The sequence below is a fragment of the Sciurus vulgaris genome (assembly GCF_902686455.1).
Source record: "Sciurus vulgaris genome assembly, chromosome: 3".
Taxonomy (NCBI): Eukaryota; Metazoa; Chordata; class Mammalia; order Rodentia; family Sciuridae; genus Sciurus; species Sciurus vulgaris.
In genome coordinates this window covers 25,907,164-26,042,951 of record NC_136463.1, presented here as the reverse complement: position 1 = coordinate 26,042,951, position 135,788 = coordinate 25,907,164, and the positions used below count along the sequence as shown (strand labels likewise).

Below are 135,788 nucleotides of genomic sequence, written 5' to 3'. Positions count from 1 at the left end.
TGTTTCCGCATCTGTAAAAGGAGACTTATAAAACATCTACCCCAAATGTTATTGTTTTGTGAGGTTTAAGTGAAATAATAAAAAGTGTCCAGCCCTTAAATCAGTGCCTGTCACTGAGCAAGATACTTCAAGGTAGACTCATGCTGACTGATAGAATAAAGAATTTAACAGAGAGTCTGCACAAAGAAAGGGTTTAATAGATGCTGGTGATTATTACTATGGTTGTGGAGGGATTTTAATTTTGCCCTCAAAAGGGTCCCAATCCTATATAGGCTAAATGAGTATATAAGTTAACTGCCAAATGAATGAAAAAGAAGTGCAAAATGCTATTGTTCAAAAGAAGGGATGCAACTCCTTATGAAAACAAAGGAAAGTTTCAGGAAGTAATGAAAATCTTACATAAGCCCTCAAGGAAGATTTGGATTTGACAAGTGGTTATATCACGAAGGGGGCATTCCAAGGGAAGGAAATAGCAAAGAAATCTTGGTAACAGTAAAGAAGCAGCAAAATGTAGTCCAGGTTTGGAAGAAGCAAGGGACTTTGGATCCCTTTCTATAAAATGGAGATAATCCATATTTCACCTTTTTAGATCACAGTATACAGATAAAATATGATCAAGGATAGGAAAATTTTGGGGATAAAAACACTACATAAAAGAAACCAGTGCCTGAATTGTTGACACCTCAAGCTTATTGGGCTCAAACAAGTCACATGTACTGTCTTCTAAATGCTTCTGTCAGTCAAACATGAATGAGTCTGTGATTCTCAACCTATGGTTTTACTAGGAAATGAAAAAAATATTGCAGCTGTTCATATGCAAATACTAAATGATACAAGCGCAGCTGTTGGAACATGTTGGAAGATAATATACACATACAGGCACACACATAATTAAAATAAGTACAGTAACTAAAAAACAAACCACTAGGGCTAGGGACACAGCTCAGTGGTAGAGTGCTTGCCTAACATGCACAAGGCTCTGAGTTCCATCCCCAGTACCACAAAAACAAAAACAAAAAAAAACCATTATTACTCCCAACTCTGCCCACCCTACCTATTTCCTGGTTTTACTTTGAAATACATGCAACCAGGCCTCTTCCTCCAACTTCCCAGAAGTCTGTTTTTTCCACAGAGAAGACAAAGGGACTTTGGGGCACTGAACTATTCTTGAGATTAAGCCAAAGAACTGAGAAATCACTGGCTTTCTGGTTTTTGACACAGTCTAGCACATCCTCAACCTCAAATCTCAGAACATTTTTTTCAAAGTGGAGGGTGTGGGATCCCATTCTGATCTCTTATTTCCCCTACAATAAGCTGTTGTCTGTGTGATGAGGGTTTCTCTTGGATGGTATGGGAAGATGGGCAAGGAGGTTTATCAGCTTACAGACTCTTTCTCCCTAAGAGTCTCCAGTCACTCTGAGGTCAGCAAATTTCCTTCCCCCTGTCCTAAGCCTGAAGCACCAATTTATCTGAGCATATAAAATGACTTAATTTGTCCTTTGTCTGTGGATCATGAAGAACACTCCAGTAAGAGTGACTTCCAGGGCCTGCCCCTCAATTAACTTAAGTACCTCATATGTAGTTCTTTTCCTTAGGACACTAACTGTATATACAACACAATGCCTAATGCAAAGTAATCACTAGGTATTTGTTAAACAAATGAATGAACAAGATACGCATATTGATATGCATATCAAACAGTAAAAAGAGAAGGAACTTTGCAAGTAAATAATGGTAAGGGTAGGTTGGAGATGTAGCTCTGGGTAGAAAGCACTTGCCTACAATTTGCAAGGTCCTGAGTTCCATCCCTAGCACTGCAAAAAAGAGAATAAGTAATTAATAATAGTAATAATAATAAAAGTGATGGGGCTGAGGGTTTTTTTTTAAAGCCCTACTCTTAATTTGTTGAATACCCTTGAGGAAGTTGATGTTTCTTAGTTTAGTTTTCTCCTGTCTAAAATAGGGTGAGATCTGATAATATCTGGGTGCAATGTCAACTCTTTGTGTGGCTGGTTCAGCTGGCATGGCTGGTTCAAGTGGCATGGTGCCAAAAAACAAAAGGCACCAATATGATTTCTTTAAGAATCCATCCAGTTTACACTCCATTACCCATCTTCCACACACTGAAATTTCAGCAAGCTGTTATACAAATGGATGCTACTCTAAAAAGTAAGACCAGCCATGGGTAGGGGTGACTTGTTACAGCCTCTCTTTACTTACCAGAAAAACCACCAAAGTAACTCATAAGCCAGGGTGGTGGTGCATGCCTATAATCCCAATGGCTCAGGAGGCTGAGACAGGAGGATCAAAAGTCAAAGTAAGCCTCAGTAATTTAGGAAGGCCTTAAGCAATTTACCAAGATCCTATCTCAAATAAAAAGGGCTGAGGATGTGGCTCAGTGGTTAAGAGCTTTGGGTTCAATCCCCAGGCCCTGGGGGGGGTGGGGGGAGTAGCTCATGAGCAGAACTCTGAAGAAAGGACAGGGCATGCATACATGTATTCACACATAAAAATACATTAGAGAGCTCATGTTTTGAGGCTTGAGTGCACCGCCTTTCATTCATTTTAAAACAATCATCTGTCTGGAAAAACCAACAGCTTTGGTCCTGTGCTTATCAAAAATGTGAGAGACTTCATGAAGTTTTCCACTTGAGAAATCTCATTGTATTCCCAGCAGGACTCAGGATATTCAGAACTCAGTCATTCTTTTAACTTTTTTTTTTAGTTTCAATGGATCTTTTTTATTTTGTTTATTTATATGCAGTGCTGAGTATCGAACCCAGGGCCTCGCACATGCCAGGCAAGCGCTCTACCATGAGCTACAACCCCAGCCCCCTAACTTTTTAAATTCTTGTTACAAGACAGGGTCTTGCTAAGTTGCTCAGGTTGGCCTTGACTTGTAATGTCCCCACCTCCCCATTAGCTGGGATTTTAGGAACATACCATTGTACCCAGTTTGAATTTCAACCAATCTTGAAATTCTCCTTGGCCAAGACTGGCTTCCCTTCTCTCCTTTACCAAAGTTTAGGACAGCACTTAGCAACCTCAAACATAACTGTACCAATCTGAACTGGGTCCGGGAGGAAGGACTGCAACTTTTCCTGGAAGGAAGGTATCTGCCGATTCTTAAAATCAGTGATTCCTAAAACCCTTCCTTTCTCCCGGTGACAAAATTCCCTGGGATTAATGGGCTCCAACAATTGGGAAATGACCTTTCTGACAAAGTAGTTTAGAGATGAGTGTTTATGGAGGGGGCACTGAAGGAAGGATCTAGAAGGAAAATTGGAATGATTTACACATCAACTTCCCCTCCATTAATCATTCTTCTCACTGTAGAACCTTTCTACCATCCACTTCTAATTCTGGCGATAATTAATAGAGGCAAAGGAGAAGAAATATAAGAAGAGCAAAAGTTAAATTTAGAAGCCCTGACAGCTACTGAGTCATGAAAAAGCAGTAGGATGCATTAGGTCCCCTAGAAATGTGTAATGGTATTCTTCCTTACTCCTACTTCCAAATTAGATTGGTCACATAAGAAGTGACCAGGAAAAACAAATAATCATTTTTAAAAACAAAAACATCAAGCATGAGAAAATAATACAGAGATGCTACAAACTATCAGAGGCACTTTACTTGGCTTTCCTTTCCCCACCCCCCTCCAATTTGGTTTCCAAAAGGATTAGGGTCCTCAGGGGAGCTGGCAATAATAGGAATGTATTTTAAAGCAAGTCCCCTGAACTGACTCCTAAGAAAACATGACATATTTTCATCTAATGAGCTTTTTAAGCCTAATATACTAGTCCCAGGACTGTTCCATGAGGGTATAGATCCTTTTATCCTGAAGCAAGGCAACAATAGTTCTACTCCTGCTCTTTCTGAGTGAATCTGCAAACTACATTGATATGCTTTTTAGCAGAAAAATAATTTTAAATGCCCAACACCTCCCCCCTTTTTTTGTGGTACTGAGATTGAACCCAGGGGCACTTTACCACTAAGCTTTATCACAGACCTCTATATTTTTGAGATAGGGTCTCACTAGATTGCCAATGGTAGCTTCAGACTTACCATCCTCCTACCTCAGCCTCCTGAGTTGCTGGGATTACAGGTGTGCACCATGTTGCCCAGTCCAACATTTATATTATTCTTTTATACCAGTGGGGGCATGTGTCAAGAGAAATATAGCTACATAGGTAGCTTCTCTGGATTAGCTCACAAAAGGAAATCAAACACTTCTATAGTCAACACATGCAAATCTATTCTTCATTGGGAACAGTAAAAATAAAGATTTATAAAAGTCAAATCTACATTTAATCTAATTCCTTCATCCTTATGCTTACTTTCTAGAGCTAATAGCAATTAGGAAAATGAATGAACCATTTGAATCCCATTTCTCCCTGACATGGTGGATACATACATATAACTAACCTTAGTGAACACTGGTAGTATGTGGCCCTGAGATAGGTAGGAAAAGCAAAACCAGAAATCGCTGTGGTTCAGATTACTGAGCCACTTGCTCTAGTTCAAATTTCTCAAGTTCATTTTAGTTCCTTACCTAAAATGTTTTAAAAGTGCCTTAGAACCCAAAGGCCCTTTTTTTCTTTCTTTCTTTTTCTTTTGGTGATGCTGGGGACTGAATCCAGGGCCTTGTGCTTGTGAGGCCAGCACGCTACCAAGTGAGCTATATCCCCAGCCCTCAAAGGCCTTTAAGACTACTCATTGATGACTGTATGAATTGGCAGTTCAGCTTATTCTAAGCAAGCCCTTATTCCACATACCATATCAACCATAGTGCCAGCAGTACTAGGGAAAGCATAGAAAAATAGTTCTGGGATGCAGGCAACCAGAAAAAATCCGTGAAAATCTTAGTTTGCTCACTTTTTCTTGAAATGAATAACTCTGCTGTCATGTCAACAGTGATGTGGGCAGATACAATGTTTGAAGAGTAGTGGAAAGAGGACTAGGCCACCAGTCAAGGCACCTGGGTTCCTGTCTCAGTCCTACCAATAACTAGGCTGAGATCTTGGCCAGGTCACACTACCTACTTTTAGGCTTCTGTTTCCTTATCAGTAAAATGCAGGATCATGCTAGAAAATGTCTAAGGAAGTTTACGGCTAGAATGATGACCCCTAAGTGAAAGAAAAAGACACTGAAAGGTTCATTTTAACTTTGATCTAAGAAAACAGGGAGCATGACACTATGTCAGCATAGTGCCACCACATTTTTCAAAGAGCCCAGATGTACAATGTGATGTGAAGTGTACAACTTGTTAGTTCCAATTAACTCAGGATTACTGACCAACCGTTTTAAAGGTTCTTTCCACTTTACAACTGTCAAGTCTGCCAAAGGGTAGAGTTTCAAAGTCCCCTGAAAATTATCTGGGAAAGTGATCCATCCGGCTACTACTAAATCATGTGTTCTCTATAAGTGACAAAGATCTACCGCATCACGTCCATTGTTTCATATAGCTTGGGCAACCCCTAAGAGATGAGTTGTATCTTCCATATTATTCTACTCAGCTCCACCCATGGCCACTTGTTGGCCCGCATCTGTAGCAAAGAATCCAAGCGATAGGAAAAAGCTAACAGAAACAAGTTAACAAGTCCGGGTGGGGCTGAAAATCATACGGGAGTGGGGAACTTAGTCTTTAAACTAAATCGGGCTAATGGCGATGGGGAGGGGCAACGGAAGAGCAGCGGTGACGTCGGTAGGCACCACACCTCCTTTTTTCTTCTCGGCTGCCTGGAAATAAAAGTGGGAAGCGCGGGGGGTGGGGGGGCAGCGTATAGCAACCTATTCGTAGAGGGGGAAACTGAGCCTAAGAAAAGTACACTTGTCCGGGTGACGCGGCGGGCCCCCGCCGGCGCCCGACGGCCGTCCGCGCAGAACGTCGAGGCGAGGCGGAGGATTACGGTCCCGCAGGAGCGGTGGAGGGGGCATGACGCCAGGACACGGAGGCGCGGCCGCCGCGTCACGACCCTCGCTCCGGTCAGCGACCACAAACAGACCGCCCGGCCCTCCTCAGGAGGAAACTGTCCCTTCACCCTCCAAGGCCGCGGAAGGAGCGCCAAGGCCTCCGGGGTCTAACTCCCAAGACCTTAGGAAGTGGCGTGAGGTGAAGCTGAAACTGGCCGCACCTCTACCCGTCCGTGTCCTTTCTTGGGGCTGGAAGTCTGAATTTGGGGAACCCGAGGGGCCAACTGCCCCCTTTCACTTTAGGGACTCACCAGGGGCAGCAGCCGGCAGCGGCGCAACAGCAACAGGGCAGGGAAGGGGCAGGGGCGGGACTAAGAGCCCGGGGGATCGTTGCTCCAGCCCGGCCCCGCCCGCGGCGTCATAACGGTCAGCAAGCCCCGCCCCGCCCCGCCGCAGGGCTGCTGGGACTTGTAGTTGTAGTTGTTGCCCCTCGGACTTTCCTGGGTAGCCGCAGTATTGTCTCCCCCCCAAGGGGCCTACTTCATTCCCTAGAACGAACTGTTTTATTACTTTTTTTTTATTTAATTTTTTTTTTTTAACTTTAGTTCTTTTCAGTCTTGGCTGAGAAAAGCTTCCATACCTTTGAAGGGCCATTGAGAGTCATTTTCATTTTCAATTTTCCTCCTGCCATGTAATACTTTACCAAGAGTCCTATAGATGAGACTGGCATTTAATCATGCAAAATTCCTGAGTCTCCTGATTTCTGTATTTTATCATTCCCTTTCTATGAACAAATTATTCTCTAAGGTAGTGCTCTTTCTTAATTAAGAAACAAACTTAGCAGGGCTGGGATGTAGCTTAGTGGTAGCACCTTGTTTAGTATTCATGACGCGTTGCGTTCAGTTCCCCAGTACCATAATAAATAAAGTCAGCAATAAATTCCTTATGTGACCATGCGTATCAGCCTTGACATTTGGTCTCCCTGGCCTTCCTTCAACAGGAATCCTGTTAACTTGGGTTTAGCAAGAGTCTCCCTGCAGACCTGGTGGAGCACGCCTGTAATCCCAGCAACTCCGGAGCCTGAGGCCAGAGGATGGCGAGTTTAAACCCAGTCTCAGCAATTTAGCGAAGCCCTAAGCAACTCAGGGAGATCCCGTCTCTAATAAAATATTAAAAAGGGCTGGGATGTGGCTCAGGGGTTAAGTGCCCATGGGTTTAATCCCTGATACCAAAAAAAAAAAATCTCACCACGATATCACAATGTCTCCTCTTAGAAATTCCACCCATTGGGCTGGGGAGATAGTTCAGCTGGTAGAGTGCTTGCTTCGCAAGCACAAGGCCCTGAGCTCGATCCCCCGTACCGAAAAAAAAAAAAAAAAAAAAAGAAATCCCACCCTTTGTCCCCTCACTCTGCTTGTTGACTATGAATTTCCACTTATCCTTATTGTATTCAATCCCTAGTTTTAAAAAAAAAAGTAAGAAAGACTTTATTTTGGAGTGTTGCAATAGGGACAAAGTGGTGGTGAGGGTCTGTGGACAGAAAAGTACTAAGAGAGGCTGGGAGTATAGATATGTGCCAGAACACTTGCCTAGAATGTGTGAAGCCCTGAGTTCCAGCCCAGCAGGCGCACACTCATAAATTACCAAGAGGAGATACCAAGAGTAGGGAAGTTGTGTGTGCAATTTGAGAGGCTGAGGGCAAGAGGATTGCAAGTTCAAGTCCAGCCCTCGCAATTTAGCCAGACCCTGTCTCAAAATAAAAAAATGAAAAAGGCTAGAGATGTAGCTCGCGGTAAAGCACCCCTGGGTCCAATCTCCAGTATCAAAAGCAAACAAACAGAGTATGGGAATTCTTGCTAAACTAACACAGGATTCTTGATGAAGGGACACCAGGCCAGGGAATGATATCTCAGGAGTAGAAGAGGAGGAATTTGATCAGATGTTGAGGGTAATCAGATATCAAGGGTAAGAGGTTCTCCCACCATGTGACCCAGCTATCCCACTCCTTGGTTTATACCCAAAGGGCTTAAAATCAGCATACTACAGTGATGCAACCACATCAATGTTTGTAGCAGCTCAACTCACAATATCTAAACTATGGAACCAACCTAGGTGCCCTTCAACAGATGATGTTCAACAGAAGGATAAAGAAAATGGAATATTACTCAGCTTTAAAGAAGAATGAAATTATGGCATCTGCTGATAAATAGATGGAGTTGAAGATATCATGCTAAGTGAAATAAGCAAAACCCAAAAAAACAAAGACCAGATGTTTTCTCTGATATGCGAATGCAAATTCACAATGAAGGGAGGGGAAAGAGTTACTTTAGGTAGAGGGGAGTGAAGAGAGGGGAAGGGGTATGGGTGTAGGAAGGATAGCAGAGTGAAATAGACATTATTACCTCATGTACATATATGACTGCATTTCCAATGTGATCCTACAACATGTACAATCAGAAAAATGAGAAATTATATCCATTTATGTATGATTTATCAAAACACATAAATGTATTCTACTGTTGTGTATAACTAATTAGAACAAATAAAATTTAGTACAAACATTTTTCAAAAGGGTAAGGCGTTCTCTCTACACTACCTTAGGATTCCTACTAAAACTGTACTCCTAAGAACAGACATGGAAACCCAAAGTCAAGGCCAACTTTGAAGAGGGTCTTTAGAGGACCTAGCTAAAGCTTGATCAAAGAGAATCTTTGTTAAAAGATTTGATAATGGATTTACTTGAATAAGAAGCTTGGCAATCAGAAAAAGGGATGGGAGAAAAATTCAAGCTAGAGGGAATGAGCCATTATGCACAGCAGTGCTATCTGGGAGAATTCTCTACAATGGTGGTAGTTATTGATATCTGCACCTCCTGATCCAGTAGCCACTAACCATATATGGCTATTGAGCATTTGAAATGTGGCTAGTGAGACTGAGGAACTGAATTGTCATATAACTTAAATTGAAATGGCTGTGGACAAGTGTCCTCCTAGTGCAGATCTAGAGTATCTGGTACAGAGGCATGGATTCTGGGAAGGAGGAGGAGAAGTAGGCAAGCCTGAGGGGGAAAAAAGGTACCCAAGGTGCAACTTCTTGCAGCATGAGCCCTGCCCAACTCTGTCTAGGGACAATGACACTGGCTTTTGGACTTTCAACTCCATGGAAAAAGAGGGTGAGAGGTATTTCCTCCCTGAAACTTGTCATCTCTGTAACCTCCTAGTCCTTCCAAAGTGCAGATTGTTTCAATGTTTAAATCTGAGAAAGAAGAGAACTGAGGATCAATGAGAAGAAGGAACTACTAATTAGACTGAGATATGACGGGGATTTTACATGTATGCAGGCCAGGTATAGTGTTTTATAAACTTCAGGAGAAAACAGGGGGTCAGGTGAACCTCACATTTACCATGTTTCTAAAATGTGTGGGCAAACCAAATCACCTATTAAATGTTTTAGAAATTGCTAATATTTACTGAATTTTTCCCCCCTTTTGTGGTGGTAGGGGCCTTGCACATGCTAGGCAAGTGCTCTATCACTTAGCTATAGTTCCCACCTGAGAGTGCTAACATATAAAGGCACTTTTCAAAAGTCCTTTTAAAAATTTGGCATAGTTTTGTTTTTTCAAAAATTATATCAAATAATAAACTGATACAAAAAACTCCACCAATATTTTCAAGTCCTTTGTAGAGAAAATTTGTCTATAGGACAGCTTTCCTTGAATTAGCTGATTCCAGTTGATACTATGGGGTTATTTTATAACTCTGTAAATTGTAGATAATTAATAGAGAAGCAAATTCTGTCTGGTCTGATGGAAGCTTAGTTGTCCTCTCTCCCTTCTGGAGAAAACAGTTTTGCCTCTATTTGCAATTCCTTTCAATATTCTTTTTCTCAAATTTTGTGCTTCTTGACTTCTTTTTGAACCATATGACCATCTGAATTTTCCCTTATTTGAATGAATCAAATAAAATCTTATTACACATTCATTTTAAAAAATCTTTATGAGAGCATTGTGACTCTCTCTCTCTCTCCCCTACCCCCCTTCTCTCCACTACCCCTTTTGGAAATTCTCTCTTAGCATTTCTTCTAATATTTTTTTATTTGCATGTAAATGTTTGACATAATTGTAACCTTTACAAAACTTTTTTCACACTATTAAGTAAAAAACTTTTTCATATTGCTGTAAAACCTCATATTTACTGGTTTCTATTTTGTTATGACTCTACCATGATTTATTTCCCTATTCTCTAGCCATTAAGTATTTTAAGTTGTTCATTAACAACAGAATCTTTTTTTTTTTTTTTTTTTTGTGGAGAGCTGGTGATTGAACCCAGGATCATAAAATGCAAAGATTCTGAAGGTATTTAACCGCTTTATAAGTTTGGATTTGACTACATATTACTAGTATTATCAGATGAAATGATATCAATGTATAAATAAGTAGACTTCATGCTACATATTACATACCCATGGACATGCATATACAGTGTGGCCACCAAAAATAGTGTTAGTGGAAAATGGATGTCTGAAGCAGTAGTTTGAAGAAAAATAAAAGGGCAGTTTTGTGGAGGGACCTTTTGTTTATTTTTTAAAATTATCTATTTATTAATTTTGTGATACTAGAAATTGAACCCAGGAGCACTCTACCACTGAGCTACATCCCCAGTTCTTTCTATTTATTATTATTATTTTTTTTATTTTGAGACTAGGTCTCACTAATTTGCCAAGGCTGGCCTTGAACTTTCTTTTTTTTTTTAACTTTTTTTTTTTTATTATCTTTTTTTTTTTTTTTGACAGTTATAAATAGTAAAAAAAAAAAAAAAAAAAAAATTTCACACATGTATATAGGGTAATAATGTCTACCTGACTCTACCGTTCTTCCCATCCCCACCTACCCCACCCCTCCCTTCACTCCCTCTGTACAATCCGAAGTTCCTTCATTGGCCTTGAACTTTTGATCCTCCTGCCTCAGCCTCCTGAGTCACAGGGATACAGGTATGTGCCACTGCACCCACCTCCTTTCTTCCATATAGTGTGTAGTGATGGGTTTGTATGTCTCCTGTGGCACATAGGATGGGCTCAGGGAATATGCCTGTTATTTCACTTGTGGTGGAGGCACTTTCTATGGGACTTGTTTATAGGTGCCACCCATACTAAGAAAGGATGCAGTAAAACATCCATGAAGGACTGGGGATGTAGCTCAGTGGTAGAGCGCTTGCCTTGAATATGTGAGGCACTGGGTTCCATCCTCAGCACCACATAAAAATAAAGAAAAGATATGTGTCCATCTACAACTAAAAAATATTAAAAAGCAAAAAACCAGATGAACAGTTACTTTTAGGAAAAGCTGTTTCCCTAGAAGGTGAGGAAGGATGAAGACAGGCAAGAGAAAGACAGAAGCCTGAAATGCTCATGGCCGAACAGCCCCCCATTTCCAGAGATTCTTTTTTTTCAGTCCCATTAGACATAGCTAAACGTCAAAGGGTGGAGAGCTCAAGAGAGGTGTTGTTCAGCAATTTCTATTTCTCTTCTTTTTCTTCTTTTGGTACTGGGGATTGACCACTGAGCTACATCTCAATCCTTTTTGTCTTTTATTTTGAGACAGGGTCTTGCTAAATGGCCAAGGCTGGTCTCAAACTGGTGATCCTCCTGCCTCCGTCTCCCAAATTGCTGGAATTACAGACCTGCACCACTGTGCCCAGCATATATAGTGTGTATATGTATACACACACACACACACACACACACACACACACCACACACATATTTTTTAAAAGATTTTTATTCATTATTTTTTTATTTTTAGAATTTTATTTGTTGTAATTAGTTGTAATACGAGGGGAATATTACTCAGCTTTAAAGAAGAATGAAATTCTGGCATTTGCTGGTAAACAAATGGAGTTAGGGAATAATCATGCTAAGTGAAATAAACCAAACCCCAAAACCAAAGACCGAATGTTTTCTCTGATATGCAAAACCAGGGTTTTTAATGAGTTCACCCTAAATCAGTGTTTTAATTCTTAGCAGCACATCTCAAATCCTTGGTGAAATTGTATAAATTTCTAAATCCAGGCCACAGCCATATATTTAAAGCAGGCATGGGCATTCTTTTCTAACTCCTCCAGTGATTCCATTTGCGGCCAGCTTTTGAGGACTAATGAATGGTCTAAATCCAAGACTCATCTGCATATTTCACTAGTTCCCCTGATCAGAAATGCAGTCCACAGACCAGGGGTCTGATCACCATGGGAGCTTTTAAATATGCAAATACATGGAATATATCCTATGCCCACTGAGTCAGACCTGGGGCAAAGGAAGGTACCAACCAATCTCTAGGGAATTCTAATGCTTGCTAGGGTTCAGGAACTACTGTCCTCTACCTGTGGGGAAACAGTGCTTCTCAGAGGGTAATGCATATGTTGAATCTTGTGGGAGTCTAGGAATCTTGTTAAGACGCAGATTTTGATTTAACAGGTCTAGGGAAGGGCCTGAGAATCTTTTCTTACAAACTTCTAGAGAACATTGTTGCATGCATGATGCTTCAAGCAAGAGGGGCTAACTCACTGGTAAAAACTCAGACATAGACACACGCAGTGAAACAAGCCTGTAATACCAGCTACGTGGGAGGCTGAGGCAGGAAGATCAACAAGTTCAAAGCTAGTCTGGCAACAAAACTTGAAGGTAATGTGGGTGGCTATTGGGAGCTGGGAAGAAGCTTGGGTTGGCAGGCCCCTAGTGGATCAGGACAGGTCTGTCGCAGGCAGAGGAAACCCCATGTATTGGGATGGTGGGTTGCCCAGGCTTCTGGCCAGCCTCAGATGCTGCCCTCAGAGGTGACTAGAATCTCATTCTTCTTAGTCCTGCTGCTCTGGCAGAAGGCATTTGCACTGGATGTCTGCCCTGCCCTCCAATTTACTGTGGAGTAAGAGTTGTATAGTTGGTCCAAAGTGAAGCAGTTTTTTAGTCAATCCCCGAAGTGCCAAGCTTCTCTACCTGACAGGCATCTTGAGTTCAAAGGGGCCTCTGTGTTTAGCGGCCAGTCATGCAGACCTGTTCCCAGGCAGGGGAAGAATGCCAGCGTCTGTTTGTCTGCCAGCAGGCCTTGACCCCTAGTCCCCTTTTTACTTTTTCTTTTAAAACAGGCTCTCACTAAGTTGCCCAAGCTGACCTTGAACTTGCAACCTTCCTGCCTCAGCCTCTGGAGTAGCTGGGATTACAGATATGCCATACTGCAACTGGCTAGTAATTTCTACTTCTATTACACTAATATCACTAGTAAGAGTGTAGAGAAAGGAATAGTGGACTCTGTGAACCTACTATAAGATCGTGGACCGGTCAACTAATTCTCTAGGCCTTGGTTTCCTCCTCTGAAAGCAAGAGAAATACTGGAGTTGAGGTAGGCGTCTGTAAGTATTCTGTACATATTTCTGCCACATTCCTCATGCATTGCAGACTTGAAGGGAAAAAAAAATCTGTTGCATGCAAAACTTCTCTTTACTATCCTTACCTCATTCCCACTCCCTTTCTTTAACCCATCCCTGGCACATATACCTAGACTTTGCTTTGATAGGACTGTTGGCTCCTGTCATCACCCCTGAAAGGACAGCAGTGCCAGGATCTGGCCTATTAGCTCCCGTTGCAGCCAGCTCTCATAAATAACCAGTTGTCAGGGGTTTTAATGGAAACTCTCAGGAAGCTGTAAATCTTTGCTGCTCCCTTATGCATCCTCTCCCTCATTTCCATCACAATAGTACTCCTGAGGGAGGAGAAACCCAAGTCTGGTGGAGCAGATTGGTAGGACACTGGGGAGAGGAAAAGGTGGGGTGGGGGAGGGGAACAGAGTTAGGACGGTTGGTCTTAAGGAAGCATCTGCTGGGGGACCAGTTGATGGTGGTCACCTGGGCCCTTAGGGCCCTGGAGAGGGGGAGGGGCAGTACAGCCTGGGCCACCTGCAGGATAGAGGGAAGAGGAATATATGGCAGAGAGGTTTCTGGGAATAGTAGATGGGCTGCTGATTCCACCTTGGGCTTCTCTATTCATTCCAGGGTGAATATAAGCTTCATGTCAAAGGCTTCCAGTATCCATGGGGCTAAGCTACACCTTTGCCTCTAGCCTCCAGCTCCTGCAGATTAGCAGATCAAGGGACAGTTTCCTGTGCTGGAAGGAACTTATGTTACCAATTTAGGTTCATATGCTGACAACATTCATATGCATACAGGGCACTCAGTAGTACAGTAACTCTCCAAACAAATGGGAATAAAGTCTTATATACCAGCTTTATTGGGGGGGGGGGTGTTTTAGGGCTTCAGAGGATGGAAGGTTCTGATGAGGCTGTCGACAGGATTTTTTAAGAGTGTCCAAGGAGAAAGTCTTCCTGAGAGAGAACCTCCCCTCATGGAGGGTTGTGACAGGGGCTTTATTTAGCTAGGGGAAATTAACATAGGATTTCTTTCTGCATCTGCAGCAGATCAATGTTTTCACTTTCAAGTAATATTTATACAACCTTTATTAGTTTAATTTTGCAGTACTGGGGATTGAACCTATGGGTGCTCTAACCCTGGAGCTACACTGCTATACCCCAGTCCTTTTTTTTTTTTTTTCCCTCCCGTTTTGAGTTTCCCAGGTGGTTAAAAGTATGATTCTCCTGCCTCAACCTTGCCAGTACCTGGGATTACAGGCATGTACCACCATGCTAGGCAAGTTTTTGTTTTTGATTTTTTAAGTCCCTTCACCTGCCATTTCCCCCATATTTCGTCATAGCACAGCATGAAGTCCCAGACACACATGGGCACAATGCTCCCAATGAGTCCGCTCAGATCCTCCAGGAAGTCTCCTGGATTAACCCCAAAAGAGATGTGGCTTCTGCCTCTTCTCTTCGAACTTTGGATGTAGTTTTTCTGAGGAGGTACTGTCGCTCTTCCTCCTCATGTTTCCCCTCAAGAGATCGGCAAAGGCTCTATTTTCAGCAGAGAGGATGATCCATGAAACTAACCCTTTCCCACAAAAGTGACTGCATTTCTGTGACATTGCATCAAACCCCTGAACACATCCCAAGGCTGAAGAAATAAGGATATTGACAACAAGAAATCGTTGTCTAAAAAAACCTATAGTTCATCTATTTAAAGTCGACCCTTTGATCTTTCACCAAATCCTGAATTAATCCAGGCAGGAAGAGTTCTTCTCTGCCTGCTAATCCTTTGCAGGCAGCCATAAGGCGAGATAGGAGGAATGGAGATAAAACTGCAATTATTTGAATCCAGTCACTGAGAACAGTCAAATGGTTGTTGGGAGAAGTCGAGACCCCGGACCCCGGTCTGGGTGGCACTCTTCGACTAGTCAATTGGATGTCATGATTCGGGAAGTCTGAGCGGTACATTACTGATTTGCAATACCCATTTTACATTGAAAGAAGCTAAGCCTCAGAGAGGCAATGTGGACTACCCAAGGTTACATAACAAAATATGCCTGCGATCCTGACTTGAGTTCTGGTTTCGTCTTTGGAGACCTATGTTCAAGTCCTTCCCTCCCAGGGGAGGGTGCAACTGGAACTCGGGCTAGCCTTTCTGACAGCGCCTGTGCACTGCGCTCCGAAGGCGCGGGCCAGGGCGAACCTCCGCGGGAACTCGGCTCGCTGAGGGGGCGAGGGCGAGGGGAGGAGCCCGGCGGAGGAAGAGGGGTAGTGGCGCCCAGCTGCAGTAGGGAGCCGGTGCGTCCCCAGCGTCTCCCGGGACAACCTCGGCGCTTCCCTCTACCAAGCTCTGGGACGGTTAATTAGATTCGGGAGGGAGGGGCCGTGGCCCCTACTGCAGGGGCCAATCGAAGGCCTGAGAGGTCCTGTATGTAGATATGAGGGGCGGGCGGACCGGGAGTTAGGAGGCTGGCGGGCTGGATTTGGGGTTGTCTGGTAGCCAATGGGAGCGTGTCTCTCTACTCCTCCCGGGGGCCGTAGAGCTCGGTCAAGACCGGGTAGAAGGAATCGCGGGTAAGAGCGCCCCAAAGTCCGGTGCTGGCCCCAAACCTCGGCCTCTTAATGCCTTCCCAACACCGAAAACCTAACTCGACACGACCCCTTATCCCATCCGAGACCCAGTTCCCCAGGGCTACGCCTCTACCAGCCGCTCACCCTCACCGCCTTTCAGCTCCGCAGCTCTGTCTTTTCTCAGTCCCTGCTGTTAACGCTCACTTCCAGCTTCCCCCGATTTCCTAAACTCGGTGCCACCAGGGAACTGTCCCTTAGATACCAACGATCCCTGGGACTCAAACAGCCTTTCGCTTCTTTCTTCACCATCATGAAGAAAGTCATGATGAAGTCCTTCTCTTCATCACTTTTCTTCGTTGGCCTTCGCATTTTTCATGTCCGGATGCTCCTTCCTCCTTTCCTGCCTCTCTTTCTTTCACCTCCATTTGTTATTTCTCACCCCTTCTGAGGGAATACTCTTCTTCTCTGGGGTTTGAGCCCTAGGGAAAAAAAATATCACTTATATTTGGGGTTGAAATGGGAAGGGGGTTAACGTTTATTAAGCACTGTGCCATGTGCTCCAGAAAATGATTTAATATTTATCCCGATCCTACCATCGTATTTTCATTTTTATGATATGGCGCACATTTTGAACCAAGCTCTGCTGTAAGCGCATTAGAAATGTTAACTCAAGTCTTTAGAACAATCCCGTGACATGACTTATTTTCCTCATTTTATTTACAAGGAAACTGAGGTATGAAGAGGGTAAATTACCCACAGCCATCATTCTGGAAATCTGTCTGTTTTTGCTAGTATTGCCTTAAATATTTTGGAGAAAATGACCGGACATGAGCCTAACCTGAAAACTGAATCTTCTAATCTTGCAGAATTCCTAAATTTCTATCAGAATAAAAGATGGCATCTGAGTTTGCAAGACTTTTATCTTTCCCAGTGACTGTGGCCTGTCATCCTCAGGATTTCTATTGGCAAAGCCCTTGAGCAATTGGGCTCCCCATCCCTTTGTTGTTAGTTTATATTTTGCTAAAATTCAAGGGGTGACTAAAAGGAAAAGCAAAGAGGCCACAAGAGGCATTTTATTTTATCCTCTCTGGATCAAAGCTCAAACTACTGTCCTGAATGGGAAGTTTTTAACCTCTTGGGGGTCCTGTAAGCACAAGAAGATAGGGAATGAAGAGAGGAAATAATAACTTGGCTCCTATGCCGTACTGAGTCCGCAGGACAAGGCTGAAAACTAGATCCAGAGGTCTCTCCTCCGCATTGTTTTGTCTCCACTCTATTCAGCATTTTCCAAGAGCTGGTCACTAGAGGCTTCAGATGGATCCTTCTAATATGGAAACAAGAGCCAAAACGTGAGAAGGGGTGTGGGAAGGAAAACCTATTATTTGGGAAAAGAGAAGGAAGTCAAGGGCAGACAAAAGAGGAGAGTCCTTCAGTACTATACATTCCTACAAACTGGAAGAAAAGTTTAGGCTGTAGGGGAAGGAATGAAAGAATTTGACTCACCTTTAAAACATGTTCCCCTATCATTCTTTTCTTTTCTTCTCCTCTCCAAGTGCTGGGGATTGGACTCAGGGGCACTCTACCACTGAGTACATCCCCAGCTCTTTTTAACTTTTATTTTGAGACAGGGTCTTACTAAGTTGCTTAGGGTCTCCCTAAGTGCTGAGGCTGGCCTTGAATTTGTGATCCTCCTGCCTTAGCTTTCTGAGATCACAGGCGTGCACCACTACCAGGCTTCCTATTGTTCTTATTTTAATCACCCACAAAATTATTCTTTCCTCTCATTTAACAGACACCTCTATGCATTCAGTCTTGGCAGAAGAAAGCACTGAACATTTTCCCAGGGAAAACAAGAGTAGTCAACAAGTATAGTCCTTCAGGAGTGGAAACCAGACATGGACTCTGGGTTTTTTCCAAATAATCTGCAGCAAGTTTGTCTGGGACCATCCCAGTGCTCAATTTCTCCCCCTGGTGGCCAATGAAGGGTATTTTCCTGCTCCCCAACTAGGAATGAAGTTGACAGCCTCTGGTTTGGAAGATCTCAAGATCAAACCCATACGTAAAAGGAAGGAAACATCAGTGTTTTTTCACTGCCTTAACTATCCTGTTTGGAAAGGTGAACTGAATGCTTCTTGCATCATTAAGAAAAAGTGGGCCAGCCTGGGCACCTTAGCAACACCCGGTCACAAAATAAAAAATAAGAAGTGATGGTTGATGTAATCCAGGGGCAACACACTCTTGGGTTCAATTCCCCGTACCAAGGGTGTGCAATGGGAAAAGAAAGAAAAACAAAAAGGGAAAACTGAACATGCTATTTACTGTGTTTTGTTTGTTACATTGATAGCAAAGCTCTTAGTCTTTCTTTTCAAACTCTCCAAAAGTACTTAGTCCACTTTGCCTGCTGTCCTTGTACATTATTATTTTTTTAAACCTGGGATTGAACCCAGGGGGGGCTTAACCATGGAGCCACATCCCAAGCCCCTCCCCTTATTTTTTTGAGATAGGTTCTGGTTAAATTACTTAGGACCTTGCTAAGTTGCTAAGGCTGGCTTTGCACTTACAATCCTCCTGCCTCAGCCTCTTGATCCATTGAAATTACAGGCATGTGCCATCATGCCTAGCAGTGTCCTAGCACAATGAGAAGATAATTAGGCAGGGTAGGAAGCAGAGGTGTTGCTCCTGGCTCCAATAACTTGCTCTCGAGCTCTGTGTACATGCCCTTTCCTAGTCCAGACTGGTGGCAGTATAGGCAGATGGGGGAAATTTCAAAACCTCCTCTAAAAAGTGAATTTTTTTTTTTTTGTTTGTTTTGTTTTTTGTTTTTTTTTTTTTTTTTTGGTGCTGGGGATTGAACCCAGGGCCTTATGCTTACAAGGCAAGCACTCTACCAACTGAGTTATCTCCCCAGCCCCTGTAAATGGGTTGAACTAGACATTCTTCAAAGTCCCTTCAAGATCTAATATTCAGGAATTCCATAATATCTTAGAAAATGTTCTAATTACACCCCCAATAAGAGCCCTGGTATAATGTGGATATTGGTGAAAAGAAGGAAAGAAAGAGTGAAAATGAATACAAAGCAGCAACGGCAGAGCTGTTCCCAAGTTCTGACAAATCTAAACCCCTCATTGGAGGTGGAAATTTAGAAGGAGTGGCTTTAAGGGATGTAGGGACAATTTATTTATTTATTTTTGGTAGTGTTGGGGATTGAACCTAGGGCCTCATGCACGCTAGATAAGTGTTCTACTGCTGAGCTCTACCACCAGACTGAAACATTTGATTTTAAGGGGCTAAAGTCACCAAGACTGTATCTGGGAGCAGGGAAATCAGTTACTTTATGATTACAACATTTATGGGTGATCATTGGAGAGGAAAAGACAGCAGAGTGTAGCGGAGAGACAGGCTGTGGAGTCAGATAGACATGTGTTCTAAATTCCAGACATGCCCAGCTTGGCAACTACGTCTATCAACTATAGCAATAACAACATACTGCTGGGCCAAGTGAATGCGTCTGCAGGCTAGGTTCAGGATGAAAGTCTCCAGCAGGCAACCTTTGAATGAGATATTCTTTCAGGAGCCTTTGGAGGGAAGCTAGCAGTTTTCAGCCGTAGAAATTAAATCAGGGAGGAGAAATCTAGGGAGAGTGAAAGGGAGGGAGAAAGACAAAGTAAAAAATAATCACATGTGGCAAGAACTGTTGTTTGCCATCTTGCACCTGTCTCAGGTGCCACCCAGGTGGCACTTGTGTCATAAGCAGCCTAGAATACAGGGGAATGTAGGCAAGAATGCCATGGTGAACCTGTTCCTCCCAAAGTACATGGGCTTAGTTTCTTGCTCTGTGGGCCTGAGCCCTTCTCACACAAGGACAAGTCATTTGACCTTTTTGTTTGTTTGTTTGGTTATTTTTCTCTTTTAGGCAGACAAATATAAGCAGCCATGACTTGTTCTGACCACTTGGGTAAGGATTTGAAAAAGGGCAAAGATACCTTCCGACTCTAGAGGTCAAATTCAGGGTCAGTTTCTCCCCAAGTTAACATTAACCTTTAGGTAAACGAGCCACTCCTCCTTGAGGGCTTGGTAAACAGGAGCCGTTGTGGAAGTCTAGGGGAGTGGAGCTGGCCGTTTACCTGCAAGGAAGGAGCAGCCCAAGGTCAAGATTCATGTTCTTTAATTCTCTTGAACTTTGCCAAAATATACCCTGTCATTGAGGAAATCTGACTTACAAGGCTCAGGTTTTATCTGTCAGTTGCCCAGAGTACAACTCTTTCTTCCCCTACTCTGCTGTCACCATACAGGGACTTGAGTACAAATGACAGTGAGAGAGAGAAAATAAGTGGCAATCCTTGGTACATGTAGTAATTCTGCCTGTCTTTCTCCCAGGGGCGATTGTAAGCATTCAACGAGAGCATGCATATGAAAATTGTTTGCAGAGCCCAAAGAACTTTCCCACATTAGGGTTTATTGTTAAATTATTCATGGGTAGCCTTCCTAGTTAGAGCTCCCACCCTGACACCAAATTAACTTTGGGAAAAGGGCACAAGGAGGTAGAAGGATGTAATAATTTTAAAGACATGGTGGTAGGGTCTAAGAATTGTCTAGAATTAGCAAGTTTAAGTACAGAGGGGAGGTGATTCCCAAGAGATTTTGTACCTCTGTTGAGCCTGCTATAATTGCATGTTGTTGGTAATAGTTAGAAAAAAATTGTTGAAATCCCTCTGGGAAACAACATGGTAAAAAAGAAAAAAAAATATATTTATACCAGAAGCTACATAATTTTCCTGTTTGTTAGTAATATAATCTCTGGTTATTAATTTAAGAAAACAATCTCAAAGAAGTAAAAGATTCTCTGTAAAAGTATGTGTTTTTGTTTGTTTGTTTGTTTGTTTCCCTTTGACATCTTATTATTTTGCCCAGGCTAGTCTTGAACTTCTGGGCTCAAGTAATTCTCGTGCCTTAGCCACCCTAGTAGATGGGACTACAGACTCGCACCATCAAAACCATCTTGAAAATGTGTATTTTAGAGTTATTTACATAAGATTAGAAATTACAAGCAACTTAACATTTCCAACAATAAGGCAATGTTTGGTTAAATTTAGGCACATTTCTTCTATGGAATATTGCATAACTGTTAAAAACTAGGAACCTGCAAACTTTGCCACCACTAGAAGGATGTTTACAGTATGATATGTGGGCAAAAGGCAGATGCAAAATTGACTATAGGGCTGGGGTTATGGCTCAGTGGTGGGGCGCTCACCTGGCATGCATGGGGCCCTGGGTTCGATCCATAGCACCACATAAAAAAAATAAAATAAAGGTATTGTGTCCATCTACAACTAAAAAAATCTTTTTAAATGAATAGAATAATTATGCTCAGAAGTTAAGAATAAAAGAAGGCACAGATGAGTCAAAGTTGCTATGCCCCATTTCTAAAATGTTTGTTTGCAGTGCTGGGGATTGTTGAACCCAGGGCCTTCAGCATGCTAGGCAAGTGCTCTACTACTGAACTATATTCCCAGTTCACCCTACCCCGTTTAAAAAGTCTCCTTTAATGTTATTTCAATAATAATATGATATAATAAATATATATTTTTGAATTCCAAAGAGTGTGTGAGGGAGGAACAGATAGTAAATAGCAAAATAACTGGGTATCAAAAGAGAGGGCTAAAACGGTGAGGAGCTTGGCAGGATTTTAGGAATTAAAAAGAGGAAGGAAAAGCACTGGAAACATGGACTTATGGCCACAGGAGCCTTGGATGTAAGGGAATTCACGGTAATTGGGCCTGGCATATCTGGGTTACCCGAAAGCAAACTAAGTACATTCCTAAGGAGTAGTGAAGCAGGAACATTAAAAGTCCACTTTTAAAAATGTGATATTTGAAAATTCAAGCAAACATCAAAGATATCTCATGCGGTTAAGGAGGATGAGAACTTTGCTGTACTTCCTTATATGTGTTTTATGCTTTGGTGTTATTTTTAATTTGGAGTGGATGGTGAGGGGGATGTCATAGACTTTTCTGTGGTTGGTGTACTTGAAGGTCTGCATTTGACCTTGGGCTTGACTCTTACAGTCAGCTACAAATTAGCCCTGTAGTCCATGAGTGATCGTTGCCTTTATTTTCAGGCCTGAAGATTACTATGTGGGGAGTTGATGTAACCCTGAAAGAGTTAACAGACTTAAATGCACCTCCACTGCACCCTCAGGGACAAGCTCCCTCAGCTAGGAAGGCTTCAGGCTTAGTTCTGAAGCTGTCTCCAGATACTCACTCACTTTAATAATAAGATTGTTTACCAAGTAGTGCCATGCATAGCATCTCAGCCTGCTCCAGAAAACCCCAGGAGGCAAAGACCAAAGCTAGGGTTGGCTGGGTTAAGTCTCCAAGGACATAGTCAATGGCAAAAGGTGAAATCAACTCCTTCCCAGAGCTTGCACCAACTGTGGAGGTGGGTGGGCAGCATTTTGTAAACTACCACCTGTTGCCTTTGGTCTTGGAATTCTAGTTCATCACCCACATGTGCTAGGGAGGGGGGTCCCCCTGCAGGTGGGTCTGTGTAAGTACGTTCCCTTTTGCTCTTTGTCCAGGGGGAGCTGGTATTTCCCTAGAGCCTCCTTCCAAGCCAGGAAGATGCTACAGTGCCTGACTTCTGAAGGTGAGGAAGGAGCAGACTCCGAAGAGAGGGAGGACAGTCCCATGGAAGATCTAAAAGAAATCATCACCCTGGCTTTTGTGAGAGAGAACACACAAAAGAGGCTCCAGGATGCCCATCAGCAAAGCAAGAAAAAGAGGAAGAAAAAGAGGTTAGGATTGAAAGATGGGGAAAGGGGATCCATGTTGGTAAGAACAGGAAGGACCTGAAGGGAAGGGGACCTGATAGAGTAAAGGAAAATGTCAAAATCACTCTGCTTTCAGTTCACATAGAAAAAAGGCACTTTAGATGGCCTGTTTTATGGAATCAAATTATGTGTAAAACTGCACCTTGTCCTGATTTTCATTCTATTTATATTTAGAATTCCTTTGGGAAAATGGGTGGAGAGAGAAAATTTCCTTGCATAAGTATAAGAAAGTGCTTATTTGGGTGGGGGTTGTGGTTCAGTGATGGAGCTCTTGCCTCATGTGTGAGGCACTGGGTTTGATCCTCAGCACCACATAAAATAAATAAAATAAAGGTATTAAGAAAAAAAGAAAGTGCTTATTCGTTCTGAGAATTTAGTGCATTTTAAATATAAGAGAATCATGTTATTTTATTAGGATCTGACTGTAGCTTGTGGATTCCAGTTCTTGTTTAATATTTTGCCATGTCTTGCTCCATTCAGACTGATTAATGTCCGAAAGTTTGTCTTTCGGACATTAATCTGACAGCTTCCCTTAAGGAGAAGATGAAGAGAGAGACAAGTATTTTGACCAAAAATATTTTAAATTCCTGTCCCCTGTGGGTCACTGGAGTAAAATGATTAAGACCATGGTGTTAATATGAAGCTGCGTGCAAAACTAGCTATAATTGCAATACAGAATTTGTACCACTTGGACAGAGTAATTGCACTCTGATTCCATATTTTCTGCCACTCTGTACCCATTCATGTCCTCAGTGATGGGAATGGTCGAACCAGGCTTAGTGTGACAGCTCAGCTTAGGCTTCTTGCAGCTCCATCTGGGACAGGATGTTTCTGGGTGCAGTCTGTCTCTGTCTTGTGCTTTCCTTTTTCTCTTTTCCAGATGATTGGTGATTAATCTATCCAGCTGCCGGTATGAGAGTGGTGAGCATTTCAATTCAAAGGATCTGCAACAGGGACTTACTATTCCCCGCTGCATGGATGAAAAGCATCACTATTGATGTCACTATTGATGTTGAGGATATTCTTGAGGAGGAAAAGGGGTGTCTTCAAATCCCATTCCTTGGTTCTTCCTGATCCACAAACTATTGAGAGGGTTGGAAATATCGTTCCAAGAATTATGGGTTTTGATCCCAATGGCATGTCCTTCAGCTACCTGTAATGCTTAAATATAGTGACTGGGGATCTCATTGTAGAAGAGGCAGCCGTTACTGCAGTCGATAGCCCCGTTTTTTGAACATAAATTGTGATCCCGCAGTCTTTGGGCTAACCCTGACCTACAGACTTACTTTGTACTACAGAGCACAGGGTTGTTGCCTCTGTATTTGAGTTTAAATTCTAACGCCCTGGGCTGCTCTTGTCCTCTCCTAGTTACTGCAGGCCCTTCTTCCTTCTTAGGCCTAGGAAGGAAGGCATTTGACCTGTGTTGAAATTAGCTCCCAGCTATTAATACTAATAGGGGCAGGAAAGAAAGATATGATAGTGTATATATGGTTTTGAAATACATTGTCTAATTTTTTTTCCTGCCAATTTACCTCACTAATTAAGCTTAGCTCTGCTTGATGTTAAGTCTTGGTTTATATTCCCTGAACACTCAGGGCTTAGTGTTTAGGAGAAAGCCAGAGGTCTGCTTCCTGGCAAGAGAAAGCCAGGGCGGGTCAAACATTCACCCCAGATAGCCTTTTGTGGCAATCGTTGCACCGACTGTGTTCTTCAACAACTTTCAACTCTCCATGTTCCTTGCTTGGTAGTGGTACATCCAGACAGGGCAAGATGACTTACAATCCTAAGGAACTGGGCTCTCTTTTCCAGTACTTGATCTGGAAATACCTAGAAAAGGAACCTCCCCGTCCTGTGCTCCTCCTTTGCTTCCTGGGCTAACAGGCCATTTCTTTCTTCAACTCCATTGCAGTGCGTAGGGTGGCCCAACAGTATGGCCTTCGAGAGGGAGGTGACAATGACGACTGGACTCTCTACTGGACGGACTACTCGGTATCACTGGAGCGGGTGATGGACGTGAAGAGCTACCAGGTATTTTCCTCAATTTATGTGTGACATCTGTCCAGTGGGACCCCCATTTTAAATCACTGCCTCCTGAGGGGAATCTCAAAGTACTCCCATGTCCACTCATTGTTCATGAATTATTGCTTCGCTCATAGAAAATCAATCACTTTCCCGGGATGAGTGAAATCTGCAGAAAGGACTTGCTGGCCAGGAATATGAGCCGCATGTTGAAGATGTTCCCTAAAGATTTCCACTTTTTCCCTAGGACCTGGTGTCTTCCTGCTGAGTGAGTGACCCCATATTTTCTTCTCCTCCCCATTCCCTGTTTACATTTCCCTCTTGCCCTGATTCTCTGGCTGCTACTTTCCCTTCACATAAGATCTCCCATCTCCATACTGTTCAGGAAGAGAAAGGATAAAGGGTGTGTCCCAAGGTTGAGAAAACACAGGGCTCTGCCTATAAAATGAGATGACCATTAAGGCCGGGTGCCTTGGAGCCTGTACCTGAAGTTGGATGAGAGTTTGTTCTGACCCTGAAAGATGTTGATCTTGAACTCCTTCCAACCATTTAAACTGTGCAGTTTCTGAATATTTTAGGACCAGGAGCTCCTCTGGAGATAGTGGGATTGTGGTTAGTACTTAGGGTAGGAGCAGGGAGGACTGCCTGGCCTCTGTCCCATGCAGTGCATGCAGGGCAGTCAATCCTTGCCCTTCTCTGCTCTCATTTTATCCATTTCAAAGGTGGACCTCCATTCCTGATAGGTAAAATGCTCTGGTCCCCACCACCAAGTCATGGAGAAACATGAGATGGCGTGAGCACAAGCAGGGATATAATCCAGTGGTTGAGACAAGGCAGGTGTAGTGTGAAATGCCACCATCTGTTTTATGCTCAGATGGAAAGGGCAGCAAAGGAATCCCACCCTCCCCTCTCCTCCCAAGACTTCTTCAAACCAGCAGCTCCAGGGTTCCCAACCTTTCCTTAGGCTTGTCTGGAACAACTTCCAGGGCTTAGCAGCAACTTAGGAGGAAATGTGTGTGCCGTCCAGTTAACAGGACCTCCAGATTTCATGGCCACTGAGGAACATTGTAGCTAAGTGATTTTCCCAAGGATCACAAGGTTCCTTTGAGCTAAAATGCAAAACAAGAAGTACAGCAAGACTGAGGCATATTACCCATTAATTTAGTTTCTTTCTTCAGAATACACTGTCTTAAAAGCACATTCAAAGGTTTTATTTGCCCCTCCATACTCTGGCTGAAGTGGCGGCATCACATGAAACACTGAAGCCCAGAGAGGGTAAGAGACCAGCTGATTCAATGTCACATCACTTGTCACGGCTTGTGCCAGATCAAGAATTCCAAATCTCCTACCAGTAAATCCTGAATGCCAAACTACCTGGGTCATAGCCACCTTTGTGTGGGTAGCGCAGATCATCACTTGGCTGCATTATGTCATGTTAACTAACCACTTCACGAGACAGGTTTCATTATCCACCTTGCCTAGATGACGAAGTGTAGACCCAGAGAGGTCACATCCTTGCAAAGGGTTCCCAACTGGTAAGTGATGTTGCCTGGGCTTGAATCCAGGCCTGAATTCCCTCCGAAGCCCACACACACTCTTCGCTTTGTCGATTCTACTCTCTCTCCCACTGCTGGCCTCTGGGCATCTGTATATCAATGCCAGGACTTTGTCACATCAGATAGCTTTACTCTTCAGTTTTTTTGTTTCATATGGAACTGACCTTCCTTTTCATTGCTCTCCAGCTAATGGTGTATCTCGTTCCTTCCTTGCCTGGTAGCTGGGGAGATTTGCAGACGTACGGCAGATCAAGAAAAAATAAGACATACATTTGTAAGCCAGACTCAGGTTGCCAAGGGAGAGGTATATTCATTACCCGGACTGTGAAAGAAATCAAACCAGGGGAGGATATGATCTGTCAGCTCTATATTTCAAAGGTACTTCTTTATTGTGATTATTTATTTATTGCCCCTAGCAGCCTTGGGCTCTGGCTCCACTGGATAGAATGTGAAATGAGTCAATGGAGGGTGGAGGTGGGGATGAAGCTGAGCCTGTCTTCTCTCTTAGACTTTGTCAGACCAAATTTCCTGACCAGAGGTGCTGCCATGTGCCTGGGCCAGAGTGTTCCTCTCCAGTGTGCACTTGTCTGTTGGTCTGACCCCACCAGACAAGTCCCTTTGCTCAAACAGATGACAGCTGGGAGACCACCTTAGTTTGTGGAGACCCTTCCTTATTTGGGAGAAGGGACTCATCCTGGAGGGATTCATGGTAAACAGATTCCCTCCCTGACTGAGGGCCAGAGGTCAGAATCGTGGCCGGCTGCCGGGAGGGGACCCTCTAGAAGTGTGAGTAGAGAGAGAAGCACTGCACCCCTCCACCCAAATCAAAATGACCAGGAGATAGATTATGCATTGCAGGAAATCTCTCACAGAACCACCAGCATAACCCAGCCTGGATGAGGACCACATGTCCTCTCATCAAAGGACTTTTACCATTACTTTGTTTAGTTGCCAAGATAGCTCTTGGTGGTAGTTGTTTGTGCCAATGAAAAGATCAGGAAACCAAGGCAGTGTGGTTTGGTGATCTCCTCAAGGTCACATGTCAGGTCACAGAGCCAAGTCTCCTTATCCTGCTCCCCAGCCCTGGCCAAGCCTTCGCTTGGCAACACTAGACAATGTTGGACTGACTCCGTGAGAACAAGATGGGGGCTTGCGATTTTTATGAATTTCTCCTCTGGTGCTTGTGTGACTTCTCTCCTCCCAGCCCTTTATCATTGATGGATTCAAGTTTGATCTACGGATTTATGTGCTGGTGACATCCTGTGACCCTCTCAGGATTTTTGTGTACAAGGAAGGACTGGTCCGCTTTGCTACCACTTCTTACTCCTACCCCTGCACAGACAACCTGGTGAGCTGAGGGGATATGATGCCCCCCACCCCACCCTTAGCACGATAACAAATCCTGCTTAAATACCCTTCCTCAAGACTTCGTGAATCTGGCTGTCATTTGTTGAGCACTATGTGCCAGGTTGCATATGTCCTTTAGTCTAAACCCTCCCAGGAGCCCTCAGACATAGGGATTGTTATTCCTTTTTACAGAGAGGGAGATTAAAACCCAGGGAGTATAAGAGACTTGTCCAAGGTCACACAACTAGCAAGAGGTGTGTCTGGGACTTGTGGCCAAGTCTCCCTGATGCTAACACACCAGATCCACAGTGCTCAAGGAGAAAAGGCCATGGGGGAGCTATCCTGCCATCCACCTTCTCTGAGTCCCCTAGGACTCCTGAAGTTTCCCTCAGGCAGGGCTGCACTTGATCTCAGGAGAAGCTGGAGTTTCTTACACCCTAAGCTCTAAGATTCTCCTTTTTTACTGCCTTTGTTTTGCCAGTTAAAGTACACCCTAAGATCTCCCTGTCTTTTCCATTCAGTTAATCCCCAGGGGCCATGGGAGGGCACAGAGAGAATGTAGGAGGCCTTCACTTCGGCCTGACCCCCACATCTTGTGTTCTCTTTCCCCAGGATGATATTTGCATGCACTTGACTAATTATTCCATTAATAAGCACAGTTCCAACTTCATTCAAGATGCTTACTCTGGCAGCAAGAGGTAAGGGAGCGGCTTTACTCGCCTTTCCAGGATTCTACCCAAACCCTGTCAGTCTCTGTCAGTGTTTCCATCTTGGGTCACGTGATCTCAGAAGAGACTTTGCCTCTCAATCCAGAACTCATCTCAGCTCTCTGGACTGTTAATCATTAAAAGGAGGCCACATCGTAAACCCTAGGAGGCTGGGAGGAGGAGAGATAAACATGAACGGTTTCCCCAGCAGAATAGATACACACACCAAAACATAGCCCTTGTTACAGTTGCCCTTCTGACATTTCCAAATCAACAGACGTTTATTGATTGCAAGTCTGCCATTTGAGAAGGCCTTGCCAGGTTGTGGTTTCTTGGTCTGTGGTTCCCTGGGGTGTTGCTCCATTAGAGATTCTCAAGTGATGTGTCATGATGCCCTGGTGCCACATGACGTGTGGCTAGCTGGCTTTAAGATCCCCCAGAAGGGGGGACAAGAAAGGAATTTATGAGTCTCATCATGAGCAGCTTTTCCATTTGTATTTGAGTTTGAGCCCAAACAGCTCTCACTTGAGTTTTAAGAAAAAGGGAGACTGAGGAACCTAGTTTGGCCAGGCAGAAGGGAAAAGAAAAGGAGCAGATACTTCTGGGGGCCTCGGAGGTGCTGTGCCTGGCACCTGTGTGCAGTTTTTGTTCTTGAATTTTCACCACAATGCTATGGCAAAGGCATTATCATCCGCCCTTTCTAGGTGGAGAACTGTGAATTAAGTGTCATCTCCATTTTGCGGATGAGGAAACTGAGTCTCTGTGAGGTTAAGTTGCCCAAGGTCACCCAGCTCTGAATAGCTAGCATGGGCCCAGAGCTGGGTCTGTCAGGCTCTGAGGCTCACACTCTTTCCTGCCCCAGCTCTCTGAGGAAGGATTGAGGAAAAGGCAATCCATTTGGTGTCAGAGCAACAGAGAAACTTGTGGCATTTCAGCACATGGAGAATCTCTAGGTTAAGCCTGCAGGAGGGGATGTGTCAGGCTGGGAGGAGGCAATCTCCCTGCTTTTCAGAGGACGTCAACTCTTCTGTATTGCCTGTGTCCCCACCCAAACTTTGGTCACCAGCGGAGCCTCCTACGTTGGTGCATGTTGAGCATCAGTGCTCAGAGAGGTCTGGCTTCTCATCCCTGCTCTGCCCCTTGCCAGCTGAGAAGCTTGGACAAGTTACTTCATCTCTCTGAGCCTTCATTTCTGGATCTGTAAGATGAGGGCCATGAACCAACCTGCCCTCTTCTGCCCACCTCATAGGGCCCCTGTGAGACTCACATAACTCGTTGGCAGTACAGCACTCTGGTTACTGTTGTTTTTCTTTAGTCTCAAGGCCCTCAATTCCCTTTTATGAGAATTGATATTCCAATAACAGACCTCAGGCCCTCAGGCCATGATCAAGGCAGTGTTTTGGGGCACAGAGCTAAGACTTCCAGTGTTCGTTCTTTCTTTCTTTCTTTCTTTCTTTCTTTCTTTCTTTCTTTCTTTCTTTCTTTCTTTCTTTCTTTCTTTCTTTCTTTCTTTCTTTCTTTCTTTCTTTCTCTCTCTCTCTCTCTCTCTCTCTCTCTCTCTCTCTTTCTTTCTTTCTTCTGGGGATGGAACCCAGGACCTCATGTACACTAGGCAAGTGCTCTACCACAGAATCACACCTGCAACCCTCAAATATCATTCTGCTGTCAATTCCTCCCTCTTTCCTTCCTCTTCCCCTCTCTCTCGCCCCTCCGTTCTCCATGTGCCCTCTCTGTGGAGCAGCCTTCTGCCCCCATGGCCCTGTCTTGTCTCAGCCCCGCTGCCCTGGCAGCCCAGCTCCTCGACAAGTATGCTGGAGAGAGCTTGCTTTTACATCGAAGTCACTTCTCTTATAATCAATGGATTAATCCATTCTTGAGGACGGAACCCTCATGACCTAATCATCTCTCAAGGCCCCACTTCTCAAACTGCTGTGTTGGGGGTGAGTTCACAGCACATGAATTTTGGGGGGACAGAAACCACAGCATATCCTGGTCTTTGGTGTGCTTCCCATATTGGCAGGTAGAGTTCTTTCTTCATTCTTTCCCTAATTTTTCCTTTGTTTCTTCCTCTTTCTCCTTCCCATCTCCTCCCTCCCTCCCTGCCCGCCTTCCTTCCTTCCTTCCTTCCTTCCTTCCTTCCTTCCTTCCTTCCTTCCTTCCTTCCTTCCTTCCTTCCTTCCTTCCTTCCTTCCTTCCTGTCCCTTCCCTTCTCCTCCCCTCCCCTCCCCTTCCTCCCTTCTCTCTCTCTCTCTCTCTCTCTCTCTCTTTCTACTGGGAATTGAACCCAGGGGTCTCTACCACTGACCTACATCCCAGCTCTTTTTATTTTTGAGACAGACTTCAAACTTGCAACTTTCTTGCTTTAGCCTCCCAAGTTGCTGGAACATAGGCGTTTGCCACTGCGCCAAGTTCCTCTCCATCTTCTGGGACAACCTACTCCTCATTCTGTCTCCCTGTCCCAAAGTTGGCAGCTAAGGTCAACTGTTAAACCCCTTGTTTAGTCCCCCTGACTGAGGTGCAGATTCAACCAGAAAAGTCCTCCATCAGTGAAAGAGATGACAAAATTGCAAACCTTACAGAACTCGGGCAGACACCAATTCTCTTCCTTTTCCTTGCGCTTGACACATAGCTATTGTTGAAGTGAATTCACTAATCACAGACCCTTGTGAAATTGTACAATAATATATACTTGTGATGGACCCCGAGTCATCAAAAAAGATTATGTTATGTTTGTAAGAAGTCAGGGAAGTACATGATCTATTTCAGGAAAATTTATATCCCAATTAGGCAAAATAAATACTTTTTTTTTTTTTTCCACCTAAAAGGATTGACTTCAAATGATCTGGAAAAATCCACTTATGTGCACCACTTCATTCCCTGACAATGGCAGGTAGAGGAGGTGGTCTCTGCTTACAGTGGCCTTTCCTTTTCCGTCTTTATATAAATGCACCCTTAGTTGTTTCATATGTGTATTGATTTCCCAAATGGTGCTCGGGCTTCCATGGCAGAGGTGGTGGTTTCTTGGTATCTCCTCATTTTGTCAAGCTTTGCATGGATAGCAGGCCCTCAGCAGATGCTCATCGGCTGGCAGACCTGCTTCCTCCCTTTCTGATCACTTCAGTTGGGCTCCAGTGAGCCTTTTGAACTGCCCGGGTGAGCCATGTCTCTGGTCTTCATCGATCTCCCCTCCATTCTCTTCCATCTTCTCCTTCTGAATTTCCGCTTCCGCTTTCGTTCTCTGGGCACGTGCAGGTACATTCGTGTGAGAGGGTGAGCGTCCACCCCACCACTGCCTCTAGGATCTATTAGATTCATCCTCTCTCTGTACTTACCAGCTCAGAGCTAACTGGACCATCCACTCAGAAATGTCCTCATGGACATCTCTGGTAGAGAGTTTCCTGATTTCCTCAGCAATTGGGTAAACGGCCATTTTGATACACCTGTGACTGAGGTTTCCTGGAATGTGGGGCTTCTTTGTTCAAAAATTGGGACAGTCTAGTTTGCCTGGGACCATTGGTAACCTTGTGGAAACCTTCTGGGGCTGCCTTTTCCTTGTGGGCAGTTCTGAAAAAAGATTTCTGTGTTTTCAGTGTTCCCCAAATCCTGTCAGATGATTGAGGCGGAACCAAAGTATCAGTCTTCTTGAAAGACTCCCCAAGTGGTTCTAAAGAGCACAAGAGGTAGAGAAACCCTTGCTGCCCAAGCACAACCATGATATAGGGTGTTTTTAAATTTCTAATTTTTTTCCCCCATCCATTAATCATTTTTCCTCCTGTACTGGGAATTGAACCTAGGGGCACTGAGTCACATCCCAAGCCCTTTTTACTTTTTATTTTGAGACAGGGTCTCACTAAGTTGCTGAGGCTGGCCTCACACTTGCCTCAGCCTCCGGATGTGCTGTTATAGGCATGTGCCACCACACCTGATTCCCATCCATTAATCTTTCCACCCAGATATCCAGCCCCTTTCCCAATTCACAGATGTCTTGTAGACCACAGTGAAAGTGCTCAGGCCATGTGTTATTTGACTACATATCTGTCCCTACCCCAGGGCTCTGGAGACCTGAGAGGTGTGGCCCTATGACTCCTGCAGGCTCCCTCCCATGCTGACCCAGCCCTGTTGTCACCCTGGATCCCGGGTGTTCATTTGAGAGCTTTATCTTCTCCAGAAGCTTCTGGTTTTCAGAATGCCATGACCTTGAATGGCCCTGCCTGGTGGCCTGTGGTTCCCTTCCAGGAAGCTCTCTACCTTCAACATGTACATGGAGAACCAGGGCTTCAACGTGGGACAGATATGGAGGGCTATCGAGGATGTCATCATTAAGACAATCATCTCAGCTTACCCAATCATCAAGCATAACTACCAAACCTGCTTTCCCAGCCACACACTTAACAGCGCCTGCTTTGAAATCCTGGGCTTCGACATCTTGTTGGACCACAAACTCAAACCCTGGCTGCTGGAGGTAGGGAAGTTCAGGCAGGGGTGAAAACTGTGCCCTGTTACTAGAGTCAGCCAGTTTCAGGAACTCCGCCCTCCTGACTCACCTGGATTGTTTTAATCGACTTCCCCTGCCACTTCCTCTCCTGGTGCTTGCTGCCTGTGGGGCTTCCCTCTTAGCTGAGAAGTGGCCACCAGAGGGGGGTAGACGGCTGGGAATTAGAGGATTCCTTGTGCCTTCTTGAGGTCCAGCCAGACTTGCAAATGGACTTGCTGCCAATGTTAGCTACAGAGTGATTCTAAAGATAATTCTACCTTTTGTAACAGAGTCCTCTCCCAGAAAGGGAGTGTTCTTCATCAAAACTGGGTGGACGATGCCAAGTATCAGATGAAAGCTGACTCTCTTGGCTCTCAGGGGTCTGCATCACTCAGTTCTAAGCACCAGCAGAGCAGACTGGTGTCTGCTGCCATAGGAATGGGTGTGAGAGACACTCAATGAGTTTCCTGCCTTCCCAAGACCCATGGGGGAGGTAGGAGGAGGAAGAGAATCTTTCCAAGTTGCTGTCTCTCTTCCTGGTTGGACTGGTCCTCAGGAGGCCTCTCAGGTGTCCATTCAGCATGAATGATGAAGAGCAAAGTGTGCATGTGAAGTGACATCAGAGGTGCTAGCGCCAGGTACGGGTGCCAGTCACTTCAGAGTGGAGAATTCAGAATTGTAGATTGGATTCCTCAGGATTTTCCCTTCCTTCACTCTTGTTTTCAGGTGTGAGGGAAATGGAGAGATGGTCATTTAGAGCTCTTACCCCAAGAACAGAATGAACCAGCAGGAGCAAGCCTTTCAAAACTGCTAGAAATTCACAAATGTCACCCAGTGCCTCTGAACAATAGGGACTTTACTGTGGGCAGGAATAAGTCCTCCCTCTCCTCCCATGTATTCTCTTCCTCAGCCTGATTAGACTCCAGAGTGTCCCTCTTTTCTTTTTCCTACCTCCAAGTCAATCCTTTGGACCCCTCCTCTTATTTTGCACATTATGCATGTAAGAGAACAAGCACATACCAGATGGGGGGAACCAAAGAGGAGGCACCCCTCTTGCTTTCAGAGGAGAAAGGACTGAGATGGAACTGGCTAATCTAGAGGGCGTTCTACTTCCTGTTTCCTTCACTGTGTCTCTGGTACAGACCCTTTCTCAACTCTCTCTTCCAGTGGTCTGGGTAGCCAGGGCCCTGAGGTGGATTTGGCAGCACCTGGAGGTGGCATCTGCTTTACCCCTTGCTTTTACCCTGGATAGCCCTGTCCCCAGCTGTCACCTTGCCCTCACAGGTCAACCACTCTCCGAGCTTCTCCACTGACTCCCGGTTGGATAAAGAGGTGAAAGACAGTCTGCTGTACGACACCTTGGTACTGATCAACCTGGAAAGTTGTGACAAAAAGAAAGTTTTGGAGGAGGAGAGACAGAGGGGGCGGTTCCTGCAGCAGTGTCCTTCCCGGGAGGTCAGGTACAGCAGCACCATCTGACCCAGCGTCCTCATTTTCTCACTTCCCTGCTCTCAGTAAGACTGGCTGTCCTGGTCCAAGTTACAACATCCTGCTCGTTATGTGGTCTTGCTATCACTTCTTTGAGCCTCAGTGATCTTTCTGTGAAATGGAGCTAGTGATACATAATTTCATTAAAACATTTTTTGAGGGGTGCTGGAAATTGACCCCAGGGTTACTCTACCATTGAGCCAAATCTCCAACTCTTTTAATCTTTTATTTTGAGACAGAGTCTCACTAAGTTTCTTAGGCTGGCCTTGGACTTGCAGTCCTCCCGCTTCAGCCTCCTCAGTAGCTGGGATTACAGGTGGGCATCACCACACTTGGCCTGTTGGGGGAATTAAATAAGATTGCTCATGTAAAGTCTTAGTAAAGTGCCTGGCACCATAATTTTTTAGAGGCTATCAAACATTTTGCCTGGGAGGTGGGGTGAGGCTCAGTGGTTGCAAATATGAGGCACTGGGTTTGATTCCCAGTACTGGGGGGCGGGGGAGGAAAAAGAAAAGAAAACTTAGAAAAGAGAAGAATCTTGCCTGGAGTTGGTAGGGAAAGGGGTGGATTATTTCTAGCAAATTATGAAATTATGATCCTATTTGGAAAGTGAGAGTTTTTGTTTTTGTTTTTTTGTACCAGGAATTGAACCCAGGGATGCTTCATTGATTCACACCCCCAGCACTTTTTCATGTTTTAATTTATTTTGAGAGATGGGGTCTCGCTAAGTTACTTAGGGCCTCTCTAAATTGCTGAGGCTGGCTTTGAACTTGCAATCCTCCTGCCTCAGCCTCCTGAGCCACTGAGGTTACAAATATATGCCACTGCACCTGACTGGAAAGTGGGTTTTTAGTTGCAGAATATAGTAGTTCAAACAGTTTGATTGTGAATAGTCTTTGTTCCTAAAAATAGGAGATTAAGTTACACATGTAACTATATATAATGGATATGAATTGATTAATATGTGAAGATTTAGGGATTACCAATATAAAGAATAAAATCAATATTGTATTTTTATGAAAATGAAAAGTTTGTCAGTCCTATTCTATGTCACTCTGTTGGCAGGAGCTAATGTCTCCTGCTTTCTGAGGGGCGTCATTTGCCTTGTCACTGGGGCCTTCATTCTGCAGAGTGGTTCTGGTATCTTAAGTCTCTCGGGCTGGTCCAGGAGGTGCCCTGGTTGCTTTTCAGATCCCAGTAAGAACCCTCCCCCACCTCCACCTGCTGTCCTTCTCAGAAACAGAGCCAACCTAGCCCTTTGGGACTGAGTTTCTGGAACCGGGCAAGAAGTTGCAATGGTGTCCAGATGGCACTGTGCTTCTCAGGCACTTTCATATGTACTGTCTCCCCCGTAGGGAGGGAGGTAGAATGGAGTGTGGCGTGGTGCTTTTCTTGAAGCAGAAGAAACCAAGACTCTGGAAGGGGAACTGACTTGCACGAGATTACCTTACTGGTGACTGCTCTGGATCCAGGGCCCAGTGGGTGTGCCAGCTGGGATGCACCTTTCCACTGCACTGGTCTCGACTCTTTGAGGAGACCACATCACCCCATCATACACATCACACTGAGGGTCTCCTCTGCATCTGTCTCCTCCTCATTACTTGGTCCTGGATCTCTCAGTGTCTCTTGGTTCCTCTGCTGTAGTGGGGGCTTATCATGCCTCCCTACCTGACCTCCACCCCCTCAAGGGGCTTTGAGGAAGGATGAGATCATTACAGCTCATACAAGCTCATTAAGCTCACCCAAGAAGCCCTCAAATTTAGCAAGACACAAGCTGCCATTCTCCAGAGAAGAGTAATAAGGGGAGTGAATGGAAAGGTGGCGACAGTCTGCCTAGTCAGATGAAGCCAAGGGGGAAATGGGTTTACTTGTAAGGGGAGAGAATTTGGTAAGCTGTCAAAAAGACTTCTAAACAGCTCTTAGTACATTGTGACACTGGCTGTCCCAGGAGGGCTAGAATCTCCTTTCCAGGAAACATTCTTGCTTTTATTTAACAAATACTGATTAACCACTATTATGTAGAAGGTCTCCCTCTGGCCCTAAATGACATCCAGCATGGACCTGTCCCTTCCAAGAAAACTTAACTGTATCCCTGTGTTCTGCATCCCAACAGGATTGAGGAAGCCAAGGGTTTCCAGGCAGTGCGGTTACAGAAAATAGAGAAATATGAGAAGGAAAATTGTGGTGGGTTCCGACTTATTTATCCCAGTCTGAATTTGGAGAAGTATGACAAGTTTTTCCAGCACAATAGCTCCATCTTCCAGAATACTGCTGCTTCCAGGGCTCGCGAGGTGTATGCCCGGTAGGAAGGCTCCCGGGATGAGGTGGGCGGTGTGTTCTGGGGATCATGCTTGACCTGCTGGGCAGCTGGCCTGGTATGGTAGGGAAAGTCACTGAGCATCAATTCCCAACCTTGAAGTTGCTTGGGGAACATTTGGTCTGGTGTCACAAGGAGCATAAATTGCAAGGTTCCCTAGTGTGGGGTATTAAGTAGATCAATGACTGTTTCTAGAAACTGACCACAGAGACAGACACCTCCTCAGAGCTGCTTCATGGATTCACACAGGTGTACAATCTAAGGGCTGGAAGGAGATTGTCCTGTTGAATCTAGTCCCCCCCAACTACTTCATTTTATGGAAGGGGAAGTCAAATCAGAGAGGGGAATCACATAACAAGATAATATCAGGAGAGGGACTAGAACTACCTTGTTACCTGACTCATGAGACCAAATTATTTCCACTATATTGTATCACCACCTTTAGAGCATTCCCCTGATCCATTGGCCAAGAACTCAGCATATGAAATGGTCCAACATGGGAGCACCTGGCTTTAGCTTCCCACCCAGACCCTCTTCCCAGCACCTACCATGGATTCAGACTGGCCTATTGGGAAGTAGGGAGGAGATGGGGTTGCGGTGGAATGGGACATAACTCCCTTTACTGCACATTTCTCCTTGAAATGATGCCATTCCCCAGACAGCATGGTTGGAGGGTTGACTCCTTTCTTTACCACCTTGCCTTCTGACCATCAGTCCCTTCTGCAGACCAGACACACTGGGAAAGGGATGTGGGGGCACTCTGCCTCTCTCTCCATCCTAACTTGTCTATCCCCTAAGGAGGATGCCTGCTTTCACCACCCATCCCTAACCTCTGTGACAATCACTTGTTCCTCAATGGGCAGGCAATTCATCCAGGAGCTGAGACTGAAGCAGGAGAAACAATCCTTCCAAATGAAAGAGAAGAAGGTGGAGATGCAGGGAGAGTCAGAGTCAGCCAGTGATCAAGCAAGGGGCAAGAGCACCAAGAACCAGTGGAAAAAACAACGACAGAAATGCAAGACCACCACCCACACCCCCAAACAAGTAAACCCAGATGGGAGGGGAACATGCATACCCGGCACCCTTCCCAGACTGGGGCCAGTCTGTGGGGTGGTTCTGCGGAGACCACTCCTCCGAGCCCAGACATACTGACAGGCTACTTGGAGGGCTGGGCCACAGGAGGGGAACCTGGCAGTCACACAAAGCTGAGTGCCCAACAGAGGATCATTTCATTCAGGCAACAGAGGATTCTCACTCATCTGTTCTTTTTGCCTCCTTAGAAGTAAGAGCACACAGGCTGGGCTGGGAAGCTGGGCTGATCCCATGTAGAGAGCAGATCTCATGTACTCATGTCCTCAACTCCAGCTAGGGTAGGAATGCCTTAATTCAACAGGCCACTGGGAAGATCTTCTGAAAGGCAAGACCCTCAGAACAGTCTGTAAGGGATGACTGATCATGGCAGAGTCCTTCCCCCCTGCTCTCTGCATGGGGTGGCTCAACCCCAGGCTTGTGGGGAACTGCCCTATGATTTCAGTTTCTGGTTTCTGTTTTCTCTACCTAGTACTCTCTCCTAGCTCCGTGGATAGATGACTTTTCAGCTCATCCCCTTTATCTTAAAGACTCACCTGGAAAGACAGAATTACAGTAGAGGGTTTTTTTTTTTTTTTTTTTTTTAAACTTCTTTAGGGTCACAGACCCATGGAGAATCTGATAAAAACTCTGGAATCTCTTGTGGTAAAGTATATAATGCACTATTTTAACACTGCGGTTTCAAGTGGCTCAAAGATACCCTGAAATCTTCCATGGGCCCTCTAAGGGTCCCAGAACTCCAAGGCTTGAGATCCTCAGATTAGAGAGACTTTGATACCAACTACTTTCCTTCTCCTTATCTCCTTTGCACCTACCCTTGGGTGCAGATGAATCTGGAAGTGGCCAGAGCTGAGTTCCCACTGGCTCTGTGTTTGGTTTCCTCCTTCCCAGTACTTCCGGCCATTGGCACTAGTGTCCTGCACACCTGACTTGCTCTTAAGTGTCAGAGATGTAAAGAAGAATGAAACAGACAGTAACCTTGACCAGGAGGCCCCAAAGAAGAAGATTGATTCTGCTCCCTGCAATCCTACCTCTGCAAGACACTGCAGCTCTGTACCTGACCTGGGGAGATTAAGACTCAGTTCCTCTGGGCTAGAGTGCTGTAAAACCAATTCCAGAGTCAAGATGGCCAAGTCAGACAATGATGTGAACATATTTACTAGTACCATGGTAAGTAGAGGGCCAAGTTCTTAGCAGGTTACAACCTGTAAGTTTCCTTGGGTGCTGTGGCAAATCACTACAAACCTGGTGGTTTAAAACTGCACAATTTCTTCTCTGACAGTTTTAGATTCTAGAAGTCTAAAAGCAAGGTGTCTGCAGGATAGGTTCCATCTGAAGGAGAGAGAGAGAGAGAGAGCTTCCTTGTTGGAATCTGATGGTTGCTGGAAATTGTTGGTTTATGGTAGCATTGCTCTCTGTTGTTGTATACCTTTTTCCTGTGTATCTCTGCATGGCCTTCTTCTTTTTTTTTTTTTTTTTTTTTTTGCAGTGCTGGGGATTTGAACCCAGAGCCTTGTGCTTGCAAGGCAAGCACTCTACCAACTGAGCTATATCCCCAACCCCTTTCTTCTTCCTTCCTTCCTTCCTTCCTTCCTTCCTTCCTTCCTTCCTTCCTTCCTTCCTTCCTTCCTTCCTTCCTTCCTTCCTTCCTTTTTTTTGGTACTGGGGATTAAAACCAGGGGTCCTTTACCACTAAGCTACATCCCCAGTCCTTTCTATGTTTTATTTTGAGGCAGTTGCTAAGGCTGGCCTCAAACTTGGAATTCTCCTGCCTCAGCCTCCTGAGTCTCTGAGATCATAGGAACGCATCACCGCACCTGGCTCTACATGGTCTTCTTATAAGGACACCAGACACTGGATTTAAGGCTCCTGTAATCCAATATGACTTCCTTTTAACCTGACTATATCTGCAGTAATTCTATTTCCAAATAAGATCACATTCTGAGGCTCCAGGTGAATGTGAATTTTGGTGAACACTTTTCAACTTAGTATACTACCTGAACGGTGTTTCTCAAATTCCATCAATGTATGGACACTTTTGTGTGTGTGTGTGGTTCTGAGATTGAACCCAGGAGTGCTCTACCACTGAGCTACATCCCTGGTTCTTTTATTTTTAATTTTAGGACAGGATCTTACCAAGTTGCTCAAGCTGGCCTCAAACTTGTGATCCTCCTGCCTCAAACTTCAAGTCACTGGGATTACAGGCATTTACCACCACACCTTGCTACATGGACATTTTGAAAAAAATAAAATACTCCTATACTCCCATTGTAGGTTTAAATTACTTGTGTATGTGAGGGGTGGCATGCACCTATAGTCCCAGCCACTTGGGAGGCTAAGGCAGAAGGGTTGTTCAGGCCCAGGAGTTCAGGGTCAACCTGACCCATCTTCAAAAAAATTTTTCACAAACATATACACGCATAAAACTAGAAATAAAATCTTTATACAATCAGCTCTCTGTCTTCACAGGTTCTGCGTCCACAGATTCAATCAACTGCAAATCAAAGAAAAAAATTTTTAATTGTATCTGTACTCAACATGCAGATTTATTATTTCCTAAACAGTACAGTATAATAACTATTTGCATAGCTTTTCAATTGTATTAGGTTTTATAAATAATCTAGAGATGATTTAAAGTATATGGGAGTAAGCATGTAAGTTATATGCAAATTCTACTCTGATTGATTGATTGATTGAGTGCAGTCCTGGGATTGAACCAAGGGGCACTCTACTACTGGGCTATATCCTGACCCTATTTATGTATTTATTTGCAGTACTGGGAATTAAACTCAGGGACACTTTACCACTGGACTACATCCTGAGCCCTTTTTATTTTATTTTTAAACAAGATCTCACTAAGTTGTCCAGGCTGGTCTCAAACTTGCAATCCTCCTGCCTCAGCCTTCTAAGCAACTGGTACTACAAGCATGCTACTGTGCCTGGCTACTTCATTTTATATAAGGGACTTGAGCATCTTTGGATTTTGGTATCCATGAGGCAGAGTGGTCCTAGAACAAATTCCCCTAGGATTAGAAAGGATGAGTGCGCTTACAGATCTTCTGCAGTAACAGAACAAAGCTGAAATTACAGCATCAATATAATTCAAATAAAAATATTAATTTAATATAGCAGTTGCTTTTCTATTTTTTGCAGAAATAAAATTGCCACATGATGTGGTCCCTACCACTCTAGTTTAGGTCCCCTTGTGTTTAATTACACTAAGGGTGACTGAGGGCCATGTAATGACTTGACCATAACTACTGGAACATAGACAGATAGCACTGTTGGGACTTTGTTTGGTCCAAGAGCAGTAGAAAGTAGTTCAATATTTTTCAAAAATTTTAACTATAACCCACAGTAAGAAATCTATTTTATTTTACAACCCATCATATATACACACAGGGAAAAAAAGTTTTCAAAACAGTGTTTAGCAATACTACATATGGTGTGGTGTGACTCATTAGATATTTTCTGTTCTTTTTTATTCTATTCTTTTTAAAAAATACCAATTATAATCCACTAAATTAATTTCATGACCTACAAATTGGTTTATAACCCTAGTTTGAAAAGCACTTTTAAGAGAATATGTCTTGGAGCATTACAATGCTGGATTTGGCAATGATTTCTTGGGTACAACAACAAAAGCCCAAAGAAACAAAAGCAAAATTAGACAAATAAGACTACATCAAACTTAAACCTTCTGTACAGCAAAGACAACAATCAACAGAAAGAAAAGGCAGCCTATTAAATGGGAGAAAATATTTGCAAACCATATATCTGATAAGGGGTTTGTTTTAGTCTGTTTGGGCTGCTGGAACAAAACACATTAGACTGAGTAGCTTATAAACAACAGAAATTTTTTTTTCTCAGAGTTCTGGAAGCTGGGAAACCCAAAGATAAAGGTGCAGGCATATTTGATGTCTTTCATGGGCACGCTCTTTTTAAAAAAATTTTTTTATTTGTTCTAATTGATTATACAGGACAGTAGAATGCATTTTGCCACATTGTACACAAATAGAGCATAACTTCTCATTCTTCTGGTTGTACATGGTGCTGAGTCACACCTGTAGTGTAATCATACATTTATATAGAGTAATTGTGTTTGTCTCATTTTATCATCCTTCGCATCCCCACCACTTGCCCCTCCCCTCATTCCCCTCTGCATAATCCAAAGTTCCTTCATTCTTCCCTACCCACCCCCCACTATGGATGAGCATCTGCTTATCAGAGAAAACATTCAACCTTTGGTTTTGGGGGTTTGGCTTATTTCACTTAGCATGATATTCTCTAGTTCCATCCATTTACCTGAAAATGCCATAATTTAATTCTTTAAGGTTGAGTAATATTCCATTGTGTATATACATGTGTGTGTGTGTGTGTGTGTGTGTGTGTGTGTGTGTACACCACATTTTCTTTATCCATTCATCTGTTGAAAGCATCTAGGTTGGTTCCATAGTTTTGCTATTTTGAATTGAGCTGCTATAAACATTGATGTGGCTGTGTCACTATAGTATGCTGATTTTAAGTCTTTTAAGTATAAACTGAGGCATGGGATAGCTGGGTCAAATGGTGGTTCCATTCCAAGTTTTCTTAGGAATCTCCACACCGCTTTCCATAATATTTGCACCAATTTGCATTCCCACCAGCAATGTATGAGCATATCTTTTCCCCAACATCCTCACCAACAGTTATTATTGCTTGTATTCTTGATTGCCATTCTGAGTGGAGTGAGATGAAATCTTAGAGTAGTTTCGATTTGCATTTCTATAATTGCTAGAGATGATGAACATTTTTTCATGTTTGTTGATTGATTGTATTTCTTCTTCTGTGAAGTGTTTATTCAGTTCCTTAACCCAATTATTCTTTGGGTTATTTGTTTTTTTGGTGTTAAGGTTTTTGAATTCTTTATATATCCTGGAGATTAGTGCTCTACTGAGGTGAGTATGGTAAAGATTTTCTCCCATTCTGTAGGCTCTCTCTTCACAATATTGATTGTTTCCTTTGCTGAAAAAAAGATTTTTAGTTTGAATCCATCCCATTTATTGATTCTTAATTTTACTTCTTGTGCTTTAGGAGTCTTGTTAAGGAAGTCAGGTCCTAAGCTGACATGATGAAGATTTGGGCCTATTTTTCCTTCTATTAGGTGCAGGGTCTGTGTTTCAGAGTCTGTCTTTGATCCACTTTGAGTTGATTTTTGTGCTGGGTGAGAGATAGAGGTTTAATTTCATTTTGTTACATATGGATTTCTAGTTTTCCCAGCACCATTTGTTGAATAGGCTATGTTTTCTCCAATGTATGTTTTTGGCACCTTTGTCTAGTATGAGATAACCATATTTATGTGGGGTTTTCTCTGTGTCTTCTCTATTTTGTACCATTGGTCTACACGTCTGTTTTGGTGCCAATCCCATGCTGTTTTTGTTACTATTGCTTTGTAGTATAGTTTCAGGTCTGGTATTGTAATGTCAAGGGCCCATTCTTTATAGAAGGTATGTTTTCATTGTGTCCTCCTGTGGTTGAAAGAGCTAGCTAGTTCTCTTGGATTCATTTTTAAAGGCAGTATTCATTGGGGCTCTGCTGTCATCACTTGATCATCTCCCAAAGACTCCAGTTCTTAATACCATCACCTTTGGGGTGAGGATTTTCAGGTATGAATTTGGGGGTATGCAAACAGTCAGAGTTAATATTCAAAATATATGAAGAACTCCTAAAATTCAACAACAAAAAAATGGCTGAATTGAAAAATGGGCAGGAGTGGGGGTGCAGGTCAGTGGTAGAGTGCTTGCAGAGTATGTGCTAGGCCCTGCATTCTCTCCCCAGCCCTGGGGTGGTAGGGGAGGTGCAGAGGACTTGAATGAACATTTCTCTAGAGAGAAGATATATCAATGGTCAATAGACATGAAATGTGAAAACATATCAACACCACTAATCATCAGGGAAATGCAAATCAAAACCACAAAATATCACTTCATCACTTCATATCTGTTTGTTAAGATGGTCACTATCAAATAAAAAGAGGAGTCTAGTTCTTTGGTGGTATGCACATGTTTTTTTTTTTTTTTTTTTTTTAATGTGGTGCTGGGATTTAACCAAGGGCCTTAGACATGGTAGGTAAGCGCTTTACCGCTGAACTGCATCTGAGCCTAAAGAAACAAAAAATAGGGCTAGGGGTATAGCTCAGTAATAAAGCACGTGCCTAGCACATGCGAGGCTTGAGTTTTATCCCTAGCATCAGGCACACACACACAAAAAGGCTTGCTTTATGGTCCAGCAATTTGTCTTAGTGAATGTTTCATGAGCTCTTGGGAAAAAAAATGTATATTCTGAAGTTACTGGGTATTTAAAGGCTCTTTCTTTAGACAGGTATAAGTAAGTCTTGCTTTCTGTGTAACAAGCTCTACCTTTTTAATTGGAATTTTAATTCCATTTTCATTTTATATCACTAATATGATTGAGCTCAGGGTTGAAATTTTGTTATTAGTTTTCTATTCATTTTTTCTATTTTTGCTTTTCCCCTGCATTCCTCCCTTTCTGCCTTCTTTTGGGTTAAATTGAAAATTTAATATTAGTCTTAACTCTTGATTTCCCTTTTAGCTGTAACTTTTTGCCTCTTTTCAGTGACTGTTCTATGGATTTCAATATGCATCTTTTCCTTATCAAAATGTACTTAATGTTGTACTTAATTTTAAATATAGAAAGCAATATTTTGTTTTCATACATTACAAATCCCACAATACAGTGTTAAAATTGTTGCTTTAAAAGGTTATAGTATTTTAAAAGGATGTATATTTTAAAGTTATTTTTTAGTCTAAAAATCTCCCTTCATTATTTATTGTAGTGCACATTTACCTGCAGGTGAAGAATTTTCTATTTCTGTGTATCTAAATGTCTTTATTTAGACTTCATTTTGAAGAATTTTTTGGGGAAACCTAGATTTCTAGGCTCTTTTTTTTTTTTTTTTTTTTTTTTCAACATTTGAAAGATGTTGTTCCATTATCTTCTGGTTTCTTTAAACATTAAAAGTCAGCTGGACATGGTGGCAAGTTCAAGGTCAGCCTGGGCAATTCAGGAAGACCCTGTCTCAAAATAAAAAATGAAAAGGACTGGGATGCAGCTCAGTGGTAAGGTGCCTCTAAGTTCAATCCTCAGTACCAAGAAATAAAAATAAATATAAAATAAAATGAGAAATCAACTGTATTCATAATAATGCCCTCTATGTAATATGTCATTATCTGTGAATTTTAGCTTTTTGTTGTGTCTACGTGTGGTTTTTATTTGTATTTCTTCTATCTGGTATTATTGAGTTTGTTGGTTTTCTAAGTTCATGGTCTTTCATCAAATTTGAAAAGTTTATGACTATTATTCAAATATCTTTTCTGCCTTATTTTGTTTCTCTTATCCTTTGGGGACTTTTAAGAATATGTACATTAAAAAAAAGAACATGTATATTAAATCACATAAACAGACTTCTTGGGTTCTATTTATTTTTCTTCAGTCTTGTTTCTCATTTGTTCTTTAGATTGGATAACTTTTTCTTTTCAATATTGGGGATTAAATCCAGGAACACTCTACCACTGAGCTATGCCCCCAGTTCTTCTTATTTTGAGATAAGATCTCCCTAAGTTGTCCAAGCTGGTCTTGAACTTGTGATTCTCCTGCTCCAACCTCAAGTAGCTGGGATCACAGATATGCACCATTATTATAAATTATTTTTAATTGGTACATTATAATTATTCATAATACAAATTCTTTTTATAGTTTTGGTTTCTATGCTTAGATTCACAACTTAAAAAAATTCTCATGCATATGTTCCTTTAATTCTTTGATCATATTTATAATGCCTGCTTTAAAGTCATTGTATACTTATGAACCAACATTTGGGTCATTTCAGAGCCAATTTGTACTAACTACTTTTTCTCTTGAGTGTGGATTATATTTTTTTTATTTCTTGGCATTTCTGGCAGTTTTATGTTTGGATGCTGGGCATTATGAATATGAATACATGATGCTGTGACTAATTGTAGGGTCTCTGGATTCTATTTATTCCTCTAAATCCCAAATTATTAATCTACTGTGGTAAGCAGCAATTGGAATCTCTTTAATTATTTCAGTCTCCAGAGCTGCTTATTTATTGAATCTTCTGGAGTCCTTTCCCCCTCATTGCCCCTGGCTCTCAGCATGTATAGTTTATCAGTCTGTCAAATTGCACATGAGAGATTTCCCCTTTTCACAATTTACCCCATTTTTCTGGCTTCTCTGTTGTGGCTCTGTTGCCCAAGCCATGTGGTATCCTTGGACAAAGGCTGCAAAGCTGCAAATAAGTGCAGGTCCCTTTGCTCGCCCCTCTGCAAGAATAATTTCCAACCATCCATTTATTTCTTCATACCAATTTTCCAAAGTAAGGATGTGCAGGTTGCCTTCAGTTCTGTCCCACTGTAAATAACACTGAAGTGAATATTCCTCTATTTTTAAAATTCTGATAAAACATATAACATAAAATTTACTACTTTGCACCAGGTACAGTGGTGTATGCTTATAATCCAGCTACCTGGGAGACTGAGGTAGGAGAATCAAAAGTTTGAGGCCAGCATTAGCAACTCAGTGAGACTCTGTCTCAAAATAAAACATAAAAAGAGCTGGGGATATACCTCAGTGGTAAAGCGCCTACGGGTTCAATCTCAAGCACAAAACAAAACAAAACAAAAAAATTTACCATTTTAAGCACTATAATTGTACAATTCCATGGCATTAAGGATAGTCACTAATTTGTGCAACTATCACTACTATACATTTTTAGAACTTTTTTGTCACCCTAAACAGAAACTCTGTACCCATTAAATATAGCTCTCCATTCTTCCCTTCCCCCAGCCCTTGGTAACGTCTATTTTACTTTCTGTTTGTATAAATATGACTACTCTAGCTACCTTATATAAGTGGAATTATACAATATTTGTACTTTTATGTCTAGATTATTTCACCTACCATTATCTTTTGAAGGTCGATTGACATTGTGATACATCAGAATTCTCTTTGAAACTAAATAAGACTTCATTCTATGTATATACTATATTTTGTTTATTCATTCATCTCTTGGAACACATTTGAACTGCTTTCACCTTTTGGTGAAAAATGCTGCTAGGAACATTGGTGTACATAATTTTAAAAGAGATATTCATAATTTAAAAATAGTAACTTATTTAGTGTATACACCCAGCAGCGGAATTGCTAGGCAACAGGATATTTGTATTTCATTATGCCAGTTATTTCTAAATGGTGTAAAATGATAATATCAGTTTATATTCTTGGCAGCAGAGAGTGCCTATGCATCCACATCCCCACCAATAGTGGTATTATTCAGCTTTCTAATTTTTGCAAGTCTGATAACTGTAAAATAACACCTATTTTTCTGATTTACAATTTCTTATTTTTAAAGATCTCTAGAGGAAGCTGTAGGTTTTCCTCACCATTTTATCTTCTGCCCTAGTGTTTAACCAGTTCATGGTTACGAAACTATTCTAACCTAAATCTTTCTTGCTGCTGCTGAATTTCACTCTTAATTAACCATTTTAACCATTACTATTTGTTTCATTCAAGAATAGGATAGGAAGGAGCCCTTTGCTTTCTACAATTTCGATTTAGACTGTTTTCTCTTTCAGCCCTTAACCTCAGTAGAAACTTCCCCTGAATCTACCACTTGGGGCTCAACCTCTCCGGAGTCTCTACCAAGCCTGACACTGACCACCAGTTCTGAATGCAGTAGCCCAGAAATTGTCAGGATTGTATCCTTTAAATATAAACAGCAGCAGATCCCTCCAAAGTTCATCCAGGAAAACATATCAAAACCTTCTGTGCCTGCAAAATCCTGGAGCTTCTCACGGAGTTTGAACCCAAGCTGGGCTTTGCTAAAGAAAGACATGAAGGAGCAGCATCTGGTGTCAGAGTTATTGACCAAGGTTCGGTTGAGAGGGAAGCTCTCCTTGTTCCCAGCTTACTGCAACCGGAAGCAGGTGCTGAGTGACCTGTCAGGTGAATGCCAATGTATACAGGGTTATGTCAGGAGCTTAGGTGTGTTAATCAGCTTTCCATTACTATAACAAAATACCTGAAATCATTAACTTATAAAGAGAAAAGCTTTATTTTGTCTCACAGTTTTAAAGGTTCCAGTCTGTGATCAGGCAGACCCATTTCTTTTAGACTTCTGGTATGGGCACTGGTTGGCAATGGTGGAGAGCACATGGTGGAGCAAAACTGCTTACCTCATGGCTAGAATGCAAGAGGAAGAACAGGGGCTAAAGTTGTACAGTCCCCTTCAAGGGCATGCTCTCAGTGCGCTAAGGATCTTCCACTAGGCCCCACCACCTAAAGATTCTACCACCTCCCAATAGCAGCACCTGAGGACCAAGTCTTTAACACATGGGCCTTTGGGGGCACATTTATCATCCAAACTATAGTATTAGGGAAGAGAGAAACGAACAGAACCAGGTCTAACTTTTTGGGATCCGCAGTCATGAGGAAGGGTTCTAGACCCTGCCTTCAGGGAAACCCATCTGTTGGTGCTCTTAGGAAATCTCTTGTCTGACTGAGAAGACAAAAGGATCAAATAGAATGTTGAGTCTGAGGAGCCTCTTCAACACTTCCTGATTCTTGTTCAGATGATCTTGTCCCAATTAGAGGGAAGAGGAATGATTTGGAGGAGAGTTGCCACAAGTGATTCTGGTTCCAAGAGCTTCAGTCAGTTTTAGTCAGTTTTTTGGCCCAAGTTGGAGGTGCGTTTTGCCAGGAATTAGTGCTGAATCCAGCAGCACAAACTGATGATGCCATTGACTTTGTCTTTCCAGAAAACTCCTTCCTGCCAAGGAAGTGCTTCTCCTATAGCCACAGCCCTAGTGAGAAGGGACAGCTGGATGTGCCCTCCCTCCTCCTCCTGCAGAGTCCTCACAGCCATGACTATTCTCTGAAGGACCTTCTGGTGGTTGCCACTCCTGCCCGACTGGATCCAAGACCTGGCAGAAGCCATACGGGTGCTATGAGGGACCCACATATACAGGAGCAGGAAGCATACAGCCACTGCCTGATCTCTGGCCAAAAAGGATGTGAAAGGAACTAGGTAGGCTGCCTATATTCCTGGCATGTGTTGGTGTGTTAGCAGGCATACTCTCTCAATTTTTCTGAAATGTTGAGTATGTAGGAGGCTAGATGGATTGATAAAGACATACAGGTAAATAAACAATCAGGACTTGCCTGAGTCAAAATGTGAGCCCCTTGCTTTATATATTTCTGATAAGACAGAACTGTCCCCACCACAAAGTGCACTTTGCTTTGCCTGTCACTTATGACGGTCATAAACTCAGGTCCCAGAAAGAAAGAACCGTACCAACCTCGAGGAATTGATTTTCACATCCTTCGAGTTGTGCCAGCCTGGCTCTAGCCCAGATCACTTGGTCTAACTGCTAACCTTGGAATGGCAGGAGACAGAAAAATAGGACCGTGGAGACTGCTTGATTCCATTGTATGAAAAGATGGAGGAGATGGTGAGAGGCTTCCTGTCAGAACTTTAGTCTAGATTCTGAAGGAAGGCCCTATATATAATCACAGGAGAACTCTATAAAGTAGTGTTGCCTGAGGAAAGGGATGGTGCTACTTGGCTGTCTATAGAAGTAGGCTATGCATTTGAGTCCTCTCCCTCTGTAACCTAAAACAGACTGTCACCAGACACTGACTTGGCCCCCTGGTGACCAAGAGCTCACACTGCAGGGGGGCCTGCAAGTAAACAGTCTTCACCTCCAGTATTTGTAAAAATGCACAACACTGGACCTACTCTTCAAAATTCTGAATATGGAGGTCATAAGTGACAGGCCCAGGAATCTGCATTTGAATGAAGCTCCTCCGATAGTCCTTTTACCATGCCAGGTCTTTTCTTTTCCAAACTTCCCACATGACCAGAATTATGTGGGGACCGTTGTTATACCTAGAATTTCCAGACCAGGCACCTGAAAATTCTGACAAGAGGTCTGGAATATGGCCCTGGGAATTTGTCTTTTGAACAAGTATCTTGGGTATACATTGATTTATAAATGGATCAGGATGAAGCTTGAGAAAAGGACTTCTGCATAATAAATGATGGTTGAATGAAAGAAGGAAAGGGCAGCAGAGAGTCCATGTGGTGGATTAGGGTTTTCTTGAGTGTAGTAATAACAGACCTTCCAAATAACAAGTTTAATAAGCCAATCCCAAGAAATCAAAGGCTGAATGTTTTCTCTGATAAGTGGATGCTGATCCATAGCAGGGGTTGGGTAGGGAAGAATGAGGGAATTTTGAATTGTACAGAGGGGACTGAGGGGAGGGGTGGGGATGGAAAGGATGGTAGATTGAGACAGACATTATTATCCTATATATATGTAAGAAAAAAAATTTAAATATTTATCACTGTCCAAAAAGATAATGAAGAGAATAAATAAAAGTAAAAAAAAGTTACAAATAAAAATAAATAAAAAAATAAAGTAAAATGCCACAAACAAACAAACAAAACACCAAGTTTACATACCATAGTTCAGGGAATCTTCTGTTTAATGCTGTGAGATTGACAAAGTAGAGGTTATTACCTGATCCCCAATTTGCAAATGAAGAAATGAAGGTTTGAGAATGTTACATGATCTGCCCAACCTCATGCGAGTGAAGGACTCTGAACAAATCACCCAGTGTTTCCTCCTCTTTATTACTCCACCTCAAACTTAAGAGTCTGTCCTGACTCATTTAAGGAATGGCATCCTGAGAAAATTTTTCCATTGTTCTGCTGAAGTCACTATGATCTCATTATCCGTTTTTTGGATCCACTTTTACAGTGGTTGGTCCCTGAGCCTAGGATGCAGATCTGTATAACAGTTGAACTCTAAGGGTTAAATAACCAATTTTGTAAGATTTTGAGGGTAACTCAGTCTTGGTAAAGAGGGTAGCTTCAATGATGGTGGTGGTGGTGGTGGTAGTGGTGGTGATGATGATATTGTCCTGCTGCTGCTGAGCCTTGCATGAATTGAACCAAGACACATTTACATTTGGTGTCCTAAAAGCTTTGCACAATTATCTCAGTCCTCAAGGCATTGTTATTCCCTTTTTTCAAATGGGGAAACCAAAGCTTATAGAGGTTAAGTAATTTATCCATGGGCACACAGCTTTTTTTTTTTTTTTTGGTACCAGGGATTGAACCCAGGAGTGCTTAACCACTGAGCAACACTCCCAAACCCTTTTTATTTTTTGAGACAGGGTTTCACCGAGTTGCTTAGGAACTTGCTAAGTTGCTGAGGCTGGCCTCAAACTTCCAATCCTCCTGTCTCAGTCTCCTAAGCCACTGTGATTACACACATGTGCTACCATGCCCGGCTGCAAACAATTACTTTTTTTGTGTGGGGGGTACCCAGTGAACTCAGGGGCACTGGGCCACTGAGCCACATTCCCAGCCCTATTTTATATTTTATTTAGAGACAGGGTCTCACTGAGTTGCTTAGGGTCTCACTTTTGCTGAGGCTGGCTTTGAACTCTCCATCCTCCTGCCTCAGCCTCCTGAGCTGCTGGGATTATAGGCATGTACCACTGTGCCCAGCTGCACACAGCTTCTTAACCACTATCACATACTATCTGCAGTCAGTCAACCTGGCTGCTCTTAAATGGTCCATATGAATGTTTGGGGTAGTAAGGCTGAAGGAAAATGAATGCTGTATAGGTGAAAGGAGTTTCTGGTGATTGTGAATGTGAAACATCTAAGCACCTCCTGATCCACTAGGTAGGAATGGTGACGATGAGTTAATTGACTTTAACATTCTGGCAGCCATTATGAAAGAAAATCTAAGAAACATCTATTTTTTTTTTTCTTCCAGAATCAGACTGGATTTCTACCATTTTTTCTTTTCCTACCTCTTACACCAGGAAATTATTTGTCTCTTCCCACAATGTATATAATGTCTACAGAACCAACCAAAAGTTCCATTTCCTCCTATAGCAATCCTGGTGTGATAAATACTTCCCATTAGCACCACCAAGGCCAATAGCCTTGCTTTTGTACCCGCCCAGTGAGCTTACAGTATTGTAGGACCATGACTTCCCTGGTGATTGGTGCTGCCCCAGTTAGCATACCAGTTGCCTCGGCAGTGGCTCTCCTCTGGGTTCTCACCTTCATCCAGAACACTCCCCCAAGTAAAGCAACTTGGGGGACTAGTGTTTCAGAGGACTCATGATCTCCAGGAGTCTAAAGCCCTCAGCCCATCAACAGACCTATGCCAGTTGGTCTTCATTTCTAAAGATGAGTCAGGAGCAGGGATGAGCATGACGGATAACTCCTGAGTGGGGGAACTGGAGCAGTTGCTACCTGTGCAAGATCAGACCTCCTCCCGCTCCAGCCAGTCCAAATACCCACCACCTTAGTGCTCCAACATCATCTTGCTACTTCCTGTTTCAACCCAGCTCATTCTTTCTGGCAAAGACAGAGGTGAGGTGAAAGTGCCCTACCCATAGATGTTTCTTCCACTGACTTGCAGAAATTATATGCCTTCCCCTCATGTATACATGAATAAAATAAATTGTCATGTTCAATGCTAGCACAAAGAGCCTGATCCAGAGAGAGAATGGGAATGGGAGGTGGGAAGATAGTTCTTCTGATCACTTCTTACTAAGGAAAATATGTCAGGAGCTTCTGAGAAATTCTTGGGCTGGGAACCCAAAGCCCAAGACAGCCAGCCTATTCTGGGGTACAATGGCACCTCCATCTCTGCCCAGCACAAGACTAGCTATATTAGTTAGGATTCACTAGAGGGACAGAACCAACAAGGTGTGTACATATGTGTAAATCAAATAGGGTATTTATTTATTTATTTTGTTACTAGGGATTGAACTCAGGGTCATTCAACCACTGAGCCACATCCCCTGCCCTATTTTATATTTTATTTAGAGACAGTTGCTTAGCACCTCACTGTTGCTGTTGCTGAGCCCGGCTTTGGACTCACAATCTTCCTGCCTCATTATAATAGAGTATTTATTAACCTCACTTACATGTTCAGAGACTGGACAGTCCTACTGCAGATGGCCCATCTGCAGGCTGGAGAGCCAGAGAAACCAGTATTTGCTCGGCCCAAGAAGCTGGAAGCCTCAGAATAAAAGGGACCAATGATGTAGCCCTAGTTTGAGGCTGAAGGCCTGGAAATTCCTGGAGAATTGCTGGTGAGAATCTATGTTGGAAGACTGAAGGAGGTGGAGTCTGATGTCCACAGGTGCTGGTAGTAGCAATAGACACCCACTCAAGAACAACTGGGTTTCTCAAGAATTGAGCTTGCATCTGCTGCAGCTTCTTTCTGTTTTTTGTTCCATTGGGGGCCCCAGCCTACTAGACAGTGCTGCCTACTTCAGGGTGGGTCTGCCCCCTCAATTTTCTATTCCACATGTCAGTCATCTTTGGAAACACCCTCACAGATACATGCGGAAGTCTCTTAATCCTAGGTGTTTCCTAGGCATCTCTAAATCCAATCAACTTGACAATCCAGATTAAACGTCACAAGGCCCTAGGTATAACATCTTACCTTGTATGCCAGTTCATTCTCTGCCCTTTCCAGGAGTATGATTCAAGATTTTTGCCTCATTGCTCTTTCTGAATTAGGTCCCTGGTGAGAGCTTTGCAAGGGACGTATGGGGAGGGCTAGAAGTAAGGTCTGAAGACAAGCACCTGCTTCACAGTGGTGATCCAGGTTTGCCTATGAATTTCCAATGAAATGAATGTCTGGTCTCAAGGATGTTGGAGAATCTAGGATACTTGAACCCTGAACTCCTCAAGCAAAAGACCTTAATTATCCAAAGTATTTAATGCTATAAAGTTGCCATAGAACACAGCTTAGCCTAAGCAAAAGATGTAAGACTTGCTGAAATGGAACCTCCCAAAAGCACTACATCTCTCCTCTTTCCTCCCTCATCACTAGTTTCAGTCAGTCAAGCATCCTGAACTGATGAAAAGAAATTCTATTAATAAGGTAAAATCAGAATTTTTTTGTCTTTCTAAGGGACATTTTGGTGCCAGCACCTTTGCTCCTAGAGACAGGGCCAGCTTCTTGGGCAGGCAATCTGTGAAGTCACTCAGGGACTCACACATAAAAGGGCTCTGCACTTGGCTTAATGTTCTATTAAATTCTTGAAATTCTGAATAATTTATAAACAAGAAGCCCTGAATTTTAATTTTGCACTGGGCTTGCCAAATTATGGAGCAGGTCCTACCTGGGGACTCTTAACAGCTCTGGCTAGCCAATAAGAAGGCAGAATGTCTGGCTACCTTCCCAGCCCCACCCACCTGCTGTCTGCTGACCCAAAGGGCTATGTAGAGCAACTGTCTGCTTTTGCTGAATGCTTATGGAAGACAAAGGAGGCCTGCAGCAGTTCCTCCTTCTGTGGAGCATACAGTGGGCAGGTCCACATATGACTAGCTTCAGCTAGGAGTGCCAGTACAGAAGCAAGCACCATCATACCCAGCTGATGACTGAAGTCCACTTCTTTGGAGGAGGTGGTCACAGGAAGGTATAAATGGGATTTTAAAAAGTGGATATTAAGTGTGGACTGGTATATGGACCTAAAATAAATTACAAACAACCCTCAATGTGATAAAGACCTAAGATCCAGTCCAACTTAGTCAAATTAGGAAGAAAAATTAGGTGATAAAGATGGAAAGATGGTTTAGGAGACCCAGGGACCCTCTGTTTCTATTGCCATTATTGCGCTCCTTGTGATAGCTACTTGTTTGTGTGGCTATCTCTCTACTGCAATGTATCATGCTTTTACATCTTTTATTTCTTTTAACCTAGTAACTGGGATGTAATAGGAATTCAGTAAATGTTTGCTACATGAGTTAATATTGTGGAGGATCTAAAATGTTATTCTGGGATGTGACTACCTAATTCAGTGGGACGTGGGAAACCACTGAAGGGTTTGGAATGGGAGAGACTTTATTTAGTGTTAGGAAGATGAGTCTGGATAGTGGGTGGAATGCTGATTGGTAAGGGGGAGAGATCCAAGGTCAGAGAGCTGTTGGGAGGCTCATAAGGTGGTCTGGCCTTCAAGTGCATCTAAAAGGATGACTGACTAGAAGGAAAAGGACAAAGAAGTATCTCAATAAATCAGAAAAAGAAAAATGAAAGGACAAAGAAGCAGATGACAAAAACAGCAGAGAGCTGGGACATGGCAGCTGAGTGCATGGAAAGGAAGAGGAAAAGGAAGGGCTTCAAGAATGGAGTCCCCTGAAATAAAACAAGAACTGGGGCTGGGGCTGCAACTCAGTGGCAGAGCACTCACCTAGCATGTGTGACGCACTGGGTTTGATCCTTGGCACCGCACTAAAAAAATAAAAAAATAAAAATAAAAAAAGGCATACTATCCTTCTACAACTACAAAAAAAAAAAAAAAAAAAAAAAAAAAAAAAAGAGGAAGAAAGAAAACAAGAACTTTGGGAGAAGGAACTTTTGAGGGATTGAGATCAGGGGTTATCTGTTTCATAAAGTAGTTGAACGAGTTTCAGTTCCCAGATGGATTTAAAAAAGCAACACTGATGAAAAAGTTTCCAAGTGCAAAAGTGATGTTCCTGAAGACCAAGTTGTTAAAAATGTCTATTTTGGACTGGGCAGGTTTTCCTGATCTCTAAGCTCAGAATTAGGTGAGCAGTTCTCAAGACATGTGGTTCCCCCTAGACCAGATTAATCCATTTCAGAGAGGGGAAGTTACTGGACTTAAAAAGTTCTCTGGGGGTATAAACCAGTAGTAGGAGAGGTGCTTCGCCTGAATGGGGCCCTTGGTTCAATTCACAAGCACCTAAATAAATATAAATCAATCTTCCCCAGGGGTTTCTGATACATAGCTCACCCCACACTGGATAACCCCAAGTCATTTCATACAGGCCAGGTAATTTGCTAGCCTTAAAAGGGTGATTGCAGATTCCAGTTTTCCTTCTACTCTGGCATTGAGTATAAGTCTGGCAGATTGGCAGCTGTTCCAAATGTTCTCCCCCACCCATACTGGATGATTACATGAGCTGAATGTAATCATTCACAACCCTTGTCTTTACAGCTGGCATGTCACTTAGCTTAATTACAGCACACAGTGGTATTTCAACTTAAGGAATCTAAAAACGCAATAAAATGGGTTTTGCAAATTGTTAGGAAGGCAATGAAGACCTTGAAACTGCAATTGACTAAGCATTGCTTTCAATTATTTTGCTTTCTCCAGCCATGATTCTAAGTTATTAACTAGCAGCCTGGGAAAGCCAAACAGGCAATGTGTCATGTGGAGGGTATTTCATGCCTCCTGGACGCACACTGTGTGCTGGGGAGGGGCTGGAGGCTCCAGGAGTTGCCGCAGGGTGGGAGGGGATGAGATCGTTCTAAGCACATGTTCTTCCTATCAGGAGCCTGCCAATCAGGCTCCCACCACAACTCTCCCCGTGAGAATTCTGACTGATCTGAGCTGAGCTTCAGCAAGAGCCTCCCTTCCCCTTTGCTCCTATATCTACCACTGTCCCCAGAAAATATGAGAAAAGAAATGTGGGAAAGCAAAGCAAATCCTTTTAAGATCACGAATCAGTGCCTGGTTTCTCTATCTCATTTCTTTTCCTGGCTTACTTCCTGATTCCTCTTAGTGCTTGGTTCTGTACTTCTTGGGCAGCCATTTTAAAGGGGGAAAGGCTGGGGCTGGGGATGTAGCTCAGTGGTAGAACATTTGCCTAGCATGCATGTGGCCCTGGGTTCTGCAGTATTAGTATAACCTAATTAGTATTAGTATAACCTAATACTGCAGAAAACAAAAAACAAGACGGAGGCATTGCTCCTCCACCCTATTTACACAAGCCTAGGAGTCATTATGATAATGAAATGGGACCTGTTCATCTGAGAAAGGGGCAGAAGCAGCAAGATGTTGGAGGAAGAAGGCGGCACTGAGATATTCCCCTTGCCAGGAGCAACACCAGCCTGGAGCCAGCCTGGTGTTTTGGTTTTAGTAATCAGGACCAGAATCCTGGTAATCAGGAGCAGAATGCCAGCTGCCTCCACAGCCATGCCAAGCGGGAGAGCAAACACCAAAATCCTGTTGGCAAAGCCAGCAAGACCAGCAAGGCCATCACAATGTGGCCAAAGCAAACAGAGACTGAGACAGCCCTGCTCTGGTGGACTCTCACTTCCCCTTGGATGTTGCCAAGAGTTAGAATGAGCCAGCTAAACTCACACGTCAGGAAATCCAGTGGCCAGGGGGATGCTCATACCCATTCTAGGGCTGGAGCCCAGGCTGGACCCCTGCCCTCCCTGCTGTGGTCTCCCTTCAGTTCGGCCCATGCCAAAGAAAAGCTGATAAAGATAAACCATTTTCACATGTTATTTTATTTGTTCTTCCAAGCAGTCCTGTGAGAGCAATATTATCCCCATTTCACAGAAGCAGAAACTGAGGATTCAGAAGCAGATCTTGGTCTTGGCCTCTGACTCGGTGTCTGCTCCATTGCTCATTCCCTCTACCCTTCCACCTCCATCCCAAACTCATGTCAGTTCCCACAGTCCCTTCACAGGCAGAGTTCCTCCAGTCTAAGTGGGACTTGAGTTTTTCCATGTCACAGCTGAGAATCAGAAACTTGAGGGGCATTTGTTTTGTTTTTAAGCCAGGAAACAGCTAGTTGACATCCTAATTTTGTCTATCACAACTCTAATACAAATAGAGCCCCAGTGAGAAGAATGTTTATAATTTTAAAAAATTCTTTGGATAGTTCAATAGTATGTCCCCCTGTTTATTTAAACATGAAAGATCTAAATCAACTCCTCCAGTTTTCATTTGGCTGTTTTGACAGAGCTCGAACAGGCCCCCTTTATGACCTGCAGCCCCTTACTGTCTCTAGGGTCCAATGTGCCTATGCAAAGTCATACTCCTTGCTACCTGGTTAGGAACTTTTCATGGGGAGATGCACAGTAGCTATATTCACATCTAATGGAAGCACTGGACTCCTGCTAAGAGAAGAAGGGGAAGAAAAGATTGTTGGTTAGGATATTTCTTGTTTGGTCTCCATTTTTCAGCAGATTTCTTGATTACTTGAGATTCGGTTTAAAGAGAGGGAAGGACAGGAGAGAATAATCATTCACTGGATTCAATGTCAATTAATTGGTCCCTCCTCCCTACCCAGAGTTTTCATTTGCTCTGCTTCTAGAGAAATGGCAGGAAAATGTCATTCCTCAGTAGTGGGAAAATGTAGGTGGGGAGGACATAGGGGACACGTGGGGCAGGGGATTCCCAAAAGACAGCGAGGTCTATGTGAGGTTGCCTCCGAGGTGCCGTTAGAGAAGGCGTGCTCCCTGAAAGCTCAGTCTGACGGTTTTCTCGGAATTGGAGATCAGGATGCGTCCAGGCCAGGCCGGGGTTGCTGTTCCAAGCGACTTGAAGGAGTACGGCTGACCCGGGACGCTGCGCCTCAGCTCTCCTTGGTAGAGAAAGATCCCGGGTGGGTAGCTACTTTCTGAGAGCTTCCGGGACAATGTGCCTTGCAGGCAAAGTCCCGGCGGCCGCCTACTGGCGCTTTCCAGCCCAAATCGTAGGGTCCGGCACCACACGGTGGCTGCAGACAGCGCGGGGCCAACGGGCTTCCCCGGGAACTCCCGCTTTCGCCCCAGCGGGGTCGACCAGACTGGAAGAAGTGGAACAGGAGTCTCAGTAGAAGTGCTCAGGGCAGGGTCACACAACCGCTTACCAAGCGAAGCTTCCCTCCCGCACCTCTGACCACTTGTCCCCAGAATCTCACGCTGGGATGCCCAAAGCCGCAAAAGGAATAAGATGGGGATGGGCTTAGGAACCCGCGCCTCTGCTGCATATGTGGCGCCTATTATGTGCTATGCACTGGAGCTACGCGCTTGAGGAGCCTTATTATCCTCCAAATATCCATTTGCAGATGAAAAAACTGCACCCAAGAGATAGTGTAAGCCAGAATGTATCTGAGGCAAGACAGAACACGGCAGTGATTCTTAAAAGACTTCCCAGGGATTTGGCACCGGCCCTTCCCAGACCACAGTTGTTTGAAATTGATCTGAATACAATTCAGGAGAATTCATTCGTTTCTACTATGGAGATCGGTGTAGCCATCAGGGGAGCAGAGCTGCACTTTCCAGCGTGCCCACCTCCATTCCTTCGCTATTCCCATTAGGACTTCCAGGGATTACTTTTCAGTGTAGGAAACTGAGGCTCAGTGAAGTCCAGGTCGTAGCTAATACAGAGGGCAGCTCCAAGGAAGGTCTTCTGAATCGCAAAGCCAGGGACATCTGAATTTTCTGCCAGGCTACTTTTTCCTCTGAAATTTCATCTACAGAGTAAATGGAACGTTGAAAACCGGCTGTTAGGAGCTTGACTGCCCACGCCAGGAGGCTTCACTCCAATCTACCTCTGCTCAGAGCAGTTAATCTCCTCATGTGGAGAGCTATTTGCTGGATGAGACCCCTGAGCTCTCTGCCCTCCTCCCTCCCTCCCTTCTTCTTTTCTTCTTTCCCCTCAGGGGTCTGTGAAGGAGAGTTGGTTGGGTGTCATTCTTTCCTTTAACTTCTCAGACTCTAGTCACTTGGCTAGGACTGGGCAGGGGGCAAGTGACCATGGGTTTTTCTGGGTAACAGACAGTTTGGTCTTGGCAAGGAGGCAGGCAGGATTTTTTTTTTTTTTTTTTTTTTGCCACTAAGTGCTAGGCTGTGTTGTGGTGGTCACATCACTGCATTGATTTGATTCTGGCATCAACATTGTAGTTGTTATTATATTCATGGGGATACTATTCTCAGGGAGATAAAGAGCCTGAAACTGGCAGGATGTGGGATCAGGGAGGTCTGTGTTCAGTTTTACCCAACCTCATAGCTCCTTCTCTGCTTTGCTGGCCTGTGACCCAAAAATGGTTTGGAAATGGGACAGTTCCTCACACTGTCAACATTAAGAAGGATAGCTGCAGCAACCATTCTCTTAAAGTTTAGTAATTAAGTTTCTTCTTTTTTTCCAGGGGGGTGAATTTACTGGGGATTGAACTCAGGGACACTTTACCACTGAGCCACATCCCCAGCCCTTTTATTATTTTGGGACAGGGTTCCCCTAAGTTGCTGAGGTTGGTTTTGAACTTGCAATCCTCCTGCCTTGGCCTCCTGAGCTTCTGGGATTACAGGTATGGGTTTAGGTCCCTTACTTAAAGAGTTCAGATTTCCATTTGTCCCGAAGGAAACTGTTCCTACCCTTAACCCTCCACATATGCCTGGTGTCCCTTCAGAGAAACATCTTTTAGGTGATTCTGAAAAAATGGTAACCTGCCCCTTTCTGCTCTCCTCATCCTTCCAATTTACCCATCATTTCCATAGTAGGGTTTCCAGAGACAAAGGCCCTTGGGATGTTCCTTCCTCAGCCTCAAGTGGGCAGCAAGGCAGCCTAATGGAAGGCCACTGTTGGTTTCCAGGGGGATAGGGTGGGGGGATTGGATTTCGGAATATCTCCTCCTTCCAGAATTCCTCCTTTATTCCCTCCTTCTTTTTCACCCCCTGGACTTTCTTGTCCCACCAGTTTCCAAAGTGCAGAGGATGTTTACCCTGCGGAGGGAGGCCGGGATGGCGCTGAGGTCAGAAGCCTGATTCACTGCCCGGAGACACCCGAGCCCGGCCCCCACCCAGAGGCCCAAGCTCTGCGGAGGGTGGAGACCGAGGCTTGGAATCCCTTGCGTGCGCGGCCAAGAATCGCCCCCGCCTCCCAGGCATCCCTATCGCGACCGGGGGCTTTTTCTCCCAAAGGTTCCCCTCCAGGCCCGGAAGCGCTAAACCCTAGTACTTCTCCGAGGGGACCCTGGGAGCTCGCCCCCCCCAAACCCCGCCCCTATCACTGCCATAAGCTACCCAGGATCGAGGTTTAGGGCAGGGGAGGGAGAAGGTGGTTTGCATAATAAGGCTTTTTGGAACCCATCTGGGGCATTCCCTGACCCCCCCCCCCCCGCAAGCCCCTTTTACCCCAAACCGCGAGAATGACTCCCCTTCACTCTTGGGGAGGAAGAAGCAGGAGACAGAGAAAACCAAGATACATACTGTGTCCCACCAGCTAGGAGTTGAGGGCTCAAGGGACTTGGAAATGAGGATGGAAGAAAGGGAGGTTCAGTCTCCCCCTCTTTCCATCCTTGTTCTGTAGCGAGGGTCCCCCTACCTTCAGAACCACGAAAGGATTAATAATTCAACAGCCACCCCCTTCCCTTTCCTTCCACCTGGAGGCTCTGGGAAGGTACATCTCGGGGGCCCCCGGATGCTCCGAGGTCCCAGGTGGAGTCAGTTGAGCGGATGGGGCAGCCCCTCCTTGCCTGCACCGCCCCAACCCTGGCCAGCGTCTGCTTCAGCCCGTCGGCTCGGCCCCGCTCTGACCCCAGCGCGCTGATAAGCCCCCAGACGACCAAACATCGTTAACTTCTTTGCCTTTCTAGACTTCTCCCTACTTGTCCCTTTCGCGACCCCTGGGCCAGGGGGTCGCCCGGGGTGTCTCTGTACTTTCCTAGGCCGCTGGACTCCAGTACACCACAGTTCTCTACTTTGCCACGTATAACTCTCTACCTCTGCCCCCCCCCCCGCTCTCCCTTTTACCCCCGCCTTCGTTTTCTGCCCCCAGAACCAAATTTCTGTGTCACCCAATGGCTCTAAAATAGGGCCCCCTCACCATCTCCTGCACCACAACCCACCTTGCCCATGTGGACACTGCCTCAGAGGAGCTTCAGAAAACAGTGAAAACTGAGAGAAAGGGGAAATTGATGTTAGAGAATGTCAACAGAGGTTTCAGAAACTGAAGCTTAAAATCCCTCTCAATCCAACTCTGAATATGGGGCTGGGGTAGGGAAAGGACGGAACTGCCCACTCAGACTGAAAAGCCAAATGATGCTCTCAACTCATTTCCCTTTGTTTCTTTAGATTTTGTTCGCAATCAAATGAGGATCAGACTGATGAGAAACAGTGTCTACACTGAAACAACCGTTGCTGAGCAACACCAGGATAGTCATCGTTTTTCCTTGGCATCATGAAGTGTAGACTGCCTGTGTAGGTCAAGGTCCCAGGTTCTAAGACCATCTGTCCAGCATGGAGGGAGCTGCCGTTAGAAATCTGGTCTTTCACTGCAGCAGATTGCTTCAGGGGTCCCCACTCTGTCACCCCTGCAACACTGGTTCTACTCTCAAGAAGATTCTTCCTCAGCTCTTCCTCCCCTGGCCCCACACTTCAGGAGTGGGGGAAGGGAAGGATCCTGGAGAGATTCCCCTGGAAGACAGACTCTGCCCAGAGTCAGGGAAGGGGCATGGGGAAGTGGCATACCCAAGGGCAGTGGCACCCACATGGGAGAGAAAAATGCTCCCCAGAGTGGACCTGCAGACCTTCTCCTTCCTGGAAGAACCACTTTCCTTTCTAGACAACAGTAGCTGCCATTAGCCCAAGTATGCAGCTTATATGAATTCAAACAATTGTTTGGATAGATTAGAACATTTTCTCACTTGAAATGACTTGATATCAGGACCAAAAAAATTAAATGTCATTGGTCAGAAATTAGTCCTTCAGGCCATTTCTGGCCGAGGTCTTTTGGTAATAATAATGATGATTACCTGAATGATTTTAAACAAAAACTTTAGAATTTGATTTCCTGAACCCATATTTCACTTCCAACAATTCGAAGGGGTAGAATTTAACAAAATCTTGGGGACAGTACAAGTGGGTTTCAAACTTCAAGCACTGTGTGGAGGTATTTGATATAGAGTGTTAGCAAGTTGCTCTACCTGCTCAGAAAATGTTAGCGACTTCTCCTCACCTGGGGAAACCCTCTCCGAATCAGGGAACACTGCAAGACTGGAATGTTCCCTTGACCTGTCCTCTAAAGATCTGCCTTCGTGTGTGTGTATGAGTGTGTGTGTGTGTGTGTGTGTGTGTGTGTGTGTGTGTGTGTTCCCCTCTCTTGTGTGGGTTAGGTAGGATAAACGACACAAAGCATTTTGTCTGCCAAAGAATTTCTGAAAGTGGCTAGAATGAAGGGCGGAGACTTAAACCCCAGCGAAGTTCTGGAATAACTCCTTGTCAGCGGAAAATCCGGTGCCTTTGAAAAAGGCTGAGTTTGAGACGGACCCTGGGAATACGGATCTCTCTCCTAGAACTCTGGAAGCGGTTGGCTGGACGGACGCAGGGGTCCCAGAAGCTGGCGGAGCCTCTGGGACCTCTGGGATGGCATCCCTTCGACCTTTCGCTTTCCTACCTCCCAGGCAACAACAGCCCCTCGGATCTCCCAGACCCAGTGCAGTCTTCCCTGTCTCACTCCGGTCCTTCGAGAAATACGAAATAAATAAGTTGGCGACGATCTCTAGGTCTTAGTCCCAGGAGTTACGAGGCTGGATTGGGGGCTTTCAGTTCACTGGTAACTAGAGGCCAAGGCGAGAGACCCCTCCTCCTTACCTTGGTGGAAGTGGATCCTGGAAAAGTCCCTCCGCCAGGTTTCTGAGGGGCCATATCTTAGACCTTACCTTCATTTCTTTCCAGCGGTTTATCCTGAGAGTTTAGGGACCTGCAGAGGGAAGTTTGCCCTGGGATGAGGAGGTTTAGGGTGTAGGCGCTGAGGGTGGATGAGGGAGCTAAAGACTCCAATCTCTAGCGGCGCAAGCCTTTTCATTCACAGTTGAACGTGGGACTTTTCTGTGTCTTCTAGTTTAAAGACATAGAACATGAAAGTTGTTAACGACAAATCTCTCCCCATTTCCCAATAAGCCAGATTCCACCGGGGGAAAAAAAAATCCAAGTGGGCAATTGTCTGCCGAAATAATTTCCTTTCATTCTGTCCTTAACCTCTCTGGAACAATTGTCCGAAAAACTCCAATACATATAACATGGAGAAATTTTACATCTATAAAAAGTACGACCTTTAGTGTACAAACCAAACCACAATTTCACATTTGAGCAAAATATCATAAAAACAAATTAGTAACAATTTGAAGGTAAAAAATAGAAAATAGGAGGACACAAATAGTTCTCCGAAAAAGGATATACAACCTGCCCCACGCACACAATGGGGTTTGAATCCAGGGCCTCACACAGCAAGGCAAGCATTCTAACCACTGGGCTACAACCCCAGCCCACAAATTTCTTTTAACACTATGAAAATACTATATGCTCAACCTCTATGAAAATTAGAAATGCACGAATCTTAGCTGGCATCGGTGGACATGCCTGTAAACCTAGCTACCAGGAAGCTGAGGCAGAAGGATTGAAAGTTTGAAGCCAGCCTGGGCAGCTGAGTGAGACCAAGTCTCAATTTGTTTTTTAAAGGGCTAAGGATGTAGCTCAGTGGGAGAGTGCTTGGCTAATCTGCAAGAGACCCTGGGCTCAATCCCTAGTACTGCAAAAACAAAAAACAAAAAACAAAAAAACCCAAAACAGAAAAAAAAAAACAAAAAACAAGTCTTTTGATATTCCTTATTTAATAGAAACATATCATACAGACATGAACATATACACAGAATAGTGTATACACTGTGCACCAGCAGAAAGAAGAGGAAAGGAAAATTGGAAACAATTTAAGTATCTCTCAATAATCATCTAATTAAATAATGGTACATCTATACAATAAAATGGTGCCATTAAAAAAGAAGAATTAAATTTTAAGTATACTAAGCTTTAAAGTAAAATTTCCGAGGTAGAAGGATTGCAAATTCAAGGCCAGCAACTTAGTGAGGCCTGAAGCAACTGGGGGTATAACTCTGGCAAAGTGCCTCTGGGTTCAGCCTCCAGTAATAATAATGGAAGTCAAGCTGGTTGTGGTAGTGCACTCCAGTAATCCCAGCAACTCAGGAGGCTGGGACAGGAGGATCACAAATTGGAGTGGGAGGCCAACCTGGGAAATTTAGAGACCTTGTCTCAAAATAAATAAGAATAAGAATGGCTAGGAATGCATCTCAGTGGTCAAGTGTCCCTGCGTTCAATCCTCAGCATTGTGGGGGTGAGGGGGTGGTGCAGAAAAGTAAAAACGTAAAGCTTTGTATATGGTATGCTACCATTCATGTTAAAATGCTACGTTTACACATACCTCTGTGGAACCTTAGTTCCTTCTGGAAGGGGAACTGAGAGAAGAGCTGGGAGGAAGATATACTCCCCTCCCCCAGTACAGGGGATTGAACCCAGTGCTGCTCTACCACTGAACTATGTCCCCAGCCCTTTTTATTTTTGATTTTGAAACAGGGTCTTATTAAATCGCTGAGGCTAGCCTGGAACTTGTGCTTCTCCCACCTTAGCCCCCTGAGTTGCCAGGATTACAGGCAGGTGCCACTTGTCTAGTTTACTTTCCTTTTTAATGTATGAACCATGGTAATTTTTGAAAATTTTTCCTTAGCACGCATTTGTTGCTCGTTTTTAAAAGATAAACTAAAATCAAGAAATTACCATTTTACTAGCATTTATTTTTTAGTATGTAAGTAATAAAAATGTGGACACCTTATAAAATATAGAAAAATTAAAATTAATTCCATTTCTGCTTATAAAGTTCTGATCTACACAGTCTTTATAACAATGAAAATGTAGACTTTTGTCATCGAATTAGAACTAACAAAAATCGGGCTGCCTACTTGATAATTTGTTTTTTAAAAAAATGAAAGCAAAACTTTTCTGAGACAAGTTTTGCAGAGCTTAATTCATTAAGAAGAATGTCTAAACTGGTAGTCTGGGTAAAATGATTTTATTTGCGGGCAGGGAATAGATACTAATTCCCTTTTACCTCCCAGGCCAGGTCTGTACAGCTCAGACCTCTAACTGAAGACTGAAGGAGGAAAAATATTTGCACTATTAAGGTTAAAAAAAAAAAAAAAAAGAAAAGAAAAGAAAAAAAGACAAATCCTAACAGTTTGTTTTCAAGTTTAAATCTTTTTGTTGTGTCTGGGCTTCCCTAGTACGCCAGGTCATCTTGGTAGTGTAGATCTTCAGGGGACCCAGGAGTCCACTCAAGGAGATACCATTTTGAGTAGAGGGCAACTTGGTGCGGGAGTCAACCGAGGGAATCTGGGGCTGCCAGGGAGTGGACGCCTGGCAATAGAAGCAGACCTGGGAATGAAGAATGGGCGAATGTGGAGCTCACCGTCTATACCCCTGATGGGAAGAAATCCTCCTTGAGGGCGATTCTCTGCGATTCCCTCCAGCCCTGGCTAGAAAAGAGTACAGGAACCAAGTAGCCTGAGAGAGGAAACCCAGAGCCCCTTGCTCTCTCCACCCGCCTGGATCACTGGGGGCCCGGCTTCGGGTCATTTCACTGGGTTGGACTGGCTCCCATGCATTATTCAAAAGACAGCAGGCAGCACAAAGGGTTGCTATCCGAGAATTTGGAGAGGAAGTCAGCCGGCGGCGGGAGATTCTCAAGCTCTTTGCCCTAGCTGGGGGTCCGGGGAAAATGTTGGTGAGAGTAGGGAGGCGGCTGGGGCATCTGTGAGTCCAGCTTGGGGAAGGCGACTCTTAGAGTTTGTTCTCCCTGGAGCTACCAGAAACCATTCCACCCGTGCAGGAGAAACATGGGTCTGGGATCTAATCCTCTCCCCACGTTTGCCCAAATCCTCCCCTTTCCTGCCTAGGCAATTGCTTCAGCTATCTCCTGAGTCTCCCTCACTAAAAATAAAGGCAAACTGAAGCATAGCAAGATTAAAAAGATATGCCAAAATCCATTAGGGAAGGAATGTTGGGGATGGTTTTGTGGTCACCAGGATTCCTAGCAACCCTGAAGGATGAATGCTGGGAAGGGGAACAGATAGGTAATGATGTACTACGCTGGGGAGTGGGCATCAGGGCCAGGAGGGTGTCTGCATTATGAACAGGGGATACCACCCTCCCAGAGTCAGGAGGAGCCCTGAGAAGGGAGACCGACTTGAGACAGCCAGCCAACCTCCCTGGTTCCTGATGTCTCCTTCAGAAGCGCCCCACTGAAACTAAAATTATGAGGCATTATTGACTGGCTGAATTCGCTCCCAAACCAGCAGCTTCCTCTCTTTGCTTCTTTCTCCTTTGCACTGATAGCCCTTCCTCCACTCCCTTTTTGCAGTTTCTGCTCCCCCTTATCATCCCCTCCAAAGAAAATGCTAAATGAAGAGTCAGCTCCAGCCAGAACTCTTGGAATCTTGCTTCTCTCTTTACCCTACTCTCTGACCCCATTTGACTGATGTGGCTAAATGGAAGTGATGGAGGCAGCTTGGAATCTGAGTATTTGCCCAACTCCTCCAGGTTTTTTCGGTCCTCAATGAGCCCGTGGCTCTGTTGGAGAAAGAGAAGACCAAGAATAAGACTAATAATAAAAACAAATATAAGAACTTTTTAGCTTTTTAGGACTTTGAAATTGTGGGTGAGGGGCAGAATACTTGCCTAGCATGTGTGAAGCCCAGAGTTCCATCCCCAATGGGACTCACCAGTCCCTCTTCTAGGCTTAGCTCGAGGAGGTGATAAGATTAGAGTTGATAAACCTTCACAATTACTCTAGGTTGTTTTGATTATAAGCAATAAACCAAAATACTTTCCCTTGAAAACCCAAGGAGAGATAAAAGCAAGAGAATCCCCTCCGCCTCCACAGGAGGGTTTTTACTTGGAAGAGAAAAGAGTTGAGTGGGAATCCATCCTAGATAAGGGCATGGGTCCCTGACCAGCTCCGACTGGAGCTAACAACGTAGGAAAGGTTAAAATCTCAATCAACTGTTATTAAGTTGAAGAAAAGCCAAAGAAAGGTTTTGGCTGATTTCTTCAGGAACTGGCCAGCTGACTGGTTATTTTGGGTGCTGAGCTGAGTGTCTTTATATCTCCCTCAAAATGAGTTCTGGACCATCCCACACCCCTACTGCCCTGCTGTCCAGCTTCTTGAGACTTCCGCTCTGCCACTCTTAGTCCTGGGGATTAGTCCTAGGACCTTGCAATGCTAAGCAAGTGCTCTACCACTAAGCTGCTGCATCCCCAGACCTTTTTATTTTAAGACAGGATCTCTTTAAATTGCCCAGGTTGGCTTTCCCCTTGAACTTTCCTGCTTCAGCCTCCCTCTCAAGTAACTGGAATTATAGGTGGTACACCACCACACTTGGCAAATTTCATATAATCTTTTTAACTCCAATTTTTCTGTCACTCTTCTCCGCATGCTCCCTTTGGTTCCTCTCTCTGTATATCACAGACAACATCCATTTCTCTAGGGAACTCTCTCTGGATTCAGTACCTCAGGTCTGGTGAAGGGATTAACTGATTACTGGTTAATCGACTCATTCAAAGCCTGGGTCAGATCATCTGCAGGTGGGGACACAGCAGCTGTGTGGTATTCCATCAGAGTGTCCAGTGCTTATTGCCACTGTTGCTTGCAGAGCAGACAAATTAGTCTTCCTGGAGAAGGAGACCCTCCATCATCTGCATTTGCAACGTTGCTACATTCTTTGAAATTGCATCAAATTTATTTCCTCAAGCTGAACATTAAAATAGTCTAGAGAGAGAAAGAGAATTTTTTGTTTGTTTGTTTCAGTTTGGACTCTCCTTGGCCTGACTGTGAGTAGGGGGAAAAATTCCAGGTCAAGACTTCAGCTCTACAGACTTTACCCAATGTTTGGAAATTCCTAGGGGAGCTTCTGAGACCAGCCAGGTCAGAGTTCCGGGGTCCAGAGGGAACTGAGGGGTATTTGGAATTTAGCTCCCCTTTTTTGTAATGCTGCAGATAGAACCCAGGGTACAGTCTCTATTTTTACTTTAGAAAAAAATCTGGCTTCGTGGTGAAGGAAAGAAATTAAAGGAGGCTGAAGGGAAAAGAAAACCAAGAAAAAGCTAATGGAACTGTCCTCAGCTCAGAACCGGCTCAGTTCAGGGCCCCAGTGCATGAATCAGACAGGGGCTAAGAGAAAACAAGGCATCCTGCTGTTCTGCCTTTAATTTCTTCTTATTTCCCCCCAAAGACCTGATCTTCACTGGGACCAGATCCCAGGTTCAAAGCTGAAGCTCCCCACTCCTTTGGTTGAACTCTGGGTGGAGAGTTCAAAGTCTTCCTTGGACCTTTCCCTTCTCCAACCCTCCCACCCCACATCACCCACTACTCACTTGGAATTGCTTTGGTCCAGTGGAGCTGGCAAACAGGTGGCACTGTCCACAGTAGACACCTACCTCTTTATTTCCAGATTCTTTTTAAGTGAACAGATTCTGTGTTAGTCTCCGGAGAGGACAGTAACCCTACTATCCCCAAAAGGTTTTTAAAACATAGACTCCCGGATGTTGTGAACTACAAGGCCCCACAGTGTTAATGGCCGTATGGGGAATTCCACACCCAATCTGGCAGAAAACAGTTTTGTAGATGCGGGGCCTGGAGTAAAGGACTTCTAAAAGTTAGAAAGGAGTACAATCCCAGACTAAGCAATCGCACACTACAGTAGAGCCCTCCAGATGTGAGGCAAAGGTGGATCTTGGGTGATAAAGACCAAATTTCAGGGGCTTCAACAGTAAGTAGGAGGAGCTGCATTTGTCAGACCAGCTGAAGCAAAACTCAGCATAAATTTCAATTCTGCAATCAGATGGCTTCACATGTCCTTTGCAGCTATTGGGAAACAAAGTGAATGTGTGTGTGTGTGTGTGTGTGTGTGTGTGTGTGTGCGCACATGTGCACAAAACCAGATTTTCTAAGAAAGAAATTCAGGAGTTAAGAAAATAAGACCCAATCTCTTGGTACCCTGAACCTGCTGAGTGAGCTTTCCTTAGGCTAAACTCTCATTTATATTTCACCCTAAGACCCTCAAAGGATAAATATAAATTTTGTGTAAGTCTCCAGAGAGGATAACAAACAGCCCGTTACTCAGAATGGATTATGTGAGATTCAGTTTATGACTGCAAGTTGTTTCACACATGAGTCACCTTGAACAACTCAATAATTAATTAAAACCATGTCCTGCAGGGGAGACTTTATTACATTCACTGGCTTTTTATGAGCTAGGTGTAGTTTGGAAATGAAAAATGTAAGGATCCTCCTTATGTCTGCTTTGCATTCTGCACTCCAGAGATAAACTCTCACCAATTGGAATAAAGAACAAAGTTGGGGTAAAGAGAGATTTTAGCTTCAAAAGGTAGAATGAATTTACCACAGTGAGTTGGACTTTATTCATCTTTTGTAACTGGGTCAGCCAGTGTTTCTTGGAAGAGAAGTTGGGGTTTGCAGGTGGCTGGTGCCCCAAAGTTGGGATCCCTGGAAAGAAGAAAGGGGCATGGGCAGTGGGGGATTTCTCAGCCCTGAGACATAGGCTGCTTAGCAGTTCCTGGGAAAGAGGAGTGGGCATCTTGGCAGTCTTCTTCATGACAGAAGGTCACAGCTTCTCAGGCTGGGCACTATTAACCAGAGGTAGTGTGGGGGTGGGGCTTCTCCATAGACATGTGATTAGAACAAGATTTTCTGTAATTTGGTTCTTATTCCAGTAGCAGAAATCCTTACTTTCTTCTCCAACACCAGCAGCTATGAGAGAAACAATCCTTTATAGGCATCACATGCTTTGCAGTCTTCACTTCCCTCATCTTGTCTCCAAACAACCCTGTGAGAAAGGGTAGGTGGAGATTATCTCTGCCATTTTACAGATGAGAAGACTGAGGGTCAGAGAGAAGAGATGACCAGCTCAAGGACACACAGCTGGCAACCCAAGCCAGAGCAGGCATAGAAGTTATTCCAGTGTTCAATGCTCCCTGAAACCTACACAACCCAAGGACTCACCAAAGGATCCCATTCTTGGCTGACTGGGTGTGGGAGAGGGAGGAAAGTTTCCCCCATCTAAAAAGAAGAGCAAGAGGGATTCAGTGAGTGGCTTACTGGGCTGGCTCAGTTCCACTTTCAATGACAGGGAATGGAGAAAACTGTGAAGCTCTCTGATCCACACCTGGCTGCCACAGCTAGAGGCTAGAGCTAGACTAGAAGCAGGGCAGCAACTTATAAGAATAAGTTCTTTGGAAGCTCCCCTGGGTTGGATCTCTCTCTCTCTCTCTCTCTCTCTCTCTCTCTCTCTCTCTCTCTCACGCACACACACACACACACACACACACACACACGAGACATATCAAACGTGTAATATATGGAATGTGTTTAGATTCTGATATGAATAAACCAATTGTGAAAAGACATTTTGGGGCAATTGAAGAAATTCTAACATGAATACTATTAAGGGAGTAATGTTCATTTTGTTTTGTGTGGGTATGAAAAAAGAAAGAGCAAAAGAAGGAAAGAAGGAGGAGGAAGAAGAGAAGGAGAAAGAAATCCTTATCTGTCAAAGATTCAAAATAAAGTGTTTTGGGGTGAAATGATATATGGGATTTGCTTTAAAACACTTTAGGAAAAATTTCAAGTTGCTTATGAGTTGGTCATTATTTAAGCAGGATGCTGGCTGCAAGAGATTTCATTATACTTTACTGTTTACTTTTCAGCATATGTGATATTTGGCATTAGGAAACAATCACCCATATCCCAGAAAACCACACATGCACACTAACTTTCTTCCTCAATTTCAAGGGGTGGACCTTTTCCATCTGTGGAATCAAGTTCAAATCTTCAGTGCCCACCAAATGCCATCTTTTCCCATGGAAAGGACAAAATAAAAGATGTTTTGGCACCAGTTTGACCCAATCAGGCTTTTCTCTGTAGTGCTGCAGGTATGATAGGCAGCAGGGCCATCAGAATTTAGGTATCCCACAATTCAAGTAGAGGTGAAAAATTCCCAGGCATAGCTCATTAGTTGCTCATATGGACTAAGTTTCTGAAGTGAAAGCTTCTGAAGCGTGACAGGAAAGTGGGCTGGGAGTAAGAGATCAGAATTTAGCCCTTACCCTTATAGTTTTAGAAGTCCTAAGGAGTACTGAGCAAAAATTACTATATGTTAAAGGGGTTCCTTTATTTTGGAGTCAATGTTTTGATGTTTTACAAATCATTTTTTCCCTCTTACTTTAATAATTTCCCCTAAATATCTTAGGTCTATTTTTGGTGTCATTTTAAGATTAACTGAAAATTTTTCCTTTTTATAAATGGTCAAGGACTTGGTATTTGACTAGGGAAGGGGCCAAGTGCTGTGGTGTGCGCCTATAGTCCCAGATACAGGGAGGCTGGCAGGAGGATAACTTGAACTGAGGCAACACAGGAAGACAAAGAAAGAAAGGAAAGAAAGAAAGAAAGAAAGAAAGAAAGAAAGAAAGAAAGAAAGAAAGAAAGAAAGAAAGAAAGAAAGAAAGAAAGAAAGAAAGAAAGAGAAAGAAAGAAAGGAAGAAAGAAAGAGGAAAGAAAGAAAGAAAGAAAAAAGAAAGATAGAAAGAAAGAAAGAAAGAGAAAGAAAGAAAGAAAGAAAGGAAGGAAGAAAGAAAGAAGGAAAGGAAGAAAGGAAGGAAGGAAGGAAGAAAAGGAAGGAAGGAAGGAAGGAAGGAAAGAAGAAAGAAAGCAAGCAAGACAGAAAGAGAAAGAAAAGAAAAATAAAAGAAGGGTGGAGGAAAAAGGAAAGAAAGATAGATGAATAGATCAATACAGAGAAGAAGTAAAACAGTCAGTTGGGATTTGGTGCCATAAAAATTCTGTTTGGAGCCCAGGCTTCATCAGTTTTTATCCTCTAGAAATTGGACGAATTAATCTCTGGGAGGATTAAATGAAAAATACTTACAGGGCATTTAAGGAACCCCACTGACACATGGGCACATGACAATGATGAGGATTCTGAAGGAGAGACAATGCGACAGGGAAATGTCTGTGGGCTTGAAGTGCTGGTCAAAGCGGCAGGGAGAGCAGTGTCTTAATCTCGGGTCAGGCAGGTAGCACCATGCAGCGCTCCAACGCTCTAAGCGGGTTTTGGTCCAGCAGTGACTTTCATCTTAAGCTAGAACCAGTGGCATCAGGATGAGTGATCTATAGCGACAGGTGCACCTACCCACAAAGAGAAGGAGGCTCCTGTATCCCAGCTCTGCTTTCTCAGCTTAGAGTGCTTACCAGCGGACAGGCTGCTTTGCCATCCAAACGCAGGCAAATAAATCTGCTAATGCCTTGACTTCAGTTTCATTATTAAAAAGTCTCTAAGACCAGGTTTTTACATATGTGGAAGAAAGGCAAGTCTCTTCTAAAGGGGAACGAATCTTTAGGCTGGCCCCTAGTCTCGATGGAGAGGTAGCAGAGTTCTGCTTGGTTCCTATCAATTCTCCCACCTGCAAGTGAGCCACCTCGCCCACCCTACATGTATGGATTTGGGACCAAGCAGGACCCGGGATGCAGTGCAGATCTACAGTTTATCTGTGCCTTCCCTGGTCCAAGGCCTAGACTGCACTCCTAAAGTGAGTAATTCCTGAGAATTTGCCGGGGGGGGGGGGGGTGTCAGGCAGGGGACAAAGAAAGTAGAAACTTCAGGTAGGCTAGTGGGGGGATCCAAGGACAGAGTGCACCCTGATTTCTAACTGCATTTCCTCTCCCCATATGCACACACAAGCAAGTAAAGATCTGAGTTGGGCCTGTACAGCCAGGGGTTACTGAATAGATGGGGAGGATGGAGAGATAGGAGTCTGCTTCCTCTTGTTCTTGCTCAGACCTCCACCTGAACCTCATGACTATATCAGGTTTCTCTGAAAGTTTCCAGGATGATGTCAGGAGTAAGAAATCAAGAGACCTGACTTTGTCCAATACAGCTGAACTGTACCAACCAGCAGTTCTCAACCTGGGAAGAGGTCTCTTTGTGACCAGCCTTTGGCTCCCTAGAACCTGGTGGACATAAATCTGGGACCATAAAGTCATTCCAAACTTGTGGGTTTCTAATCACCTACCATTTTTCCTGACTCTTCTTCTTTTCTTTTTTTAAAATGTCCTCCTGACTCTTTGTACTGCCCTAGGGCAGCCTGGAGCACAGACAGGGCATCACTGGAAGCTCCAAAAATTGCATCCAGTTGCAAGAGCTGTCCGCCTTTGTCTGTTGTTTCCTCATTCTTTCTCCTGTTTCTATTGTGGCAGCCCAGAGCTGCCAGGAACTACAGAACTGGCCCCTAATTTATTTTTTTCTTTTCTTCCCCCCCCCCCCGCCCCGTATTGGGAATTTAACCCAGGAACACTCTATCACTGAATTACATCCCCAGTCCTTTGTCTTTTTTATTCTGAGACACTTAATAAGGGACCCAGATTGGTCTTGAACTTGTGAGCCTCCTGCCTTCAGCCTCCCACGGAGCTGGGATCCCAGGCATGGACTACTGCACTAGGGTCGATCACTAATTTCTGAGGTCAATTCTCTCTGATATGGGAAAAGCAGCTTCTTTCCCCAAGTATTTGATATCCAGCCACTGGAGCAAATAACTGGACAGAACTGAATAATCCATAAAGATTCTCTCAGTCCCAAATATTAACTGACTACTTTGGGTATCTAAAGAATTTGGAACATCCTCTTCTTCAAGAGAAGAAGGGAAAGGGGGTGGGGAGCTCCACATATCCCCTGTCAGAGATAACCTTAAATAATGATTTCCTAGGAGAAACTTCTATATCCTGCTAAGTTTCTATTTCTTTAACCTCTGGTGTTAGTTTCTGCACAGTAGCTCCCAAGATTGGTCGCATAAGCAATGTGAAAGGACAGTAAAGATCTTCAGGTTTCTGAAGAAAGATTTCTAGAGTGAGGGGTCGATAGTGGCTACAATCCTCTACAATCATGGACAAAGCTCTAGACTATTCAGGGACCATATAGGGGGAAAAATGTGTGTGAGTGATTTTACAACTTTAAGTGAAGAGCATTTTACCTGCCCTTTCAGAACTCTTAAAAACCAGCAGAAGGAGGTATAGGGGAAGAAGGACTGGTTTAAACCCAAGTGATCCAGAGACAAGGCAGAATTAAAGTTTGGTTACAACTCTAAATTCCATTTTGATGAAAGAATCTCATGAATATGGCCTAATATCAGCTTTGGACTAGTTCTCCTCCAGTTTCAGAAGGTCAGAGCTTGGGGTAAATGGCTGGCTCAGAACCTTGGGGACCTGGCTAAGATGGACTTTCTCCCAGGTCAGAGTCTGCAGGGCAGTAACCAGGAACTACCTAATGTTCGTCTCAAGCTAAGGCTGAAATTCAGAAATGCAAGTGGAGGAAGGGTATATTTCATATTTACACAGAACTCAGAACTCTTGGAAGCAGGTGGTTATTTTTTCAAATCTTTAGTGAGTCCCACAGGGTTAGTCCTCTTTTTGTTGTTGTTGTTTGTTTTTTGGTACCAGGGATTGAACCCAGGGGCGAACCCAGGGGCGCTTAACCACTGAGCCTCCTCCCCAGATCCCTTTTTTATATTTTATTTAGAGACGGTGTCTTGCTGAGCTGCTTAGGGCCTTGCAAAGTTGCTGAAGCTGGCTTTGAACTTGTGATCTTCTTGCCTCAGCTTCCCAAGCTGCTGGGATTACAGGCATGTGCCATCATGCCTGGCATGGGTCAGTCCTCTTCAGAACTTGAGGGCAGGGCTAGGATTGTGGCTTAGTGGTAGAATGCCTGCCTAGCACACATGAAGGCCTGGGTTTGATCCTCAGCACCACATAAAAGTGAAATAAAGGTATTGTGTTCACCCACAATTAAAAAAACACATATATTAAAAAAAAAAAAAAAAAAAAAAAGAAAAGAAACTCAAGGGCAGGTAGCCATGAGTATTATGTACAGAACAGACCTTAATGAGATGACTTATGGGTCATTTCTCTTTATCCCACTGTGTGTGTGTGTGTGTGTGTGTGTGTGTGTGTGTGAGAGAGAGAGAGAGAGAGAGAGAGAGAGAGAGAGAGAGAGAGAGAGAGAGAGAGAGAGAAAGAGAGAGAGAGAGAGAGAAATGCCTGGCTTCCTCCTTTCCCAACTTTGTTTCCTGAAACAGGTAACTTTTTCAAGAGAAGAGAAGGGATAAGATTTTGTTATGAGATGGGGACCAAGAGGAGGGATGTGAGCCACAGAAGGTCAAATTCTGGGCATCTGAAAAGGTCCCAGGACTCTGCAAAGGAAGCCTACAAATCAGAGCAACAAATAAAATCTTTAAATTGTACTTTCTCTTAAATCTCAAATCTACAGCTCCACCTCAGGTTACATTGGTGGGCTTGGGACTTGAAGGGCCAGGGCTTTTGATTTGGCCATTCTTCTTGATTTAACGAGTGAAGATAGCCAGCACTTTCCTAGTAATTATCACCCATACCCACATTCCCTGAAGGGAAAAGAAGGTAGAGATGGGTGGGTCAGTTGTAAGTAACTCAAATTGTTTCTTGAATTTGCAGGTAGGTTTTTTTTTTTTTTTTTTTTTCTGTTTGTTTTGTTTTGTTTTATAGGCAGGTTTTAAAAATATATATTCTTCATCCTTGAGTCCCATCTGAAATCCCAGGGGTTGAAACAAAGGAATTCCAATCTCCCAGGCTTCTGAAAGTTGCAGCAAACCCTGAAGACCCTGATTGAGAATCCCCATTTGAGGCTCCTATTCCTGTTACTCCACTTCAAATGTCTCTGGGCCTGAGGACTTTTCAGGGGATTAGGATAAGAGTGGAGGAGATTTTCCCTGCCAATTTGGTATCCTTTAATGAACTACTGCAGAGCTTACATCCTGGGTCCCAACTGAGTCAGCCCAAGATGGTTACTCCACAAGAAATAGATGGCAGACTGGGTTCCATTAAGGCCCCAAATAACTGCACCCTATACCCACGTGGAAAAATCCATGGCCTTTTTATGACTCTCTCTGCAGTTTTCCTCCACACAGACGTCCTCGCCCTCCAGTAAAGCTCCCTTCCCCCCCCTGCCTGTGGCTGCTCTAGGGCCCAAAGTAAACCCTGTTGGGAACTCTAAGGGAAATGGGTCCAGCCTTTTTCTTTTTACAGAGTGCAGATAGGAAAACCAAAGCACAGGGAGGGAAATGACCTCCCTATATGCCAGCGGTCACACTAGGTAGAACTGAACCCTGCATGAGACTTTTCGGTCTGTGGTGAGACCATCTAGGCCCAGAATTCCTAATGGTTTGATCCAGGTCCTGGCTGAATTTCTCTGGATTGAGTGTTAAGGGTGGATGACAGGTCCGACTCCAGCAAAGCTCAGGGTTGAAGGAGGGGACTGGGGATTCTAGTGAGTCAGTTTTCCTACTAAGCATGTGTGACAGGCAAAGAACGCTGACTTGTTTGGCTGGAGCTGCAAAACCAGAGGACAGGAGCCTCTTGGTCTTTGTTCAGGGAACCTCGGTTTTGGTTTTCTTTCCTCCCTACACCCGCTTTTAACCCCACTCACCATTCCCAGGGGTCAGCTAAGCGCTCCTCTGATTTTCAGGCGCCATTTGAGCGAGCAGCAGTGGCCGGCCGTGTGATTCCAACCATAGAATAGCCTCTCTTCCCTCATCGGTTCATGCGCTGATTTCTCCTCAGATCCATTTGTTCCATGTTTTGAGGACATGATGGGTTCATTATTTTCACAGCTGGCTTCCTCAACCCCAGCCTCAGAGGCACTTATGTTTGTCCTAAGAGGGTCCTAATCCTCAGGATGTTTCAGGGCTTCTCAGGTTGGGGAGGGAATGGTGGAGATTACAGTGGCCTCCTCCCTTATCGGCCATGCTTCCACCCTCTGGGCTCTTGTAGCTCTCAGACCCTTCCATCAAATTATCCAAAAATTTTTCCTCATTTCCAGCTAGGCTGTGACATTCTAGCCTAACTGGACTCTCTAGGCCTGCGACCTGCGACCCTGCTCTAGGCTTCCCTACCAGATCTTCCCCTGTCTAGTGCAGGCTCTGGGCAGCTGAGGGCTGTCCACCCGCAGGTCCTTTCCAGAATTTGGAGAAGAACAAGGGGAAATTATGCAAGAAGGCCAGAAAAAAAATGTGTGTTGGGGTAAAGTAAAACAGAGGTGAGAGAAAGAAACAGAAGAAGAAACAGATGAGAAAGGAAGATCCAAATGGAACAAAGTGGGGGAGGGAAAGAAAACGAACAAAAGAAAGAACGAGAGAGAGAAGCAAATAAAGAGAAAAACATTATCAGTGACAACAGGGAGAACGGAAACAAAGGAAAAATAAAAGTAAGACAAGGGGCAGGGCACCAGAAAGTAAGAGATAAAGAAAGAAATCATGAAAGAACATACAAAAATAAGATAACTCAAACTGAAGGAAGAAAAACACAATTACAAAAGGGAAATAAAGATACTAAAGACTAAAGACAGAAAAAATACAGACGGAAGGTAAAGACAGAAGAGAAGAGGAAAGGAAGGAAAGGGCGCACCCCAATTACACGATTTTCATAAAACCTGGAGGAACTAAGCGACCCCAAGCTGTTCAGCCAGATCCGCTCAGTCTGGCGGGGCAGTGGAGCCCGGTCTTTCCAGAGGAGGAAGCGTCCCCGCTACAAATAAACCCACATTATTCATCACAACCGACCTGGAGGCCGCCATCGTCGCCACCACATACATTGCTCCAGTTAGAAGGAAGGCACCAGGCGCTCACTTTACAAAACATAAAACATAATTTAACAAATGCCCATAAGTGGGGCGGGTGGGCGACTCTCGACCCCTCCCTCTCGATGGCGGGTCTCGAGCCCGGGCGGGGGCGGGAGCTGACACGGAGGTGCCAAGTCCCCGTGGCCGGAACCCCTGGGGGCGCGGCGGCCACGCTCAAAGACCGGGCTGTAAAGGTCACAGGCGGTCTGCCCGGCTGCGCTGAATGGGCTCCCGGAGGTAAACAGACTCTTAACTTTCAACTTGGCCTTGACCTTCCTGGAAGTGTCTGGCGGGTATGTAAAGGAGCACGCTGAGGCTTTCAGCGCGTTTGGATGGGTCAGTAAAGCGGGCTGGGAGGTTCTGGGCTCCTCCGGGAGGGTCTGCCTGAAGGCTCCCAGCAGGACACAAAGGCCTCTGTGGGGATGGGGGAAGGGCAGGCTCTGCCCAGGCAGGTTGGGTGACCAGGATGCTTGGTTTGTACAGGGATTGGGGTGCTGAACTCATGTCGTTTCAGGGAGGGCTTGAAGGCGCTCAGCCTTAGCTTCTCTACGTGAGAATTCAGGCTTACACAGCAGCAAGTGACAAGTGACTGGTACTGTCTAGGGCAACTTTTTCAAATAAAAGCAGGTGGCTTCGTTAGAAAAACAGGAACACAGGTGGAAGTCATATTTATTCAGTTTATGAAATGCTTTTGTGTGAAAAATCTCATTAAATTGTCACAACATTCCTGTGAAGTGGGAATTATTATCACAATTTTACAGATAAGGAGGCTTAATCCTATCTTATCTGGCTCCTATTGAGATATACAATAGGACAGATGCACGTCTCTACAGACAAGCACAGGAAATAGGAGCACAGGTGCTAATAGATATGAGATCCAGAACAGCTCTGCGGAATCTCCAGTAGATGCTAAATGAACGGTAAACAAGACAAAATCCATAGTATTATTTGTATTGAAATGTATCTGTTATAATGAGAGACTCTAGCACAGCTGGTGTCTCTGGGACAAAGTTTGTGTTGGTCACCTCTTCATTCCACAACAATTCAGAGTTACATACACTTTAATGCTTATTCCATGGACATGGGCATAAACATCATATCTCCAAAATAACTCAGATGCAGGCAATAATGGTATAATTTTTTTTTTCAGTGCTAGGGCTCTAACCTATTGAAACCAGGGTCTCATACATACTAGACATGTGCTCTACCACTGAACTATACCCTAACCCTGCTACTATGAATTTTAAAATTTTTCTTCTAATTATTTTTTTCTTTAAAAAACAAGGTAAAATTGATGTACAGAAGTGTTAAAATTCCAAATATACATCTTACAATTTTTAATTTTTCAAATTTTGTGAACATTTTGCAATGTTCACAAAACGAACCTACCCATGTAATTCTAGCATATGCAGACTGAGATGGAGAACATTTCCAGCACCCCACAGCTTCTTTGTGTTCCCTTTATGTTAGCATCGCTCCCAGGATAATTTTTATTCTGACCTCTAGCACCACACTCTAATTTTTCTGGTCTTTCACATACCCTCTCCACTCCCTCCCAATATAGGGGCATTGAATCCAGGGCCTCCCACAAACTAGGCAAACACTGGACCTCTGAGCTACATCTCCAGTCCTTTTCCTTTTTAATTTTTCAACAAGGTCTCACTAAGTTGCCCAGGCTGACCTTGAACTTTTCCTGTCCTCCTGCCTCAGCCTCCAAAGTAGCTGGGATTGCAGGTGTGTGCCACTGAGGTTGGCTTGCTGGTTCTTGAACTGTGTAACAATGAAATCATACAAAAATTATTTTTTGTGGCTGGCTTCTTTATCCCTGTGAAATGCATTTGTGCTGTGTATGACAAGAGTTTGTTCTTTTAAAAATTCCTGTATAATATTTTATTGTTTAGTTCCAGCTTGATTTCTTTACCTAACCTGCTGTTGATGGACATTTGGGTTGTTTCTAGTTTTGAGCTATTACGGATATTGCTGTCATGTATCTTCTAGTACACACTGTTCTCTTCTAGTCTCTGCTGTTCTCTCTTTCTCTTTCTCCTTCATCTTTTCCTTTTTAAAATATGAAACATTTCACAAATTTTCATGTTATCCTTTCAAGAGATGATGTTAATCTCTGTGTTATTCCAATTTTGGTATATATGCTGCGGAAGCAAGAACTAAAACATGCCTTCTAATAGACAATAATTTTCATTTTTGTTGGGTTTATGCCCAGGAAGGTTGGGTTTTAGAGTATGACTGACTTTTTAAAATTTAGGAATCTATTCATGCCCATACTGTATAGGAATGAATAAATTTACACATGGAAACTTTACCCTCCACATTCGTGTATGTGCATGTATATACTTTGCCTACTGGAAGCTGAAATTGTGGAAATGTCATATGTATCTGTAAACGATCAAATAAAAACCATGAAAAATTCTCAGTCTTTAGGAGAAAATCCTGGTATTTTTACCTTTCATAGATAATCAAAATTCTTTGATGAGAGTTTGAAAAGCATTGAAGAGACATCTCTCTTCTTTTCTTTCCTGTTGTATTCAAATGCCATAAAATATTGCTAAGATTCAATGTTTGGAATGCAATTATTAACAATATTCATTGAGAGCAATCTGCGTTACACTGCAGTCCTACAACTTGGAGCAACTCCAGCTTGCACGGGCCCTTTCCAACCAGGTAGCTCAAGTTGGAGTTCAGGTTAGTAAGAGGATGTGGCTGAACTCAATCAGAACTCAGGGTGGTAACTGCCAAGACCCTAGTGTAGACTGGAAAAGATCCTATCTTCCTCCAGAAAAACTGGGGGGGGGGGGGTTCTAGAAAAAGCAGATAATGGATTTGATTTGGGAGGGATAGTGAAGGAAAACAGAAAATCTTTGAAGACGGATTTGTGAACAAAACTGAGTCTTTTGGATTGTACTGCACATTACGCCCCAACAGAGGGGCCTCAAGCAATTCTGCCAGCGGCTGGGGCTCCCCTTCTTCTTCTAAGGAAATTTAAAATCTACAGGAAGCAGATGTGGTGCTGGGCTTTCTGGGCACTCAGCTTAAGTGCAAGTGTACTGGCACTAGGGACAATTTGCAGGCCCTCCTGGCTCAGGAGAGGACCGCGGGGCAGAGCGGCTGGGCTGGGCAACTCCACACAGGCAAGACGGCCTCCCGTATTCTCTTCTCAGGATCCAGGATCCCCAAAGCTGGTTCATGACCAGTTAACCAAGCTTTGCTTCCCCAGAGATCTAAAAAAGGCAGCTGAGAAAGGATTCTTTTCCAACTGGCACTTGAGCATTTCATAAGATTCTGTTCCATCTCCGCCTTCAACCTCTCTTTAGCACCCTTTATGCTGCAATTCCTGGATCTCTCTTTCCCCTTCTTCCTTTCCCCCGCTTCTTTCCTCCCTCCTGTCATATCTTGTGAGTCTGTCTCTCCACCCTTAAACGGAAATCCAGACCCCCTTTCACAGGCAACATGTAGAGGCCCCATTTCCCCTTCAGGCCCGGACGTTGCGTGTCCTGGGCTTCAGACCGCACGTTTTCTACGTTGAGTTCGTGTCCCCCGCCCCCTTGCTCCGCCCCACCCGGGATTGGGGCCACCAGAACCTTCTGGGCAGGAGTTAGGGTCCCTGGGGGAAGGGGCGTCCCAGGCACGTCCCTGGGCGTCAGAGAAGCTCATTAGAGCGCATCTGGGACGGGAGGGGCATCTGGAATGAATTGGGATGGTACCCAGGCCCCAAAGCAAAGGGCTCTCCGAAGTACCCGTAACCCCCATTCCCAGCTTCCTCTTACTCAGGCGCATTCCCGGGTTCTCCTTTGAGGCCGGGAGCGGCCTCTCGCCCCACCCCCGACTCCCCTTCCCCCCAGGAGATGGACACTTTATTGGGAGAGCTTTTTATTCTCTCGTTAAACCTGCCAAAGCGCAGGAGACAGAGAGCCAGGGAGAGAGAGGAGGCGACGGAGGTGGGGCTCGGCTCCTCGTCCCCTCTCCCTCCGCAATTTCTGCCGGGAGGATTTTATGAGCTTCTCTCCCCCAAGCCGCAGCCAATCAGAGCGCGTGCCTGGGCCCCTGCGTCTCCTGCGTCAAGACGGCCGGACCGGGCGAATGCAGGCGCCGTGCGAGCTGGGAGCAATTTAAAACGCTTTGGGTTCCCCGGGCCTGGGTGGGGAGAGTGAGCTGGGTACCCCCTACACCCCCCACCCCCGGCACCCCATGAGCCGACCCTCGGCCCCATGGAGCCCGGCAATTATGCCACCTTGGACGGGGCCAAGGATATCGAAGGCTTGCTGGGATCCGGAGGGGGTCGGAATCTAGTCGCCCACTCCCCAATGACCAGCCACCCAGCGGCTCCTACGCTGATGCCCGCTGTCAACTATGGCCCCCTGGATCTTCCGGGCTCTGCAGAGCCACCAAAGCAATGCCACCCGTGTCCTGGGGTGCCCCAGGGGGCATCCCCAGCTCCTGTGCCTTATGGCTACTTCGGAGGCGGGTACTACTCCTGCCGGGTGTCCCGGAGCTCGCTGAAACCTTGTGCCCAGGCGGCCACTCTGGCTGCCTACCCCACGGAGACTCCTGCGGCCGGAGAGGAGTACCCTAGTCGCCCCACCGAGTTTGCCTTCTATCCCGGGTATCCGGGACCCTACCAGCCTATGGCCAGTTACCTGGATGTGTCGGTGGTGCAGACCCTCGGTGCCCCTGGGGAGCCTCGTCATGACTCCCTGCTGCCTGTGGACAGTTATCAACCTTGGGCCTTGGCCAGTGGCTGGAACAGCCAGATGTGCTGCCAGGGTGAACAGAACCCACCGGGTCCCTTTTGGAAGGCGGCATTTGCAGGTAACCTACACTATCCTGGGTCCCCTTGGCTCTGAGAGTGGGCTACGCTGGCACTTGCCTGGGAGGAGGAAGAAGAGGAGGGATACTTGGGCCTGGTGAGGAGGAACTTGGTTGCTTATTAGGACTCTATAGGAGGGTCTTGCTGGAGGGCCTGTGTGGAGGCTCCAGAGGGTCAATGTGAGGGACCTGAGCTGGGTGTTTTCTGAAGCCTGAGGTCAGCCAGCCTTCCTCACTCCCCCAGGAAGCCCTGGAACTAGTCTTTCAATGTGTCAGAGAGCCCTGGAACCCTTTGCTGTGAGTAGGGGCCAAGGTGTTCCTACCCAGCCTAATTCCACACAAAGACTAACAATTCAGTGAGTTTGAGGGTGGTGGGAGGACAGGAGGAATTGGGTGTTCTTTAGAGAATATGTCTTTCACTTTCTCTTGGACAAGTTTTCAATTTCCAAAGGAAAATTTACTTTTCCTGCCACCTTAGGTGTGTGCATTGGTGAGTGTGTGTGTGTGTGTGTGTGTGTGTGTGTGTGTGCACAAACGTGTTTACTCATGTGCAGAATTTGCCTGTAGAATCTATGAGTGGCCAAGAGTAAAAATTTGTGTGGGGGTGGATATATGTGATCTTGGGGAAAGGCCCAATTGTGTGAGGTGGGTGTTTGTAGATTCCTGGGTGGGAGGGCAGTGATGGGTTAGGGTGGCTTGCAGTAGGAGAGGCTGAGAGGTGATCCAGCTGGAATTCCAGCCAGCTGGAATCCAGGGGGTGCTCCAGTGTGCTTTGGGGGAGCAAGAGCACACATGCGCTTATAGGATGATCTGAATGCTCCTGCAAGATGACGTAGCCTCCGGGCTTTCTGGGCCAGGGTCTGCGGTTGGGTTGGGTTGGCGCTAGGTGGGGGTCTGAGAGTGCTTTTCCTCCCTCCCTTTCCTGACATACAGACTCCAGCGCGCAGCACCCTCCCGAAGGCTGTGCCTTCCGCCGAGGGCGCAAGAAGCGCATTCCCTATAGCAAGGGGCAGTTGCGCGAGCTGGAGCGCGAGTATGCGGCTAACAAGTTCATCACCAAGGACAAGAGGCGCAAGATCTCAGCGGCCACCAGCCTCTCGGAGCGCCAGATAACCATCTGGTTTCAGAACCGCCGGGTCAAGGAAAAGAAGGTTCTTGCCAAGGTCAAGACCAGCGCTACCCCGTGAGGGATCTCCCTGGCTGAGTGCGGGCAGGGGAAGGTGGGGGTGTCTTGGGGAGACCAGGAGACTTGCTAGGGCCTGACTGGGCCAAGGACTCTGTGAGGGGCCCCCAGAGATGACACTCTTTGAAGGCCACTGGCTCCTGGACTATTCCTCAGGTGCAGCCTGGGCATCCTGTATGTGCCGGTAGAGTGAGGCGTAGAGTTACAGTTCTCTCTGTCAGGGTTCCTGAAGAACCCATTCCAGTCATAATCATTCATCCTAACAGTGGTGATAATCATGATAACCAGTACTAGTTGCCATGATAATTAGTCTCATATTTTCTATCTAGAGCTCTGTAGAGCGCTTTAGAAACTGCTTTCATGAATTGAGCTGATTATGAATAAACTTGGAAGAAGATCCCTTTGCAGGGTAGCTTCCTCTCAGACCCACTTCCATTTTCATGACACCCCTCCCCACATTCCAGTAACATCAGGAAAGCAGGGGAGAGGAGAAAAGGCAGATTCCTCTGTGTAACTATGATGCCAGTCCAGGATTTTCCTAAGATAACAGCTGGGCAGGATGTCCCTACCTACCCTCTAGGTCGTGCCCTTTGGGTAGCTATCATCTCTAACTCAGATTTTTCAGTTGTATGAAAATGAAGTCACAGGCTGCTGTCTGTCCTTCTTCCAAAGAAACAAGAGTTTGAGGAAGTGCCTGGGTAATTCAAAGCTTCTCACTTCCTTCCCCAAATTCACTAAGTCTACCCTCAAAGTTCCTGGTTGTTCTGACCCAAGTAGGTCATGGTTTATTGGGCATGTAGGAACCACATGAAATAGATATTTGTAGCTTTGTAGACAGTGCCTACCAGACCCAGTAGTTATGGAAGAGAGAGTAGTATCCTATGCTACCCTCAAGTCAGTCCCAAACATGCTGGAATAGCTCAGCAGGAGAGTAAACCACCCATTTTCTCCTTTTTCTTCCTGTGACACCCAGAGGAACTTTGGAGTCTCAGGCTGGGAAGATGTCCAGGTCTTTGTGGGTGAAAGAACAGGTGACTGCAGATGTGCAAAGACCCAAGCTTAGGGGGGAGGAACTCCAGGTGGTAAATGCCCCCATTGGCCTCAGACTTTCTTTCCTTTTAACTAGCTCAGTTCACGTACCCTAAATCCTGGGTGGGTGGAATGCAGAGTGGCACCAACTCTTGTTTTTCTGGTCCATATGTAGACTGGGATACATAGTGTAAAATTCTGGAAACTTGAAGTAGATTTTTTTTTTTTTTTTTTTTTTTTGTAGAGCTGTCACCTTGAGAGGGACACTGTTTTCCACCTCTGTAATGGTTCCCCGATGTCTTGTACATGGGCCTAGTGCCTGATGGGACCTGCCAGCTGGGCCTTCCTGCAGCCTGGGGCTTGGTGGGGGTCTCTGTAATCCAGTGCACAGACCCCAAGTAGGGAGAGCCCTCTTGACCTAAATTTCAAGTGGTGGGCAGGTAGATGGTGAGCAGTGGCTGACAGAAGCCACCATCTCAATGGGCTTTCCCTTTCAGAGCGGGTCCATAGTCCCTGAACAAACTCAAGGGTGGCTGCCCCAGCCAAGGGATTCAAGTGTGTCCGGACTGTGGTTGGGTAGGATCCCAGTCCTGGCTTCTCTCCCAGGGAAAGAATGAGAAGGGAAGTGGCTCTGATTCTTCTGCATTTATTTACCAAAGAGGAGCCAGGAATGAGGGAAAAGGCGGAAAGCTGGAGGTCAGCCTCCCTCTCAGATTTTGTGCAGATAGAAGGAGAATGAGACCTCCCCTTCCTGACTGAAAAATTCCTTCCAAGCTCTGTGGTCAGTCTGAGCTCCTGGGTTACACACCCCACTCAGAGATCACTTTCTGCCTTCCACATTCTCCTTCAAGAGAAGCCATGTGTGGATAGCTTTTCATGTCACAGGTTCATTCTTCCGTCATTAGAAATCCAAACCTGACCCAAGAGACCAAATGCTAGTAGATCTCTCCCTTGCCAACTTTGGAGTGGAGAGACTTCAGCACCGATGGGCACCTGGGAAGGGTGTAAGATAAATGAGAGGAGCATCATGGTGAGGGGTCCCCACATGGGGAGGGCGGAAAGGTCACAAGATGGACTGCCACTTTAGTTAATGGAGATGACCCAGGTAGAGGCTTGTGTGGGGTGGAGGGCTTCTAGATTTCCAGAACCCTAACTCATCCATTCTGATACGAGGGACTTAAATCTTCGAGGTTCTATTTTTTTTTTCTCACAATAATTTCAGAGCAAACAAAAGATTTGAGGGTTTAAGAGATTTATTCTGCTAACCAGTGTATTTAGACTATTAAGAGGACAAGGGCGCCCCCTGCCGGCAGATGTTAGCCATTTCAAGGGAACCCGCTGGCAGCCTCGCTGAGCGTCGGGCTTACAGTCGCCATCGGATTTGGGCCTCTTGGATTGGAGGGTCCTGGGCTGCGTGTAAGAGTTCCAGGACCCAGTGTTGTCTGCAGTTTAGCCAACCCATCGGCAGATGTGTCGGTTCATGTGTAAATTCAATCTCCGAGAGGCGCAGGTGGAGAACAAGAAGGGCCAACACGAACGAAGCGAATAAAAGAACAGGGTGGAACAGGGACTCAGAACAAGGCGGCGGCGCCATCTGCCTTCGGTTCACGTCTTCGTTCCACGGGAATAATATATTCACCTTCCTCCCATAATAATTCGCGGTGCCCCCTTTTTTTGACTGATTTGTATGGAACCTGTGCAAAAAACATCAATTTCGTTTTTTATTAAACCTTTTTATGGAATCATTTTCCAAATACCCACTTTATTCCCAAAGTGAATTATATCCACCCACCCCATTGAAATTGACCCCATTGAAATCTCGTATTTGTGTCCAAATCACATCAGGGCTCTGTGGCAGAGCGCTTGCCTGGCCTGAACGAGGCCTTGAATTTGACACCCCCCCACACACACCGCAAAAGATACACAAACTACAACGAAATCTACACATTCACATTGACTCGCTTGCAGCTATTTCCTTTCAAATAAGCACTATTTTAAGCTACAATCGTGCTTTTCTTTAAATTACTTAGACAAACGCGTGAACACAACGTTCACAAATAGGTAACTTCATACATTCTCACGGACAAGTAGACGCAGAGGCACACACCTGTACTCCAGAAAATAAGCCTTTGCACCAACAAGGCCTAATTTTACTTTTGAGCGTCCCTCCATACTCTTCCCCTCCTTCTGAGCCAAATGAGCTTCTTCAGGCGAGACTTTGAGCAAGGAAGGAAACGTCATGTCTACACGGGCTCCAAGACCAAAATCATTTCCAATTCCAAACCAGGTACATTATGACGATAAAGGGTGGTGGTGGTGAAATGTGTCCACGCGACCTCCCGGAGCTCTTTTTAAATCTAGAGAGCGGCAACCGCAAAGGGGAGGAGGACCCGCGGCTCCACTGTTAGGGCCTTTCTCCGCTGCAGGCAAATGCTTCTAGCCGTCCACGACTCAGCCAGGCCGCGGCGGATGCAGAATCTGCCCCCATCCCCTCCACCCCTACTGGGAGTTGTTCCGGGGTGGAAAGCTGGGCTTGCAGCAAGAAAACAAAAACCAGCAAACCATCCAGCCCCCTGGTTCCGGGGAGCACCGGCGGCTCCCCTCCCCCAACGCAGAGCTACCTCCCCTCTCTGCCCCAGCTCCCCTCCTCCCTTTCATTAAAGTTTTATTCAAGATCCTAAGTGCTGCACTTTAATTAGATTTCCTTCAGGGAAAGCTCCGTGCCCCACCTCCGTCCTGTCTAACAGAAACCCCAGAGCTACAGTCGCGAATTAAATAAATGAACTCGCTCCCGTAAACGAACCAGAAAGCGTGGAGGCGACTGCTGTGCAGGGCGTGAAAGGAGAAGGTTTCGTCGTTTTTTGAAAGAAATTTATTCGATATTTACACCCCTGGGTACGAGGGGAGAAATTACTGGGTCGGCCTTTGGCCCCCTATCCAAGAGCGACACACGGGGTCCCTCTCCCCAGACACTGGTCTGGGCCTGGACAGAGATTTAAAACACCCAATGGAGAACCGGTGCCAGCTCTTCTTTCCTTCTCTGATACCAGTTTGTTATGTGTAGAAGATCGTGTGTGTGTGTGTGTGTGTGTGTGTGTGTGTGTGTGTGTTTGGGGGGGTTGGAGTGGTCGGAGGAGGCGTGAAAGAATGCCATCGTTGTACCCTCCCCTAAATTGCCTCCGAAATGGGAGGGGGACGGAGGGGTAGCAAAAGAATTCTGTCCCCCTAGAATGATGAGGAGGGAAAGGCAGCGACTGCTGGAACCCAGTCTGGGGGGAGGGGAGGGACTTTGCCATTGAACTTGAGGATCCAGGCTGGTGGTCTCCAGCACCCCGCCCCCACTCTGCTAAACGCTTTACGGCAAAAAGGAGGAAGGTGAGGGGAAGAGGGGACATCTCTGGCTCCGCGAAGGAGCGAGGAAGCCAAACGGCGGGCGCGGAGCGAGAGCTACCAGGAGAACTGCTGGGAAAAGCCACGGATGGCGGGGAGGCGAGGAGCCTGGGGCGACCAGAGGAGACACTCCAGCCTTCGTCCCCGACTTGCAGCTATGAAATGCGGGAGCCATAGCTGGAGCCCTGCCCCAGACTGTAAGGAGTGGGCAGTCAGCGCTGCTCTCTGGTAATTCCTCTCCCAGGCTTATGTGCGTGAGCGGAGCCTTAGGCCACTGGGAGGCTGAAACCTTCAAGCCATGCCTGCGGAGCGCAGGGACTAGAGGCCAGCTGGAATCTGGTCTAGGCCTTTGCAGAGTGAAGAGAAATGTTAAGCGCCCGTTTTTCAAACCAAGGACCGGTCGGGTTTTTACTATCTCCAAAGGTTTCTCTCTAATAAAGTAAACCAGCTAATTCGTGGGTCAAGGGCATTACCGATTTTCCAGTCTGGAATTTGCTTGGGAGGCTCTGGAAGGAGGTCTTCTAAGAATTTGGGGGATTTGGAGGTCTTTGCAAGTAAGGGAAGAACCTGGGGCAGACTCTCACAGAGACCTCAGGGTAGGGACACCTCCTGCTGGTTTCGAGAAAGTCCGGCAAACACTTAGGCAAAAAGGGACAAAGAAAATGCTTCGAAGCATCCGGGACATGCACAGCCTTGGCTCGGGAGAGGCTAGCGGGTGGAAGCCAGCACAGCCAGTCAGCTCCCAACCGTGTTTGATGAGATGGAGTCCTGGCACAGAAAAAAAAATTAATATTATTAATATTATTTTAATTTAAAACTATAATATTTTATAAAACAACTATTTCAAAAACTGGGCAAAATTTAACTTTGATGATAATGACTTACTAAATCACCCTTAAGGGAAAAGCTCTAGCTCTTAAGACAAAAAACCAAAAACCCAAAAAACAAAAAACAGTGTACTTTAACCTCTGGTCCCCTGCTTTCCTTCCCCTCAAACCTGTGCCCTCTCAGAAGTTCCTTGGGCTTGGCTTGGTGAATACTGGAATCTGAGGAGCAACTGGAAGGGACTTACCACAGATCCACGTAGGTGCAGGGGAACTGAGACCCAGCACAGAGAAATGGGCCACATGCCCACATCCTCAGCCACTGCCACTACTAACTTGATCTTAGAATGGACACATGAATCTACAAACACACCCAAGACTCACCTAACTCCCCACACTCCAGAGGGCTCCTCCTCTGCCACAGCCCCCTCAAGAGTTGCTGTTCTGCACTTAACAAAATTCACAACTGAGTGAGCACTTTATAAAATACATAAATTGAGAATAAGAAGGCAAGTTACCTGATGGGTGTCACAGAGGCAAAACCTGGGCCCCAAAGCAGGTCCTTTTAATCTCTAAGCTCCAGGTCTCCACCACTGACAGAAAAGGATGCCCAGCCTCTCTCCCACCTTCAACAAACCTCTCCATGCTAGGTCCCTTCAGACACTGACAAACACCTTCTTCCATCTGGGGCTACCCAGTTGAGGTCACACAGGTTTACTCAAACCCCTAGACCCAGCTCCACCTTGGGCAGGGGACATCTTTACCTAAGTGCAAACACAGCAGGTTAAACACATGTGAAAATTTAGTTCAACCAGCTACTCATTCACTGAATGCCTACTGCATACAAAACCTTCCATTGGGGGTGGAAGGCAGGAGGAAATACCCTGGAAATAAAACCTTATTAAGGCTTTACAGATCCTGGGCCTGCAGTCCTGAAGCATGGGGACTATATTCTATGAACTCTGGCATTGTGAGGTGGGAAGACGCCTTTGTAAATGATTACAAATCAGGACAAGTGGAGAACAAGGAGTGAAAAAGATTTATGCACAATCCCATGGCATCTGGAGGCTACCAAGAAGTATAGAAGGATCCGGAAAGATGCTCAGAATATCAAACCCCCATGCAAGATGTGAGAAAGACTCAGGGTGGGGGAAGGGAAGGCAGGGAAAAGGCAAATCGCGGTGGAAAAACTATGGATCCTGGTTCCGGCTCCGGATGAGCGAGAGCTAACTAGGAAGAAGGTAAGAGCATCTTACACGGTTCTGGATGCCAGGGTGAAGTTTGGGCCCTCATCAGACACCATCTAGCCATTTATACTCAGGTCCGTCCAACTCCACCCAGGCGGGCCAACGCCATCACTAAGGGCCGCAGTCCGTAGGCTCCAGGCCAGGGGCAAAGAGGCAGCTCTCTAACAGGAGGGTCTGTACCCATGCCGTGGATTCCCAGCTCTCTGGGTACACCCAGCTTGATGACCCGGCAGTAGACCTGCGCCCAGCCTTTGTCCTATTGATGGTTGAAGTTCACTGCCCCTCCCCCTCCGGGCAAGGTTTTGTCATTGAACTTGAGTCTGCCTATAAACATTCCTTCACCTCTCCGGGAGTCGGGAGTCCGGAACCCGACGCGGACTCCAAGCGTAAAGGGGAAAGAAGGCGGAGGGGCCTATAGAAGGACCCAGAATGTGAAAGACCAGGCCTCTTCCACCCAAGCTTGTATTGCTTTATCAAAGAGTTTCTGATCCTTGCCCTCCGGGAAAATTCTCTAGGCCTACATTTTAAAACCCGTTTGTTGTGGCTGGGGATGTAGCTCTGTGTGGCAGCGCTCTTCTAGCACGCACAAGGTTCCATGCCAGCCCCGTCAACAAAACAAAACAAAACAAACAAAATAGAACTTCCCCCTATTATTGAGGACACATGGCAAGTCAGACCAATATGTTAGGATCAAAATAATGTAACATCTTCCCTCACCCGTAATTCATGCTATCTTACCTTAAATTTGGCAGTAAATCTCTTAATTTCTTTTAACAATCGAGATTAAAAAATACATAAGTAATAAAAGGATAACAGCTAAAGCCGATGCATTATTAGAGAAGTTCGAGAGGCGCCTGATGCCGTCGCCGCGATTTGAGAGCGCCCTTCCCTGGGCCTGGTAATACCGCGCGCTGTCGCCGCCGCGCGAGTTCCAGGCTGCCACCAGAGCGGTTGCAGAGCCCCCACGCAGTTCTCGGTCTCCTTCCCAGGATCTGGAAACTTTGAACTTGGTCTCCCGTCTCCATGGCCGAGGAAGCACTACCCTGGGTAACCGCGGGACCCGGGAAACTTGCAGATCGTCCCCCGCTATCGGCTGAGTGCCGCGATCGGCTGAGCAGCCTGCGGAGTCGTGTCAGTTTTGCATTGTTGTTTTAAGAATTCGGGATCCTGAAGCAAGGGAGAGTCCAAGGTCCGATCCCGGGATCTTTTCCTGGCCCAGGATTATTCAGTAGAAGGAAAAGTGGGCGCGCTGGGAGTTCGGGGAGGCGCGGGGTCGTCTGTGCGTTCCGCGGCTTGGCTCGGCGCGCCAGCCGCCTTCCCGGAGCCCCCGGAGCCGCAGCGATCCACACAGACAGCAAACCCTGGCGGCCCATCGACGAGCTCCCACCCAGCCTTCTCTTTTGGGGCTAGAGAAAATGCAACGAGGCAGGTCCTCTCAGGCAAATCGTAAGAGGCCGGAGGGAGTCACCCCACTCACGCTGTCCGTGTCCTCCCCCGCCGCCCCCCTATTTAGCTTTTACCCGCCACAGACTTCTTTGGACCAAAAGGATTTGTTGTTTTATCCTCCTCCTCAACCTTGGGTTCACAGGCCTTCCTGGCCCTGGAAAGAATCCAGTCAACCCCTCTCCCTTTGTCTGACCTTTGGGGAAAACAGGCGTGGGCGCCGCCAGGGTCAAATTCACAGACCTGTATCTTTTAAGGCAAGTGAGGCCACCGGTCTCATCCGATGAGGAGAGTCCTAAGCAACTGGGACACTGTGGGGCAAACAGGGAAGCTGCTTTTCGATTTTAATCTGCTATTCAATTCGCACATTCGCTTCTCCCCGTCCCCAGCTCTGTAGAAGAGAAACAATTAGATGCGATACGAAGCCTTCATTTGGAAAAAGAAGTGCGAAGGTCTCATGTAATGAACTTCCCGTAAATGTCCCAAGTCTTTGGCACTTGAGTAATTTTACGGTAGTTCAGTACCAGCGTTTATCAAAGTTAAGGATCTCCAGTATTACGCACAAGGGTTTCTGCGGAATCTGATTTAGAGCAAAAGAGGCCACATCTACCCTGCTCCCCACAACGTTTCAGACTACAATCATTGAAATAAAGTTCCCAAACATTCTTGCTCCTTAAAACAATAAGAGCTCAAAATATAAAAAAAAAAAAAAAAAAAAAAAAAAAGAAAAGCAAAATACAAATCGGGGGGGAAAAAGAATATGAGCTTAAAACATACAGGTACTATGAAAACCTTTTGTAAACAATTTTCTTTGAAAAAAATTTCCATTCGTTTTTCAATGCCTGTGTTTTACAATTGGCAATCACTGTCTGCTTTTTGTTCCTTTCCCGGTACTAATTTGTAGTTATATACATTCTAACTTGTTTTAAAACAGTATACGATTATTAGGCCATAAGCAATTCTTCAAGTTATTTTGTAAATGCCTTTTTTAAAAAATTGCATAATACACAATGAAAGGAGTTGTCAGGCATTTAGAAAAGCGTTTCCCTAACTTTCGTTATTTAGGCTGTCCCAACACTTAAAAAGAAAACTTTTTTTCCTTGATTGAATATGTTGCACATTCTCATTGTTAAGAATTTTAAAAATATTAAAAACTATAGAGATGAAAATAAAACCCATCCCAACCCACCAAAATTTACCAAAACTAACCTTTTGTTGTATTTTCATCAGTTCTTTTTCCTTGAACACGTGTAATTTCAAAAACAAGATTCTGTATGAACATTTTTATATCTTGCCTTTTATTTTAGTATCAAATTATGAACTTTCCCCAGTGTCATTCAATATTCTTAAAAAGCATGACTAATGATTTTACAGTATCCAATCCACCAGATGTATCATCAAAAGCGTTTTAAAAATTATTGGTCATTTAATGGTTTCCATGTTTACTTTTAAAAATAATTCATAGGAGAAATATTGTTATGCTCCCTAAATATGCTTGGTAGGAGGATGAGAACTGAACCCCTTGGCATAAAATGCTGAAAAAGTATTAGGTTAAAAATTTCCCTTCTCAATATTTGTTGGGGAGAACAAAAGAGAGGCTTTTAGAGTGCTTAAAATGTTCCATCTTTTGGTTAAAGAGGTGGTTACCTGTGTGTGTATGTAAAAATTCAGCCACCTGAACATTTAAAGTGTGTGTGCTTGATTTTTTAGTTTTTAATGCTGCTCTCTCATCCTCCAAAGCCTGTATTTGTTTACACAGAAAGAGGACAATGCAGGAAATAGGTGGAGGAAGTGAAGAAGTGGGTGGAGATCAACCCAAACTGAATCAGTTCACCCCTTGCTGGGGTATTATCTTTGATTCATAGAGACCAAAATATTTACCAAAAGCAAACATTTGGAGAACAAGCACAAACTGGAACACTGGTCCCTTCTTCCCAACCCCAGTGCTAACCCTTGTTAGTTGGAGGTTTTCCTATTAGAGTTGCACCACTGTGCTTTGAATTCCCAAGTGAGTTGAAGAGGAATAAAAACAGGGTAGAAGAGGTTTAAAAAGAGAATTAAAATGAACAGATAAGTAGTTGGCTGATGATGTGTGTGTATACACACACACACACACACACACACACACATATATATGATACATAAATTTAAAAAATTCAGAAGTGTTTGGGCCAGGGACTTAGCTCGGTGATAAGAGAGCTTGCTGAGGATCTGAACAGAACAAAACACCCCCCCCCCCCCAAAAAAAAAAAAAAAAAAAACCTGTAGTTTCATTTTGCATTTATTTTGTAATCTACTTTCACTTAAAAAGATATCTGGCACAATTTGGAAACTGAAGGATCAATTGCTCTCCAGAGTAAAAACAAGGACTTAGAGGGAGTGCCTACTTATGTTGGCACTGGCTTCTGAGGCACTTGCTGACACTGCTTAATCCTGGGATGCTGAGAGAGGAAAAACCACTTCCAATGATTTCACATCCTGGTTTTGCTTTGGATAGGAGACTTTACAAATTCACATTTAGGGGTTATTTCTCCTTTTCTCTCCTTTCTCTCTCTCTTTTGTACTAGGGATTGAACCCAGGATGCTCTACCTCTGAGCTACACCCCCAGACCTTTTTAATTTTTTATTCTGAGTCAGGGTTTTGCTAAATCTCAGAGGCTGGCCTGGAACTTTCAATAGATCCTTCTGCTTCAGCCTCCTGAGTAGCTGGAATTACAAGTGTGTCCCACCTCTCCTGGATGATTTCTTTCTTTTTTCTTGTAATTTCTGTCCTTTTTTGTTTAGAATCAAGACAAATTTGGATTTTTTAACTTTTTTTTTTTTTTTTTTAATTTGTATTGGGGATTGAATCCAGAGGTGCTCTACCACTGAATTACATCCCTAGCCTTTTTTATTTTTATTTTGAGCCAGGGTCTTGCTAAGTTGCTTAGAGCCTCACTAAGTTGCTGAGGCTGGTTTCAAACTTGCAATACTCCTGCCTCAGCTGCCTGAGCCACTAGGATTGCAGGCATGCACCACAACACCAGCAGATTTGTAATATTTTAAGAAAGACATCAGAGCCATTTTTTCATGTTGAAAGTTATAAATAATAAATATTTTATAAAGAAGTTCCCCCCCTTTTTTCTGAGGTGTAACATATATTCAACACTGTGCATTAATCTTAACAGTGTGGCTTGATGAATATTTACCCATATAACCACAATTCAGAACAAGAAATAGAAGATTCCCTCCCCCTCCCTATACATTCCCCTGTCCTTTTCCAGTATAGTATTCCTGGTAATGGTGATCTGATTTCCATTAATATTGATTGATCTGTTTAATAGGATTATACAGCACAAGCTGGATGTGATGGCACAGGCCTGTAATCCCAGCAACTCAGGAGGCTAAGAAAGAAGGATAAGTTTGAGGCCAGCCTTGTCAACTTAGTGAGATCCTATCTTACAATACAAAATAAAGGGGGCTAGAAAGTAGTTCAGTGGTAGAATGCTGGGTTCAATCACCTTTACCAAGGTGGAGGGGTGGTGGCAGGAAGAAAGGAAGAAAAAAAATATATAGTGTGTACTCTTTGGGGTCTTTTTTTTTTTCCATTCAACAAAATGTCCATCAGATTCATTCATGTTATTGTGTGCATTAGTTTTTAATTCTTTTAACTGCTTTCTGCTATTCCATTGTATAGACATACCACAGTTTATCCACTTCACTTGTTAGTGGACCTTTCAGTTATTTCTATTTTGGGCTATTATGAATAAAGCTACTGTGATTATTCTTGAACATGCCTTTTGGTGCCTCATTTGCTATATAATTTATGGATTATGGAGTGGGTATATATTTAGCTTTATTAGTTATATCATGTTTTAAGCATCAAATTATGTATCAGTCTCCATTCCCTACAACAACTGGTGCAAGTGGTCAGATCTGAAAACAAGAAAAACCCAATACATCAAAGGATATGATTATATTAGTTTGGATTTCTGTAATGAGTTTAATTTGAAACTTGATGATCTTAATGTCCCAGGGACAGTGGAGATTTGGGTTTGCTGGTAGGAGAGCATTAAGATTCATGGGTCTGATCCTTCCTGCAGTCTCCCTCCACTGATCTAGTCCTGGGCACTTCACATTTGTCAGTGATGCCTGTGTGGATCTCCCCAACTCCCCCAAATGCAAGTATATCGACATAGGGCTAACTGACTGAGGCAATGGTCAGGGTCAGCAGGGACCACATGCACAAGGATTAGTGCCTGAAGATGGAAGTGATTCTCCTGAGTCCTGATTTGGAAGCTGAGTTATGTCTTGTGAAATTTATTACCTCCTGGTCCTTTAACAAGAATCGATCTATCTTCCCGGGCAGAATTTCCATTACTGGTGACAGGTGCTTGGAGCCAGCTTATTAAAAACCATCATTTCAACCCCCAAAGCAAAGTGCTACAGTGTATTGGAACAGAATACTAATTTCCAGTTTCATATAATAATCTAGGACATGGATAGCATTAGGAAGTATTTTAATATTCAAGAGGAAAGAAATGCAAGGCTGCACCCAGGACCCAAGGAACATCAGGATCTGCATTCATTTTTCCAGTCACACTTCCCCTGGTTTCTAACAGAATGAGACAGCTCTTCCCTTAGGCTGGTCCTGCCCTGCCCCAAGACAGAGCTTGCCTCATTACTTAGTAACCGTGCTGGGATAGAATGAGCTCTGAATTTCTTTCAAGTTGGTGGGACTTAGCTGTTTTATATTTGTATAGCACTTTTTAATTTTCCAAGTGTTTTCAACCTCTGCACACACTCAAATCATTTATATCATGTGGTACAGTGAGATACAAGAGCAGGAAAAGAATCTGCCCATTTTATGCAATATGGTGGAGCAATTTCTTGTTGTCCTTTTGGAGATAAGAGAAGCCTCCACTCCCTGACTTTGGTCTTCAGGTCTTTCCTGTGAAGATTTGGGAGTAGCTCTGAGAAGTCTGGGTTGGTGGAGGGGGAGAAATGGGGGAGACTGTTCATGGAGCTCTTTTACGGATGAGCCAGATTTTGTGTTTCCACAGAGCTTCTCTGTCATCTTTACATCTCCCAGGGAGAACTGTCTGGCTGAATTATTCAAATTATCAATTAACTTTTTGTGTCACACAAGTGTGGGAGTATCATGTCAAGTCAAAGAGATATCTAAGGAAGTAATCTGAAAGGCCAGGTCAAGAAGTAGCCACATAAGTGAACCAAGTATATTTCGCAGTGTGCACTGTCCAGCTAGTTGGTAGACAGCTCATCTAAAATGCTTGGAGCACCGACTGGGAGATGTGGCTCAGTGTTAGAGCACCTGCCTAGGCTCCAGGATTAAGCCCCAGCACACAAAAATAAATAAATACATAAATAAATAAATAAGCGGGCACTTAGATATGATGGTGTTGGAAATCTTCCTAAGGGGTGAGGTCAAAGGTTATTTACAGCTGTATCATAGCAAAATGTCCATAAATTTCTGAGTTTTGGTTTATATCCTAATGAACAATGTGCATTTTATATAGTTGCCATGGAATGTCAGACATTTTGCAATATGTGTGACTGATTTAATGTACTTTGACAGTTTATATCAATGATATAAAGCTTTCCTAGAAAGTTTTCTTTTTCTTTTCTTTTTTGCTCTCTTTCTTTTCTTTTTCAGTTCTAGAGATCAAACCCAGGGCCTTGCACATGCTATACTGAACTATACCCTCAGCCCCTGACCAAGAAAATTTTGATCCTCTGGGAATTTGGGGGGCACATGATATTGTTCTTTTTTACCTTGACACTTTACCTAAAGATTCAAGGTTAATTCCTTCTGTCTTCTTTTCTCTTTATAAAATATTTTGATAAGCAACACAAACTTTCCAGTCGTTTACATTATCCAAATTTCCAATTGTTTACATTATCTCAGTGGTTTGCAATAAAGTAGTGCTTAATTGAATTTTTCTTTTCAAACTTTTTTTTCCCCCCAGTAGTACCAGGGATCCAACCCAGGGTCTCTGGAATGCTGAGCATGTGCACTATCACTAAGCTACTTCTCCAGGCCATATTTGGTGCCACGTGGTCTAAGGCTTGGGGGATCCAAAAACTTGGTGTCAGGGGCCCTTGTGGAGTGTTTGTATAGGTGACAATTAAAACCAGTGTTGTAGCCTGGCATGGTGGTGCATGCCTGTAATCCCAGTGACTTGGGAGGCTGAGATAGGAGGATCACAAGTTCAAGACCAGCCTTAGCAATCTAGTGAGACTCTAAGCAACTTGGTGAGACCCTGCCTCAAATACAAAATAAAAAGGGCTAGGGGCACTGGGTATGTGACTCAGGGGTAAAGTGTCTGCCTGGTATGCACCAAGACCCTAGGTTTGACCCCCAGCACCCCCCAACACACATGCACAAAAAAGGGCTAGGGATGTGGCTCAGTGGTAAAGCACCCTTGGGTTCAATCTCTAGTACCCCAAACAAAACAAAACAAAAACAAAACCTCAAACAGTATTGTTTCCTTCCCAGCTTGGCCCAAGGTAGAACTCACTTGGCCTTCTCAACAGAACAACTTTCTGAGCCTCAGACCTTAGAATTGGTGTTTCCTTTTCCAGTGCCTCTTCCCTGCACAGTAAACCATGGCTCCAACAGAAAACCTCCTCCTTCATACATAAGCAACAAGGGCTTCCCCTGAGAAGCATTCCCTTCAGCCTAGGTGTGAGTAACCAGAGATGTTTTTCATTTTAGAGCTGACTTGCAGGATGAATGCAAGCCCTTTCCCAATAAAAATATTTTATTTGTCCCTGAGAAGGTTTCCTTGGAAGCATCTCAATATGCCCCACATACTATTTTTACTCTGAATGTTTCCATAGCCTGGAATCATTTTTGGCACAGCTGTTCGGTAAAAGTGTGACTCTGGGCTGAGATGTCTCCCTCCTTTTGGCAGGAGTCTTCCAGAGGCTAGGCTAAGTGTGCCTTCTCCACAACTCATATCATACCTCCATCCATACCCTCTATGAACAGGAAACTGTCAGGTTCCAGGAGAATCTGGGGAGAAAGGCAAGTGGGAATGAGGCATCGATGCCCAGTCTTCAAGGGAGAACAGAACCCAGGAATGATACATCTTCAGTTCTCAATTCTCGTGGAGAGTTTTCTGCCTTGGTCTCTTTCTTTCTTTCTTTCTTTCTTTCTTTCTTTCTTTCTTTCTTTCTTTCTTTCTTTCTTTCTTTCTTTCTTTCTTTCTTTCTTTCTTTCTTGCTGGGGATTGAACTCAGGACCTTCTGCACACTAAGCACATGCTCTACCTCTGAATTACACACCCAGCCTTTGACTGCTCTTATGATCCACACTGTTGACGTCATTACTTTATTCTCCCCATCTGACTCTCCTGTTACCCTTGGCCCTGCCAGGATTGAGTCCTTTGACTGCAGGGAGCTGGAAGTTAGAGAAGGATTACTGACTGTGTTGTCATAATCATCATCTCCTTCTCCTCCTCCTCCTCCTCGTCCTTCTCCTCCTCCTCCATCCCCCTACCCCCACTTCTTCTCTTTCTATGTTGGGGATTGAACCCACTGAATCACATGCCAAGCCCTTTTTAATTTTATTTATTTTGAGGCAGGGTCTCACTAAGTTGCTTAAGGCCTTGATAAGTTATTGAGACTGGCCTTGAACTTGCAATCCTCCTGCCTCAGCCTCCCAAATTACTGGGATTACTGGCATGTACCACCATGCCTGGCTTCTCATGATGTTCTAGAGAGGCACTGGGGTACAACAGAGGGGTTATGGAATGCACTGGACCTTCGTACCATGGAATTTAATAATTTCACTTCAGGGTCACAAGTCTGACAAAAGTGAGTAACTCTGTGGGTAGTGGATAAATGTTGGCTTAAAGAATAAAGGAAAAGTGAATAAAGCAATAGATTACAAAGACACCATCATATAGTTACACTGAAGCTGCATTCTAAAGTAAAACTAAAATCATTTTTATAATAAAGTTTATTTTATATGTGGTTACTTTTCATTGATAACCATGAGATAAGATTTTTGTACTACCTTTCAGAACTTTAAAATGCGATAATACTGCCTTGTTCCTTCAGTCCCATCATAGAAATCACTTCTTTTTTTTTTACCCCAAACTCTTCAGTGTTCAAATTCCTATCTACCTTTCCAGCTTTAACAATCCACACTATAAAGTCTGTTTACCGTGTTTTCACTAATGTTTCATTTAATCCTTCTAATAATGTGGGGGATAATTTTCACCCCCATATTACAGATGAGGAACCTACTAGCAATGAGAGGCAGAACCAGGACTTGAATTTGGATCGCTAACCCTGGTTCTGTTTCCTACTGCACACACAGAGTCTCCAGCTATATCCTTTCCCCAGCCCTAAGCTTCTGCCTTTCTCTTCCTTGTATGTGCCAGAACTCCTTTCTAACCTCTAAGTTTATGACCATGTGAAAGCCCCACTTCCCCAACTCTGTGTGTTCAGAATTGCATCTGTTCATGCCAGGTGCAGTGGCACAAGTTTATAATCTCAGTGACTTGGGAGGCTGAAGCAGGAGGATCACAAGTTCAAAGCCAGTCTGGGCAACTTAGCAAGACCCTGTCTCAAAATAAAAAATAAATAAGAATAAAAAGGGCTAGCTCAGTGGTAGACTGCCCCTGGGTTCAATCCCCAGAAAGTCCCCTGGGGGGGGGGAAGATAGAAAAGAAAAAAAGAAAAAAGAAGAATTGTATCTATATGTCAAAGTCTAACTCAGACACCACTTCTACCTTGAGTTCTTAGGGCTGCCTTCAATCTCTTCCTTCTTCTGTGATCTCATTGTTCCAAGATTTTATTAATTTTAAAGCATTTGGCCCTGTGTATTGTGAATATTTGTGAATAAATTGGTCAGACTCTGTCATTGGATTGTCTGATCCTTGAAGCCATGGATCATGTCTTACTCATTTGCATATGTTCCAGAGTGCCCAGCTTGGTGTCAGGCATGTGATAATTATTCAATAAACACCTGTAAATGAAAGCATGTTTTCATTATAAGTGAAAAAAAAAAAAAGATGTATAATGGGATTATAGTGTCTGTCTTTGTGTAAAAAGAAGGTAAATAAGAATATGTTATCATAACAAAGTTCATTTACATAAAGGCACACTGGAAGGATATATAAGAAACTACTCATACTGGTCTCCCTTAAGGGGATGGGACAATGGTGAAATTGGGACAGATGAAGACAGTTTGGGAGGAGATTGTTTATGTTATACATTTTTACAGTTCTTTTTTTTCTTTTCTTTCTTTCTTTCCTTTTTTTTTTTTTTTTTTTTGTGTGGTACTGGGGATTGGACCCAAAGCCTTGCACATCTAGGCAAGTGCTGTACCACTGAGATATAGTCCCAGCCCCATTTTTACAATTTTTAAAAAACCATAAGAATATTTTATATATATATGTATATAAAAATACATACATATTTAGTTGCTGATGGACCTTTATTTATATGCAGTGCTGAGAATCAAACCCAGTGCCTCACATGTGCTTGGTAAGTGCTCTACCACTGAGCCACAACCCCAGCCCAAGAATGTATTTCTTTTAAAAATACAAAAAGTAGCTGAAGTGGTTTAGTCATCAGGGACTGTTCCTGATGCTGTCTCTCCATTTATGAAATGAGAGCATCCATGAACTGTCATCAGCTCATCAGCCCTATGGCGGGTGGCAGGGCTGCCCCTGAAGAAGGTTGTAAACTCCACTTGATATATGGAGGGCCAGGAAGCAGCAAAAAGGGGAGGGGAAAAGAAGGGATGAGAGAAAGATGGGGAGAAATAAGGAGAAAAGAGAGGAAAATAGATAGAGAAGATGAGAGGAAAGAGGAGGATAGCAGACTGAAAAAGACAAAAAGGGAAACAGAATGAGAGGGAGAAGCAGAGAAGGCCTGCACCTGGGAAAGGCCCAGAGGGTAACTCAAAGTCTTCCCAAAGGCTCACATCCCAGGTGGGACAAGCCATCTCATCAGGGACCTGCTACACTGAGATGGGGAAGCTCCTCATCCCTAGAACAAAGATCATGATGATTTGATGTTAACTGGCCTTCCAGGCATAGGAATCCCTCCTCAGTATCACCTCTATAGCAGGAAGCCAAAGAGAGGAGAGTAATCCTCTACCTTCCTTGGATTTTCTTTCTTTTTTTTTTTTTTGCGGTACTGGGGATTGAACCCAGGGCCTTGTACTTGCGAGGCAAGCACTCTACCAACTGAGCTATATCCTCAGCCCATTCCTTGGATTTTCTGAGGCTCCAATGCCACTGACCTCCAGGAGTCAAATTCCCAATGACTACTACCCTTGGCAGCCTGAAATGTGCAGCCTGAGGGGACTGTGTAGTCCAGTGGGAACACTCCTACCTCTCCAGCTCTTGGTAATGGGTACCGTTACTAGGAGACAGCCAGTCTCCAGCTTCTGTTGGGTTACCTCCTTACCAACTCTGGGGCCATGCAGCTGGTACAGTCTTGGATCCAGATTTCCCCAACTGGGTGGGGAGAGTTTTGAAAAGTCAGGAAAAGGACTAAGGCAGGAGTTAAAGCAGGTGTTAGGAGGACTTTGGTCTTGAAACAAGAAAGAGGATGGATGTCCAACTCCAGACAGGATGAGGCTCTCTGTTCCCACTCTGGACTGCTCACTTCCATTGGTAGAACATCTACAAAGGAGAGGAATTTAACAGAGTCTTGTTATAATGAGGAAGAAAGTTGCATTCTGCCTTTTATCATGTTGTCCTCCCTAATCAAATCCATCTGGCTGAGAGTGCTCTGTTCTCTTACCCACTACCTGGGAAAGTCAGTGCCTTTTCTTGTGTCTGATTTCTATCCCCTCTTTTACCTCTTTCTCTCGTTTAAAGTCCTGTCCTCATGCTTTCGTTATTCTCTACTTATGTTCCTGCCCTTGTTGAGGTCATGAGCCTGAGAGTGTCTCTACTCTAGACCTCTAGATGCTGATCTGGTATATGTCTCCTCTAAACTCTCCTTTGACTTCCTAGTCTTATTTCCTGAAGCCCCTGAAACCTCCTTCATACCCTGGCCTGACTTTGCTCTGCTCTAAGGTCTGCTGGGAAAGGTACAGCTTTGAGGGATCAAATTTTTTTCTTAGAGATATTCCTGATCTGCCTTGATAAACCCAACTGTCAAGGGTAGTATTGTTTCTGGATGTGAACCGTACTATCCCTGCTGCAGCATGAAGGGAAGTGGGGGAGAATGCAGGGAGCTGTATAAGAAGGAAAACAGGAAGAGAGGAGCAGGAAAGGTGGGGGAATGGGTACCCTGGGTAAGGTTTCGAGCATCTGGATGTGTATTGAAAAAAATTATTTTAAATGAGCTCATAATCCAGACATTTGGTTTGCATGCTACTGAACATCTGGACATGAGAAAATAACTGGTTTGGGAACTATGATTTTTTTTTTTTTTTTACTTCTCTTCAAATTTTGGAAGCCTACGATCATAATAGATTGCCAGAAGACCTTAAACACATCTTTAACCCTTACACAGCTTGAGGAGATCTCTGTGTACACAATACTATTGAAACAATTCACATTTTTAAGGCTTCACAAAAGGTAAAAGAAAATATACATAGGGTCCAAGAAATTCAAATAAAGTGTGGTTGGGGAAGACATGACCTCTATTTACATCAGAGGCCACAGATAAATCTCTAGAGAACATTATTCCCATTTTTCTCCCCACCCCTACCACTCAGGGTATGTGTTGGAACACCCTCTGTTGTCCATCAGCAAATGAAAGCCCAGACTGACCGGTGCTTGGATACCATGGCAGCCATAGAGCCTCAGCTTGTCGATTTTTATAAGCTCGGCTTTACTGGCAGTTCAATAAGCTGCTAAGAAGCCAGTTCAGGAAATGAAGCAGGATCCAGGCCACCCTGAGCTCAGTGTGGCCTTCTTTTTTCCAGGAAATGACTTGTCTTGTCTTTGGAGTGGCTTTCCCACCTGTCTCTGACCTGAAGCAAAACACAATAATTAACCCCCTGAAAAAAAATCTCTATTTCTGCTGGGAGGAGTTAGGATGGAAGAGAGATGACTCTTTCCAAAGGGCTTTAGGAGGGTTGGGCCCAGCAGGAAGATCCTGAGCAGGTCAGACTGATGGGCAACATCTTTCTCAATGACTACTGAAAGACTGTGTTTGGGGGGATAGCATGCCTGTGACTGTTCATTTCCCTTTCCTACTTTGTCTTTACCATTAGAATCCTCAGAATAACCAGTGATATTGCAACTATTTTTTCTCATTTTTCACGTAAGGAAACTGAGGCTCAGAGAAGTCACATAATCTGCCAAAGTTAGGTAGCTAGTTAGCCCCAGGTTTGGGGTCTGAACCTAGGCTGTCTGGCTTGAACACATTCTCCACTCCACTCCAAGGGACCCAATCTCCACTACAGGGAGAAGACTAGCCATTATGAAGCAAGAGTTCACAGTAAAAGGTGGGCAGTAGGATGCTGCAGAAAGGGAAGAAAGTTGGAGTGGTTGTAGAAGGTTTCCAAGAATTTCTGTCTGAACTCAAAGAAAGAGCAGAATTTGGCTAGAGGAGGAAGAAGCCAGCTTTCTAATCAGGAAAGAACTTGGGGGGAAAATGCAGGCAGAGAGCTGGGAGTGGGGGGCTCAGTTATAGAACATGGGCTTAGCATGCATGCGACTCTGGGTTCAACCAATAAACAAAGCAAACAAGCAAGTAAACAAACAAATGTGGAAGTGGAAATGGGTGTGGGCAGTTACGCTTCAACAAGGAAAGATGCCAAATTATTGATATTCTGAATCCATATAAAACCCAGAAATAAGTAAAACAACAACAACAACAAAAACCTCACAGAAGAGCCTTTTGATTATAACCAGAGAGCTCCAGCATGTGAATAAAACTGTACCAGAAGGCTGGGCATGTGGCTCAGTGTTAGAGTGCTTGCCTAACTTGTGTAAGGTCCTAGGTTCAATACCCAGCACTGAACTAAAGAAAGGAAGAAAGGAAAAGAGAAAGAAAGAAAGGAAAGAAGGAAGAAGAAATAAGGTAAAAGAATAAGAAGGGGGAAATAGTAAACAAGAAAATAAAGACCCCTCACTTTCCCATCATAGCAGGCCTAGAAGTAGGTTCAAATTTTGAGAAGGTGAAAAATTAAATTGAAAAGGAGTTCAAAGAATTGAGATTAACATAAACACACTCTCCTCCTCATATTTATAGCTGAAAGTGACTAAAAAGGTTGTGGATCTGCCTGAGATTTTATTCAGAGGAAGAATGAGGCCACTGCTAGATTGAAAGGATTTGGTATGAAAAAACAAAGAAAAAACAAATTGCTTTCTGTTTGACCTCTCTTGAGTTTGACTTGTTTAAAACCAAGGAGGCAGAGAATTCAACTTCTAAGAAGATAAGGATATATACTTTTTTCTATTCCTTCTTCTAAATACAGCCAAGAATTCTGGATATTATTTATTAAAAATTAAAAAAAATCCAAAAACATAAGCCAGGTGTGGTGGTGCACACTTGCAATCCCAGTGACTTGGGAGGCTGAGGCAGGAGAATTGTAAGTTCGAGGTCAGCCTCAGCAATTTAAAGAGGCCCAAGGAACTTAGTGAGACCCTGTCTCAAAATAACAAATAAAAAGGGCTGGGGATGTGGCTGAGTGGTTAAGTGCCCCTGGGTTCAATCCCTGGTACCAAAAAAAAAAAAAAAAAAAAAAAAAAAAAAAAAAAAAAATCATAAGAAGACTAGGAAAGGTGCATAAAAGAAGGCAAGATTGGGCAGATTGGTTATGGACCTTGGTGCCTAAGAAAAAACATGGTGATGAGCTCTCTCAGTTTTCTTTTTGTTTCCTAAAACTAAGACTTGGAGCAATAATCTAGAAACAACAATGGATGTGGACAAAAAAATAAATAAAAATAAAAAGTCTCAACAAGGCCTGTTCTCACTAACCAAAGGACCAGGATAAGGACAGGGCAACAAGGCAGAGTTTTTAGACAATAACTGCTCCACTCCTTCCGCCCACTATAGGAAATATTGTAGTCCCATCCACACCAGTGAAGGATGAGTGAGGAGCCTAGATCCCCACTCTTTTGAAGGTAAGGCTACATCAGAGTCCCCCAACACCACCACTGGGGTGCTGTTAGGGAAGACCATGTAGTGACCGGGGACTTTCATCTCTGCAGGTGAGTTACAGCTTCCCCATGTCAATGAAAACTGCATGGGAAACCTGCTGTTTACCTCTACCTGGCAGCAAGGAGCTGTCCTCTCCGTTTTCCACTAGAGTATTTGTAGAGGAGACCAAGTGGAAGGGAGGACTTCTACTCAGTGGTTATAAATTCATTCCTACTGTAGAGTCAGCTGAGACCACGTGGGGAGGCACCAACGAGCAGGAATGAGGAACACATCCTCCTTCATGTATTAATAGAGGCCAAGTGGGGACCACGGCAGTTGGCAGTAAGAGGTGACACATACCCTTTTCTTCTGCAGAAGCAATGTCAGAGAAAACAAGGGAAGATAGGGGTTTCATAATGTAATGTGAAATGTCTAGGTATCACTTGGAAATCACTCATCATACCAAGAGTCAGGGCCATTAAACAAACATCAGCAAATTTAAAACAATTAAAATCCTATTTAGTATATTCTCCAATCAAATGGAATCAAACTAAAAGTTAATAACAAAAGGATACCAGAAAAATCTCCAAATCCTTAGAGACTAAACAGTGAACTTCTATATATTCCATGAGTCCAAAGAGGGAAATCTTAAGAGAAGTTTAAAAATAACACTGAACTGGGGCTGACGATGTAGCTCAGTAGTAGAGCACTTGCCTAGCATGTGCAAGGCCCTGGGTTCAATCCCCGGTACTGAAATGAAAACAGGAAAAACAACATTGAACGGAATGACACTGAGCATATAATATATCAGCACTTGTGGGACACAACTAAAGGAGTGCTGAGAAGGAAATCTGTAGCACTAAATGCACACATTAGAAAAGTAGAAAAGCTCCCACCTCAAGAACCTAGGGAAAATAAACAAATCCCAATCAATCAGAAGGAAGGAAATAACATGAACAGAAATCCATGGAATTAAAACCAGAAAAAGAAACAAACAGAAAACTGAAAAGAACAAGAGAAAATCAATGAACAGGGACCTGGTTGTTTGAAAAAAATCAGTAAATCTCTCATAAGACTGACACGTTTAAAAAGAGGGGGGGGGCTGGAGTTGTGGCTCAGTGGCAGAGTGCTTGCCTAGCATGTGTGAGGCACTGGGTTTGATGCTCAGCACCACATATAAATAAATGAATTAAATTTTAAAAAAAAGAGTCTTTGCCAGGTTTAGTGGCACATGCTTATAATCCCAGCTGCTCAAGATTTCAAGTTCACGCCCCACTGGGAAACTTAGTAAAACGCTGTCTCAAAACAAAATATATGTATATATATATTTTTAAAGGAGCAGGGATGTAGCTGAGAGAGAGAGAGAGAGAGAGAGAGAGAGAGAGAGAGAGAGAGCGACCTGAGTATAGCAAAAAGGAAAAAAATAAAGGTCTTTGCAGATGTGATTTACTAAGGATTTTTTTGTATATGGTACTGGGAATTGAACCCAGGGTCTCATGCATGACAGAAAAACACTCTACCATTGAGCCACAATCCCTTACTAAGGATTTTGAGATGAAGAAATCATCCCCATTGGCTCTAAGTACATAGGAGTATCTCTATAAGAAACAGAAGATTTGACACACACACACAGAGGAGAAGAAGGTCATGTGATTGTGGAGACAGAGGTTGAAGTAATGTGGACATAAGCCAAGGAATGTTAGTTGCTACAGGAAGCTGGAAGAGACAAGAAAAATTCGCCCCAAGAGATTTTAGAAGGTATAAACCCGCCAACTCCTTAATTTTGGTCTTTTGATATTAACTTTGAAGGCTTTTGAAGCTTCTGGCTTCCAGAACTGTTAGAGGGTAATTTTTTTCTTTTGTTTCAAGCCATTGAATGGTGTTAATTTGTTACTACAACCACAGGAAATTAATACCCTATGAACAACTCTACACACATAAGTTGGCAACTTAAGTGAAATGGATCAGTTCCTCAAAAAACACAAACTACTATAACCATACCATATGAAATAGGTAGTTTGAACAGTTCTGCAACTGTTAAGGAAATTGAATTTGTAATAAAAGACATGTTCCCTACCCCTGCAATATTTCCAGGTCCAGATGGTTTCAATGGAGAATTCTACCAAACATTTAAAAATTAAATTCTGCACAATTTCTTCCAGAAAACAAAGAGGAGGGACTATCTCCCAATTAATTTTATGAAGTTAATATTATCCTAATAAAAAAACATTTAAGGGGAGATCCAAGATGGTGGACTAGAGGGAGGCTGTGCTCCTTGTTGCTCCATAACTCGGGTTTCAAGCAGAGGATATCTGTTTCTTGGTGATGCAATTTTTGCAGCTTATCGATCCCCTGCTTTTTACCCTATTTGTCTACTGCAATCACCTGCAGTCTGCCAGCATATCGACTACTTTTTGAATGAGACTGCTCACTGACTGGCATCTATCATCTGCTATTTGCCTGCCTCTTCCCCGCCCATCACCTGCCTTTCACCTACCCAACACCCACTGCTGGAGATTCACCTGCCAGATCATCTGACAGCAGCCAGCAGACCGACTGCAGACTGCCAGTGGAGCACCAGCTGCCTGCTATTGCTTGGAAGTCCATTGTCACAGTACCTGCAGGTTTGGTTACATGTGCCTGCCACCATTTTGAGATAACAGCCAGGACCTGTAGGACCCCTGGCCAGACTGACTGAGCCCTGTCTTCAGGACCCCTCAACCTGACTGACCACTCCCTGCCTCAGGGACCCCCAGACGGACTGACTGCTTCCTGGCCACCAGGACCCCCAGACCGACTGACTGCAGCCCCCTCCAGGATCCCTCAAACAGACCGACCACACCCCGCCTTCAGGACCCCTGCCTGATCAAACACACCCCACCTCCAGGACCTCCAACCGACCACACCCCCCCCACCCCCCTGAGCTGTAGCTCCCCATTTGCCAACATATTTGGAAGCCAGAGTGGCCATCTTGGATTATCCTGGAAGCAGTAACTCCCATCTTTAGATGGGGCAAATCTCATCCTGAGATGCCTGCTGGAGACTGGAAGCTCATTGTTAGGTACCTCTCGTACATCAGGCTACTGAAGATTGGGAGTTTTGAATAGTATATGAGTGTTATAGCATAGATTTTTTTTTCTCCTTTTTGAAAAATTTTAAGTTTTTATTTCTTTACTTTCCTCACTCTATTTTCCTTTTGTTTACCTGTTTCCTCAGAATCTCTTTCTCCCTTTTCTCATGCTAACAACCAATTTCTTTTGATTACACTTTCACTCTTTCTACGATGTAGAACTTCTATATACTCTTTTCTTATCCCATTAACAGCTACATCCTACACCCCTCCCTATCCTCTTTGTCCTCCATTGGAAACTGCAGACCTTATTGCAGATCTATTTGTTATACTGTAGATAATAATTGAACTCATTCTGTTTATTATGAAAATATTGCTAACATCTTCACAAGGGCTCTTTGGTTTAGGGTTGCATATTGTCTGTATTGGGCACTGCTAATATTGATCTCTCCCTTAAAGAAATGGTTTTGGAAACCTAGAGCCTATAGGGTGGGAACTGCAATACCCCAGATCTGCACTGCTAGAGGGGAAGATACATGAACAACATGAAAAAACAAGGGAGAAAATGATCCAAACAAACCTAGATTCTGTATTAATAGAATCCAGTGACAGCATGGTAGAAGATATGTCAGAAAAGGAGTTCAGAATATACATAATTAAAATGATTCATGAAGCAAAGGATGAGGTAAGAGAGCAAATGCAGGCAATGAATGATCACTCCAATAAGCAGTTGAAAGAGCAACTGCAGGAAGCAAAAGATCATTTCAATAAAGAGACAGAGATTCTCAGAAAAAAAAGAGTTAAAAACAGTATGAAAAACCCCTAAAGACCAGTATCCTTCATGATTTTGATGAAAAAAAAAAAATCCTTAACAAAACATTAACAAGTAGTCAGGAGCAGTGTTGCATGCTTATAGTCCAATCTACTCAGAGATTAGCTGGGATTGGAGGATTTCAAGCTCAAGGTTAGCCTCAGCAATTTATTGTGGTCCTGTTTCATAAAAAAGGACTGGAGATGTAGTTCAGTGGTAGAGTACCCTTGGGTTCAATCCCAGGGCTGCAAAATAAATAAGTAAATAAATAAAAATTTAAATAAAGATTTTCAAATGGAATTCAATAACATATAAAACACATAAAAAGAATTATATGCCATAACCAGGTAGGGTTTATTTCATGGATGCAAGGCTGATTCAACATTTAACAAATCAATCAGTGTAATCTACCCTATTAAGAGTATAAAGAAGCCAGGCACAGTGAAGCATGCCTGTAATCCCAAATCCTAGCAACTCCTGAGGCTGAGGCAGGAGGATTGCAAGTTGGAAGCCCACGTCAGCAACTTATCCAAGCCCTTTCTCAAAATAAAAAAAGTTTAAAATATATGACTGGGAATGTAGCTCAGTGGTTAAGCATCCCTGGATTCAATCCCCAGTACAAGGAGGAGGAGGAGGAGGAGGAGGAGGAGGAGGAGGAGGAGGAGGAGGAGGAGGAGGAGGAGGAGGAGGAGAGGCAGCAACAGCAGCAGCAGTGGACATAAAAGGCACATGAATTGAAAATGAAGAGGTAAAACTGTCTCTATTTGCAGATGACATGATTATCTACACACACATGCACACACGCACACATAATACATCCTAGAAATAATGAATGAGTTCAGCAGGTCACAAGGAAAACACAACAATCGATTGTATTCCTATATACTATCTACTAGCAATGAACCCTCAAATTTATATATCATATAAATTCACTAAGAAAACGAAATATTTACATGCAAATCTAGCAAAACATGAACAAGACTTGATGCCGAAAATTATACAATATTGATGAAAGAAATCAAGGACGATCTAAATGAATGAAGAGACTTTCCGTGTTCATGAACTTGAAGACTCAAAGCAGCAAAGATGTTCAAGTCTCCTAAAATTGATGTACAGGTTTAATAAAATTCTACTTTTCCTAGATCATGTTTCCTAGATCTACGATTTTCCTGACCTTCCTCTTTTCCCAAATCGCACTCTGTAATCATCATGATTACCATCATTCACATTTGGAGAGTCTTTCATAAATTACACAGTATGTTCACATACCATATCCCTTGATTGCCCCCCAAAGCTCTGTGGGCTTCTTGTTATCCCTGTCTCAGTTCAATCTGTACTTCGTATCTACAAGGTGCTGGGAAAGGAGCTGTGATTTCCATTGTCCTTTTCTTTCATAGCACAAGTGCACCATCCCTCTCCAAACTTGTGCGGTTGATGTACAGACTCACCTGAAATTGCAGGGCCTGGTGCAAGAATACAAACGGAAGTTCGCACATCCATGTCCAAAATATTTGAAGTGTGTAAATGAAGTTATCAGCTGTAAAATAACTGTGTTCAGTCCTACCTTGACAGATCTTATCAGAACAAGTTTACAATTTTTGATGATTGCATCAAATCCTTTTCTTTTTACACACTCAATTTTATCTTTTTTAAATTCATTTTTATTGTAAACAAATGGGATACATCTTGTTTCTCTGTTTGTATATGAAGTAGAGGTATACTGTTTTGTAATATACATTTACCTAGGGTAATAGTTTTTGATTCATTCTGTTATCCACCCCCCCCACCAATTTTATCTTCTTAAGACATCTTAATTTGCACAATCAGCTTGCATGCATTCCTGCTGCAAACTGTTGCTCTTTGGTCACATCTTAGGTGTGATGGGTTGACATATTTGACTCCATGGAAAAGTCATAGGCCAGTTTCTATAACTAAACAGACTCCATTTTACCTGAGACTCCATGTTATGTAGGAAATGCTTCTCCTGTGGAAACACCCCGCCTCTGTACCTATCAACAGTTGCTTAGCATAGCATGTCTGACAACACAAAATGGCAATTCTTATATAATGTAAAATTGTTCTCCTTGTGATTCCTATTTTTCTTAGACAATGTACCATGTCAACAGCGATTGTCTAGATGTTAGTAACCATTCTTTAACTTGTACCCAACTAAGGTCGTTTGGACCCATTTCCCCTTCTGCTTATGATTTTAGATCTCATGATGCTAATTTGTAGTTTTGAATCATAGCAACAGATACGTATGATTGATGTACTAATTTGTGGTATAAAAACCCCAGCAACCCTATGATCAGGGCTGTTCTCCCAATAGCCATTTTGGGCATTGTGTGAGACAGTCAACCAGCCGTCCAATAAAGACTCTTAGATTTGGACTTCTCAGTGGTGATCAGTCTGTTCTTAAAATTGCACCCCACAACGTTGGGCATATGACAGTGGCACACTCTTCTGTCCAGAAGGTAGACCTATTACAGAGGCCTTCAGAGCTGTTAGGATTTGGGCAGCAAATACCAGCGTCCAGGTACCTGGGACATGATCTAGGGTTGGGAGGTGCTCCTGTGGTGGGGGATCCAAAGATTCCTCACCTAGGGGGCAAGAACCACTTTAAAAAATGACAAATCAGTGTCCTCCAAAGTAGGGGGGGCTTGAATTTTAGATTTATTCCATTTCAGAAAGGTAATATGCTACATACATTGCATATTAATAATTACCCAGTGAGCTCTGGAGAGAACTTCATCAAATATATTGGCACTTCTGCAACAAAAATATTCATTTTAAGTAGGTTGAATAAAGACTATAAATAGTCTTTATAGATGCCTCTATAAATTCCTCATGTCATCTCAAGACAGATTTTGTCACCACATGAGTTTGTGCCTAACTTAACAAAAAGCTTTTCAGAATGTTAGGAATTTCAAAACTTGGAGATAAGGGGTAGTGGAACTTATATAGCACATGGCCACTCAAATGAAGACACATTTCCAGCTTCCCTTTCAACTAAGGGTGGGTATGTGACTAAGTTTTCACCACAGAATATGAGCAGAAGTGATGAAGGCCACTTTTAGTCTGAGCTTTCAGATACTGAGCATGTATTTTTCCACAGTCTCTTCCTCTTTCCTACAAGCTGGAATACAGATGTGTCAGCCTCTGTCAAGCAGATGAGGAAAAAAATCCTCATATGAGTGAAGCAACAATATGGAAGTCCTGGTCTCAGAAAATGGTGGTAGGAATGGACAGGAGAAGTATGCAGGGCGCAAAATTAGAAAGACTTGATTAATTAGATGTATTGGTGGTGTGATACAGATGGAAGATTCTAGAATGATTCTCAAATCTCTAGCTGGGGTAACTTGGTGTATAGTGGTCTCATTCATTGAGGTTAGAACAGGAGATTTCAGTTTTCAGAGGAAGATGGTAAGTATAGGCAAAGATTGTACGATATCACTGTGGGAGTGTCCAAGGAGAAAAGACCTCAACTGTCAATCATTCAGTGTGCTCTGTCCAGTGTTCCTCCCCTGACTTTTGCTGGTAAATTCTCCTTTCCCTACCTGATCTCTGTGATCCTAATGGTGGTTTCTTTGTTCACACAGTCTCCACTTCCCTAGCTGCAGTTGATTGGTCAAGGATGGAGGCCTGATCGAAAGTTGTTGTAAAGAAGAATAGTAAATACATACATCTGGGAATTACCCCATGCAGGCAGCAGTTTGGTTCATAAATGTGTGAGGCCAACAAGACAGGGTAGCAGGAGAAAAATAAAAGTCAGAGGATAGAGTCTACCAGGGGGAAGGAGAAGCAACAGAAGAATTTACAACCAAAATAAAAGCAGTGTCAGAGAAGTTGGAGAATACTAACCGAATTTAGAATTCAGGAAACTGGAGCTGAAGGACTAGGATAAGTGATCTCCGCCTGGTCTTTTGCTCTTTGACCTGTACCACTGGGGAAAAAAAACAAAGATAAAAAAGACCCATGGATTTTGATTGTACTGTGTTGTCATTTTTATTTTTATTTATTTTTTGGTACCAGGGATTGAACCCAGGGGCAACAATACAAAACAAAACTACTAAGCCACACCCCCAGCCCTTTTTATTTGATTTTGAGACAGAGTCTCACTAAGTTGCTTAGAATCTTGGTTAAGTTGCTGAGACTGGCCTTGAACTTTGATACTCCTGCCTCAGCCTCAGGAGTCGCTGGGATGACAGGCATGTGCCACCATACCCAACTTGTTGTCATTCTAAAATGGACTTCTAGGGATCTGGATATGCAAGCTGTATTTATTTTCCAGATTCCCTCTCTAAGCATATGCCTGTTTCTAAACTGCAGGCTACCCAGTCTCTACCCTTATGTTGCTGCTATCTTATTGATCAATATTCACACATCTGCATAAGATTTGTTTTTTAGGCCTATGAACACCAAGAGCATCGAGGTCTTCAAAATTGCTTTAATAATAAATTATCGGAGTAGAATGAGGAGGGATATGAGGCATAGGATTTCCAAAGTTCCTAGGGACCATAAAAGAGATTTTTTGGAAAATTCTGAGTCACATGCCCACTGCATTTTCTCAGATACTTCAGTGTTATTACATTTGTCATTTCCCCATATCTTATTCTCAATGTCATAAGTCATAAAGATGAGTCATTAAGATCATTTACTCAATTTATCTTATGAACATACTAATAAAATGATTGTTATTAAATCTCTGTGATTTAGATAATGAAAGTGTTGTAGGAGTTTTAGGAGATCCAATAAAACCTTTAATTAAACTTGACAATGGCCATTAGACAGTAATTAGTGTCACTTGCTTGGTAATTGAATAGTTGATATGAAAAATGATTCTGAATTAAGATTTATCTTAGAATGAATGGAGGAAGCATAGAGATTTATATTCTTTTCATATTTGTTGTGCATCTACTATGTATCAGGAACCATGCTGTGTAAGAAGAGACTCAGAGCATTGAGCAAGACAGATGAGACACCTGCCCTTCTGGGGTTTGTATTCTAATGCACTGGCTTCTTTCACGGCCCACTAATTGAGGATGTTTCTAACAATTGGAAAGTGAGTTCCCCTTATTCCCCTGTTAGTAGGAGAGGGCACTCACTGAGATCCATCCAAATTGCCAGAGAATGACAATATAATTTTCACATTTAAATTCTCACCGTGGCCCTTCAAGGTAGAATAACTTGATAAGAGAGAGAGACCTGAGTTCAGATGCCAGCTCTGTACTTTCTGCTGCTATTGGTCTCCCAGAGCCCCCACTTTCCTCATCTTAAGCCCTGAAATGGTAATACACTTAGTATATAGCATATAAATCCTTGGCACATGGTAAAACAGCCATTCTTACTGTCATTTGCTCATTTTTGAAGAAGAGAAACTTGACACTGAGCATTAAAGTGATTTGCCCAAGATCACACAACAGTAGCTAGCAGAGCAGAAACTTGAACCCAGATCTTCTGACTCCATGCCAACTTCTCTTTCCAGTGTGGTACCTCTATCTGGTATGAAACTAAGAAGTAATTATCCAAAGGTTCAACTACGTATGCCTACAAAGGGGTGCAGACATGGTGTTTGGAAAAGACAACCCGAGGGATCAGGAAAGATGGGACTGGGGAAGGATACCCGACAGGTTGGTGAGCACAAGATCCAACCAGAGGAAACATTCAGCATCTGGCGTCTGCCACCTCACCTGCGGCCCAACACTGACCCCTGCCGGCCGCCAGAGGGGACGAGGCACCGGCGAACTCCCATAGTGTAGAGGATGGTGGAGTAGGAACCAGTCAGCCAAGGCTCATCACACCGCGCGCCCCTCTCCCAGAACCTTGCGACCTGACTTCCATCTTAGTCACCCAGTGCTTTAGGGCTGAAGCCAATCCTTGCGTGGGGCAGATGAACCAACGCTAAACCAAAGAACTACTGGCTTTCCCACAGAGGAGACACTGGCACCAAACACATCCCCACTCCAGCCCGCATCGGGTCAGGATCTGAGTCCTGACAGAGGGGTTAACTGCAGAACTGAGATCCCCAAAGCTTCTTCCTCTCTTCTCTCTCTGCTCTTTACTTTCCTTGGCCAGGACTGCTTAAATCAAAACGAAACGAAACAAAACAAAACAAAACTGGAAAGCCACTAGTCTACGTGGCTTGGCACCTGCATGCGCTCCTCTTTGCTCAATGACATTAGCGAAACACCTAGAGTCAAAGAAAACAGCCTTTCTGAATAAGACTACGTGCATTTCTTAATATAAAAGAAAATTTTGGAGGAGTATTCTGCAGGAAACCCCGTGTGCAGTTCAGCTCAAACATGGGACACGTGTCCCTGAACAGCCAGAAAACACGCTGGGTATGATACGTGGTCCACATAGTCACGCCAAGTTTGTAAAACAGAGAACAGCCCAACAGCAACCCAGCACGAGGGGGGTCTCTAGCATCTAGTACAGGGCTCAGCATATTTCCCCCTTATAACTTGGATTAAAAACAACAACAATAAAGATAGGCTTGTTAGCAATTAAAAAATATTGATTTAGGAGGTAAGATTTGAAAAGATTTTAATAATCTTCAGAAAGTAACAACATACTTTCAAAAATAAGGATTGATGTCTGATCCTTCCTCATCTCCCCAAATCAAGAATATCCATTTGGAATGGAAGAAATCTGAGAGCCAGGCAAGGGATACATGCCTGTAATCCGGATGACCTGGGAGACTGAGATGGGAGGACTGCAAGTTCAAGGCCAGCCTGAGCAACTTAGTGAGACCCTGCCTCAAAATAAAAAATAAAAAGGACTGGGTATATAGCTCAGTGGTAAAGTACCCGTGAGATTCAATCCCCAGTTTTAAAAAGAAAGAAAAAAAGAAAGAAAAGAAAAGAAATCTGGCATAAGATTTTTGTGGAAAGTGAGGGAGGAGCTGATCTGCAGACGAGGAGTCTGGGTTACCTGCTAGAGAGGGCAGTTGAGCCTGACAGGAGTGGGCAACACATTTACAATGTATGCAGAACCTGTCAGTGCCTCCTTGGGTCACCTGAACTCCACCCTGGCTTTTTGAAGTGGGCCCAGAAACAGTACTTTTCTCATTTTCAGAATAAGAAACTTGGGACTTGAAGCTCAGATAGGAATATAGGATCAGAATGCAGGTTTTTGACCCTTTCTAACCCAGTATATTATTATTTATGCCTTCCTTTATTTTTATTAAAAAAATTTTTTTTGGTAACAGGGATTGAACTCAGAGGCACTTAACCTCTGAGCCACATCCCCAGCCCTGTGTTTGTATTTTATTTAGAGACAGGGTCTCACTGAGTTGCTTAGTGCCTTGCTAAATTGCTGAGGCTGACTTTGAACTTGTGATCCTTCTGTCTCAGCCTCCAGTGCCGCTGGGATTACAGGCGTGCACCACCGAGCCCATCTATTTATGCCTTCTTAATATGGTGTGACTTGCAGGCCCAGGGGTGGACTGCAAGGGCTTTGGTGGACACTGGGATGGGGAAGGAGAATAATCCTTGGCATGCTTGAGCACCGCATTTTTTAAAAGGGACTTCAACAAATTGTCTCCTTCTTACCATCAATTAAGTCTCAATTTAAACATCCCCTCTGAGAGGTCTTCCCTGACTACTCTGGTACTTATTCCTGCAAATTTCTGGATTTATCTATGTGTGCATGTGTTCTGTTTCCTCATGAGAAAGCCAGTTCTATAACAGGGGTTACAGAACTCGTCTTGTTTCCCTCTGTGTCTCTGGGGCCTAAGACAGGGCCTACCACATTGAAGTGCTGTGTTCAAATGTTTGAAAGAAAGAATGAATGAACCAAGTGGATCCATGGCCTCTAGGGGAGATTCAGACTCTTTCTGAGTCTGCAGGGTCAAATACTAGGACTTGTCTTTTTTCCTGCATTGATATTGACATTCTTGGCAATGACAATGCAAGAACTCTTATAGCAACAAATTGTATTTATAGATATTATATTCTCTACCAGTAGGACAGTAGAAAGGTAAAACTAAAGCCAGTTTCACCAAAGAATGCCCTTGATGAAATAATACAAGTGATTAATTTTATTAATCTCAACCTGGAGATTAATGAAATCAGAGTGTATGAACTCAGAAATACACATAAAGTACTTCCAATATCTACCACAGTACAGTAATTGTCTTGAGGAAAAGCACTGTGTGTAATCATTTTTTTTTTATTAAAACAAATTATTTTTGGTACTGGGGATTGAACCCAGAGGTGCTTTACCACTAAGCTGTATCCCCAGTTCATTAAAAAAATTTTTTTTTTATTTTGAAACAGTCTCACTAAGTTGCTAAGGATCTTGCTAAATTACTGAGGCTGTCCTGGAACTTACAACCCTCCTGCTTCAGTCTACTGAGATGCTGGGATTATAGGTATATGCTACCATGCTTAGCTTACTGTGTAATCATTTTAGTTACAAATTAAGCTAGAGACTTTTTTCAAGGAACACCATTTTTACTTGAAATAGTTATTCATAGAAAGAAATACCTGTTAATTCAGACTTGGGAATGTGGAAGGCATTTTTTTTTTTTTTTGGAAAAATGAAAAAAAAAAAGATTTCTTTTAAGGAAAACAATTGGAAGTATTTATTTCCAATTAAAAAATTCAAATTTTAAAGCAAATATTGGAATTTTGGAAAACTTATATCTGCTACCAAAAGCTTGGAAGCTTTCCAAATATGTAGACTCTTTTGATGAGCTTGTGGTGATATTAATGAATGTGAATTTTAATATTTTAATATTAATCATGAAATGCATCAGTATTTTGAGAAGCAACAGAATCAGTGACACAAATATTTTTTAAAACACCCCTGCACAATGTTACAAAATCATGTATGGATAAAGTGTCCATTCAAAGAACACAATAGACCAGTAGATTTTACTGTAAAGAGAATGAAGAGTTCATTGATATGGTTTCATGGTTTCAGGTTACTCATTGCAAGAAACCTTTAAGAAACTACCAGTTGAACTGGGGGTGTAGTTCGGTAGTAGAGTGTTTGCTTTTTTTTTTTGCCCCCAGTACTGGGGATTGAATCTGGGGGCACTTTACTATTGAGTTACACCCCCAGACTTATTTTTTTTTTTATTTTGAAACAGGGTCTCATCAAGTTGCTGAGGCTGCCCTCAAACTTGCAATCCTCCTGCCTTAGACTCCTGAGTCTCTGGTATTACAGTTGTCTGCCACCATGCCTTGTGGGAAGCTGTCCTTATTTAGCAGAATCAGACTAGGCTGAGCCATGGGATACTGAGACCTGGCTTCTAGGAATTGCCAGGAAGCATGTGGCACTGTGTGGTTGTGGTTCCCTGTCTCCTCCTGGAATTTCCCCCCTAAGAAAATGACTTCCATAACTCCACCCTGTCCTGTCCATCACAGAAGAATCTCCTCCGGGTCCTTGCCCCCTTTACCTGTATATTAGAAATAAAGGAGAGTTGGGTGACTCCATATTGTTATAAAAAGCCAGAGCTGGTATGGACAGACCCATCATGACCTGTCTCATGTGAAAAGAGTATTAGCTCTTGTGTGTTCATTGAGTAGATAAGTTTTTTGGATAATAGATAGAAAAACCACCAACATCCTCCTCCAGCAGTTAACCCTTTTCTCCTCCATGCAGGACATGGCAGAGAGAACCCCCACAATGCCTCATTGGTAGAATGCTTGCTTAGGGTGCACAAGGCCATGGGTTCAACCCCAGAACTGCAAAACAAAACAAAACAAACTACCACTTGTCTAGTTTTGGTGTGTTGTCTAAGAAAAATATGTACAAAGACTATTAAAATATTTCCCCCATTTTCCAATTATATATTTTTGTGAAGTCAGAGTATTTTCATATTATCTTAATCAAAACAATAGATTTCAACAGGTTGAATATAGGAAGAACCAGATATGATAATCTACCCATTTTTATTAGGTCAGTCATTCAAAAGATTTGCAAAAATGCAAAACGATGTCATTCTTTTATTTTTTGCTTTGGAAGATAAATTTTGCATAAACAATTACTTATGTTAACATATATAATTTGTGAATGCTACTTTAAATGAGTTAATAAATATTTTAGAAAATTTTCTCAGTTTTTTTTCCTTTTTTGTATTGTTGGGAGTCTAATCCAGGGCCTTGCATATCCTAGGCAAGTGCGCTAACACTGAGCTTCATCCCCATCCCGCTCGGGTTTTTTAAATTTTATTTTTATTATTTTCTTGAGGTGCTGGGGATTAAGCCCAGGGCCTCATGCATGCTGAGCACATGCTCTACCACTGAACTCTATCCTCAGCCCTTGTTTTTAATTTTATCATAGTAAATGTCAATGGATAGTGAACATAAAAACAAAACCAGATACATAAACAAAAAAGTCTTTGGGAGCCTCAATAATAGTGAAGAAAATAAAGAGATCAGATGCGCACCTGCAATCCCAGCTACTTAGGAGGTTGAAGCAGGAGGACTGCAAGTTGAGTCTAGACTGGACAACTTAGCGAAACCCTGTGTCAAAATAAAATAAAATAATAAAAAGGGCTGGAGATAGATGTAGCTCAGGTATACTTCTGGTTTTTTCCAAGTGTTTCATAGTTTTACATTTAGAACGTTGATCTATTTTGTGTTAATTTTTATAGATGATGGGACACAGGGGTCCAAAGAGGTGTCAAAATTAAATGACTTAGGGACTGGGGTTGTGGCTCAGTGGTAGAGCGCTTGCCTAGCATGTGTGAGGCACTGGGTTAGAGCCTTAGCACCACATAAAAATAAATAAATGAAATAAAGATATTGTGTCCATCTACAACTAAAATAAAAAATTTTTAAAAAAGGACTAGGGATGTAGCCCAGTGGTAAAGCGCCCTGGGTTCAATCACCAGTACAAAAAAAAAAAAAAAAAAAAAAAAAAAAAAAAAAAAAAAAAAATTAAATGAATTAAACTAATAAATGTAAAACACAGATTCTCTGGTGCCCTTTAGCTGTCAGTTGTTGTTCTTCTTTTAAGCAAAAAAGGTTTTTATTTTTAAAATTTTGAGACAGGGTCTCACTAAGTTGCTGAGGCTGGCCTTGAACTTGCAATCCTCTTATCTCAGCCTCCAGAATCACAGGGATTACAGGCCTATTTATTGCCGCCATGTCCCACAAGAAAAAAGTTTTGAAAGCATCTTTTGAAGGTAGATTGTCTAGGTTCAAATACTGGTCCTGCCACTCCCTAATGGCATGATCTTGGGCCAGTTATAAAACCTGTTACCCACATCTGTAAAATGCAGTAGTAACCTTAGCCTCACAGGGTTGTTGTGAGGATTAAATGAGATAAAGATATAATTAATTGAGGTAATAAAGATAATAGGAGGAGATGAACCCAGTAGGTATAAACTATTATCTACCATCCTACAATTCTGCAGAGAACCATCAACTTGGTGAAAAGCTTAGGAATTATTCCACAGGAAAAACCTGGAGGAAATGGAGTGTGAAGCTGTTTCTAAATATCCAAAAACCAGACGTGGAAGAAAATATATTTTCTGTGTACTCTCCAAAGAACTCAAAACCCTGAATTTAAGGAAGTCATTCTGGCCAACCATCCCATCCCTCTTCCTTCTGGGTTCTCCTGCAGTGCTCAGGAGCAACCCGTGCCCGCCCTTACCAGTTTGTAATTATAATTATTTAGGTCTCAGACGTTCCCATTGGATGGTTCTCTTCCATAAATATCTACAATCCGCTAACTGGCTGCCAGACAATATGTGTTTTAGGCTCTGGGGCTCATGGATGCATAAGACACTGCCCCAGCCTTCCAGGTCACAGAACAGAAAGGCAATTGGCAAAATTTTGAGGGAGCCACGTTTCTGTTCCATACAGCTGCTTGCTGTTCTCTCCTGTTTTTCCTCAAAGTCCTTAGTTTCGAGCCAAGTTGGCAGCAGCTAATTCTCCACTGTGAATCATCAGACCCAAAGAGGAAGTTTCAGGGCGGGTAGGACCAACGTTCTCTTGGCAGGTCTCTGCACCTGAAAAAAAAAAAAAAAAAAAAAAAAAAAAGCCGCTTTCTGAGCATGCAGCACCCTCTAGTGTCTATTGGCGGTAAGGCAAGCCAAAGCGAACCTAAAGATCCCTATTTATTGCCAAGAATTCTACCGCCGGCCAACCTTAGCTTAGTGTTGCGCATGCTAAGCTGCTTCGGGTTTCCACTGCAAAAACAGTATTGACAGTTTTTAAAAAATAGCATAGTTCCAAATTCTTTTCGTGTGCTAGGCCCTGTGTTGATTGACTTACCTGGCTTAACTCTGAGGCATGATGATGATGATGTCTGAAGTACAGATGAAGAAACTGAGGCAGGAGGAACAGCCAGCTAGAGGCTGGGACAGAATTCCACAGTAACCACCCAAATACCATCATATGGATGATTAGGTTTCAAGAGAGGCATTATTTCCAGGGGTACCAACATCCAGCCCTTAGCGCTGATTAACCACTCTGTCTCCTGTATCACTTTCAGCCAGGGCAAGAACCAGGCTTCTAACCTCAGCACAGTTCTGAAGATTGACTTGAGGCAGTGCCAGCCTATGCCCTATCACTTTTCCTCATGAGCATCTTCTACTACAGCCCAGGTGGCTCCCTGCTTATTCCTGTGATTTACCCTCATTTCTCCATAATTCTATCTGTGCTAGTCCTCCACACACAAGGGAACTTCTGCTCTTCCTTTAATATCTACTAGGTGAATTTATCATTAAAATATTCATAAAATGGGGCTGGGGATATAGCTCAGTTGGTAGAGTTTTTGCCTTGCATGCAAAAGGCCCTGAGTTCAATCCCTAGCAGCACAAAAAACAAAACAAAACAAAATTCATAAAATGACACAAAAATGTTGTTTCATAAAATGACACAAAAATGGTTTTCCTTGTTGGTGAGGGCCTGTGGCTTCCATGCAATTCTCAAAGGGGTCTGTAACCCCCCAGATGTTAACAATATACTGCTGCATTCATCGGTAGACCCTGCATGGCCAGGATCCTATCTCTTTTATGCATTTGTTATTTCTCCAGCTTCCAGCAGAACATAGCTAGACCCTATCCACTTCTGTCTACTTCTACTCTCTCTACCTTTGTTCGGGCTACCCTTTATCCACTCTGATTACAACAGCACCTTCACAAGGGGTCAGTTTCTGCCTTTTGCCCCTGGAACCCATTGTTCACACAGCAGAATGCTCTTCAGAGTCAGATTGTAGCCAGGCACAGTGGGGCACACTGGTAGTCCCAGCAACTTAGAAGCTTGAGATAGAAGGATTACAAATTGGCAGCCAGCCTCCAGGATTTAACCAGATCCTATCTCAAAATAAAAAAGAAAAGGAGATGGGGATACAATTTAATGGTAGAATGCTACTAGGTTCAGTCCCTACTATACACACACACACACACACACACACACACACACACACACACACACAGACCAGATTGTGCCAGTCCCTTGTTTCAAATCTTTCAGTGACCCCCAGTGCACTCAGAATAAGATCCTAATTCCTCACTCTGCCTTCCAAGGCCCTGCGTGATCTGGTGTCTGGCGCGTTCTCCAATCTCAGTTTGTACTACTGTATTCCCCTCTCCCTCTGCTCCAGCCACATCTGGCCTCTTCCTGTCCTTTCAATGCTCCTAGATCCTTTCTCCCTGGTTTGGCAAAAGATTCCTGAGAAAATCTCCTTCCACAGACCCAATTTCTTTCAAACCATTAAAATTGAGAACTGAGAGTTTTCTTCATTTGGTCGTCAAGTTGTCACTCAAATATTGGAAGTCTGTTAATTTTTAAAATAAAGCTAGATACAAATAAAAGTTTGAATTATGAAGCCAAATTAATATTCAATATGTTAAGTGTATGACTGAATTCTAACTCTGGGTTTTAAAAGGATTAGTGAGGGATTTTTGCTTCTGCCCAGGAAGGATAAATTGCTATAGAGATTGCCCCCTCTGCACACACAAATAATTAGAAAATTGAACAAAATATATGAAACAACTTGTTCTGTCCAGCCCTTTGGCTCACTGCCAGGCACCATCTTGTCCAAGACGTCCCTCAACAACAACTGTTGTCAAACATTGAACAGCAGGTAGTATAAGAGGAAGATCTCTGAGGAAGAGAAATGAATGAGTTGAGTCTCACAAGTGCCCTAGACTACTGCCTGGAGACAGCTGAAGCAGAGCCCAAGGGTGTCACTAAGTTTAGGAGACAAGGTTGGAATTCAAGGAGGCTAAGGCTGCCAGAATTTGTGAAACAGAGTGCAAGATAAGAGAGAGAGTGCCAAGTGCAGTGGCGAACACCTGTAATCCTAACTACTTGGGAGGCTGAGCCAGGAGGATTGCAAGTTCAAAATCAACCTTAGCAATCTAGTGAAGCCCTTAGAAACTTAGTGAGACCCTGTCTCAAAATAAAAAATAAAAAGGGCTGGAAATGCGGCTCACTGAACCCAGGGTACAGTGCCCCTGGGTTCTATCCTCAGTACAAAAATAAATAAATAAACAAATAAATAAATAAGGGAAAGAGAGAGAACCCAAGCCCCATAGACCTTTAGAGGGACCTCCTCAAGCCTTTGGCTGGCACTGATTTGTGCAAAAGTGTATCATAAGAAACTCCCAGAGGTAACCAGAAAGCAGTAAACCAAACAATTCTTGGAGCTTATACAGGGCTAGGAATGTTCATGCTATTAGCCAGAATAGAGAGATCTCATAACACCATGGTATTAGGTAGTCTTTAGAAGGGAATAGTGATGTTAAATTAGCTCTGAAATAGAGGCCAATCTGGGTCTGCCCTGACAAAGATTAAGAACAAGACTTCTCTTCAAAAGAGAACAAAATCACAAGAAACTTAATTATATGCCAGAAAAAGTCTAACACTCTTTAAAGAAACAGAACAATGTCTAGCATGCAACAAACCAAAATACACAATGTTTAGCATCCTGTAAAAAATTGCCAGGTAGTCAAATAAATGAGAAAAAAGTTACCCATAACCAGGAGAGAAATCAAATAACAGAAACAGACCCCAAAATTCAGAGATGTTGGAATTAGTAGGCAAGGACCTTAAAACAGCCATTATAAATCTCAGAAATATGCTCAAGAATGTAAAGAAAAACAGATACGATGAAGAAAGAAAAGGAAGGTGTGAAAAAGACCCTGGATAGAACTTCAAGACATGAAAAATCCATGATAGACACACTAAATGAAATTAACAGCAGATTAGACACTGCAGACAAAAAGGTTGGTGAACTTGAAAACAGCAATAGCCAGGTGTAATGGTACACACCTGTAATCCCAAAAGCTTGGGAGGCTGAGGCAGGAGGATCTCAAATTCAAAGCCAGCCTTAGTAACTTAGTGAGACCCTCTTTCAAAATAAAAAAAAGGGGGGGCTGGGGAGATAGCTCAGTCGGTAGAGTACTTGCCTTGTAAGCACAAGGCCCTGGGTTCAATCCCCAGCACTCAAAAAATTTTAAAAAATTAAAAATAAAAAATAAAAATAAAAAGGGCTGGGGATGTGGCACAGTGGTTAAGCATCCCTGGGTTCAATCCCTGGTACCAAAAAACAAACAAACAAGCAAACAACAGAAAAAATAACAATAGACACTATTCAAAATAAAACACACAAAAGTAGTAGTGCCTTATGGGCTAATGTCCAAACTAAGACATATCACAATCAAATTGTTGAAAATCTGAAGAGTCTTAGAGAAAAATTCCCTCCCTAGTGAAAATATCTTTAAACTGGGAAGGTGAAGGACACAGTAGCATCCTACAACTGCTGGTGCCATGCACTAAGCAGGGCTCGACTTCTTTAATATTCATGCCAAAAATTTTGTTGTTGTTTTGTTTTGTTTTTAGTACTGGGGATTGGAATCCAGGGACACTTTACCACTGAGCTACATCCCAGCTCTTTTTATTTCTTATTTTGAGACAGGGTCTCACTAAGTTGCTCAGGGCCTCACTAAATTGCTGAGGCTGGCCTGGAACTTTCCTGGACTCCTGCTTCTGCCTCCTGAGTTGCTGGGATTAGAGGCCTGAGTCACCATTCCCAGCTCTTGCCAAAACTTATACCTTCTATTTAGTCATGAAGAACATGAAACTAAAATTGAGAAAAACTTTACGAAATAATTCTTTTCTTTTTCTGACCAGTATAATAAAGTATTTGACTCCATTTTTGATATTTTACTGACAGTTTTCAAGATTCCCCCCATCATTTTCTTTTTTGCCCAAGAAGAATGTCAGGGTGCTCCCCACCCTTGGCACCAGCAGGGAAATTCAAACCATGAAAACCCTGACCCATGTCTCAGGATCCTCACCCTGGTCCCTCCCACCCCCTAACAATAAAACCCAAGGTCATTCACTCCTTCGTGCTCTCAAGCAATTTTGAGGCCTGTGTGAGAGCTTGCCTTCCTCCCAGAAAGCCTCATGATGTGATTAATAAACCTTTCCAAAATGGGTGTGTGTGTGTGTGTGTGTGTGTGTGTGTGTGTGTGTGGTGTGTGTGTGTGGTCATCAATCCTGAGATCTAAATCAGATTTTGGGTAGAGGTTTGATCTTGTCTTCTGAGTGACAACACCAGACAACCATCATAGTGAACCCAGTGACTTAGATGGTGATCCCCAACCCCAGGAGTCTATCCCACTAACTGATTCTGCTGCCTGTTGGCAGGCTTATAATCTGAGCTGTGTGGTATTGTTTTACATTTGTTGAGTCCTACTAAACCTATTATAGATTTACCCAACCTAAACTAGAAGTTCCCATAATTGGCATTTTGAAATAAGAGTATGGGGTTGAGGCTGTCCTTAAAGTTACCCTAAACTGTGTACCTATTGTGCATCTCAGATGAAATCATGTCTTCATTCCAGCAGGTACCATGCTGAGACTCGAAGGAATGACTCTTACTACTTTGTGATCATTGGTTGTATGTCTCAACCGGGCACAGGCTAATGCCTAAATTCCTATAAAGTGTTTGAGGGAAAGACAGATACCCTGTGCAATATACAGGCCCGTCAGGTTCTTATTGCTGTGAGGAAGAACAGTCACCAGGATTAAACTGAAATATGTCTAAGCACTCCATGGTAAGAACCCTTATAAAAAGTGGCCCAGAATGTTTTACCTCATCCCTCTTAGAAGATGCCATTACCCAACCAGATAACTATAAACCAGACCCAGAAAGAATGTGGGTTTGATTAAATGCTATAGCTTATCAACATACCAAGGGATTCATTCAAACCCAGCTTAAGCTCAGGGTACCTAAATCAAACGAAACAGCAATTGCCATGAGGGACGCCCCTAATCCTAAGAGTACTGATTTGGGCAGGGAAGAGAGAACCCTTTCCCCTGAAGCATATCCAGTTACACACACACACACACACACACACACACACACACACACACACACACACAGCCTTGTTTCAGGGAGAAATAAAGAGAAAAACTGAAACAGAGGTTCATGATTTAACTCAATTGGCAGTCTAAAATTTACTTTAAAAACCGTAAGAAAAATATTTATGGAGCTGAGGATGTAGTTCAGTGGTAGAGTGCTTGCCTAGTATGCATGAGGCCCTGAGTTCAATCCTCAGCGCCACCAAAGGAAAAAAAAAGAAAAGAAAAGAAAAGAAAACAAAACAAAACCCAAAAGACTGAGTTTTTTCCTACTCCCATAAGGCATAGAGGTTTATTTAGGAAAGTAGATGCATATTCAAGGGAGAATGGTGATAATATCAAGAGCAAGAGATGCCTTTGGAGTAAAGAAGAAATACACATTCAAGGAGAATGAGGGCTATCATTCTCCAGAGGGAGAGACAGCCCTGACTGGTTTTTGACCTTCTAACAACATAAATTCTAAATTGACTTTAACTTTTGCTTAAATGCACCAATTAGCAAACCTTCATAGTCTTAATTGATACAGGGGTTCAAATCATGGTTATACTAAATTTAAGCTAAGTATTCCCCACACTTTTAGACACGTTGCCAAACATAAAATAGAGGGCAAATAGGTGTATAAAACTCTTCTGGTCATAATGTTTGTTGCCCTAAAATATCCCATAATGGGCATATGCTCTGACCTAGTGAGCACGAAATGAAAACAAAATTAAATTTTAAACTGGCTTAGAAAAATGGGAACCTACAGATTTGCTGCAACCTATTAAAATTGCCTACACAGACCATTATAGATTAAAATAGGGTTTCAACAACTGAAAATCCATTGTATAGGGCTGGGGGTATAACTCAGTAGTAAAGCACTTGCTTAGCATGTGCAAGACCCTGGTTTGATCCCCAGGACTGCAAAGAAAGAAAGAAAAAAAAAGCATTTTTAGGCCAGGTGCTGGTGGTACATGCCTGTACCACTCAGCAACTCAGGAGGCTGAGGCAGGAAAATCACAAGTTCAGTTTAACAAGATCCTATATCAAAAATAAAAAATAATTTTTAAAAAGTGGGGATGGTGGACTGGGGATGTGGTTCAGTGGCTAAGTGCCCATGGGTTCAATCTCTGGTGGTACTAAAGTGCAAAAAAAAAAAAAAAAAAAAAAAAAAAAAAATGCATTTTGAAAACTCATTATATATAAGATTTATTTAAAGAAAGGGGTGATTATCCTGTTTTCCTCCACTCTGATTTGTCCTAGTCTTAAACATAGAATTAATGAATGATACCTGATGGTGGATTACCACAATCATAATGCTGTGGTTCCATGCATTAAGGTTTTTGTGCTATTATTTTTAATTATTTTCTTTTTTGTCTCCCATTCCTAGCAACCTAGAACCCTGGAATTCTCCAGTGATAAGTGTCTTTTGCATGCTAATGAAATGACTGGTGGCTGGGGCCCCTAATTGGTTTCAGGATGGGTCTGGTTACCTGAAAGGCAAAGACAATAGAGCATTGGAACTCTTGGCCTCATTCCCTATCTGGGGAGGGGGGCGGCTGTGACCAGTGACTTGTGATTGTGATTGGTTTCCAATGGCGGATGATTTAATCAGATACGCCTATGTAACAAAACCTCTGTAAAAACCCCTAACCCACGGGGTTCAGAGTGCCACTAAGTTGATAGCTAGTTAGGTCTAATACCTTGCCCTAAGCATCTCTTTCATTTGACTGTTTCTGAATTTTATCCTTTATAACTGGTAAACAAAATAAAGCATTTTCCTGAGTTCTGTGAGCTGTTCTAATACATTGTTGAACTTGAGTTGATCATGGGAACTCCTAATGAGAAGTACAGGACATGTGATTGGTGTCTGAAGTAGAGGAAATCTTGCAGGATTTGATAGCTACCCAGGGTAGATAGTATCAAAATTAAATTGAATTGTTGGACATCAGATTGTGCCCAGAGAGTTGGAGAGTTGATGGGTAAGAGAAAAACTCCCACACTTTTGCCATCAGAGGTACTGCCAGCAAACCAGGCATGGTGGCACATGCCTGTAATCCTAGTAATTTAAGAGGCTGTGGCAAGAGGATCACAAACTTGAGGTCAGCCCTTGGTGACTTAGTGAGACCCTGTTTCAAAAAAGAAATTAAAAAAGTGTTGGGGATGTAGATCAATGGTAGAGCACTCAAGTGTGAAACCCTGGGTTCGACTCCAGAACCACCCCAAATAAAAGTGTTATGAGTGAAAAAAAAAGACGAACCTTCTTATCCTGTATTACTAAAATTACTGCCTAATCAGCAACTGGCAAATACTTGGCAATCATATTTGGCTCATATATCCTGATAAGTGCCTATTTCAGCCAGTTTGCCCTCATCTATTTTTTTTTTTTTTTTTTTTTTTTCTTTCTGGTAGCTGGAATTGAACTCAGGGGCACTTAACTACTAAGTCATATTTCCAGCCCTTAAATTTTTTTTTTCTAAATTTTGAGACAGGGTCTCACGAAGCTACTTAGGGCCTCTCTAAGTTGCTGAGGCTGGCTTTGAACATGTGATCCTCCTGCCCCAGTATCTACAGTATAGATATGCTACAGTATAGTCCTGTAGCATATCCCACCTGCAGGACAGGTGCACTCCCCTGTCCTCATTTCCTGACCAGATGCCACAATGCTCTCCCTGACCTCTTGGCTACTAAGGAATCCTCTTGGGATTAACTAGGTGAACAGTAAAGGGAGTTCAAATACTTTAAGGAAGGCAGTGCCTCTGGGCATGCATGTGTGTGTGTTTGTATGCACGTGTGTGATGCTAGGGATAGAACCCAGTGCCTTACTCATGCCAGGTAAGAGGTAAGCAGTCTACTACTGAGCCACACCTCTGGCCACAGTGCATGTTTTCTATATGCACTTTCCATCACTTAACAGACTTCTTTGATGAAAGACAGGACCCAAATGTCCATACGAATTAAAAAAAAAAATTATCATTGCTATTTTTTTGTTTGTTGTTGTTGTTGTTGTTGTGTGTGTGTGTGTGTGTGTGTTTGTGGTGCTGGGATTGAACCTGGGGACTTGCATATGCAAGTGCTTTACCACTGAGCCACATCCCCAGCCCCCATACATTTTTTTTTAAGTTTTTGTTTTTAATACTGGGCATTGAACCCAGTGGTTCTCTATTGATGAGCTACATCCCCAGTCCTTCTTATTTTATTTTTTGAGACAGGTTCTTACTAAATTTCCAAAGCTGGCCTCAAACTTGTGAGGCCAGCTTTGTATCAGTCTCCTCAGAAGCTGGGATTACAGGCATGTGCTACTGTGCCCAACTTTTAAGGCAGTCATATTAGCAGTAAAAGATGGCCTGGACAACAAATGACCCCACTTCACATTTTTCAGACGGTTAAGCCATCACATCATCTGGCCATCTGGTCAAACCAACCGCAATGATACTTTTTCCAAGGTTACCCTCTCTGAGGTAAAGAAATCTGGGAATGCCTTGTTTCAAGATACCCAAAAATATAAATCAGGGTCAGACATGTGTCTGCACATACTAAAGTCACAACACAAGGTCTCACCAAGATACACCTCACCCTCTTCAGAGTTTCAAGGCATTCATTTCACTTCTCAAAATGCATCACACAGGGCTCTTGAACAAGATATCCAACAGAACGCTCAGCTCCCTTACTGGGCTGCAGGCCTCATGGACTATCATATCTGTGTACTTCCACAAGGCTCATTTAATCCAAGGAAACGGGACACATTTCCATTACACATCAACTCTCAGGATTAACTGCAATAGAGTCCTATTCCATGTTTGGTGTTTGTCTGCTGACAGATTGGAAGCCCCACAACCCCCCTTTCCCTTTAGCCCTACATTTGGTAGATACAAAAGCCTGGGTGCTTCTTCCGTTGGCTCTGGCAGGAAGTCCAAATCATAAAAACACCAGCCTGTGCATGGGAACCTCATTTAAGCCTCATCCCTTAACCCTAATAAAATCCAGGGCCATTTGCCCCTTCCTTGCTCTCAACAGGCATTTGAATGCCTGCTCTGCTCTGTCCAGAAAGTCTCATCAAGTAAGTGATTAACTTTTTCATGTCTTCATGGTATACATCATCAGTCTCCACATTCAAACCAAATTTGGGGTAAGGGAGCTGATCCTTGCTCTGCAGGAAAACACAAACAACCAGTACAAACTTCAAGAAAGTAAGACTGTGGAACTTTCCCAGAGTGAAGGAGACCAGGGAGAAAAGACGATTCAATGCCATAAGTAATGCAGGATTGGATACTGGACCAGAAAAAGGATGATGGGCAAAAATTAATAAAGTCTCTAGATGAGTTAATGGTATCAATGTTAATCTCTGAGCTTTAAAAAAAATTTTATTTGTTCTAATTAGTTATACATGACAGTGGAATGCATCCATGCATTTTGATATACATAAATGGAGTATAATTTCTCATTTTTCTGATTGTACATGTTGTAGGATCACATTGATGATGCAGTCATATATGTACAAGAGGTAATAATATCTGTTTCACTCTACTATCCTTCCTACTCCTCTCTTCACTTCCCTCTACCTAAAGTAACTCTTTCCCCTCCTTTTATTGTGAATTAGCATCTGCATATCAGAGAAAACATTCAGCCTTTGGTTTTGGCTTATTTTGCTTAGTATGATATTCTCCAACTCCATACATTTACCAGCAAATGCCATAATTTCATTCTTCTTTAAAGCTGAGTAACATTCCATTATATATATGTGTGTATATATATATATATGTATATATAAATATATTACATTTTCTCTCTCTCTCACACACACACACATCACATTTTCTTTATCCATTCATCTGTTGAAGGATACCTAGGTTCATTCCATAGTTTAGCTATTGTGAGTTGAGCTGCTATAAACATTGATGTGGCTGCATCACTGTAGTATGCTGATTTTAAGTCTTTTGGATATAAACTGAGGAATGGGATAGCTGGGTCAAATGATGGGTCCATTCCAAGTTTTCTGAGGAATCTCCATACTGCTTTCCATAATGTTTGCACCAATTTGCATTCCCACCAGCAATGTATGAGTGTACCTTTTTCCCCACATCCTTGCCAACATTTATTGTTGCTTGTATTCTTGATAATTGCCATTTTGATTGGAGTGATAAAATTTGTAGCTATGTAGGATGCTACCATATGGGCAAACTGGGAAAATTCCAAGAGCAATTTTTCAACTCTTTGTATTTGTAAACTACAAAGTTAAAAAATTAACTAAATTAAAGGGGAAGGGGCTGGGGAGATAGCTCAGTTGGTAGAGTGCTTGCCTTATAAGCCCAAGGCCCTCGGTTTGATCCCCAGCACCCCAAAAAAAAAATTAAATTAAAGGGGAAATGTCTTTTTCAGACAAACAAAAGCTGAAAGAGACTGTTATCAGACCGACACAATACAAAATGTTTAAAAAAGAGTACATCAGAAGTCAGATTGGTTGTACATGCCTGTAGTTCCAGCTACAGAGCAGGCTGGGGGAGGATCACTGGAGCCCAGGAGTTCAAGCCCAGCTTGGGAAACACACTGAAACCCCACTTCAAAACAGGAAGGGAAGAAGGAGGGAAGGAAGGAAGGGAGAAAGGAAGAAAGAATGAACATCAAGAAGAAGGAAAATGACAAAGATGAACATTGGGGTCTATAGAAAGCACAAGGGACATCAGACAAGGTAAAAATGAGTAGAAAAACTGGGTATCATGGCATGTGCCTGTAGTTCCAGCTACTTAGGAGGCTGAGGCAGGAGGATCTCAAGTTGGAGACCAGCCTGGACAACTTAGCAATATGCTGTCTCAAAATAAAATAAAAAGAGCTAGGGATGTAGCTCAGAGGTAGAATACTCCTGTGTTCAATCACCAGTAATAAAATAAATGAATAAATAGATAATATTTTTCATTTTAAATAAACTTAAAAGATAACTTTACTCTAAGCAAAACATAATAATTTATTAAAGAGTTCACACCTACAAATAAATTATACTCTAGCAATATCCACATGGGAGGGGACAATGAAAGTACACTATTGTATCACTCACTGTACATAAGATGATAGAATATTCTTCGAATATAGACCGTGATGAGTTAAAGATGCAAACTGTAGATCTTAGATGTGATTGTTTATGTGTAAACTTGAGTGAGCCATGGGGTGCTCAGCTATTTGGTTAAACATTATTACGAGTGTGTCTACAGGATATTTCTGGATGAGATTAGCGCTTTAAACTGATAGACTGAGTAAAGCAAATTGCCCTCCCAGTGTGAGTAGGTCATATCCAATTATTTGAAGACCTGATTAGAACCCAAAGGGTCTTCTACTGGTAGAGTAGGATTCTCTCTCTGTGACTGTCTTTGAGCTGGGACACCAATCTTCTGCATTTCAGGCTCAGGCACAGACTGGAACCATAAACTTCCCTGAAGTTAATTTGTTAACTGCTTATCTTGGGACATCTCAGTCTCCATAAGCATGTGAGCCAATTTCTTACAATAAAACTCTTCTTTATCTCTGTATCTCCTATTGGTTCTGTTTTTAAAAGAACTCTGGTTGATATTCTAGCAAGGACGTAGACTCTTCACTTTTGCCTGTGAATGTGCAATGGCTGATTACAAGCAAGATTAAAGTCTTGGGATCTTTGCTTCCATTTTGCATACATCGTCTTTGCTCCCAGTCACCTTGGATTCTAGGAACAATGTCTGATTTGATAAACATCTTGTGGTGAGTCGAAACTTTCCCCCAGGCAAACGGAACTTTGTTATTAGGACCTGAGATGATGATGGACAGACCATACCTGATCAAGATCACCTGCACTGGTAGCTATGAAAAATCTACTGCTGTGCAAACCCCTAATCCCTGCCCTAATTTTTAAAACCTCCAAGCCATTGTCAACCCCTCAAAGACAGGGCTAAAGACATGGATCCCCTTGTCTTCCCAGTGTAGCTACACTGATTAAATTTCCTTTCATGCTTTTCATCATTACTTTTTCTGTGGGTCCAAATGGATGGACCTGATTCATTGGATCCACAGAGTGGGCCTTTGGCCTAGAACTCCACTAAAAATATGTTAGAGTAACAGGAACTACTAAATATTAAAACAGAAAAATTACAATTGATAAATCAACAGTTGAAATAAAGGAAACTTTAAAAAATATTCAAACCAAAAGGAGAAACAAAACAGAAGCAAAATGGAACAAATAGGACTGGGCATGGTGGCATCCCAGTGATTTTGGAGGCTGAGGCAAAATGTTCAAATGTTTGAGGGCAGCCTGGGTAACTTAGTGAGTCTGTGTCTCAAAATAAGAAATAAAAAAGGCTGGAGATACAGTTCAGTGGTAGAGATCCCCTGGGTTGAATTTTCAGTATTGCAATCAATCAATGCATCAATCAATAATCAATGCCCAGTGCAGTGGTGTATCCTGTAATCCTAGCAGCTCAAGAGGCTGAGGCAGGAGGACTGAAAGTTCAGTCAGCCTCAGCAATATAAGAAGACCCTAAGCAACTTAGTGAGACCCTGTTTCAAAGTAAAAAAGGCTGGGGGCGTGGCTCAGTAGTTAAGCACCCCTAGGTTCAATCCCTGGCACCCCAAACGAAATAAAACAACATATAGGAAGATGGTAAGATGGTAGGTTTACACTTAACCAAATGAACAGTCACATGTAGTGTAAATAGTTTAAACCTCAATTAAAGAGCTGAGATGATCAGACTGAATTAAAAGACTCAACCATATTCTGCATATGAGAAGCCAATTCTCCTACCCCTTTCTAGGCACTGCCTGTGGGAGCAGTAGTCATTGTTAGAGGAAGCAGACAGATATGAGTAAGTGGTTGGGGGAAGAATAGGACTCACTTCATCTTCATTAAGGAAAGACTCTCCTCCCTGCTAGAGAACACGGCCCATAAACTACCTCCTTCACTGCTGCAGACCAGACCTTCTTAAAACTGAGTGTAACCAATTTAGGTGACTTTCTGGGTTCACATATGTTGCAGTTTTAACCCCTGCTCCCTCTACCTCCCAGCTAAAAATCTTCCTTTAGAGATGATAAGAACCAAGGAACATATCACCTGCCAACAGTCATGCCAGTTCCGCATCATGCTGTGATCAGAGCTCTCAAAGTCCAAGATTGACGGATGAGGAAATTCATCCAGCACCAAGCAGACCAATGGTCAAAATTAAAAGTGACTGGTGAAAACTGAGAAGTACCAAGGAGAGGGTGTGCACTGGGTATGGGAGCAACAAGAAAGCAAAGTACACACAGCCCAGTGGCTTCTGGAAGTTTCTTCTCTACAACATCAAGAAGTTGGAAGTGCAACAAATCCTACTGTGTTGAGATAGCTCACAGTGTTTCCTTCAAGAACCTCAGAGCTTCTGGGGCAGTGGCACAGGCCTGTAATTCCAGTGGCTTGGGAGGCTGAGGTGGGAGGATCACAAGTTCGAGGCTAGCCTCAG

General features: G+C 43.5%; 2 protein-coding genes across 3 annotated transcripts; both read left to right on the top strand.

The window, feature by feature from the left end:
- The first annotated feature begins 15,762 nt into the window (after positions 1-15,762).
- LOC306657843 (tubulin polyglutamylase TTLL6-like) lies at positions 15,763-52,497 on the top strand. Its single transcript, XM_079134278.1, has 16 exons — positions 15,763-15,889; positions 22,464-22,679; positions 23,599-23,636; positions 24,625-24,743; positions 24,872-25,002; positions 26,512-26,668; positions 27,495-27,638; positions 28,250-28,335; positions 32,581-32,806; positions 34,103-34,278; positions 36,420-36,608; positions 37,487-37,667; positions 38,604-38,882; positions 47,366-47,735; positions 48,548-48,816; positions 51,581-52,497. Exons 1-15 carry the CDS (start codon positions 15,819-15,821, stop codon positions 48,814-48,816), a joined length of 2,652 nt encoding a protein of 883 aa, XP_078990404.1. The 5' UTR covers positions 15,763-15,818; the 3' UTR covers positions 51,581-52,497.
- Positions 52,498-82,036: 29,539 nt separating this feature from the next.
- On the top strand, positions 82,037-94,496 carry HOXB13 (homeobox B13). 2 transcript variants are annotated; one of them, XM_079134311.1, is made up of 3 exons: positions 82,037-82,959; positions 83,890-84,119; positions 94,428-94,496. In XM_079134311.1, the coding sequence occupies exons 1-3, from the start codon at positions 82,359-82,361 to the stop codon at positions 94,479-94,481; spliced, it is 885 nt and encodes a 294-aa protein (XP_078990437.1). In that variant the 5' UTR covers positions 82,037-82,358; the 3' UTR covers positions 94,482-94,496. The 2 variants fall into 2 exon arrangements, with proteins under 2 accessions (XP_078990437.1, XP_078990438.1); XM_079134312.1 differs by lacking the exon at positions 94,428-94,496 and having other exon boundaries at positions 82,038-82,959; positions 83,890-84,549.
- Positions 94,497-135,788: the final 41,292 nt, after the last annotated feature.

Bases quoted from the DNA above. Each gene is read 5' to 3' on its own strand.
- LOC306657843 (XM_079134278.1), top strand. From the start codon at position 15,819: ATGGGAGCGTGTCTCTCTACTCCTCCCGGGGGCCGTAGAGCTCGGTCA. The intron at 26,669-27,494 runs GTACTTCTTTAT...CTCTCCTCCCAG, and splicing joins GTCAGCTCTATATTTCAAAG to CCCTTTATCATTGATGGATT. The intron at 36,609-37,486 runs GTAGGAAGGCTC...CTCAATGGGCAG, and splicing joins GCTCGCGAGGTGTATGCCCG to GCAATTCATCCAGGAGCTGA.
- HOXB13 (XM_079134311.1), top strand. From the start codon at position 82,359: ATGGAGCCCGGCAATTATGCCACCTTGGACGGGGCCAAGGATATCGAA. The intron at 82,960-83,889 runs GTAACCTACACT...CCTGACATACAG, and splicing joins TTGGAAGGCGGCATTTGCAG to ACTCCAGCGCGCAGCACCCT. The intron at 84,120-94,427 runs GTCAAGACCAGC...ATTGCTCTCCAG, and splicing joins AAAAGAAGGTTCTTGCCAAG to AGTAAAAACAAGGACTTAGA.